Genomic DNA, 138,352 nt, shown 5'->3' with positions numbered 1-138,352 from the left:
TAATCTTCTCGTACGGGCCAAACATTTTCCTCTGATTTAAAACCATGAGCAACTAAGTTCTGACGGCAGCTGCAGAGATGGAAACGTAAACACCATTTCAAGATGAAATTGCTGAATTGATAATTGCAACCATTTCTTTGCTCCGTGTCGGACTAAACTCAAAGATCTCCAGGCATTAATTCAAATCAAGTCATATGAATGGAGTTACACTGTGTGACACCGCCCCCTAGTGGACGTCCTGATCCCTACCAACCAGGCCTACAGACCAAACCGTGCCAGGAATAAGTGATCACAGCCAGGATGAGGAAATTATCATGGTCATGGTTCTCAGTTCTGGTACTCTGGAGACAGACCGGAGGCCTTCTGGCTTGGATTTTTATTTATTTTTTTAATAGTCTAATCAATATGTGAATTTACACCTGATATGCCAAGTAAACCTGTAGCGCCAGAAATACTCTTGGTAGTGCAGACTCTGCATTAGAGCCACTGCTTTAGATGCATAAGCTTTTAAAGATGTCAAGGTTTGTTGGTTTCTAGTGTAAATTAAAGTGTGTGGTCTATACACAAATTGTAACTCGCTCCTTAAATACAATCTTGTAGGCTATAGTTTGATGGATTTGCAGTAAATTGGAGGAAACTTTTTTTTTTTAAAGCATTCCTTTTATCAACATAACGTAATGCAAAGAAAAAATAAAGCAGCTGAACTTAATTCCCCTTCCTTTCTACAGTACTTATGAGATAGTGGCAGGGAGGATTATGTTGAGCCACATCAGCAGCAGTTCTTTATTCCCATGTAACAGCAGAGGGCGTCAGTCTCACATCTAGTGACTGAAACGAAGCAGATTCACACAGTAAAAAAGCATAATTGCTACTGAGCCATTGTTAACTTGTTTGGACTGGTGGCATCTGACTTATTCAGTGGGTGTTTGTCTCTTAAACACATTATTAAGCCTGTGAGCATGACTTTCCACCAGAATTTAAAAGTAACAACTTCATAAAGTCTTAAGTGGAGGCGTGTTAAACTGGCTGCATTTCCACGTTTAGCAGATCCCCTCGCAGATTCAGCCTCGCCGAGGTGGCGAACGGCGTGAGAGATACGGGCATATTGAATCACAGCCATGTGCCTGTTTCAGTCGGTGGGAGAAAGAGAGGACGGAGATAAGTAGGCTGGGAGATAGATGAAAACCAACAGTGACAGTTTCTATCTGTAGCTCAGTCAACTCGCGGATAAGGTTACCATGGCGCCCAGTGGTGGGAAGAATCAGGCTGATGCACTTAGCAACCAGAAAAGGGGAGCGTGCCTGTGGAGGAGCTTCGATCCCTCCTCATCATCGCGTTGCATACAATCCTCGCTATTAATGAGGCCGTGAGCGCAGGATGAACATCTTCAGTGCACCTTCGACAAAAGTGCTTTGAAGTGCGAGATGCTCATCAGCTTTGTTGTTGGGAAACATGTGGAGGGTGATTATCTTCCTTTCCCCGTGAGTTCACAAGGTTTCCTGGGATTTTCTTTAAAGCCACGGATGAAAAACAACACAGAAGGCCTTTATGGATGTATCTCTACTGTAGAAAAAAGCCCACCACCATTAAAAATCAATTCACCACTTGATGGTTTACCTTTAAAATCACAAAAACAAACACAGTGGAGGAGTGGGGGGGGAATGACATGGAAGGGAAATAGAAAATGAAATCCATCTGCAGGAGACGATAATGGTTTTGCGCTCCATGAGTTGAGCCTTTAAAAAACACCAGTTTTAACAGGAAACGGAGTCAAAAAAAAAAAAGGTCAACAACGCTACGCTGAGCGGTGACCCCCCCATCCCAACATCAATACACCAAGCAGGTAGACCGAGCAACGCTTAACAACCATCGCACAAACGAGCCACACTGAACAAATCTGGAGCAGAACACACACACACACACACACACACACAGCGAGCAGCGACACGATGATACGAGTAGCACACAGCAAAGCACACAAAGGAGTGGGAGCAAGCCACAAGACAAAATGAGACAGAGTTAAGGGAGCGCGGGAGGAGGCATGCGGAGGCGGAGAGGTGGTGGAGGAGGGAGGGGGAGAGAGAGAAAACTGAGCTCACAAACGTGTAAAAAGACAGACGAGAGTGATTTCCAATTCTAACATTTATTAGATCTACTCAATCACAGGTACAGAGTTTATTGGCAGTGATTATCTACAACAGGCATCTAGAGAAGGAGTGAATGACCCAGATAGAGAATGACACGCAAATTCAACAATGTCACCAGCGCTGAGGAGCACTTGTCCTCCCATGACTAATTATTTTAGCCATTGCTCAATTTGCTACAGTGGGAGCTGATACCATTCGATGACTCACCGGTTTTAAGGGGGGGAAAACAGAAAAAAAATGCTTTTTTGACATTGTTGAATTGCTCTTAATTTGAGGTGGTGGGATGGAGAGGAACACAGCATTTGTTTTTTTTTAACGACTGTTCGGCATTCGCAGGTCCAGCGCTGTAAAAACAATTTCACGGTTCAGGTTTGCTACGATGTTTTTCTGATTGTACATCATGAACCCACAACGCCGGGAAACACGGCTGCTAATAGCATCACTTTCAATTGGTTCAGCCGCTCTGGAATCCCAGACTACAGTACTGTCAAATATTGATCATTAATCCGTATGCACTATGCATATATTATTAATATTCATAAGCTCTCCACAATCAGTGACATTCTCGTGCACCCCCAAAAAACGACAAAATAAACTAAATATTTAACTGGAATGAACGAATCCCAGTCATGTGGCGAACCCAACAGGGGAAGTGACATCCAAGTAAATGTTACTCACTGAACACAAATATACACATCCCTATTTACAAGATTGGTCCGAGTGTAATTAAGGTCAATCACACATGTGCTCGGCTAAGTTGAATAAAACAAGTCAGTTTAAATGAATGGCAAACTGAGAAAATAAAGTCAGTATCAATTTGTCATTAAAGTGCATCAGAGTCAGTGTAGAAGGAGTTTAATCATGTAGGTGGTCGGGTTAAGACCACCGGGGGCAGCACACACATGCACATACGACACACACGCACACACACACACACACACACACACACACACACACACACACGCAAACACACGCACACACACACACACGGAGCACTGGTTTGTTACACTGCAGAAATACCTGAACTGGACTTTCCCTCTCCGCCCGCGTCTTGAGACTGGGAGCAAGGCGGCGGCGGGGTGAAGTTGGCTGCAGGCAGGCTGCTGTCGAAGGATGGCATGGGGGACGGCGATGAGGGCAGCAGGGTGCTGTTGGGGCTGTTGATGTCGCCCTCCCCCACGAGAGTCAGATCGGTGTTGGCGTCCTCCTCCACGGTGCGGAGGCTTGGCCGGGTGTCCGAGGGCCGGGGGATGGGGGAAAGGTGGGTGCCAAAAGTCGAGTGGCGAGGAGGGGGCATCAGGCACCGCCTGTTCCCGGAGTGTCCATTGGCACTGGAGCTGAGGGAGGAGTCCAGGCTCTCCGAACGAAGGCTGGCAGTGAGGGCCCCCCGAGAGGGGACGCCGTTCTCTCTGCCTTGTTTCAGGGAGTCGGGGGTGGAGCAGGCCAGGCTAGAGGAGATGGAGCAGGAGGAGGCGGGCGGGGTTAGCCGCAGGAAGTCGGGAAGCACCAGGTCTTCTTTGCGCAGGAGTCCGCGCTGGTCGTTGGCTCGGGTGCTCTGTGCCCGGCTCAGCAACTCAAAGAATTCTGCAAAACAGACCAAACAAGTTGCCTTACTTAAACTTTCCAAATAGGTGGGCGCCTGGAAGAAAACCATTAGTGGAGGTTTAACATGCAGCGTAGCAGCCTCACACCTGACGGAGAGAAAAAACAACAACGACCTCCAGAGCTCCCACAGATATTGGTTAGTCCTGAGGCAAAGCAAAGCAAAGCTAAGAAATCCACCAACAAGTGAAAGAGAGAGAGAGAGAGAGAAGGAAGGAAAAGAGCGATTTACCTTCAGCTTCATCTATATTAATCTTTTTCTGTTTTCTCTTTTCCCCTGGGAGTGCTGAGTCTGGTCCACTTGCTCTCACAGAAAAGTCCTTTGGTGTTGACCTCTCATCTCCCTGCAGATGCAACAATAACAATGCACTCTGTTAGGGGATGGGAGGGGACTGGGAGGGGAGGGGAAGGGGGGGGCATAAAGGGGAGGCTAAGCATGAGCTGCCAAGCACCCTACTGAGCAGAGTGTCCGGATTTACTGAGACCCCCATGTAAAGCGCCTCGTCCATCTGTTGGCTCTGTGTCTGTACTGACCTTTACTCGCCTCCAGACCGAGCGCTATCCGCCTACATAAAGTGCAACAACTTGAGCGTGGAAAACGTGAGCAAGTGAGTCAGCCACAGGTAGTGTTAGGGCAGAGGATACACACAAATCAGGAACCCATCCGTTTAAAAGCTCATCGAAGATAGTGAAGGTCAAAGGTTGTCGTGGCCTCTAATGAATGTGACGGAATGTCGCAGAAGCAGTGCAGCAGTAGGAAGGCACGAAAACACCACACCTGGACGTTTTTAGGGCAACACTTATGAGTATAAAGATGGCGGGAGGACTTACCGCAGCAGAAAAACTCCTGGATGGAGGGTGGTTCTTTAGGGAGGAAGACTTGGGTTTGTCTATTCGAATGAGAGGATGGGAAGAGATGCAGAAGAGAGGAAATCATCAATGGATTTGATGGAATATCAGAGGTGGATATGATTCACGATTGGCAGTTACACTTCTCACATCTTACCGTTCCCTGAAGCTGGGTCGACTCGCTCCAAAACGACCCGTAGGCCATCCAAACTGGATATGGGGGCACCCAGGTCCAAAGGCTCAGTTTCTCCGCTCTGAAAAAAAATAGAAGTGATGGTCAACACGTTAGTATCTTCGCTTATTGTGCAGAAATCTACACATGGTCGAATTTCTCACAGTATATTGAGCACATGGCTGATATTTGAGCCTTTCGCTTGATTTATGAACCATTTTTCAGCTCCGGTCATCTGTATAATGCAGTTATAATGCCTGGAAACACACAAGACTAAAATAAATCATGGAGCAGGGGTTTAGGGGAGGACTTGGCATGTTTGAGGGGTGTCGTCATTCTTGATTATAGCCCTGGTGCTCCACGTTCGGAGGCCGGGCTGAGTCAGAGTGCTAACCACCGTGTAGAGATGGAAAAGGATGCGGTCGCTTCCCTCCCCTAACCATGATACTCCACCCTGTGGCACTGTCACACACTGCACAGGCTGCTCCCAGGACACACGTGAGCTTCGGAGAGATTAAAGCACTGTCGCCACAGGGGACTACTCACTATTTTGGCCACAAGATCGCTGAGGTGGAGACCATATTTGGCCACCACGGGACGCAGGACCTCAGTGACTGGTTTGGTAGGTTTGGCTTTAAGACCCACGGAACGGTTAATAGGTACCAGGTCCAATCTGGGATGGAGAAAGAGCAGGAGGAAATGTTGGCAAAGGCATAAAAAAGCATCGATGGAAAATGTGATTTTCAAAAAGGAAATTGACAGATCCAATCAAACTTTTATCGATCATTTATACCTGAACAAGGTGCGCTTCTCCACTCTCAAGTCTCGTGAGCAGAGGGTCATACAGTCTTGGTCCAACACCAAAGGCTATGAGGGCAAAAAATTAAACCACACATTATCAACATATAAATACATAACGTAAACTTTTCATACAAGAACTCAAGACATACTGTCCCATCTTTTAAATGTATCTCACCTTCTCCCCTCCCACTAGGAAGAGGTCGACAGCAGCGATGTTGACACCAATGCTATGACAGAGATCGTGGAGGACTTCCCTGATGGAGGCACCGGGCCGGAGACCGATTGAAGAGCAGGAACCGTCGGGCAGAATCACGCTGCAGTGTTTGGGGGAACGCTCCCACACGGAGTGGCGATTGTCAGACTAAGGATGGAAGATTTTTAAAAAAGGAGTCAAGATCTAGATCACGGCTAAGTGTTAATTTGCATAGATCAGCTGGAATCGTAGCTAGTTTTCTCTGATTGATGTCAACCAGACACGGTGGCTTTGTGTTGGCATGGTGATCTGTCCGGAGGAATCTTACCTCAATCTTGCCAGCAGAGCAGGAAGTGGCCATCTCCAGGCTGGTACCAGACGACAGGGAGCCCTGGGACTCCCTCCGCCCATTACTGCCCCAGTAGTCTGCACAAAAACCACAGAGGCGATGAGGAATTCATGCAGATAAGAGACATTTGCACACCACTTGCATTTAATGACACAACAGCAACACAGTGTCAAGCGGTAGAACGAGTTACAACAAGGTGTTTTGATTTATGATCGCAGCTTGACACCATAAAAATCTTGGCAGACAAAGAAGTGTCATTAAAAGACTTGTGAATCAACAGTAGGTGTTCATCACGCTGAAGCGCAGCTACATTTATGTATGCACCAGTGTGACATAACATTGAATTTAGCAAGAAGCCACATGATTGAAATTGTGATAATTTAATTTGACAGCAAACTATGAACATCTAGAGATCATATCAAGCTCATTTTGGTGGGTAACATTCTCTGCGATGTGTGAAAATGCCAGTGTTGCAACAACGATGTTTTTGCGAGTGTTCCAGTACTGTGTGCTACTTTGAAGACTGTGGACCAGCTGTGTTTCTACATGCCTCCCCCACATATTGCGCATGGCAACCCTGGAGCTGGCGGCGATTTAGTGTCTTGTTCAAGGACGCCAAATCGCTGCCGGCGCTTTGGAAGTTTGTGTGTTGCAAAACCACACAAAAACAAAACTGTGGGGATGTCTCTAACCGACAGCGAAAGGCGCGTCGATCAAATTGTTACCAAGGTTAATGTCTCCTATCTCCTTCTTCTTCGGGCCCTTCCCGAAGCTCCTGTTGCGGGACCACGAGAAGAAGATGCCGCGTTTCTTGTCCGCGCTCTCGTCCCTGCTCTCTTCATTCAGTGACCTCCCTGACCTCTGCTTTCTGGCCTCCTGTGGGTGGGAGAAAAACAACAATGATTCTATCTGGTGAGAAATGTCAACAGTGGTGTGTTACCATGACCAGTTGCTGCGATGCAGTCAGAAAACAATAGTGGCACCTTTTTGGGAGTGGAGAGGGTGGAGCGGTCAGAGCTGGCGCTGTGTTTCGAGGGCGCCGGGCTGCAGGGGATCTGGTAGGGGTCCGGCAGGGACCGGCCGTCCACCTCGGCACGCATGCACTCCTGGTAAAGGGAGGACTTGAGGAATCGCGAGTAACTGTCGAACTTCATCAGGTTGAAGATCTGTAGATGCGACGTAAAGAATGGTGTTGGTGAGTGAATTAAATGAGAAATGAGGAAAAAGAAAAAGAAGAAAACGTAAAGAAGAGACTACTAGTGATAACATATGGTCACAGCTGATGTTATGACAGTGGAAACAGTTAACATTTCATCAAGCTCGTGTGCAGGCTGAAAACATACAGCTCACTGACTGCGCGTCTGTGTGTACAGTACACGCTCCGTTCTCTGTGGGTGTGTGCCAGTTTGTGTTTATCTCTCTGGTGAAGGCTCGGGGCCCCGTCGTAAACAAACCCAGATGGCCACTGAAGAAAACCCCAAATATACTTGTGCAAAGTGACTAAAGGCTAAATGAGAACAAAACGGTCAGGAAGAAAATGTCTTGATCGTCAGTGTTGAAACTCAGCAGTTTAAAAAACTACTCTCCCGTTAGTACCTGTAGCTGCTGCGTCTTGAACATGTCGGGCCGCGGGGAAGTGAGGACGTCATCCGCCAGCTGGGCCTGGCTGTCGATGTTGACCGGCATGGTGGCCTTGCTGGACAGGAAGCTGTTGTAGATCTCGCCGGCTCTCTGGGACAGCTGCAGCACAGGGGTTCAATGGGGTAGAATGTCAAGAAAACATGTCATCCTATCTACTCCGTGAGGATAATTATTATTTTATTATATAAGCAACAAGATTGGCTCTTTGTTAACGGCGGCCATATTTTTTTCCAGCCCCATTTAAAGTTATTCAAATTATAGAATTTGAGAAAAGACGATGTGATATTATTTCATATCAATACATATTTCTTTGACACATAGGTTGGAAACCGTTCCAAACAGTGTATACGTTTGGAACGATGGCTTCCTACTGTGGACTTACCTGTTTTTTATCAGTTGCAGAGACATGACTGAAGTATTCACAGGCCTGCCAGAACAAGATATTCTCCTCACTGAATTCTTTCTTGAGAAATTCCTGCGGAGACACACAGTACCAGAGTTTCTAAATTATCTCAAACCCATTCTTTCTACATCTCCTCGACGCCGTTGTTGCGACGAGGAAAGAAACTCTCGGGGTGTGATGTTGTGAACAAGACTGGTGCAAGTGTAGGCGAGGGGATAGTGTAGGCGCAGAGCTCAAATCGGTGCTGAGGGAAGGTGAGCAGCGAGGGGGTTCTGGGATGCCACAGCTTAACGTGAAGCCTTCTGAAGGTGCTGTGAGCTAAATTCAAAAAGGTACATCTTTTATGTGGGAGGTAATGTAAATTCCTTTTCCAACCTGTTGTATATGAACCTAGGATTTGCTGTGCTTTTCAGTTCTATGAAGTCTCCAATTTGTCTATGTTAGTCAGGACCAACTAAACCGAGACCAAGTCATGACAGGGGTGAGTGTCTGACAAGATAAAGCAGCCGTTTTCTTACCGAGAAGTAGCGAACGCCCACTGGATCCTGGAGGAGGCGTTCGAAGCAGGCGGCCCAGCTCGCCACGCGCTGCTCCGGAACCCCTCGAAGGCTGCCTGCTCCTGGGAGACTGCCATTGCTGTTCAGGCTGCTCTGGCTGCAGCATCCCTGCAGTTGGACTCCACCATAGTCTGCGAGCAGCCGAGAGCAGAATGCAAAGGTTAGAAGGCTCTGATGTGAAAGGGTAATTACAGCCAGAGGAAATGTGAGCCATTCTCCTACGTGCCCTTTCAACCTTCAAAATAGCGGATTTTAGCATTATTTTGTGTGCTTTCCTTTTGAGAAGGAAGACGGACACAATTTCATTTCTTTTATTAAAAAGTTCCCAGAAATCCTCTTCGAAAACAAGAAAAACATCTCGCGTTGGTACACGTCTTCAAAAAACATGCAAAGACATTATTATATGTTTGCAAGAAAGCACAATACATCTGCTGCTAATTATACTAATACAGTTAAAACTCTCACTACACTTTTCAACGCTTTCCTGCAGAGTTCATAATTTGTCAGCAATTTAATAAAGCCGTGATCCCGTTAAGAGTTCAGAGAGGGAACAACTTGCCATAAAATGATCTAGACATAATAGGGTATCAAAAGGTTCCCTCGATCCGCACCAAACATAATTACAAACAGAAAATGTATCGGGCTATAAGGGAAAGGTCAAGGGATTTGAAAGGAACGCTAATGGCTCTTTACTTGCCGATAAATGTTTTACAAGATAATGTGTGTGGAGCGAGTCTGGCAGATCTGAGTGCATCGGAGAAACGGCAGATGTCACTCAAAGAGGAGAGACGAGGGGGCGAGAAGAAAGGGGAGGAGACGTTGATGATTACAGGGACACAAGGAGGGAGAGTGGATGAAGATCGGGGGGGGCTGCTGGTCAACTAGGGGGGGCTTTGGCCCGTGCAGTACCTGCTATCGTGGCAGCAGATGGCCACTTTAGAGCTGAGCAGGCAGGGAACGCACAGTAAAAAAACGAAACAAACAAAAGGGGTCACGGTGAGATTTGTTACAGTTACATTCTGCTGAGAGGCAACCGGTTGGCATGGGCAACCGGTATCAACAGTGCATCTTTGCTGAGAACAGTGTTAGCCGGGTCAAGTTAGGTACAGCGCTGCATATCTTCCCCTTGCCAACGCGCCCGCACGGGAATCAGGGTGGATTTACAAATAGGTGCAGTACAACTGTGGCGAAATAGAAGCACTGCAAATAGTACATGACATCACTTCAGCTTATTACTAAGGCAGCCTCTACATGACCTTTTCACATATACAGTAACCCAGTCTCTTAGCGATTAACCCACACGTTTGAGTGGATGTGTCATTAAAATTGCATAGGCTTCATGTTAAGGATGAGAATCTGAGTTATTGCGATTGTCTTTTTGGACAATAAGGCCAAATGGTCGGTTCATCCCGAGTCCCTGTGTAAAGTTTGCTGACAAGCCATTTGTTTGGACTTGGTTTAATGTATTAGGACTGAGGCTTCGGGAGACGTGTTTACCACATTGTGTGCTGCCCCGTTAATGAGATGGCTTTAGAAAGCAAACAGCCTTTGCACGTCTGATGCGCATCCACGGTGAAAGGAGCGGCGCTCCTCGCCGCAGCCTTGGCCGGCCTGCTAGCAAAGGTTATTAAAAAACTGCTATGAAAGGAAGGACCAGACAGCATGTGAGCTAGTCCCGACTGTAACCCACAACACGCTCAGTAAACACCCTTTGTTAATGAGGCATGCTGCGGCCTACAATGCAAACATCATCCTCAATAAGTCTTTTTTATTAGAGCATGTTATTGAGCGACTAAAGAGTTGTGTATTGAGGGGCAGAGCAGAAAGTAAAAGTGCAAAAAAAAGCGCATCACACACACACATCAAACAGTTCCACTTTAGGAGTAAAACGCTTCATTTAGATGTCTTATTGTCAACACCGCATGATAAAATAATCATGTTTAGACCCCAACAAAATAGTGTTTTAAAAAGAAGTAATAAAGGAATTGCACTCACCGCCATCTGAGGAAGCAGCCGACTGAAAGAGAACAAAGAGAGACATGAGTGAAAGGCTGCCCTCATGACCTCCTGTGCTGAGGCAAGAGACTGGAGGTAGCAGCGCCTCTTCAGGCATCCCACCAGTCGCTCTGAGGTGTGTGTGTGTGTCCTTGTGGTTTTCCAGTGAGAGTGAGTGTGTGTGTGTGTGTGTGTGCTGCTGGGAAAGGGCTGCATTTTGGGTCCTTTACACATGACCATTAATTTGTAAGGGGGTGGACCCCAGTCCTCTACCACGCACAGCTGTTCACACCTCCACCCCAGGACCCACCCTTCATTTTATATTATCCTCCCTCACACACACACACACACACACACACACACACACACACACACACACACACAATGTGTGCATTCCTGCTAAATGCACTCACAAAGATCAGAGCTCATCAAGGCAGAGCTCCTTGAGAGGCCATCACTGGCCATAATGGTCCTCTTTTCACTTGCTAATTCAAGGACTACGGGGGTTTATGCATGTGTAGAGGTCCCTGAATAGGCAAACAGGAGGGACTCCTGTTGGGCACGAAGATGTCACGACTTTCCGTACTTGGGTGTCACTATAGCCAAAGAATAATGCTAAATAAAAACACAGATCTTATGATGGATCAACAAATATTTACTTGGCAAGGTTTCAGTTCGAAATCACTGCCTGAGCATCGGGCTTCTTAAAACCAGTTGGCATCATTTGGGTCAGACTAATAAAGGGAGATTTAAAGACCAAACGGCGCGGCTGCTGTCGCAAATATATTTAATTGCAGGGGAGGATATGAGAGGCGCGTTTTAGGGTTCGGTCCAAGAACACTCGCAATCGGTGCGTTGGAGGATTCATCTGAAAAGGGGAGACTATTTCCAGAAGAGTGTTTCTGTGCTGCCACTTAGACGTGTGAATATCCGAGGCTGATAATACGTCTAAACAAGACTTTTTATTGCCAGGCTGGTTCCTCGGTTCTGGCAGAACATACAGTTTGTACTTTAGCGGAATTACATAATGCTGTGGATGCAGTATTACAGATTGATGGAAATGAAAAAAAGTAGGCGTACTGATGAGACTGTCGGGGGGAATTACTTGTTTTCAGCTTGATCAATCACAAAAAGGACAAGCTCAGACTTGTTGCGGAGCGGCCCGTTCTTTATAGTTCTGGTCGTCTGAAGGCGGGGGATGTAACCGCGGTCATGTGCACTGACGTGACACTGCGTTCCATTTTGGGAGCGACCACATGTGAGCGCTCTATCAGACGCAGACCACCAAGCCACTAATTGTCCGTCACAGCCTCTTTTACAACACTGCTGCTTGCCGGGTCCGACCCGATACAGTCAACACCCAAAGCCACCTAGCATGTGTACAGTAATCATGGGTGGGTAGGAGGAGGACCAACATGAAGCCCAAACAGAGACTGGAGAACACCCACTCCATGTGTCCGTCCCTTTGGGTCTAAATCCGGCCAAACCTCAAGCCTTAAATATATTGAGCGAGTGGTTTCATTTTTAAGAACCAGACAGACGTCACACAACGTGACGTAAACGTTGGTTTGGAACAAACAAAAGGTCTCCGGGCAGAAATCTGGGATTCGGTTTGTTCCCCACAATCTCTGGGAGTCAACGCTGCTTTTCAAAGAGATTGTACGACTCTGGTGACAAATATGATAGATATCCACTTCTTGTCAGCATCCAGACATGTGATATGAGTGGGAGAGATAAATCATAGTGGACACCCTCTTGACATAGTTTATGAACGGTCTCATATTCTAAATCATGTTTCTGTCAGCGGAGAATTATGTTTGATGAGGACTATGTCATACGTTGCGTAAGCACTGTTGCAAAATCCTGAAACGACATATGATTGGGCGATGTGATGTTTATACTGCACGATGGTCGAAACGTGTTTCCACCGAAATAAGGTGGAACTCTGCTTGCATGATTACCAGACATTTGCACATTGTAGTTTATTTTCTGTTTTGTCAGGTTTTTTTTGTAAATAAATAATAAAAAGTACCACACTCTAAAATACAAATTGTTCGATGGATTGGATGGCAGATATAAAGATGGTGGTGTGTTTGTGTGTGTGTGTGTGTGAGGCTGCAGAGGTTAGACCACACACACAAACCACTTGTTATTACTTCCTTGGCCATGACTCCCCTACAATGAGGCACACCATCACCTCTTGTCCACACGCTCCCTTCCTCTGTTGACACCTCTGGTGACGAGCTGGTCCACCACGGGTGGCTCTGTGCTCCTAATGACTCCCTTTGATGCTTTTCACATAAGGCTGAATTGCAAAGATCCTTTCCCCCCAGCTGGAATCCCTCCGAAAAGCTCCAACGTTAGGTTGTTGTCAACCAAGTCGCACACAAATCAAGTCACGGCGAGTACCCTCGGCTGCAAACGGGGCAGGATTTGGCTCTCCGGTTGGAAAACAGCTCCCCCAGCTTCACTGTGGTACAGCCCCCACGTCGTACAGTCTGGCATCCCGAGACACCACATGCTGGAGGAACGTGGATGATCCCACCGAGACCGATTCATGTGGGATCTCTGAAGTGAGCCACCGTGTCAAAAAAACAAACGTTCACCAGCGGTTCGATCGGTTCGAGGATAAGCCACATTTAAATAAATGCTAATGTCACCCATTAACACTTCTTGTAGAGTGTGTTTCTGATCTTTTCAAAAAAGGGGACTTCTTTTATCTTTTGGGCTTGTTTAGGCACGTTCCGTCCCTCAGAAAACTGGGTTAAGATGTACCCCGCTCAAAACACTTCACCACATTCAGATAAATAAGCCTCTCCGAAACTTTTACACAAGTCAAGGCTAATTCTAGCATCCCACAAACAAACAACCGCGAGTCTCCCACCGCTTCAAACAGCTGTTCTGAGTGGGAGAGAGAGAGAGAGACGAGCGACAAAAGAAAGAGATTAATGGGAAAAGCAGCTGACTGAACAAAAGGATTCTCCCCGCTTCACACACACGGGAGGAAGAGGAGGCTCGCTTGGCAAACAGAGCTTTACTTACAGTGTTGAAGTTCCAGGTCCTCTTGAAGGAAAGTCTCTTTTTGAGACTCATTGTTCCCTAGTCTGCTACACGAACAGCGCACAGACAAATTATGTGTGTGTGTGTGTGCGCCAACGCATACCTGAACATTCCCCACCCAAAAAGCCTGCGCACCGTGTCTGTACAAGTCGGCGGGAGGAGAGGGAGGGAGGGCGAGCGAGGCAGAAATTTGACATGGTACCGGACAGAAAAGAGAGCACGGGAGGAGGAGGAGAAGGAGAAGGGGTGAGAAGGAGTAAAGAAAGATTTCCTTACGCCGCAGCTGTTGCCATGGAAACGCAAACCGACAATATATCCAGCTTCTGCCACAGTGGCATGAAGGAATCAGATGAACTAACCCTCCTCCCCCCTTAATTCCCCTCACAGAAACACACACTGGCCATGTCAAAACCACATCGGCCTCCCCCCTCTTTTGTTTCCAGTTGGGGCACTCTCTCTCTCTCTCTCTCTCTCTCTCTCTCTCTCTTTCTCTCTTTCTCTCTTTACTTGAAAGAGAGAAGAAATACCCAGTCAGTTTAAATGGAAACCAGATGAATTTTTTGTTTAATCAAAATAAAAGTTTGGTCAACCACCAGTTGAACTCCAAGCTTCATTACCCGCTCCCCCTCCCCGACGTTAATCATGTCTATTGGTGTTTTCTACCAGCAATTTTCGCTGATGTGCCGGCATGAGAAAATTGTGTGTTTTTTTTTAAAATTCTGGCATCACTCCTCGTCTCCACCGCAGCACTGTGCCTCCACATTTGTGGCAAATCTCTACCATCAGCGTGCAGACTGTTTTTGGACCGACAAATATTCTTAAAGCGCCGTCTCATTCGGAGGTTTTCCCATGGCACACGAGCAGGCATTCTTTCTCCTTAATTTTGCCGTAAATAATGGATGAGACACAGTGTTTATTAACAGAGCGGTTTTCACGGTAGGTTTCTCCTGTTTAATTGGATTTTCACACGGTCTGTCACTCTGGAAATTAGACGTTTGTCACATGTGCACGGTCGTGTTGATGACGCAGAGGGGGGCGATCGCAGATGACATTGTGACCCCCTCGGGAAGAAGAAAAAAGGTGCTCGAAACACACTCGATTGTATAATGTGTCCAATGGCACTGAATTGTTCAAGTGTGGTTTAACAACAATGCACACTTCTGGGCGGCCTCTCTTCATCCTGTTCAATAGATCTTCAATCCTGAATACTTTCCCACCTCCTCTGCACACTTAGTCGACTGCTGTGTGAAATGGGCGTGATTCTTCAATTGTAGATCTTAAAAAGTTTTTAAAAATTGTCTACAGGAGTCAAAAAAAAGTCTACGGGAGCTGATCAAACCAGCAAAACCATTGTTTCCCCAGTTTTTTTTTTGCGTCAGACAACAGACTTTTATCTTATTAGATCTTAGTGCTTCATTAGACACCATTGACATCCTATTACGGAGACTGGAACATTTAATAGGCATTAAGGGAAGCGCATTAAGCTCATTTGAATCCTATTTATCGGATCGATCCCAGTTCCCAGATGATTCCTCCATGCACGCCAAAGTTAAGTGTCCCACAAGGTTCTGTGCTTGGACCACTTCTATTCACCTAATATGTTTTTCATTTAGGAAGTTAGCAAAACTTTAATTTTATGCTGATGATACAAAATTATTTGGGGTGTAGGGTTACACATATTCCTACTGGAAATTTTGGTATGGTAATAGTAATGGTCTAGACTGCCGGGGAACTACATATGACACATTGATCTCTCACTTCCCCTCCTCTCCCTCTACATCTGTATGTATTCATGTCGCATTAATACGAGTGACTAATGTGATTTCTGTTCCTCCTCTATTTTACATACTACTTCAAATTGGATTTTGGAGTACATACTACATAGATACTATACATACAGATATTTTCGATGCTGCTTTTGATGCAAACTCAAGTCCCACAAAGCTAAGCACAGAAGAAAGAACCAATCACAGCTGGAAAAATGAGAACTAATTGCGAGCAGCTTTCGTACAGCTCCAGGAAAATCTCAGAAATATTAAATACAGCATCAAACCTCCGGAGGACCATCTTCTTTTCTCTTTCCAAATTGGAATTGGCGGTGGCTCTAAAAAGCAGTTCATCTGTGCACAAGTTGGATCATTTCCTGCACAAAATGGCACATTCATTTCAAACACAGTACTATTCAGATAATTGCTGAATGTATACACAATGCTCGGGCTGCAACACAGAAAGACAGAATGTGTGCATTCATGTGCAGATAAAATCAGTAACACTGTAATTAGAAATAATTATTGGTGCTAAGCCGAGTCATCCATAACTGCGGTTAAAAAAATCACAGGACACTGAACAGTCTACTTCAGCCTTTCAGGTCTAACTTTTGCCCTTTGAACCACCCTGAGCACTAACTGCAGCCAGGTGAGCACATCTATAAGCACGCAACCAGAGCAGAAGAGTCTGCGGCCACAAAGTAGATAGATTTCTCGTGCGCTTCGAGCCTCCATTTGATTTAATCAATTAGAGAAACATTTCTAGGCGGCCTTTACCGCGACAATGAGCGCTGCTTGTCACAAGACCTAACTAATTGCATGTCAAGTTCTCCGCCAGGCGATCGTTAGCGAAGACGGGAAATAATCTCGGCCTGCTATCTGTGGCAGACAACAAACAAGAACGTTCTGACAAGAACACTAGGAACGGGCCTTGCATGGAGGCAACTGAGGCGACTTCCTTTTGAGGGAAAAAAGGGGGGCGATGGGTGCGGTGGCTGATAAGATGGAAGAGACATTTTTTTCCCAATCGAGCAATGAGTGTGTGTGTGTGTGTGTGTGTGGGAGGAGGGGGGTGGGAGTGTGTGTATGGCGATATCTAAGTGAAAGATAGTGCAGACAGACAACCGGGTGCATTCATTTTAGCGTGTTAAGGAGGATCCAGTGTTTTGACTGTCGGGAAATCTTGTTTGTCGCAACAAATCTGTCAGACGCTCTATCACATTAGCACGGATCCGATGAGGTCAGCGTGCTTATGTGATACTAGTGGAGCAGGAAGTCCCCTTGGATTTCTTATCTGCATTGTCCATAGATCAAAGGATTTAAAAGTCCATGTTGAATCCCTTCAGACAACAACGCATTCTTCAGCATATCTTAATGCGTGTCTTACGGTCATGCTCCGCTGTGAAATCCTACTTTGGTCATGAGAGCCACAGAAATGATGCTGGCGTGCGTAATTCAACTTCACTTAAGTGATGATCTGATTTAGTGTCACATGTTCTTGGAATTAATATGATTTTTATGTTTTACTGACATAGGGGACAGTAAAGGGCATGTGATTTGGGTACATTTTTGGGTTTTCTTCCTCCAATTTTAGCCAAATCGGTGTGTTGTTTAAAATGTTACAAACAAAACTGACATGTTGGAGTTTATTTAAACAGTAATGCAATAAAAAGCAAGGTGGTATTATTTTAACGCATAAACAAAGATATTTAATCAAATGTTACAATGATGCAGGGTGGATACATGTCTGGACCTCGGCCCTGAGCCACAGGGGTCCAGACATGTGCCGAGGCGTCTTTTAAGTGTAATCCCCTCATCTCGCAAATGTTCTCAATGTCTTTAAAGACAGCAGAGATTTGCATGCAAATAGAGGCCATGGCCACAAATCATTTCATCTCTTAATCCCCTTTATCGGCAATAATCTACTTTCTGTTCCCCAACAGCAACCGCTGAGCCACAGCAGATGGGTACGGCTCTGCTCTAGTCTAGATTAATGTGGCATTACTCTGGTTCTGCAGTGCCGCTGGTGTGTGCGTTTGCCACTTGTTGCTGACGGCGAGTAATAGCATTCCTCTGGATGGAGATGTTTACCTTTTTCCCTCTGCTGCCCTACTTCTCGCAGGGTCAGGAACGCGGCGCTTTAACCAATATCAGAGTTTGTCTTTCCCAACTCGCAACGACAATGTGAATTCAGATCTTGATAACTCTGCCTGAACCTGCACAGCTCATTGCACCAGACTCGCTACCTGGGGCTTAACTGTTGAAGTACCAGGAAGGAATTGGTTGGAGGAAATGCTAAACAACTAAAACGCGTCTGATTTACAAAGGCGCAGCTAGACAGAAAATAGAATAACTTCAGAGAGGGGAAACTAGAAAGAGTTACCACGACCCCTCCCATCTCAATGTATTATCACAGAGAAAGGGCTGCGCTCACATAAGCCAGGAGGGCCTGAGGTGGGTAAACCACATGAGATACCACCACACCCTATTACTGCGCTCTTTCTCTTCCATAAAAAACACCAGAAATGGACTTTCCAACCTGAAACCCGACACATGTAATTACCCCTGTGATGTTTTTTACGCCAAAGAAACTTACACGGAAGCTTCGTGCACAGTTTTGTAAAAAAAATGTGCTTACATTTGTTGTGCGATGATACCATGAATAAATATCTGCATAATCTATATAAGTGTACAAGGTGGTTGCCAACGACAAGGAACTGTCATATTTGTTTACTCCCTGCATAAGTCCAACTGAGCTTACACCCCGCTGTTAATCCTTTTGGTCACGCAGGTAACCCGAGCTGGTTGACTGAGACTGGGAAAGAGTTTATCCCTCCAGGCTAAGTGCTAAATTACTGCATTTTGTCTCTATGGGTATTTGGCATGGCGACAAGTTGACCGTAACCCTCACAATGGGTAAAAATGCAGAAATGAGTTGTGATGTGTGACCCTTTCTCTACACACAATGTGTACAGTGTGTGCAACTGTCCTTAAAGATTCCATCATATGTACCAACTATGCTGGTCGGGTTGCTTTACGGGCGCATTTCATATTACCATGCTCATCTAGTGCAGCAGCGTTTACATTTCAAAGCGGTTTAATCTACTGCCTTTAGAAACGCCATGACACGTGGTGGAAGTCAAAACAGGAACTATGCGTGACGGTTTACCCAACCTAAAGCATTGAGGTCATGCAATGACCTAGCTATATGACCACATATATCATATATCTCCACGTTGACCACGGGATGAAGCCATTATAAGAATATTTCACGTGGGAAACGTTTGTGTTTGGACTTCCAAAGCAGAGCACCGAGCCAATCCCTCACAATATCAACTTGGCCACCCCGACAATCCATGTTTATGACCACAAAATGAAGTAGACAAGGCTTTGGCCTGGTCCTGCGGATACCGACCACATTCACTTTTTGAGCCTTCCCTTCAAACGTCTCCATTTCAAACAAGACTCAATTTTCTAAAAGACATGAAGCAGAAGTCTGAGTTACAGGTGCGAGGTAAGGAGTTGAGCACACTGAGCGGCCCACTGTATCCAAGACATGTCTAAACTGTTACTTAGAGAGGTGATACAAGACTTTGGCACTTCTAAAGCCGTTCCTTGTTGAGCAACCTCCACACCCTTGGCAGTCGATTCCCCTTCAGTGAGGCAGAGAGATTTAATAATAGTACGATTGAGAAAGGTAAACAGTGTGTGGGGGAATGAATCACTTCCAGAAGCCGTGCACTCTTTCCTACAGCCAATCAACACGGGATGATGAAAAGCTGTGATGTTAACTTCCATTTTTTTTTTCTAAAAACATCATAATACCGAATGTCGATGGATGATGTCACAGCGTTGGCGTGACACGGCCGAGAGCTGCAGTGCGTCTCCGTCCAGGAGATGGCGAGGCAGCGGGGTATTTTCCGTGGTCACAGTTCGGTTGAACAGCAAACTCAGCAACCGCAGCCACATCTGGTCATCGGGTTATTGGCTGTCGTGTATTCAGTACTCCGAGCAGCTGGACAGTTAAATAACTTCTACTCTAAATTTTGTTGTGTTAATATACTGTTTTTCCAGTCAGTGGGTTTGGAGCAAGGAGCCTGCGGAGCTGCAAAAAAACCACTTGTGGTAGAAGAGAAGGAAGGATAGTGGAGTCATGTAGAAAAAAGGGCTGTTTAGTCTTTGCATCTTATTATACCAGCCTGAGGACATATTTCGTTAGCGCCACTGTCCACCCACACTCCGGAGCCATGTGATGCCAGGCAGATAGAAGTGCGTCGTGTTCTCCTGCCTCTCCGCAGCTAATCCCCCGGGAACGCACTATTCCTGCTCATCTTCTCAAATCAGAACACCCACACCCAAAATAGAGGGAAGAATTCATATCATGTATGGCATCTAATTGAGCAGCTGTCATAATATTAATAATAATCATCATCAACAAATCAATCGACTTTGCTTGGATTAACTGTGTGGCTGCTCTTCTAAAAACGTACCGTATGAGCAACAAAAGATCATGTAGTCGTCAAGCGGCGGCAAAAAAAACAACAACAAAAGACGCCTTTTTTGAGATAAGTGAATATGAGAGCTGGTGAATCAGAGCGAGGACATGCCCGCGCAAAGCCACGGCAGAACCACAGGCAACCGTTTCAAGTTCAAACCAAACAGCGACTATTGCAAGATCACAACACAATGCCAGGAAACGTTCACCGAGAATTCCATTCCGTCTGACAACAACGACCTCTTGATCTCCGCGTCCCTCACACCGAATCCAACTTCTCCCATGATGCCACCATGCGATTGCAAAAATGGGTCACTTCTCCAAAAGGCCCATGAGTGAGCCTTGATGTGCCGTTTCATGATCTTGTGACCCTTTTTCCTATAACGTCTAATTTGAAGCCGGCGTGCATCCTGATATAGATGCTGGACCACATTTTGCTGTATAGAGCAGCGCAATGTGTCATGCGGCGCATGAGAGTTCAGCTGGCACGGGTCAAAACATTCCTCTGACAGACCACACAAGCTAACCACTGTATGCCGCTCAAAGGCTACAACGGGGAGCGACAAAGAGCCCAAAGACGGAGAAGTAACGGCGGCGGGGAAGATGAGGATGGCACCAATCAAACAGAAGAGAAGACAAGATAATCACAGCCTCAGAGATCTCAGTCATGAAATCCTGAGAGTCTGTCAATTTCAGATTTCAACAACAAGACTTACAGAGTTGAGAATCAAAGTTTGCTCCATGTATGGCGCTGTGTGCGTGCGTTTGGCTCGTCCTCAGCGCTGCTCCACACGCCTGCTGTGTGTAAACCAGTCCATCCGCCGGGGCGCCGCGGTGCGTGTGCGAGTCGGTGTTTGCAGCGCAGAGAGAGAGACGGAGCTCAACGGGGGAGGAGAGAGTGTGCAGGAGAGCCGAAAAATCCTGACAGCTACAGGGAGTTCAAAAGCTCCCTCTCTCTTCCTCTGCTGCTGGGTTCTCTCTCTCCCTGCCTCTCTCTCTCTCTCTCTCTCTCTCACACACACTCTCTCTCTCTCTCTCTGCCGTAAATTCCTCCTCTTTCCCTCTCTGCGTCTTCATGCCTTCTCTTGGTCTCTGCTACGCCCACAAGATAGATCTATTACCCACAGGCGTGCAAACAAGAGCTACACCTAAAAGGAGAGGGGGGGGGGGGGGGGAAACTTCACACGGTGGTTCCCCTCCAAATTTTCTCCCAGCAGGCACCAGGAGTGCGCCCGGATTAAAACAACGTGCCTTGACAAACTCACATTAACAGATGTTTTCACACCTCAGGGTCGGCGTGAACTCCGGGCACGGCCAACCCTGCTAATGGTGTCACCTCTGCAAAGTTGAACACACTGTCATCAGCGGTGTGTCGCCCCGGCACAAAACATCTGTTCGGAGCTTAGTGATGAGTAAGAAGTGGGCTCATGGTGTAGGAGTGGCGGCGTTGGGATGTGGGGGCATTCGCGGTACGGCTCTGAAAAGCTCTGCATGGAAATAAGACATGCAGCACATTCTTTGACAAGCCCAAACATAAGGGGATCTGACAACAAAAGCGCGGCGTGCATCAGAACACCCATCATCACAAGACGCAGGGGAAACGAATCAGCGCAAACAGAGAATTATACAGCAGTTCCCCCCCTCAGCTGACTAGTACGACATAAATGAAACACATCAAAAGAAGCACGGGATTACATGTGTGTCGTTTGGACTCGGTGCGTGGGTCGCCGGAGCTATGTGTCTGAGCCTTTGTAATGTGCAGAGAAATAACAAGCGTCGGCTCATTCCTCTGCTCGCCACTGTGACGCACACCGACGACGGCCGTGGAAAAAGCAACAGAGCCACACGCACCCAGATCGGTCCGGGGCTCGGTCCACAACATGCAGCGAGGCCACATGCGTGGGGGTCAGCCGCAGGGGTCTGCTCCGAGCACTGATGGTGAGCTCCGAAATAAGTCTCACGGTGTCCTTGTGAGGCCAGATGCATGCGCTGAGAGCTTATCACGTTTTTTTTTTTGACTAAACTCGCCATGAGAACGGTCCCTCGGGAACATCCTTCACAACACTATATAAGTTAGAGAGAGCAGGAACACTTCAACCACTCGAGCTGCGGCCGCACACTGGAAACGCAGCAGCGAGGACTCGTTTAAGGTCAACGGCTTTGTGCAGTGCATATGCTTGATGTGCATTCACTCCGAAGCAGAGCACAGCCTTCAGGAGAGAAAAGATGTCCTCAGGCCTCGCTTTCTCATCCGTCTCTCCTGTCTGATGCGTAGGCTCCTCATAGAGAAGCTCTGACGCTTCAGTAAAAAAAACGCCAACATTTTGCAGATGTGCAAGAATTTCTCAGGACACACTTGGAAATGCCATTGGATGGGCTGTGGTTTGTGCACCTTTAGATCTCTGATTGTGAACCCGGGGTGAAGCCACGCCCTTGAAACAAGAGTCCAGGGCCAAGTGCTAGGTGAGGATCTAATTGACTTTTGGCGGCCATAAAACATTCCCCGTGGTGTTATTACCTGGAATGAATAGGGATAGCATGGCTTAAAAGCGCTCCGGGTAAAATGACTGCTCTTGATGATTAGATGCAGTCTGAATGAGCTGGATGCACCACGAGAACAGATCATTCTGATTCCGAAATACAGTGATAATATCTCCAGATATGAGCTCAGATATTATCAGTGTGTTTGTCTGCCAACATCCCAGCACAGAAATGCCATATATATATATAGATATATATATATATATAAAATCTATATACATGTCTTCATTATTGTCTTGTTATCCACTTTTCTTAATGGGTAAGACACCAAACCAAACTCAGCTGTAAAGTCAGTCTTTCATCCATTTTCTTTCAACAGTCGACATGTCGGGGCTTGATAATGCCGTTTCACCTGCATGTTCGGGCCGGCGTTTCTGACATTACCGATATGAGAGAAACATATCAGGCCGGTCTGAGCTTGCCCTAGCAGCTCCTGGTGGAGTGTGTGGAGTCCAGTTTTCACGTGTGCACAATATGTAACGAAGCAAACTCAAGGTGTAAGAAAGAGGATCAGCATACAATACTAGAAGTGTGAAAACATCCAGCTCCAGCCAATGTTGTTTGCTTCCTCATAATAAGTGTAAAATAGAAAACCGATTACAACAGCCTGACACTTCTCAGTCCTTTACATGTTCATGTATCATATATAACATATGACACAGCTTGGAAAACAACCACTTTCTGGGGATATTCCTGGACCCAGAAGTAATTATACTGTTGACAGATGCAAGCTAATTTTCCAACTGCTGGGAAGTCCTAACCATAGCAACTAAATATAATGGAACACATCACCAAAACCAACCCAAAAGACACGGTGAGGGGATCTCTGCACATTAGCCGACTTGGAGCACAGAAACGGAAATATGCGATTTGTTTAAAAGTTTATCGCTTCAGAAGACACGCTGCCCCAAATGAGTCAGAACCCAAACCGGTTTCTTGCAATCTGAACACACAGTTAGGATTGAAAGAAGGCATAAAAGTTAGGCTATGCAACTTTTATAGCCGTAATCGTGGGGCTGTACATCTGGGGTAGACCTGTGTGTCGGGACAATCCCTTAAGTGTGTTGGGAGGATCCTGAGATGATCTTCATCGAGTACAACGCGCAGTCTGCGGGTGTGTCCGCATGTGACTGTGACTAACATACACACAAAGCAGTGTGTAGTTTATTTTCGGTCTGGGTTTTGTGTCTGTCCGTGTGCTCTCGGAGCCTTTATGAGTTGTGGGCACGGTCCAGCGTGCATGCGGTTTTTGTGAATATGAATCAGCGTGCATGAGTAATGCATGCATGCCAGAGAGTTCCCCGGCAACAATAATATGAGAAAATGTGAGCACGATATTCAGTGCAGTGCAGCAGTGTTCATTAGCGAGGCCAAACAAACAGGACCGCGCCTCTGGCCCACACAAAGACCACTTTGTGAGCCACCCCGTGCCACAAGTTCAGCAGCAAACGTGGAGTTCAAGGCAACGGAAATGAAAGGTTAGAAAAAAAAAGAGCTGGAAGTGGTGCAGAATGAGAAAGGGGGATGGTTCAACTGAAAGGCCGCATTAATGCAGCAGACCAATGAAAACCACTGATCTATTTTGCAACAACTTTTGTGAAAGCTGAACAATGGCAACATGAATCATATTAGAAGCTTAAAAAAATATCAATGTTCCGATTCAAATCACGCAATAAAAATAACAGAAATTTAAATCAGTGAAAAAGAAACAAACGTGGTGCCTACCTCAAGGTCATCCAGCGATCTGGCCAGGCTGATGCGTTTGGCAGAGTGGCGTTTTGAGGCACGAGCAACACCCAGACCCCAAAACCTGGAGCCCTGTGAGAATAAAGGAGAGACAGATGAGCAAGGACACAGATACCAATATTGTACACAGCATCATCAACACCCTTATCCTTGTATAGTATTTTATTCTGGCTTTAATCTTGCATAACTATGTGAATTAATGGATAGTCAGTCGACAAGGGTCCAAGTTACTTCATTTACATTCAACTCAATTATCATTGTACATAACTCTACTCTATATTTAGCGAATACATCTTAGCAGCTATATTTATGCTCTGAATGTCGTTTATTGCTTATTAAGTCTGAAGTGTAACAGATAATCACCTCTTTTATACATATAATGGGCACACAGTCCTCTCTGACAACATGCAGATTGCTCACAGGTTAACCTGTACTTCTACGATCCTGTTTTCAACAGTACAGAGATGCATGATACTTAGCGCTAATTTCACAGTCTAACTGTCAAAAATTTCCACGAGAGATCAGACAGAACCCCCCCATGGTTTGCCGACTATGATCACTTTAGAAAAGATGAAGCGGTTTCACCAGCCGCCCCCATTCTTATGATTGGAGCGGCTGTGTCTAATGTCTGAACGAGAGTTAAGAATTGCAGATAATTACCTCGGCATGACACGGGGCTCTACCCTGTAATTTGCTTGGCTTCCTGTGCAAGATTGTCTCCTTTCTGATCTAATGCAGGACACAGTCTGCTTCTGATTTATAAACAAAGCAAAATAACTTTGCTTATATAAAAGGTTGAAGCACCGATGAATACTTTAAAAAGAAGTTTATAGAAAAAGATTTTTGCGGTGCAGTAGAAATATGTTTTATCTGGTTCCTGTCCTGTCTTTTGACCACATGTCGGGGGGTCTACATTCCTGGATATTGATTTTTAGAAACCGGCATGTTTTGCATAATTGTCAACTCATTGCTTTCATCCCCGTGGCTGGGAGAAATAAATACATTCAGAGACGCTGCATACACATGGATTTCCTGAGGGACTCTCATTTCCGGGACTTTATGGACATACAGGGCCATCTTGTGGGCAGAGAGGACAGTAGCATATTAAAAATATCAGTTCACTCTCTCTGTGCGTTTATGACAATGACATCATTGACCTAAAACAGGTGCTTTTTGAGTTAAATTCGGCACCAAACGACCATTGAAAAAGTGGTGTTGTGTTTCATTTGAGGTGCCACCAGAAACTAACACCCCCTCAGTGTCTGGAAAGTCAACTCTGTGTGACCATTTAATACTTCCTGTGTCTCTGCGTTAAACACGAATGAAGTGCAGAAACAGATGTCTCAGCAGGACTGCGCTTACAATGGAACTATTTCATGTCACTGTGTCAGGATTTCTCATTAACATGTGGCTTTAAAGGACACAGTTTGAGTAAAAACAAGACTCGGCAGTATCCCAAATCCAATAATAGAAACATACACACAAATCAAGCTTCAAGGTAAATAGCATAGGTATGCAAATGTTTTCACATTCTGGATGATCAAAGCAAGATTGTGATTTATTCATGTATTCAAACTGCAGCACAAATTGCAGAGCAATTTTATTTTTTTAAGCTGGTTCCCCATTTATGTTACCAAGTGAAAATGGCATTGACTAATTGGATAAAACATATTTCTACTGCACCGAATCATGTTTGTCTTGTTAGACTTCTCCAATATTCGCCTTTGTTCTAATGAATTATTGGATATTTTCTACCTCAGGCTTCTAAAAATAAAATAGACTAATAGAATCATTGTTTAGTTCATGCATCCTTTAACTAGGATAATAAGTGAGTCATATTTCATTAGACGGTGGGAGGGAACCACATAATTAAACCACAGGTCACCTGTGTGACAAACCTGGTCGATACTTCATCTACTATGACAAATGTGCAGATTTCAGCTTTAAAATGTAAAAAGAAAGTGTCTTACTAACATTTTTGGTACCACCATCTTTCCGCTGTTTCTCTCTCTGTTCAAGAAACTGTTTGGTCCATTCGTCTCTGGGAGGGAGCATCATGACCTCTGCTGAGCAGTACCTGTCTGAGGGGATCTGGCTCATGGGGGGAGGCAGGTTATTTGCACAGGAGGACATACTGTTGGTCACATGAAGCTCAGGATCGCTGCTTAGGACCTTAGGCCACTTTGGCTTTGAGAACCACCTTTGGCTATTCCTTAGATGGTCTCCAAAGGAGTTTCCTTTTTTCCCAAAAGGCAGAGGAGGTGGTGGGGGCTTAAACTGGAACTCGAGCCTGGGTGGAGGACCTCCATAAAAGCTGTGAAGAGAATCAGGGCCAGGTAGTGACTCTGAAAGGGAATGTGTGCTGGCACTGTTCTCCGGATTCAGTTTTTGGCCATTCTTGGAGAGGTTTATTGGGGTGAGGTCTTCAGTCAGAGGATAATCCCATGGACAGCTGGGGAGGTGGGTCCCAGGGTGGTTTCCGATGGCAGAAGGGAAATCCCTGTCCGCTCTCTCCTCGGGGGGTGATGCATTTCCAATTCCACTGTCCCCATTGCTGCTGGCGCTGCCTTGTTTGCCTGTGCTGCCGATCTCCTTGGCCTGCTGCTGAGCCTCCATGTCCAGTTTGGCTCGAAGCCTCTCCACAGCCTCCCCCAGGTCACTGTACAGGACTGTGACAAAGTGAAGGACATCTGGGGGAGTCTGAGGGAATTCCAGGCACCCCAAGGCATCTGGATCCTGAGTGCAGTCAAAGCCAAAGCGTCCAGCAATACCCATATGGTCCTCATGATTCCCCAGCTCTGGGTCGATGAAGAAAACATGGCAGGAGGCCCGTAGAGGACCATCGTCAGGTATCTGGCCATCGATGATATGTGCTGTGGTGACCAGGCATAAAAAACGTGGATCTTCAGCACACACGGCCCCCAAAACCAGGTTCTCAGCGGGCAAGGCTGCCAACACAGCTCCCGAGTCATCGCAAAGTCGGATGCAGTCAAACATGATCTTCATCATCACCAGAGTATGGGTACTCTGCTCCGTTCCTAACAGTCGTATCCGCTCCCGAATGGCTTGTAAACAGTCCTCCTCTGATTGTGTCGTGTTTAAAATCAGCTCCGTTGAGCTCAGGTAGCCCACCACCAAGGTCATATTTAACATACTCCAGTCTGGATTAGCTTCGTCCGTGTCTGTAAACACAGAGTCCGTGTCCCCCACTCCGGACGAGTCCTCCTTTTGCTTCTCAGCTAAAGAGTTCCACTGCTGCGACCACTGCGACATGTCAGGCTCTGACACGGGCCTCTGTTTGCTGCCGAGTGCACGGCTTGAGGTAAAGGAGGAATTGCTCGTATCGCATGAGATCGTTCGGAGAACACCCGCCTTTTGGAAAATCCCATTTTTCTGGCCGATCCCAAATTTTGCATCATTAAGAATGGGGTTCCCCATGATGCGGCTTGCAGCGTGCACCACCAACTGCAGGGGTCCTCTGCAGCTGCCAATCAACTGCACCACAGTCTCGTGCAAAGCGGTGGACACGTCACTCCCATTGATGGCCATGATGTGGTCGCCCTGTTTGAGCCCCAAAACGTCTGCAGGACTTCCCTCCATGATGCCGCTCAACACACACGGCCTCTGTCCCGAAATTGTAAAGCCATATCCTGCCCGACCACGGACGAGCTCCACACCCCTCAGCTCACCGGCGGCGTTTAAGTCCAGACGCCTCCTCGCGCCCTCAGGCTGCCCCTGGATCCTCATCTTTTGTTGTCGGCTGCTGTGAGATCCAGTGTGTGGGAACTGAAACAGTTGCAGGTTGCCAACACTATTGTGTTGTTGTCATCCTGCAGTCACGCAAAGTGGGCAGAACAGGGAGAAATTAAATTGAAAAGCAGTTACAAAAAACATAAGAATACACAGAATACAGGATGGCACAATAATTCAGCTAAACAGCTTTCAACCGAGACATGGAGACTTATTTTAATTATTGCTTAATCTGACAAATCCCTAGGCAAATAATAAAATTATCTTGTTAAAAAATAGTGGAAAAAATAACATCACAGATTCCCAGTATTATGTCCAAACAACAAAGTATTTAGCTTACAGCCATTTGAGACTAAATATAGCAACAACAAAAAAAAATCACATTTTTTCTTGTAATCAGCAATAAAGGCTTTTGTAATTTAATAAATCATCAAATGTATTTATTATTTTCTGGTAATCAACTAATTATTATAGTATTATAGTTTACTGATATATTATAGTATTATTGTATACTTCTTGTTAACATAATTTGTTACACACACAATTGTGAATACACTTTGCAACAGAAACACTTTAAAGCAAAAAAAAAATAATAATAAAAAAATGAGGCAGGTGTTTCTCCAGCCTTTTTTTTTTTTTTTAACTCGAACTAAAGTAAATTAAAAGCCAAATAAAACACCGATATCAATCTTATTTAAGCAATTACCTGTCAGGGATACGACACAAACAGCCTTTATGCCCCAAACACAGCTTGCAAAGCCCCCACCCCCCAAAAAACAGAGTGCCAGCTGGCTCTCCGCTCACCAGCAACACTTTAATGACAACCAGGCACTCTAGTTTCGGTCAACCACCGTTTCTAAATGTTACAACCACGCGAGTCACACATTTTCTACAGAAACACCTGACGAATTCGTGTGGCGCTCTTTGTTTTGTACCAGTTATAAAAGAAGCATTTAGCTTAAAGCGAAGCTACGCTAAATGCGAAACTATCGCCACAACGAGGCTGTTAAGACTTTTAAAATCACCTTTTACGGGAGAAGAAAGTTCCAGAGACGCTCCCGCGGATTCACGATAACGCTGCCAGAAGTCCAAACGTTTACATTTTTTACATTCCGCGTATATTTTTTCCTTCTTCTTCTTCTTCTTCTTTTTTTTTTTACAACTCAAAAGCAGTATTTCCCGTGATTCAGTTGACCATATGGAACCGCGCGAGGACACCACCCTCCTCCATTCGCCAACGCGGAGACCACAAAAGCGTCTTTGATTGTAACCATGACAGCGTAACGTCTCCGGAACACGTGACCTCCCTTTCAGGCCAATCACCACGCACGTCGCGTTCAATATTCAAACGAGTGGAGTGACGCTATTGGCTGACAGTTGGCAGTCAAGGAAATCGAATTTAAAAGCTTAGCGTTTTAATATGTTCTTTCTTTTTCTAAAAAACGCCCTATAATATGGAAATAGTGCGACTTAAACCACATTTTAATGATCTGTAACCACCGTCGATATGCCTCACACATATTTAATGCTTATAAGTCCTCAATATAATGTAAACAAATACAAGTCTTACCTAAATGATTTTTCTGTTACTGTCTCTCAATCAGGTTGCATGGAGGTCTCCAGCCACCTGCCTGTCTTCCTCACTGGAGCAGCAGCAGCACTCGACTGTGGATTGTCTGTAAACAATAACTCTCTGGTCAAAGGGCTGCAACGGTTGCACACACAGTGACATCATAGCTTTATGACACACGTGCAGCAGCAGCAGCCTACACATAAGCCAAAAAAAGAGGGTTTGAAAAAGGATCTATATAATTACTGATGAATAGCCTCATGCTTTTTTGACATGATGCAATTTGTTGTTGTTTTTTTGTATAGTTTTTGGTAACAAGAAATAATATTTTATTTACATGAGGTGGTGACTTCCACAGAGTCGGTGTAGTGTGCGATGAGGCTAACTTAATCCCCAGTTTTTCCAAATCCTCTTAAAATAAGTTGAAAGGCAAAGACCTTAACATTTTCCTTATATCGTGCCCTACCTTCTGTGTATTTTTGCACGTCAGTGATTACTGTGCAGTCACAATGAGAGACAATAAATGGGTGAGAGTGTGTGTTATTTTATTCAGCAGGAAGGCAAATAAGGACATAACGTCTTTGCATATTAAAGCATTGAAATAAGCATTGAAAATGCTTATTTATTTTTGGGACTTATCTGATTCTAAAAGCATAATGCCATCCACGATTAATCTATTTAAGTGTTTGTTATTTGTCCTCAGTTCAATTAGTGTGCAGGCAGAGAGCTAATTTGTGATGAATTTGCTATGTATGAATAGACGAATGAGTCAGTGGACACAGTATTTATTGGATTTGTGGGGCAGTTGGATTGTGTTGCCATTTGCTGACTTCAAAAACAACTCAAATTCTGGTTCATAATGCTACAAAAAACAAAAAAAAAGTGACGAGATAAGTCTGCTGTTCCCACAGTGATTTTAATATGTACTTGACAAATTATCAAGACAGAAGTTCTGATACAGCTGTTCTACATTGGGGTAGATGCTTAAGTGTCAGCATATGTCATGTTTATTAACGTGGTCCATTCACGATATTCAGGCTGGAAAACCTTCACAAATCAAAACAGCAGTTTTGTACCCGTCTGCAATCATTAGAGCTACACTTTGACATACGCAACACGCTAAACCCTAAAAATCTTCCATATCGAAATGAAATACAAAATAAATATACTTTATTCTTGCTTCAACAAGGCTATAGGTGAGGCAAGACCGTGATCCCTCCCAGACCGCCGTAATCCTCCCACTTCATGGCTTCACTGGATCTTTGGCCCCGCTCTGACCCCACGACCCTGACGCGGCAGAGGGAGGCTGGATCATCTTCTCCAGGAGGTTCATCATGCGCTCCTGCAGCTGCAGACACTGGACCTGCAGGAGGTTCTGTTGGTGCATGGCTCGACGGACCTCCCTGCACGTTTCCTCTATGGCCCGACTCGACCTCTTCTGTTGCTGTAACATGGCCTGCATCACCCGCAGTTTCTTTCTCTTCATGGTCACTTTGTTTGCATGTCTTTTCCTGGCTGAAGTAGGGTGAGAGCTGGGGAACAGAGAATGGACCTTTATGAGAGCACCCTTGTCATAAGAGATCATGCAAGAGGTCAGTGTTAGTCCTTCGATCCAAAACAGTTTTTTGATCAGCAACCCTCACCCAAAGCCGTAAATCCCAGAACTAAAGTATCAACATTATTTTAATATTGAACTAACCCAATAAGCATTGGTGCAAAAGCCAAAATATCACTCAATATATAATATGACTCAAAGTAAATGTTTTACCGTAGCTATGCTAAACACCAAACCAGAGATCCAAAGGTTAAACTAGGTAAAGATAATCAAATATAAGTCAGCCTTGGCTAAGGTCAAATCCTTTCCCCCCTTCCCCCTGTTATGTAATTTACTAAAGCTAAATTTAGTTATTTCCCTCCAGTTGTTTCCTGTAATTGAATTTCAACATCAAAGTGATCTAGTTTATCATCCAAGGCAGCAGCTAAAGATGTAACTTGCCTAGCTTAGCAGAATAGTAGCAACTCTTACCTTTTTACTATTTTTATTTACTACAGTTCAGGGTCATTATCAAGGAAACTAAAGGTTTCTCCCAAAATGTCCTTCTGTTGTAAAATCTAAAACTTTTCTCTAAGGAGACAACTTGAAACCCCTCAACCCTAGTCGTTTCAGCAGTCGTTCACCGCCCTTTGTTGTGCAGATCAAGACGTGAGCAATTAGGCCCCATCAGTCACAAATCCTACTGCTCTCAGTCACAACCTTTGGCCTTCCTCAGCAAACAATTCACCGAGATGGTTTTAACCCATCACAGTCACGTGGTGATAGGTGGCTGTGTGGTGAATCAAATTATTGTCATGTGATCCTATCAATGCATTATATTAAATGAAATTATCCAATATCTTATAATAATGCAATATAAATCTCTCCATCAGCTGAGGAAAACGACCAGCTATGGCTAAAAGCTAACCAAACGTTTTTACCACTTCTTTAAAACACATTGATCAGTAGTTCCTGTTACCTGGAGCCCTGCGTCTCGCTGTCAGAGCTCAAAGAGTCCAGCTCTTGTTTGATCTCCATCTCATCTGAGGAGCCGGTGTACTCTGGCAGGAAGCCTATCGCTCCCTCCTCCGACTGGGGCAGGTCTGTGGACTGGGAGGAAGTGGAGGGAACTGCAGCGGAGGCCTGGAACTCCACAGAGTTCACCCGTCCGTTCTCCAGCGGCTTGGAGAGGATCTTCTCGATGGCCTTGTAGTACGGCCAGTCCGGCGTCTCCCCGCTTTCACCAGCTACGGCTTTCAGTCGCCTGTTAGATAAAAAAAAAAGAGACATTAACAATCATGCAACAGCCGGAGTTTGAAGTCGTACCTCTGATTTGGGCATTCGGTCTACTTGCCTGTACTGAAACGACATGTTGGTGATTTTCATCTTGATCTCCTCTTTGAAACGCTGCTCTCCGGTCAGCTGGAAGAACCTCTGGGACATCTTCTCGTAAACCTTGGCGTTCCTCTTGCTTATTTTCAGTTCATGGTGGTGTTCCTCCCACACGTACAGGAGGGCCTTCATTTCGCCGTCGGTCCAGTTCGGGGCCCGCCTGTGTTTCTCACTGTGACCCGCCATGAGGTAGCTGAAACCGTCCTCCGTTGCCATTTTTTTGTTTCGTTTTTGTTGAAATGGCGTCTCTTGGCCCACGCCGGCTGTGTTTGCAGAAACAGGATCTTTTTGGTGGTGGTTTGAAAGTCTTTTACTGTGCTAGGAGCTGTGTTGAGTCAGCGAGGTAGTGATACATGCGAGCAGGCACAGGCACACACACACACACACACACAGCTTCCTGACTGTGCCCTTCCCCCTAGCCTCGCTGAAAGAGGACTCAAAATGGGGCCTAAGGCGGGAGAGGAATCCGGTTAAAAGCTTTTAGTGGAGCGTGATGTCACTGTGACATCAAGTTGCCCTGGCAACAGCGCAGGGAGGCAGTGCACTTCGTTTTCCCTCCCTCTCCTCTAACCACTCCTCTCCGCTCTCCTTTTCCCCTCCACTTTGCTCCGCTGGCAGCACAAAAAGCTTTTAGCTGAAAGGCGGCAGTGTGAGCGCATGAGATCGCTGACAGTTTTGAAATATGAGCCTCTGGGGACAGAAGGGGGGAAGGGAGGGGGGGTGTTTCCCTGGCAACAAGGCACTGGGTTTGGTCGTCAGCCAACTCGCTGCTCCATTTAAAAGCTTTTAATAATAGACAATGCATTTTTGGGACGGGAGAGGGAGGATTTGTTTTATGTGGTGCGATGTAGACGAGAGGAAAACATTCTCAATCTGCAGTTTAGACCTAAAAGGAAGCAAAAGCCTTTCAGCGAGACACCGTGAAATGCTTTGGGTGGAGGTAACAGACAAAATGGCAACATGTGGTGATCGACCTGCTCCGTAATCTGTAATCAGCTTTCTATTCATGGGTTTGAGAAAGAAAGGAGGGGGTTTCTCTGGCCAATTGGAGACCCCTCCCCCATTCCGATCCCAGCAAGGGGTGGATCTCCGTCTACCCCCACCTCACTCACCCTAATCTGCCATGTTATATGCATTCATGTCCCTTTGTCTCTTGCTTGACTTCTCTCATTCTCCCCCTCTGTTTTCCCATCTTTCTTTCAAAAGGACACACTGTATTTTACACAAATAAACAGACAGGAAAAATACATAAAAAAATCTTCCCCTGAAATATTTTTGCGCAAAAAGAGATATATGGTAGGAAAAAAAGACAACACAGAAATGATGCGCTAACACGAGCCCACCCTCACTTCATCATTATTAGTGCCACTAGTTGCTCTTATTCCGGCTTAACACAGTCCGGGTCTGATTAGACCTGTACCCCATCTGCTCCTCGCTAACCTGACAAGCGACTGGTGCATTTTCATACAAATTGGCATCTGCCACATAAGACAAATATTAAGCTTTGCCATTACAGTAATAGAAGGGCAAATGAAAGTTGTGTGAACGGGTGTGTGTGTGTCTCAAAAGGTGAATGGTCTTTGGGGTATCATGCTCATATGTATTGCTTTTTGACTTCTTTAAAGTAAAATAATATTTGTATAGTGTTGTGATTGCTTTAAATTGCCTTAAATAAGACATAAAGTGAGCCTTACATGCTTATGTTGAGATAAACAGCATACTGCATGTCTATTTCAATATCATGACTAAATCCTATTACCGGGGTCCATTATAATTGTGTTTAATTATCTCATCATTTTTGTCTTTCATTAAAGTGGAAGTAATCCAGGCTCCTAAACCAGGAGCCAGACTAATCTACAGATAAACTGGTCATGTAACGCTCATGTCTTGAAAGTCTGTCATGTACCCACGTCTATAAAATCCCACCACATTGTGAAAATCTAACTATATGACGGGCTAAACAGGATCTTTTTTCCATGAGCATTTTATAGATTTCTAATTTCATCTCTCATAATGAAAGAAAATGTAATTTAAAGTTTGCAATGCGACCACTGAACAGTTTTACAACTGTAAAAGAAGTAGTTTTAATCAGTGCAAATAGATTATGTCAGTGTGGTACAGCAGGATATCAAGGCTAAATAAATGTAGTGTAACAAACATACACAAGCACACACAGCACTTGACCAGAAGTGCTATGGGGGCCAATGTTAGCTGATGTTAGCAAACAGATTCCTCTCTAGTTACACCATGTTTTAGTAGTTTAGTGTTGTCTATCTGGACTCAGTCTGCTGTTTATCAAAAGTCACATAATCTTATTTTAAAGGTTCGAAATTCAGAGCATACTGAGCCTGCAGCTAGCAGCTAACAGTGCTAACAGAGACAACGATGTTTACCTGAAGGGGAACCAGAGGTTGAGCTGTCCTGCGCTGCCTCTGTCCAGCAGGGGGAGCTTAGCATGAAAGCACGAAGGAATTAGGTAGCTAGCTAACAAGCGAGCTGCTAAATGAGTAAAATTAGTAAAAACACTTCTCCGTTCAGCCTTCTGTGCAAACAGTGGGCTCAGCAGTGATGATAAAGGATGTTAGCTGGAGGCTAAGCTGAATTATCAACCTTTTTTCTCCATCTCAGCCCCAACAACATTTCCGATGTGCAAGTTGAGCCCACTGCTCTGGAGGTGATTTGTGTTTCCTTGTTTATCCTCCAGCTAAAGCCGCAACTTAAACTTAAACAAACATTACATTAATAAACCTTACATAATTTAAAGGAGTAAAGTTCTGACCTCTCTTTCAACCTTAGAAAAACGTTTAATGCAAATTTTGTGCACATAAAACACATACATACAGTACAGTGCATACGTAAAGTATCATAAAGTATAAATGCTTTTAATGTTGGCCTACATTAGTATGTCAACACATACTTTTGTACATCTCGTCTATCGTACCTCATAATAAACCGGTTCAAACTGACTGGACAACTTTGGCCAAAGCTGGATCCGCAACAAGAGTCTTCTGCACCTGCTCCTGGCAAAAACTACGTATGACGAAAAAAACAACAGATGAGCACATTTTTGTAGTGTGATTAGAGCATTTGAGGCTGGTGTGTGTGTGTGTCCTACACAATAATACAGTAGATACAAGCTGTCCAGTTCATTTTGATACTAAGTAGAGAGCTCTGTGCAAGTCTGAGCTCAGGCAGGAGGAGGTCTAATCCTAGCTTTTTGGGTATTTACTCCTCCTGAAGGGGGGGGGGGGGGGGGTAATCCATGGTAGCTTTTCCTCTATCAGTCCGTAACATTAATGCAGATACAAGAAGACATAGAAAGCTATTTAATGCACCCATGCTCTGAGGGCAGAACAATTAAGGAATGTCAGCTTGTGAACCTATCAAATACAAAATACTGAAAATATTTTTTTTTAAAGAACTGGGGGCTGGTATATGGCATATAAAGTGTCAGGCAAACTCTGGTACACCAGCAGCTTATCTTAACTTCCCCCACACCCCAAAAACAATGCAAAGAAACACACCATATAAAACGAAATGCCTAATTAAAATATAAAAAACATGATTGAATGGAAACAATATTATATATCAAGTATCCGTAATGTACAATAATACAGTAGAATAAAAACCAAACCTAAAAAGGAATGTCGTTCTGGAAAAGTACCACTAGAGGTCAGCAAATATTCATGCTCAGATATCCAGTTATACGGTTGAAATGTTTATCTGCAATGACGAGTCTCTTCCGCTTGTGGACTAACACGTGAAAACGACTTGCAAACCTCCACTTCTCTGTTTAACCTCCTTTCTGTTCCACATAGCAGCAGCGGCAGCGGTGGCAAAAAACGCTTCATCGATTCAGCAAAATTCACCATAGTTACATTCTTGAAATTAAGTCTCACAGTATAAATGACGTGTTTTTTTTTTGTTGTCGTTTTCTTTTTTTATCTAACACTGACTTGTATGTGCACAGTGGTCTCAAATGTCTCACTGAATAACATCTGACACTGTTACTGCATCGAGAGAGAGAAACAAAAAAAAATGATTTCCCATGTATCGAAACTGACTCATGCAGTCATAAGAGAAATTTTATATTTTCAGCTAATTCTGCTGAAAACAATTTCTGTCACGTTCCTGTAACGAGTTCTGCTTTTTTTCATTGTTTTCCAACCGTGTCCGGTGGTGAAAAGTTCTCTCTGCTCATTTTGTTTTTTTTTTAAATCAGTCTGTCCAGCTGTGGATCCCTTTCCCGGGGATCTTGTGTTGTAAATCCCGTGTCTTCAGTGTTTTTTGAATGTTCAGTCTCTGGGCAGGCACTCTTCTTCGGTGATGCCCTGAGCCTTGAGCTCCTCCAGAACGTTGTCCAGGTGACCCGGGTCGGGGTAGCCGTGGCCCGTCAGGTTGGAGCCGAACTCCGTCTTGTGGTGCACCTCGTTCCAGATGACTGTGTCCGACTCGCCGGTGGTGCTGGATGTGCCCACGGAGAAAATGAGCCGGCGGTCCCACGCTACCAGCAGAAGCCTCAGAACCTGGAATGAAAGAAACGATGATCATCACAGAATTCAGTCAAATTCGCAAACCATACAGGAAGACTGTAGAGAGCAGTTCACATTTACCTTGCGCCCCTTCTCACTGTCAGGGAGGTAGCAGTGTCTGGGGAACCCGCGGGCAGTGAAGGGTTTGCCTGGATTTGGGTGCTCTGGGCCCTAAACCGCGAAAAGGTCATCACATCAGCTAATGCAACAAAAAAAAACAACAACACTTCCTGCATCATTTAGACGTCGGTGTCATGCAAGCATGGGTGAGAATCTACCTGGATACCAGGAGGGATGTTATAAATGATCCGGATGGTTTTGCAGTCCGGGTGGCCGGGTAGCGAGTGGGGGATGACGTGGTACTCCATCTTGCCCGGGGGCTGGTTGCCCGTCTTGACCCCGTAAATGGTCTTGCAGGTGGGACACTGCAGGCTGCCGTCTTTGTTGCCGTTGTTGTACATGGCGACCAGGCACTGGAGGTGGTACTGGTGACCACACTGTGCCAGGCGGCCGACCGACTCGGCCCTGGAGATGCCGCCCACGCCGGGGCCCTTGTAGCCGGACGGTCCGGCCAAGGCCTCCATGCAGATGGTGCAGTCCTGAGATGGGAAGACAAGTGCGATTTTTAGATTTTTGTTATAGACGTGCGCTTTGCTTATGTTGACTTTTTAACACAGGTATTTTCAAATGAATTAAATACAAATAATCAAGAAGGAGAGCCCACCTCCTCTGGAGGATTGCGGACCTTCTGAAGGTACCTCTTCACCACCTCCTCAGGGGTCTTTCCTGCGAGACGGGAACATAAAGTATGATCTGTTTACATACAAAAATGCACATGATAGGTAACAAGAGCACAAGACTTATTCATCAAACCCACCTTTACGAGCCTGCTTCTTGGTGGTCTTGCGACAGCAGTGGCCCAGACCGGGGACCGGTTTGATGTCACTCTTGCTGACAGGCGGAGGATGAAGCACCAGCTTGGGAGGGCGGGTCAGGCAGACAGGAAGTCCTGCTGCACTCATGAGGATGCCTGTAATGCCTTGAAGCGGCCAGCAGAGGGGGAATGTTAGACATTGTATCTGGGGTTTACTTTATCCAGGGAATTATCTATGAACCATACAGGTTATATATATATATGATATATATGGGGCTGAATGTCATTAATTGTGGTGTCTACAGGGCAGTAACTCAGTGCAGAGTGAAACTTTATTTAAAGAGCAAAGATCAAAGTCTTAAAAGCAGATTTATTTTGAAGAATGTCAATCAAATATGAGGGGGAAAAAGGGGTTGAAGCAGCATATTTACCCGCCAGTGCAGGGTGTACAGGGCTCGATCCATTCAGGTTCTTCACTGGAACAGTTGGCACTCTGCAACACAAGAAAACATTATTAACCTACAGACTGCTGACACACTAAAAGCAGACTGGCCCCGGTCACCTCAACCTAGATTCATGGCGTCAGATGAGTCACATGTGAACAGTTGGGATGACACGCGGCGTACGTGAGCTTCGAGCTCAACCCATGTCAGCGGGCTAAGGAGCTTTCGCCGAGTCATGCCGAGGAAACAAAAACAGATGCAGGTAGGACTTCCTGCTGCGTGGGGGCTTAAGATTAGGATGCACATGGCAGTATTATCCCCACCTGGCACACAAGTTATTTTGCCATTTGCTGTGTGGGTACAGCTAATACAACACTTATCAAGAACCCAGGAGGAACAATATTTGATGAACTCGAAAATGAAGGCCTTTCCACTTAAAACGAGGTCACATAAACCAAGGAAGCTTTGATTTTATACAGAAATTAGGCATCACCATCCATTTTTAATTTTCAAACCAACACAAGGACGAACTACAGCTTTAATCAGCTGAACAAAAATATATCTTTGTAATAGTAAAGATGCCCTACCAAGGAATCTCTGCCGCCTGTGTGTTATCCGGTGTAGTTCACACTTGCTTTTTCAAACTTTCCATTTGGACACGCAACACATTCAATATGAATAACCTTGGAATCAACCAGCAGACTGCTCACACATGGGTTCAACATGTACCCCGTCGCTGCTCTCACATCCCCAAAAACCATCGCTGAAAGTCTCCAAATGGCCGTTATTTGGATAAACTGACCACACGCTGCAAATCTAAAGTTACTATTATTACTAAATAAAGTGACACATCAACTGTACCTCTGCTCATTAACAGGCAAAACACATGATAATCACTCTTACTATCCAGAGGTGCGTACTTACGGTCTGCCAATTCTGATAATAGTCATTTTTCCTGCTTGAAAGCGTCCAAAGACCGACTCAAGATGTCCCAGCAATAACACGCGTGTGTCCCTGTCTCTCTCCTCCTCTTGTATGCTGGTGTCAGGTCCTCCGTCCTCCTTTTATAGGGCTAATCCACCTTGTTTCCATCTGTTGACTAAACTCTTGGCCGGAGATTCGTCACAGCGGGGATTACCTGTCCGTGACCATGTCACACGGTCAGGTTGCCGTAGCGCTGACTGGTTGATGTTCGACATCCCAGCTGCCATCCCAACCTCCGATGTGCCGTTCACAGTTACGTCAATCAAAGCAACCCGTTAATGTTGTCCCATGACTGTAAGTGCAATGTTAACAACAAACAAGGCCCTTCATATGGAACAGCTACACTCTGACTACCTTGTGGAGGTATTTGCATGAATCTATTTGTCTTTTATGTATTTCATGAACTCAGCCCACCCTATACCCTTTATGTATTTATGCAGTTCCATCTTACTGACACAGTATTGTTGCCATTAAAGTTATGGTTCGGAGTGAAATGCACCCTAGGTAATTTCCACCATGACGTGCAACCAAACACCCCTTCGGAAGCATTTTTAGCGATGGTCAACATTAGTCAAGATAGCCGCTATCAGCCGAATGGCTTAGTACTAGCGCTATGGTACAGAGGGTATATCTCGTAAATTACCCCACTAATAATGCATGGAATGTTACCAAACTTCTGCAGTAGTACACATAGGGTCTGTACTCACAAAACGAGGCATTTGAAAGTTTGTAAGTACACCAGGAGTTTATTTAAATGAACACTTGCCTGATAGCTTCTATCCTCGGCTACTAACGCTAACTAACGCTACCGCAGCGTAGACGCTACTTCTAAATGTTTATAAATGCTTGTATTATCAGGTCAACACTTGTCAACACTTGTTAACCTGATAATACAAGCATTTATAAAAACTCAGCGAAACGTTTTCATACTCTCGCGTGAAACTCGCGTCACGGCATCGGCTGGGTAAACACGGAAGTGGCGTCTACGCTGCGGTAGCGTTAGCGGCCGAGGATAGAAGCTATCAGGCAAGTGTTCTTTTAAATAAACTCCTGGTATACTTACAAACTTTCAAATGCCTCGTTTTGTGAGTACAGACACTATGTGTACTACTGCAGAAGTTTGGTAACATTCCATGCATTATTAGTGGGGTAATTTACGAGATATACAAAATGTACTATAGCGCTAGTACTAAGCCATTCAGCTGATAGCGGCTATCTTGACCAATGCTGACCATCGCTAAAAATGCTTCCGAGGGGGTGTTTGGCTGGATGTCATGGTGGAAATTACCTAGGGTGCATTTTACTCCGAACCATCACTTTAAGCCTCTCCTCTTGGTTTGTGAGATGGGAATTAAAAGAACCTGCACACGTCATTATTTTTTAACAAATAAGGCTTTCCCTTGGAATAATTGTCTCTCTCCACCTACATTATTTATTGTTATTTAATTTCAGTTCATTTCGTTATGCATTTTTCTTTTTAACCTTCATATGATTTGTTTTTATATTTGCTCTACTTGCATCTGTCTTGTTGTGAGTATATTTCATGTTTTATAAAGCACACGGTACTGCTTTACCATAGATTATGTCTCAGACTAAAACTTTAAATTGGTATCATGACTGCGGTGCTCCTTTTTGACTTGTAATAGTTTAGAAGAAATGGCTGTATACCAGTTAATGGTTAATCAATTGACTGACAGTAATGGTGAAAAACAAAGCCTCTTTTTTGGGCAACATATTTAAAACTTACTGTAACGACTGAATAAAATGCTATCTGATCCCTGTTTATATAAAAGGGAAGAAATAAGGTAATATAGGCTTGTGTTCTGGTATAAACAGTGACAGCGACAATAGATTTCTGCTTGGTGTTTTCCTTCACTTGAAGATCCCCTGCATCCTTACAAATTCCGTGACAACACAGAAACACGCACACTAAAGTGTTGCTAAACTGTGCGCTCCCTGGACCCGACAATCTGCTTACTCTGCATTCTGTTACTATTGGTCTGTTTGCCAGCGAGGCCGAGCGTCACAGCCGTAGTATCGGCTCCCTGCGTGCCATACGTGATTCACAAAGTCACAAAAAAAACAAAAACAGTGCTGGCCGACTGGGTCAAACCTGAGCATGAATCAAATTGACATCTTGGTGCCATGTGATCGTACGGGATTAAAGGAAGGTGAGGGGGGAAAAGCAGAGAAAGGACGGGGGAAACAAGAGGAGTGTCAATTGGTCACGTTTCTTTAATCCCCGGCTAATCTAGCGGCATTAGAGTCGTCTCCATCTGGACCGCTGGACGATGGAAACCCACAAGCTGCAGCATATGGCGACACACACATTTACGTGGACTTCGAAATCAAACCCGGAGCAGTGAGAGCAGAAAAACGTCACAACAGGTGTGTGTGGACTTTCGTCACTGTGATAATCTGTGACGCCTTGCAACCCCTTTAACGCGTTTACGTGGAAACCATCTGCTCCGTTTCACTGCAGGCTCACAACATAACAATAACACATTATTCCATCTACTCCACGTAGAATCATAATATAGTACAAGCTATTAATATCGCTGTCAGTATCTAGTCATCTCTTCCTCATTTTGATCTGTGTGGTTGTAGTTAGTTTGACGCTCATTATATGAAGTATTCGATCTTTTAAAGGTTACATATCTGCACGATGCATCTTTTACTTCCTTGTGCTGGTTTGAAACTTCGCTTTACAGGATCAATAATGTTAATCTGACCTTATCTTGACTCATAAATTATTGAATTTTAGAAACCCTGGTACAGGTTCTGTTCAAACTGCGAAAAAGCATTACAATTAGCTGGACAATGGCAGACAGGTACAGTTAGCAACCAGCTGGTGAACAAAGTATAATAATATTTGATCATGGATCACAATTTAAAAAAAACACTCACAATGGAATTTCTATTGTTGGGATAATCTTAAAAATATCTTCACCAGTGACATGACAGAGCTAGTTCGCTATCATGGTAGAAAAGGGAAAAAATAGAGCCTGATTTAAAGAAATACAGGCTAAATAAACCCACGTTATTTAAAAATGTATGCAGGGACACCTTATGATATATGATTATCTGATTTGAGATTATTTTATGGTGAAAAAGTGTGTTTTTTTTAACAAAATGTAAAGTGATTCCAGTATGTTTTAGTGCCATTTTAAGAGTTTAAAGCGTATTCTGCCTGCTGCTCCAGTACCCGTGTGGTCCCGTTATTAATTTAGGGATGAGGCAAAAAGAGGATGACAGCAGCAGCGCTTAGGGATGCTGGGAGGAAATAGGAGGAGGGAGGAGCAGCAGAGGGCTGAGCAGAGAATCCCAGGCTGATGGGATCAGAGAGACTCCTGATCTGTGACGTCGGCCGTTGTACCGTCAGCAGCAGCTGAAAGAATGGGTCGGTCGCACAGATCACCTGACACAAAACACACAGATTACTGAGGCGAGAATATTAAACCTGTGGTGTTGTGTCCGCTATTAATCTGAGGTTTAGCCGGATTGCTTCGGGAAATTGTGGTCGTCTCTCTGGAGCAATGTCGGCTTTGCTCGCATGAAATTCTCTCCAGCATGGGGGTCATTTTTTTCAATGTTTAATCACAGGACAAGCTGCTCTGTGCGGATCTGCCAAAGTGACTGCATGTGTTTGATTCATGTGGGAAGTTATACTTGAGGCAAACGCATAACCAGCAGAATCCAGATCACTCACAGTGAGACAGAACAGTTGTGAGGGAAATGTTCAAAAACAGAAAGGCTATAATTGGAATCGGATGTAACAACGTGAAGCGTGCTCACAACGAGGAGCCAAAAGAGAACCAGCTGCAAAAAGAGCAAGGAATCCTAAAATAAGTAAGGAACAGCAGTGCAACTTGGTCCAAATTTCATCTGGGGAACCACTCTACAACACTGACCACAGATATCTTGCTAACCAGCGCCCTCTGCCTGTGACACCTGCATACTTCGGTCATTAACACTGATGATAACAACTGTTTAAGGATGTAAAAAGCTGCTTTGTATGAAGATGTCTAATAACTAGTAAACAATATTGCACCTACTCCTCCCTCATTAATAAAGGCGGGGGTGCTACTTTTGTGTTGATGACAGGCTTTAAAGCAAATGTTACATAGTGGCCAAACGGTGGAATTACAACTTACCAGGCTGTCATGTGACGTCATTGGGCCCTTAAAAGACCTTTTCTCATAAACAGACAGTGGAATAGAGATGTTTTTTTATGTTTTTAAGGTAAATCAACTTCCCACTACGAACACTTCCATTGCATGATTTAAACTTCAATGGTTGAAATATTTTATAGGAAGAAAAGATGATTGGATTCTGGTGTACAAATATGAAGAAATTGTTATTTTTGTTGCATATATTGTTAAATAGGTGCGTAATATGACCAGGGGTTTGATCTTAAATGGTTAAAAATACTTTTTTTTTTTTTAATTTCTCCACTTTCAGGAACACGAAACACCCCGGCAATATGTTGCTTCTGTCACCAAACGTTCAACCTTATTCCCAGTGGATAACATCTGCTAGTTTAACCAGTGACACGACTGGAAGCACTTCTATTAAAAAGGTAGTGTAGCACCTGAGGGAGGAGATTTTATGTGGAGATTGTGCTCAGAATGAAGACGAACTGGTGGAAATATCAAGCATTCCATATCGATGGGGAAATCCCAGATGTTACAGACCAATTCCAGATGTGGTTTGTTAAGTAAAACCTGTGGCGTGTCTTTTTTTTTTTACAATCAGCCCATGTTTTAAATGTGAGGTTTTGACCCCCCAAAAAGTTATCCAGATAACTCAAGCTCCCTACATATTCATAACCACAAATGCATCTCCAGGTTTATCTGATTTCTCCCCAAGAGACTAATTAATTACATGAAAACCATATACAAACTATGTACTGTATCTACGTGTGTGTAACTGTGTCTGTTAAACCATCATTAAGCGGTCGCATGACGAATGTCTGGAATGTGAAACACCCGTGAGACCTTGTTCAGTGTGAATGCTCGTCATTGTTTGCTCCGTTGACATGAACGAGCCCGAATCCTGACGGACTTTGTCGCAAAGATTAAAAGCTGATGAACGCTAATGAGCGCTGGTGTCAGACAACGTCTAATGAGGGCCTCAAACAAATTGGAAAGTCCTCTCTAAATTGATTGTCTTGCATTTCTTGTTTAGTTGCAGTAGTTTCATATGCAGCAGATGGATAGGGGGTGTAGTCACATCAAAGAACTACAACTACTAGTACTACTATTCCTGAGGTTTCCTTACCTTTTCTTGGAGCATAGAACATTTCTATTTGGACTATGCTGATATGGTGTACTCACCCAGAGGCAATAAGGGCGCGTGACTGAGCCATGGCGATGCGCTGCAGTGCGGGTCGGCTCAGCCCTGCCAGGCTGGACCGGGGCGGCAGAGGGGCGGCGCAGGCGGCGGCGCCGGACGAAGACACCGGACCCAGGACGCGGGCGGAAGGCGAGGGCGTGCAGGTGGAGGCGGCCGTGGAGATGAGTGGCAGGCCCGGAGCAGGCGCGGCGGGGGCGGGGCAGGGAGCGGAGAGCGAGGACGAGGTGGAGGGGTGAGGCGGGGAGGTGGCGGCAGATGAGAGTGTGGAAGGTGGAGCGGGGGGCGGTGGGGGAGGGGGGAGCGGTGGAGGAGGGGGACGGGTGGAGGAGATGGAGAGGGCGCCAGTGGCTGAGCCGAGGAGGGAGAGGGAGTGGGCGAAGCCTCCTCCGTAAGCCAGGCCGGCACTGCCAATGCCGCTGCCACCGACGACACCTAGACCTCCTGGACCACCCATCCCACCCACGCTGAAGCCACCTGTCGCCCCCACTATGGATGTCCTGTGGGGGGAGAATGACCGTGACAGGGTGGGCGGTCGAGGGAGGGTGAGTGAGTAGGACCCTCCTGGGACGGGGTAACTGCTGATTTTGGGACTAGGTGGCTTGGTCTGTGGTGGTCTCCGACCCAGAGTGTGGGCCGACATGGCGCCGGCCTTAACGCTCAGCACCAACATGCACTGCTGACAAGCGCACGGCTGTCCCAAGGACGTGATGGCGGAGGCGGGGAGCGCCCCACTGGGGTAAGCGCTCCCGTTGCCAGTCCCACTGCTGCTCATCCTGATCCCCATGCCCACGCCGGACACGTCCACGCCGAGCAGCCCGCCGTGGCTCGGCATGGACATGGGCCCCCAGGCGTGGTGGGATTTGGGCAGGGGCCCGGAGACCAGCGGGTAGGCCAGGTCGGAGCGGCGCTGGATGCGTCGGCAGCGCTGCGTCTGCCCGTTGATCTGGGTCATGCTCTCGAAGTCAATGAGGTAGCAGAAGCCCAGTGGCGCCAGGTCCAGCCACGGCTGCTGGCGGTCACGCGCTGCCTGGATGGCGATGCCCACCTCCGTGTCGTACGCCGTCCAACTGCCGGCGTCGTTCTCCCACTCCCACAACCAGCCTTGGCCCGGCGCCGAGGTGGGGTCGTAGAAGCTACGTCGTACCGGTCGAAGGGTACCTGGGGCAGGGGTTAGGAGGTCAGGAGGAGACAAGAGAGGCGTGCATGATTAAGATTTTGACACAGTGCAACACCTGTTGTGTCATAATGTGATTCAGTCATATTGTATTTGGACCACTTTGGAGAGATTTACTGGTTTTGATTTTACTCCAACTGTAAAGTTTGGTCATCTCTCCACCTCTGAACCACCGCCACGACGCTCGCTGGTGAGGCAAGTGGCCGACTGCGGCGCTTGTTGACTGAACAAGTGGATCGCAAACCCTAACAAATTCAACATGTCTGTGTTTGCTTGCTAAGAATTTGGGCTAGCAGGTTGCCCCTGGTAACAGCACACGGCGCTCTGAATTCCGATTGGCTGGCAGCCTTGATCCGACCCAAAGCTGGCTGTGTTTGCTTTCCCAGGGTGTCCAGAGAAACTCCACAGCCTTCGTAGCTGTGAGAGCCTTTTTTTCGCATATCAACTCCCGCGTCTGAGAGCCAAAAAAATAGGGCGCAAGCGTTTCTGAGGAGAAGATGATTAAGGATTTTAAGATGATGTAAATTCGACTGTCTATTTGTAATACATATAGCAAGACATCTCTGAAGCCCTCTCAAAAAAACAACAACCGAGATAATCTCATATATGACACAGCTCGCATAGCAACGATTACATATAAAGCTTTTGTACCATGTGTGGCACGGTATGCTTAGACACTTAACAAGACAACAAGGGGTTTCATTCATGAGATGCTGCTCCCATCGACCCCATTTTATCAATGACCTCAGACTCCTGAAATTCTTCTCCCCCTTCTCCTCCTCACCCTGTCTCCCATTTAGACTGGGGCACCCTGCCTACCTCCCAGGCCGGCTTCTGCTGGGTTTGGAAAACAAACTTCACAAAGGCTTTTGTCAGCCAGTGTGAGAGAGAGAGAGAGAGAGAGAGAGAGAGAGAGAGAGAGAGAGAGAGAGAGAGAGAGAGGGGAAATGTTGGGTTCTCTGCCAAAGTTAGACATCTGACAACTGACAATTCCTTGCTTTGTCTAGCCGCTCTGCTTGCCTCCCTTTTGTGAAGCTTTGACTTGTGAAAGATGATTTTTTAAGCTCATATTCTGCTGTAAAAGAGAGAGAGAGAGAGAGAGAGACAGAGAGAGAGAGAGAGAGAGAGAGTCGGTGTGCTGATGACAGTGTTTGCAGCAAAAACAAAAAATGTGTCTGTGCCTATGACTTGACACTTCAGCTGCTACTGTGGCCCTGTGTGCCACTTGCAAACACACACACACACACACACACACACACACACACACACACACACACACACACACACACACACACACACACACACACACACACACACACATGCCCGACCAGAATGACTCACTTCATAGCTGACACCTTTCAGTAGCACATCTTCCCTGTTCTGTCAATGAAATGTAACATAATACAGCAAAAACACACACACACACAAAATGCAACCTAGGGAGACAATATTGGGGAATTAGAATAATAGAATAAAAATATTGGCATCAATGTCACTGCTGCAGAAATAAGAAGCCACTTTGCAGCAAAACACTCCCACCAGGGCATCAAGCCTCTGGAGCAGAATCCACATTAAGGCAAAGCTAAAGTAGACACACAATAAAGAAATAGGCCTCCACCTTAGGCCCGGTTATACACCGTTAACAGTACACCCTCCGCCCCTGTGTGTGTGTGTGTGTGTGTGTGTGTGTGTGTGCGCGCGCGTCTCTCCGCTTCTCACCTGTGTCTTGTCGGAACTGGTGCATGGAATGCAAATCGATGATGTAGGGCGAGAGGCGAGAGTCCACCTGGCCGAGGACGACGCTACCACAGCGCGGGTCGCTCCGGATGACTGCCTCGATGTGATGACAGACAGCCGGGCTGTAGGGCCGCCAGCGTCCGTGCTCGTTCAGCCATTCCCATACCACCACGGCGGATGCTAGTAACATCCTACTCCTGCAGAAGGTGGAGGAGAAAAATGTAAAAAAAATAAATAAAAATAAAACAAACAACCTGCGGGGATGGTGGGCATTTAAAGACGCCCCGCTGCCGCTCCGCCGCGCATCCCTGCGCACAGCGGCGCTGCATCCATCTTGGACAGTTTGCAACCCAGATGTGTTTCCTATCTGTGGATATAAATATATATATATATATTTTTTTGTCATGACACTACATGCAAACTGTACCTTCCATGTTTGTAGTTTCGGTTACGCAGCAATTAGCAGGTCCCTTATTAATCACGCGGCGAGGACACAGAGAGTTTCAGGGCGCTTAAAAAAAAGCCTTGCAGTACGGTTGCATTTTACTCCCTATGCAGATGAGTGACGTCTACTGAAATCATTTCTCCGGCACACAATCAAGTTAGGGTGAGAGGAGGAAAATCCAACTTGGATGCTCACGGTGGTGCGGCACTCCTGAAGTAGGTTATTGTGACAGACCTGGCTCTGATCTTGCAGTGCAAGGTTGCAAAACAAAACAAAAAAAAAGCAATATCTGTGCTGTCTGGAAGAGAGGATGGTGTTCCCAAAAGAAAAATATCTGACATATTTACCGGTTTAAATCGGCTCCAGTGTCTCCAGTCAAATCACAGAAGAGTTTTTTTGTGCTTTAATGGCTTAATGATCCATCTGTCACTGCGGAAACGTCTTCGGTCTTGAGGTAAAAATCCCGGGTTACATAATTACTCTGATTATGTGTCACTGCGAAGTCATGTTTACTTTCACCCGAGCTTTACTCATTGGCTCATCCACAACGTCTCGGTGGAGAGTTTTTCCTCTCACCCACCGCTCGAGATCATTCGTGCCGGCGAAAAATAAATGTTTGACATTCGCGTGCGTGAACACTCCCACACTCACTCTCCTGGAGGATCCTCCGACGTCCAATCCGATTTGAGCAAAGCGCCCCGTCGGACCAATGGCGAACGTGTCTCACCTCACACGCTCTTTAGTCCACTAGTAACGCCGTTTGTTACGACTATTTGTCGAAATGTTTTCGATTTGTTACTTTTAATACAATAACTTTACACACATTATACTAATTCTTCTTCTGTTGTGTTTTATCATATATATTCAGACGGGAGACAAAAAAAAAAACAATCCTGGAGATGCCGGGGATTGAACCCGGGACCTCATACATGCGAAGCATGCGCTCTACCACTGAGCTACATCCCCATTGGTTAAACACATGTGCAGCAAGTCTATATATCTAAGTATGGTGACGAACTACTGTGGATGGGGTTTTTCTTAATTATTTTAGTGTAAAGCGTCTAAAAATTCAAAGTTTAACATTTTGTCAACAAAACTGATCTTGAACGGCCTCTTAATACATTCATTAAACAGGGAAGTAAATTAAATATTTACATGTATGTCATCTTTGGGTTGTTGCATGATGCATGTCATGGTATCATCATTATATCCTTCAACAGCAAAATAATAATGTTTTAATTTGGCAGTGCATTCAACATAATGTTTACTAATGGTTTACATTTACTAGACTATTAGGCCACAATGTTACTGACATGCATGTTTTTTCGCCATTGATATTTTACCTCTTCAGTTCATCATTCAAAACAGTCTTAGGCTACAACTACCCAAACATTCAGTTTGTCACTATCACGTCAGTTCACATTGGAGTCAAATTAGGTCTTTTTTGTTGTTGCTTAAACTTAACTTAAATCGTCTGTGAATTACTCAATCAATTAATTAACTGACTAATGTGTCATCTTTACACATGATATCAAGAACAATACGAACACAGTCAAATGGATTTTTGTATTTCTGTTTTAATGTAAATTAGAAAAAAAAACATTTGAAGCAATAAAAAAAAAAACACAATCCAAAATACACAGCGTATAGGTTGACACAATAATGAAAAGTTTGATTTTATAAAAGGTAAACACTTTCATAAACATTGAAAATATCCAATCCAGTGTACTCATTGCATATTTATAACAGCTTCATTCATTAAGCATGGCAGTTAGATCTTCATGTTAGGAAATACATATACAGAAAATATCTTTTTATATATGTTGGCTAATTATGAGACTTGGATTAAGACTCATGATTAAGACTATATCCAAAGCCTCTCTTTTATTTCATGTTTGTTTGTTTTTTTAATTCTGTTCTCACAGTGCAGTGATATCACTTTCCTTGCCCTCGCCTCTCTCTTCCTCAGACCAGATGGCACTTCCAGACAACTGCTTCAAATCTATCAACAATCCAGTCCCTCCACTGGCTTCCCCTTTACCCTCCCCATCTCCCACTCTCTCCCCTGTCTCTCCCTTCGCCTCTGCCTGATCCATTAGCTTGGCTTGCTCCACCAACTCCCAACTCTGCAAACTTGAGTTAGGAGTATCATATCCACCTCCTTTTCCATCCACATCCTCCTCCTCCTCCTCCTGGTCGTCTCCCTCTGTGTCACTCCCCTGGCTATCACCCTCCTCCACCTGTCCCTCCTCATCTTGGACGTCCTGCATCTCCTCTCCATCCTCGTCGGTGTCACTTTGAGGCCACAGTTGGACCCCCAGACAAGTCCCCAGAGCTAACGCTGCTCCTCTCACCCGGTCCCTGACACCTCCTTCCTTATACACTATGCGCCGCACGGTGTATTCTCCATTGGCCTCCCTGTTCAACTTCTTGTAAAAGATGAACAGTAATACAATTAAGCCTATTAGGCAGAAAAAAAGGATCAGCACAGTCGTAGTGGATGATTCATATGTGACGGTGACGTTATCAGAGTCAGCCATGCCTGAGGTGAAGAGAGACAACAAGTTGTTAACATGGTCACGCATTGGGATTGGGACATTCTTTGAAAGTTGTTGGTGTTCTGTGACATTATCTGTCGAAGAAATAAAACATTAGGATATGCGCCTATTTCTTTTCTGCTGCTCATGCCACTATGGGACAATTATCCTGGCCATTCATAATGTTATTCTCATAATCATCATATTTCATAACTCCTAGAATGGCACTAAAACATACTGGAATCACTTTCTGTTTTGTTAAGAAACTAATATTTTTATTGCGTTACAAGAAGAGACATATTTTTTTGTGAAAAACAACATCATATTAAATAAAAATGATCGTAAATCATAAATTCTCCCTCCAAAAAAGAGCATCAATACATTTAAAAAATATATTTATATTCTTTAAATGATTTTCTATAAAATCAGGTCCTATTTTTCACTTTTCTACCATGATAGTAAACTCGACAGCTTACTCAAAGTCACCTTATAGATAATATTTACTTGGGTGACACATGGACGTGGTTTGTCATATAAAACAATACCATGCCCTATACAACAATATTATATGATGGCAAATTTCACATTTTCAATAGAACCATCAAAAAAGGTCTACAAGGAGCAGCATAAAACTGGTTGACACAGATGCTGAATGTTTGAATCCGGTCTCAATCAACTGCTATTCCTTCCCGAGAGAACAAATTCCTCTAATTCAAGCCGAAAATCCCACAAAACTGAGACAGATTAGATTTAGAAACGTACTTTACCTCCTTAGAGTAGAGTAGAAAAATCTCACTGGCTTGGTGTCACAGTTTCAGAAAGAATTTCGGGGTCAAACTCTTTGTACTTTAAAGCAGTTGTGAAGTTTTCATCAGAAGGATATCCATCAGTTCATTTATATTCAGGATCTATAGAAAAGTGAGAATTTGAGAACAAAATAACTTTAGTCAAACTTTGACTCAATCAAAAGAATGCAGATTACCAACTAATGCAGTTAATTCTGCTTTAAAAATCCACTCCTATTATATTTCAGAAGCTGCTAAATTCTTACCAAAACATTAGACAGTTACCATCTGTGCTGGCTGGAATGTAATTGCAATATACAAACGTACACTGAAGTCAAGAAGTCTGTGAGGTGTTTATCTAATTTGACTGTAAACTTGTCAGGGGCGACAGGAAGCTAGCAGACCGCTCGCAGCGTTGCTGGTTTCCTGTCAAAATGATAATTGAACAGCATCAGTCAGCATGGGAGGAAACTTCTGCAGACATGGTTAATCAGACTCAGAGCGATCAGACATAAAGGACTGCAACATATATCATATAAAGTAAAGATACATAAGCACTTAACTGCCCTAGGTGGTACATTAATCCTAGAAATACTGTAATTACACAATTCAAAACTTAAAGTCCATTAAGTAAACTATTCAAACATCTAAACAGACATATCTGTATATAAAGCTATTATTACGTCAAATTAAGAATATATCAAACTGTGGGCGGCAAAAATGAGTTAAGTTTAAGTTTTTAAAATTTAAAAAAAAAGGAAGGAAATACATTTTAAAACACTTACCCAAGTTGTGAGCAGAAGATAAAAGTTTGTGGTGCCAGAACACGAACACTCGTCAGAGACTGACTTTAGGGTACTTTTGAACTGTGTGACTGTGTGTGTGTGTGTGTGTGTGTGTGTGTGTAGGAGATGGTGAGAAAGCGAGAGAGGGGCTGATGCATGAAATGTGGTGAGAAAAAAAACGTGCTGCAGCCCTATGAGGGAGGCGGAGGCTGAGAGCACAGATTAAAAGACAGAATCAAGGGTGTGCACAGATAATTTATGTAAAAAGAGAACAACATATACATTTGCATTTTTCTTGCAAAGTTGACTTGTGTAAAAGAAAAGGTGTATTTTAAGAGTGTTGTGCTCTTTATTCACCTACAGGAAATGTAGCACACGATACACTATTTATTTCCCGTGATGCATCTCAACCTTGTACGAGCATCGACTCATCTCCTCAAAGGGCATCTGAGGTGAACACGACGCCGTGGTTTGAGCCCGAGACGAACCAATAACTAAATCATGATCCAGATACTTCTTATATTTATGCAAACATATTATTATATTCTTATTTTATTTTTAATTAAGGTGTTTATACAGAGAACATGTTAAGTTCAAAGGTTTCTGAAAGTGAAACAAGGCGGCCACATCCTGTTTCCGTGCCATTGGCCAGGCAGCCCCAGCCCGCCTACACCCAGCAAAGACAGTCATACCAAATCTGTACAGTCCATAGGCATATCTAGCACGTTTTAGGAGTGCCTAAATTGAGTCCCAGCACCCCTAAAAAATATTGCAAGGATAAATGCAATATAAAAAATAACAGTAATTTAGTTTTTAAATGTTTGACAAGCTTAAACATGGTCAAAAAAACCACAGACAGTTCTTACGGTTTACTTTAAAATTAATATATTAACAACTAAAATACAACCCCACATTATCTTTTAATTCTAATACAATTTCATTTTTAGTACTACTAGTAAAACCAAGTGCTGGCTTTTTTGGCTCAGCATTAAAGTAAGATTTCCCCTACCCCCAAAAGTCTGATGTTCTTCATTCACAAATGTGGGAACGATAGTCCAAAAATAACGTTAAATGTACATTTTTTGTTTGTTAAAGTGCTCAGCACCCCTAAAGCTCTGTTCCTAGAATCGCCCTGGTACGGTCCATTTACAACCATGAGAACATTTACATTTACAGATGAAGATTGTCAAATATTTTGCAATGTAAATGTCAATTAAGATGCCAGGAATCATCTTTATTTTGTTTTGAGTTATAATCATAAGAAAATGTAATCTCATTCTAATTCATAGGTTAACAAAAATGTTTATTGGACTTTATACCGTTAGTTACGTACGAAAACAATTGTACGTGCATATGTATTAAATTGGAGTAGGCAGCAGTTGCACACAGTCAACACACTCGATATGTAGCCTGTCCAAAGATTAGTATGCGATCATGATTACAACATTTCTGAGTAGAAATAAAAAGCCATTCCCTGAATACAAAGGAGGAATGAATTTTTATTGAATTTTCACAATGTAGTCTCATTTGACCTGCTGTTACAGTTAGTGTTAAAGAGGTCAGTGCATAAAGGAATATAAATCACTTAAGTAATAAAGGAATAAGCTTGGAATGTACCATTGTTACACGGTCATCGACTGATGGGAGAGGTAACTGGAAAATGCCTTGAAATGTAAATCCAAAAAAAACAAACACAAAAGAATCCATAAAAAAAAATAATAAAAAAAAATCCAAAAGATCTTTCCATCTTTTAACATCAGTAAGAGTGCTATTGCAAACAGTGGAAAATGTTTCCCATTTCCCCGTTTACGTCCTCTTTCTCCTGACTGCATAAATGAATCTAGTGTTTTAGTGAGACTGCACTGTAGTAGTGTAATGTTAGATTTGTATGTACTGTATACAGCACACTTTGGGCCCGTGTCCACTAATTGAGTCTCAGTAAACATGAGATCCTGGTTCTTTAGGGGGCACAAGATACTGCAGATACTTCACGCGTGTCAAAAGAAGCAAAGTATTTCTGCATTTTTCTACCTTACAGATAATCTCGCCTCGCGATACTTCCGAAAAAACGTCACAAAGCCGCAGCTCTCTCCTGATAACACGGAGGTACAAAATCACAAGTGCTACCTTTTCATTAACCGCAAAGACGACACAGAGTTACGAAAAACACATAAATATTCAACTACACTCTCATCATCTATCAGTCACATAATTCTCACTGTCAAGGTCATGATTTGTGTACCACAAGATTCTTCCTACCGTTAACCTTACACATCCTATAACGAAGCAGTAAAACGAAGCACAAGTCACACAATGATTAACAATTGGGGGTCTATATGACATCACAGTTTAGCAGCTTTAACTACCTGATTAATAGCCCTAATGGTTACATCTGTGAGTACGTTAGAGAAAGAAACTCATATTCGCTTCGCTTTAATATGTCACCTTCATTACCTTTAATATAACACTTTTTAATCACTAATTTGTTGAGGCAATAGTACCATTGTAACGCCTTGAAAGCCCTTCAAATTTAGTGTGGTAGATTTTGCAAAGCTCAAAGCTGCACTATATGCACCACCAAAAAGCTGCTACGGTACTCCTTCATATGTAAAACAAAAATGGTATCTCGCTGTCAGAAATGACTCTATGCAGATGACCCCCCCGTTCTCAACCAGTCTGGCAACCAATCACACAAACAACTTGTTTTTCATCCCAATAGTCGACCTGGTTGTGAGCCACTGTGATTCACAGTTAGTCACTAAACTACACTACATTCCTCCACTCACACAGCTTAAGGTACTGTTGATTCTAGTAAGGCTACGGTCTGTGGATTAAGTAAGAATGCCCTCTGAATGTAGTGGTTTCTCCGCCCTGCTCATACATCCCCATCCTCAATACGAGCCAGCTGCCTCTCCAGCAGCTCAATCCTCTGGCTCTGAGCGAGGACGACGGCGCGCAGGGCCTTCATTTCCGCCAGCAACTCGTTTAGCAAATCGTCCTGAAAGAAGGAGAAACGCGTCAGAAAACGATAAGAGCACCACAAATGTTTCTAAGGTCAATACGTCTTGGTCGGCCAACTCACCTCTCTCTTTGGCCTGTCGGTATTACCGTCCGTCTCCCTTGCGGCTACTCGTGGCTGTGGCACCTCTTCGTCCGCCTCCTTGGAGCAAGATGTAGATGTGGGAGCTGCTGCATTCTGCGAGGCCCCGGCCCCAGAGTCCTGCGAGACGAGCTTCGGCTTGTTTCTGAGGGTGTCCCTGTGCTTGGATGGAGGAGCCGAGTACCCGCCGCTCAGAGAGACCAACAGAGGCTGTGCATCCTGCCCAGCGATCCATTCGTCAGCCAGGAGAGCCGGCTCTAAGCCAGCCGTGTCCGGGTAAAGGTCCCCTTGAAACAGATCTGACTGGGGTGGCAGGATGGAGGCAGAAACGTGGTTCAATTAGAGCGTTACGGATACGCTTCCTCAGCATGCAGAAGCTTTCAGTTCCTCTTTAAAATGAGGAATATATAGATTGGTTATTTATTGGTTTGTGCATGGCTTACCTTTCGTGGTACAGTCATAGAAATTGGTTCCACTTTTCTTTCATGCAGTTTGTAGAACCTACAGAAGACCATGGGAATTAGTAATCCTATTAAAAGGACCGACACCAAAAACATGTATCTAAATGCTTCATGACATATCAAAGCTAACTGTAGCATTAAGCCTCAACCCCAATCTACAAAAAGCACATTAAGACCCAGTGACGTCCTATAAAAGATGGGTACTGCATGAAAAGGACATCAAGAAAAAAAAAAAAAGTACCTGGCAATTTCACACTTGTTGACATCGACACCTCTTTTACTCTGAAATCCTGCACCTCTCTGGGGCTCCTTGCTGCTGTATAAGCTGAGGAAGTGGACATATGGGGATTCGTCTGTCACTTCAAAATAGCGGATGGTGCAGTCCCCCTGAAAGCCAGGAGACAAGCCGGTTAGGAAAAGTGAGTCGAACATGAATTGGAAGTGATAATAATTTCATTGTGTGAGTAAATCTGTACCTTTCCACACAGGTAGACCATGTTTGTGTCAGGGTCATAGAAGGGTAAAAGAACCCCATTGCTTGTGTCCATCTCCTGTAGTGCCATTGGCTCAGAGAGATCCTTCTGTGAAAGTAAAAGAAAAGAAAAGCAAGTAACATTTATTTCATTATAATACAACATTCCACTCACCACACAAAACACTGATGCTGGATAATCCTGCAAAACCCGATTACGTTCAGTGACATTGTTCAACATTTGGAAGTTCAACGTTTGCATTTTCACGCTGAAGGAAATATGTTATTTAGTTGCTCGACGGAACATTCTCGTGAAAGCGATATCTCAGGAACGCCTTGAAAGATTTTTTTCAAATTTGGCACAAACATCCACCTGGACTCAAGGAGGAACTGATTAGATTTGGGAGGTTATAGGTCAAGATCACATGATATCTCAGGAACGCAAATCACGTTTTTGGCAATTTTATGACAATTTTATGACAATTCACACAAATGTCTAATAGGATAAAATGATTGAAGTGACATTTTGGACCAATGTAAACTGCTACTTGACTGGCTGGAAGAGGCATAAAGGCAGTAATTATAGTTTAATCCATTTTATTTTTTACAGGAAAGCTGTCCAGGGCAACACAAATTTTGTTAAATAAATTGTACCCTACTTCCTACATTGACACTGATTGTGGCCTCGACCAATTGTGCCATGCAAAAATCATTCAATATGAACGTGATTCGTAGGACTTACCGGGTCCCACAATGCCATCTGTCTCTCACTCATACGGCTAAAGCCTGTGGTCAGGATCTTCCCATCTGAGAGGAACACGGCTCTCATTGGCCTAGTACCATCGTGGACCTTCTCTTTCACCTAGGAGGACAATAACAGACTGATAAAGGACTCATGTGGAAGCAACATAACATGGCAACCCAGCGTCTACATGCATGATGCAGTCCAGTATAACTCATTCTGTATGCATATGCACGCATGTAAAAAAAGCGGTGAAATAACCTTGAGTACGGTTCCTCGGCGCGGGTCGATGACGCGCAGAGCCTTGTCCTTGCAGACAGTACAGATAGCACTACCGTCCTTGTTCCAGCAGACGCTGTAAATCATGTCTGGGTGGGCATCACCCAGCTGGTACACCAGCTCCCCCGTGCCCACGTTCCACACACAGATCACGTTGTCGCAGCCTGGAGAACAGGGAAATACATCGAAAGGATATCAGTGCATTGTGATCAGAGCCATACTTTGAGTTTGTAAACTAAGGTCTGATATCTGTGGAGCAACGCCACGAAGAAGTTCGTACGCCAAGAGGATGTGAAACTCATCCAATCGATGCTTTAAGTTAGTGGAGTTCTGAAAACAACAGGAAGCCAATGTCGGTTTGTGCGGATGGCAGTAATGGGGTCTGATTGATTTAAGAGGTAGCAGGCATAATGGTAAACCTTTTAGATGGAGAGTTGGAAACATTTGAAGTGAGTTATCTTAAAAAGGCCCTGATGTATGATGACGACGCCCCTGTGCTCTGGACCATTCACCGACCAAATTGTTCCAGGGATGATCAGCGGTGTGCATAATGTGAATTCCTGGATGTTAAAAGCACATCTGCAATTTCCAAGCGTTCCCAGTGCGCAGGCAGCAGTTAGCAGCTAACCTACAGCAGCCGATGATGGCAGCAGGTTTATGACATTCTCCTTGAAACTTGCCTTGCGAGGTATGAATTGCTGAGAGGTGGGTGGGGGAGGAATCCAATAGCTTGCTTGTATAATGCAGTAGTATTTGAACTGTCTGTCACTGAACACCAACACAGTAAGAGAAGAACGGTTCTTTAACTCTCACCATTTACAAACGGATGGATCGCTTTTCTCTGGATCATGCGTGTATGCGTTCAGCACCTGGATAACCTAATTAACGTTGGTCTATTCAAGTCATTTTTCAGCAGTCGCGGACAATCCGAGTAGCGTCTGCCACCAACTATGGGGGCTTCCGAATGTGATAAATGCCGTTACCTGCAGTCAAGAGGATGTTGAAGGCAGTTGGGTGCCAAGCCAGGATCCCCACTCGTTTGCTGTGTCCCTCAAGGGTCACAATGGCCTCAGTCATCGGGCTCGTCAGGCCCCCGTCTGGGATCTGCCACACCTTCGAAACCGCCAGGCAAAGCAGACGTGTATTTATGAATGCAATCCTTTCAGGTGCGTGACAGCTATTAATGATTTATGGGCTGCGTGATGTATAATGAGGAAACTCTCTTCAGACAGAGCAAGTAGAAAAGTTCTGGATTCCCCTCTCATGAAACTACAGTCGGCATTTTAAATCATTACATTATACTAATTGAAGGCTTTTAACAGGAGTTTTCCCTTGCATGCAATAGTTCAACATTTTGACATTTACTCTTTATTTCTTTCTTCTCTGTCTGAGAAGCAGAGCAGAAAGAATGATAGCAGAGGGTAACAGCTAGCCGGATTGGTCCAGCAAACAACCCCTCGTAAAACCGCACATTATTATTTTTACACAGTTTTTTGCACATTCCTTTGAGGTTCCCTGGACTGAGCCTCTGCAGTATTTTCAGAATCACAAATTGTCAGAATGAAAAATGGCTTTGAAGCAGTGTTTACATCACTGGAAGCGACCACAGGTTACTTCTACAACTGAAGAAGAATTTTTAAATCCCCTGCATGTGTCAGAGAGCTAGTTTACACGACTGTGGACTGTGACCTGTTTTCATACCTGACAGCGAGTGACACCAATAACTGATTACAAGGCCACAAAACCACCAGGACATAAGCTTGACAAGCCTTGAGAATGTACCTTTACTGTGCAATCCTCTGAAGCACTTGCAATGATGTTGTCGTCGTGGGGAGACCACTGGATGTCCAACACCGGCGCTGCATGGCCGCACACTGTGGGACAGGCCTGATCGATTCTGCCGCTCTGTGGGAGAAAACAAAAAGTTAAGATCATGACTAGGGAAACAAGTGCTGTATATGCATTAGTCAGAAAGGAAGATTTAAACAATATTGATCCACTGCTTATTTAATGGCGAATGGAATTCCAGAGTGGGGTTGAACCTTGCTGATAGGAACAACGAGGAAGGTCCCTCCTCCGCCGGCCTCGATGATAACGGCGATGAATTTGGGGTTGACGGCACAGAGGGAGGTGTCCCACGTCACGCGGGAAACTCGGACGTCGTCGATGCAGTGCTCGGCCTTCCACGCCTGGGCGAAGACGTGGCGGAACTTGCTCTGCCTGACCACACCTCGTCGGAAAGACATGACTGTGGAGAAGAAAAAAAACCCAACATGAGTGAATTATGTGCACGTAAATCAAGATGGGACTTTAGAGTATAATATTCAACAAAACCATTTGCATTCCCAGGTCAAACACCGCCGCTTTGTCGCGTGCCGAGGTTCACAGACCTCACAGGCATAGAGAGAGCAGGCAGGCCACGGCAGGATGAGAAGATGTGGAAAGTGTTTATTTGCAATCGTGAAACACAAAATAATGTTTTATTCTTCCGGCTCACATCGTTGTCCTCTCCAACGCCAGTCCCTCTCAGTCACTCCTTAGCTTGCTTGCCCACACTGAACTCTCCCTACTGTCTATCATAACAACTTCTAAATAATCTCCAACCATGTTGATATGCAATTAAGTGTTTTATCAATTATCAATTAAAAATGCTTGAAGGATACTCTGATTCCAAACATTTTTTTCTTTGTTTAACATTATTGTTACTTAAGGATTTTAAACCTCATCTGACTTCATGGACTGTAGCTTCTTGAAGTAAACAAGCAACTGTATGACGTCTAGGAAATGAACTACCTGTGCCAAAGTAAACCACATGAGCAGCAAATGACTTTGTAATATCTTGTTTAAGGTCGTATAGATAAATGTTGCACCGATAACCACAACAAACCGTTTTAAAAATAGAACATGGATGATGCACAAAGACTGAGTGGACTATGTTACAGCTTACTCGGCGAATCCACAGCATCTTTAAGTTGTCAGAGAGAGAGAGAAGGGGAACGTGAAAACAGCATGCAAATTCTTTCATACTGGGAGTCTGTCCTGAAAAGTACAGTCAGGCTTCAGTGGACAAAAGGGCATGATCCGCCTGAAACCAAAACACGCTTTGGCCGTGAAGGGAAGGGGGTTGGGCAGCCAGAGCTGCTGAGGCAGGGGAAGCCAGTAACTCTATATGCCATCCACCTATTCGCAGTTGTCAAAGCAAATTGTATTTTCGCAAGTATGCGGGGCTGTCGTCTCCATTTTCCCCAATAGCTTGCGAGGGTAAACCTGCCTCCACATCCATGCAGCTTTGCATAGCAGAGCCTGTAGCCCTTCCATCGGTATGAGATCCGCGTCCGGCTACTCAATAGCGCTCTGCTAACGCACAACAGTGGGTTTTAATACATTGCTATTATTGCCATCCGCACAATATCTTTACACCATTTATGTTGGGGTTTCTATTGTTGTCTGCAACCACAATATACGAGAAAGCGTGGCTTTTTGCAAAGAGTAAGTACAGCCACGAGCGACAAAGGACGTGCAGCAATAAATAGTTAATGCCAGAATGAGACGTCTCAAGGATACGAAAAAGGTTATTTCCGAGAACAATAGCATACCTGGTTTTACGACCTCTCCTAAAAAAAAAAAAAAAAAAGGTTCACCAAAGACTCGGGCGTGACAGGAGGAGGCCAATAAAATAATCCGCCGCCAGCAACAGCAACTTAATCCTCTCCTGTCTTCAGGCAGGCGTTGACGTTGATTGCGCAGTCCTATAACAAAAAAAAAACGTCTATTAAACACAAACACTTGTTCGTATTATTCATTCAAACCGTGTGATAATGTTCCGCTTTTCTCGTGCTGGCTTGTCAGTAATTACGCATGTCTGGTGTAGTACAAGCCTGACCTGATAGCGCATGTCCCGTGCTGATAAATAGCTAAATCAAACGGTGCACGGCGACGTTGAATAGATCCTAGCGGATGTTGGGAAGAAATAATTGCAGACGGCGTTGGGTGCTCGTCGCGTCTCCCTTTACAAACGTCTGATTTGAAGAGAAGAGCAGAATCCCAGACACTTCCGCTCATGGCAGGATATATCAAAGACACGCAGGAGTCGAGATGGGGATCAGACGTCTACATCCAGATTGCCGGACTTGCAAGCAAAATGCAAAAAAAACTTAAAGGAGCAGTCATAAATAATAAAAGCGTCCGGTTTCACGAAACGAACTTGTATTATTATACCGCCCAGGCAAGGTGATACCTGCTCATCGGGGTGTTGAGGTACACTATCTTGCCCAAGGACACTTCGACATGCGGATTGGAAGAGCCGGGGATCGAACCTGCAATCTTCGGCGCGCTTTACCCATTGCTGTATGAACGTAAATGAGCCACGACTGCCCCATACCGCGCATGCGTGAAACTAATGCATCAGTTTACAATTTGCATGCCACTTTTTGAGGTCGTGTCGACTTTTGTAAAAGTTTAACAGTTTACAAAGAGACTGGGGCAGAAAAGACAAATCAGATTCAAGCAACAGCTTACCGTCAACGATAAAGGACAGTTTAAGATAACGAAGTAACATTGTATTACAGATTATTTGCCATACTGCACTAGGCAAGCTTGTTTCATGCCATCGTGTATCGGGGGCGTTTTAGTGTTTCTAATATATTTGAAAATTTACTCTGAAAAATGAATTGATGAAAAAGATGAGAAAACAACTGTAAACATTGGACTCAGAACCATGAACTGTGATCACAGCACGTGTTTAAGGACGTATACTTTTATGAAATACATTTTCATCTGTCTTATTTAGCTACCTAGTGTCGGGTAAATTGAATTGTTCCAGCATTTTGCGGTAACGTCAGACCTCTACACTGCTGAATGTGCTGAACATGTTGTGCACTATGGTTGTGCATGGCCCTTCAGTGCCACCCAGCGTTTAACATGCCACAAGGCAGGTTCATTATTTTTCCCCAAATGAAGTAGTATTGTGAAGTTGGTGAAACGAATTGCGGTGTTTGTAGGAGCTAACACAAAAACAACGGACACGTACAAAAATAATTATCATATCGAATGGCCGTCGTTCATTGAAGTATGAATACAGTGATCGTACTCCAGTGCAACAGGTGGCTCCGTGGCGCAATGGATAGCGCATTGGACTTCTAGGTCAGTAGGCGAAGGGATTCAAAGGTTGTGGGTTCGAGTCCCACCGGAGTCGCATTTTTGTTCCTACATACATTATTGTGTTTGGTTGAAATTTAGATGTTCAGTCTCTGTAAAATTATATGTATGTATTTGTTTTCATCGTTAAGTAACAAACTAGCCTGAAACAAACGTCACCAAACCTAATAACGTTGCGACCGTAAGTATTGCCGTATGTTTGTAGTAAATGCGCTTTCAACATCGTGCTATAGTTTAAAATGTTATTTTATGTCGATCTATTCTAACAGTATGAACCTTAAATTTACGTTAGCTACCTAAACGAGTTAGTAGAAAAAAGAATGACTGAATACGTAAAGTTAGCAAGATACAGTCGATTTGATCCTTCAAAATAAAACACATCCTCAGGCTGAAAATAATAGCAGTACAAAAACATTTGTCGGTTATTTAGTGAACATTTACTATTAACAAACAACGTAATGCATTCATGGATATATAACTATATTAGATGTTTATATTCCGATGGTCTTTTACGAACAATATGAATTATCGTCTATGGCTAATAATACCATAATGTACTATTATTTTGAAGGCATAACGCCGGTTTCATCCGGCCAAGCATCGAAATTGCAGCCAATCGGGAAAACATTGTAGCCTAGCTGTCTGTTTCCAGACGAGACCAAATTATGTTGCACCGGGTGTAACCAAAGAGCTAACGTTAGGCTAGTTAGATGTAGCTAGCTAGCTTTAGATTCTTGTCGGCGTACGCAGCTCTAGAATGAACCCAATACACACGAGTATTGCTTGATGCGTAAGAAAGTCGCCGATTTCACTTTATTGTACAACCACACTGCCGTTGTCGACGACGTCTTCGATTTAGTCGTTTTTCTTCATTAGCTGGCCCGTCTCGGTCAGTTCGCTAGTTAGCCTCCTCAGCTAGCTAGGTACAGTAGCGTATGGGTGTCAAAGTTAGCCGTGACTTCACCGGGTGTCTGGTTGCCTGATCTCACATTTCGGACACGTCAAGGTAAACATTTAGCCGTCGGCGAGTTTGAAAGCTAGCTAGCGAGTTAACAGTCGTTTAACGACGTATCTTGCTTGTATCCTATTATAAATAATCACGTCAACTGGTAAACTTAGAACAAACATACCACATTGGTGTTTTTTTTTTTTTTACACTATGAATTGTTATTACCGTGACTCCCACTAGCCTGACCGGAGCTAACGTCGGTTAGCTTCTGCTGTCAAGCTCATCCCTATGTTAAAGGAGTTTTATCAATTGTATGTTATTATCATCTGGGTTTATTTGTTGTTGCACAACTGTCAAATTTCACTGAAAAGATCATTATTTTCATTTTTTTTTTAATTAACATATGTGTCTATTGATCATATTTGACTAGTTTATATGCAATTAAGAGGATAGAATCAGACTAAACTGTATTAATCCCAAATAAGTCCCTAATTTTTGTCATCTAATTCTGTTTTACACAGTAGTTTTGCATTTAAATTCCATGGTTACTCTTTGACCTGTCACACCACCCTGAAAGATCAATATCAGCCAACAGTGTTTGAGTCATATTAGTGTGTAATAAAATGCTGAGATGGTTTGGTCATATGTCTTGCCTTGTCTAAAGGTCCGAAATTCAAATTAATTTGGTTTAATATCACCAAGAAAACCAGCTAATATGCTCGTTTGAGAAGGTTGGAGCAGTGAATTTGTGGCAGTTTTCCCTTAAAAATTGGATAAGCAATGAACAAAATAGTTGCATATGCGTTTTATTGCAATCACAAGCACAAACATTGTCATGTAAATTCTAAGTTTGAAACTATTTTCCCTTTAAGGTTCCTCAAATCTGTGTCTTGATTTTGGGGGGTGTGATGTCTGAGCCCAAGACCCCCACTCCCGTTCCTGCTGGCGACACATACAAAGGATGGGTGTTCAAGTGGACAAATTACATCAAGGGATATCAGCGGAGGTGGTTTGTCCTGAGCAATGGGCTGTTGTCGTACTACAGGTATGCTTTCCTGTAAAACAGATCAATCAAAGGGAGGATAGTCATGATAATGTCCCCAGATAAATCGCTCAGCTTTGATCTTCTGTCACAACTGATAAATTACACATTCAACAGGGGACCTCAACCTCACTGCATCAATATTCCTAACCTATTTTCATGTAATTTTCTTGTCAGATTCAAGCCTGGTTTTAGTATTGTGACAACTAGTGACAACCTTTTAACAAGTTATCAAACATATTTTCCCCAAAATGACAATTCAAACACCTCTGATTGTTAGGACCCAGGCAGAGATGGGCCACACGTGTCGAGGCACAATCAACTTGGCCACAGCAACTATCACTGTGGATGACGCCTGCAACTTTGTCATCTCTAATGGTGGCGCACAGACGTATCACCTGAAGGCCAGCTGTGAAGTGGAACGTCAGCGCTGGATCACTGCCCTGGAACTGGCCAAAGCCAAGGCAGCACGCATGCAGGCTGAGTCAGGTAAAACATGTAAACACACAGGCTGGGGGGAGAAAAAAAAGGAATTGAACAGAAGTTATGGTTCTGTGAAAGCCTTTTCTTAGCTGATGTTTGTTGCTTTTATTATTAACAGATGACTCGGGGGACGACTTTCCCCCATCTTCCCCGCCAAGTGCGCCCGGACAAGGTGGCGGGTCACAGAATTCAGAAGTGCAGTCTGCTCTGAGAACACTAGGCAGCAAGGTGGAAGATCTCAGCACATGCAACGACCTAATTTCAAAGCATGGCTCTGCCCTCCAGAGGTCAGGCTTTAACAATCTGTTGCTCACTCTTTGCTTCACTTTTCTTTTTTTTTTTTTCTTTGTCTTCTTTGTTAACTTAGAAATAAGGAATCCAAAAAAAACACATCACTAAAACACGCACATACTAATGTTTGACGTACTCACTTTCAAAACGTTCTCTGAAGTAACGTGCCCATGTCCAGAGTTTCATAACACTGTCGCATGATACTGTTGCTTTGACATTTACATGCTTAGTTAAGGTGTGTTGCACTGTTGACAAAAGAGCAGGTAGATAAAGAATACTGCAGTTGACAGACAAAACAAGCTTGAGTTATAAAAATAAACTCACTGTCTTTTTTAAACTGTGATGTGATGATATAATCTCCCGACTGTTTACTCATATTCTACGTCTTGATATTTGTTTCAGATCTTTATCAGAACTGGACAGTTTGCGTCTGACTGGAGAGGCTGGGGATAAGATTCGTCAGGTGACAGAGAGGGCTACACTGTTCCGCATCACCTCTAATGCCATGATTAATGTAAGTGTAGCCTATTCTTTAACTGTCTATTTCTGATTTCTGCCTTGTTTTTTCATGTATAATGTGTCAATGAGACCCTGATGTTTTGCCCCTCAGGCGTGCCGAGACTTCCTTGCGCTGGCTCAGGCTCACAGCAAGCGATGGCAGAAGGCCCTTCAAGCAGAACGAGACCAGCGGGTCAGGCTGGAGGAGACTTTAGAACAACTAGCCAAGCAGCACAACCACCTGGAACGAGCATTCAGAGGGGCTTCACAGGCTAACGCTACTGCTGACAATAAAGGTAGGACGCGACTCTGACGATAACCTTTCCCCAAGTTACACTAAGGATATGGTCAGTTCTTTCCCAACTCGTCCTTCCTTCCACTTCCCCCTAATCTCCTAATCTTCATTTTACTGATTTTTATTTATTATTACTCAAATAAACATTGTTTGTACATTGAAATTACAAACTATCTGTGCTTTCGTAGTAGTTTGCTTGACATTTATTGCCAGCCACAAAAAGGTTAAACGTTTAATGAACTGTAATTTTTAAGTGCACAGTGGTTTTCAGTCTCTATATTAGAAAGACTGACTTCACTGTTTTTTTTATTAAGGTGCCGCTGGGCCGGGAAAAAGTGAGGCCAGCGACGAGGATGACGACAATGAGTTCTTTGATGCCATGGAAGAAGCTCCCGAGTTTATCACTGTGCCTGCAGACCCCCAGTTCCACAAGTCAGTGCACACTCATTCATCACACATACACGATTACAACACATGACGTCATAAAAGGAAATAAGGAAATACATTATAAAGCCTTTCACTTTGGAAGTGTCTTTATTCAACCACTTCCTTGTATGATATTTAATTGAGTTGTACTGGTTTATATCCTGATACTTCCCTTAATTGTGAAATTGCTGATTGACTCAGTTCAACAATTTTCTGTTCCATTTCCTTGTATGTGTGTGTTCATTGTTATAATCTCTTTACAGACGGTCAAGTAGTAATATCAGCGGCTTCACCAGTGAAATGTGTCCTGATGATCAATCGGTAGGTTTCATTCTGGCCTCTGTTATGACTGTAAAACAGAAAGATTCACTGTCTTTCAGCTAACGCCTCGTTAAAATTATGTTAACCCTCATTTACTAATATGATATTTATTTATGAATGAAAAGTTTAATGGCAAAGCAGCAAGAGGGTGGTGCATTTCTTAATAAATCAAATCAAAAATATGTTTAAAACATCTGTTTTTTAAAATTATTTCCAAATGCCTTCATGCTCTTTATTGACAGAATGTTCTGCCTTTTTAGCTAAACGAGGAGCCTCTAGCAATGAGCCAGGAATCACCCTCACAGGAGTTGGTACCCCTGAAGAAGAGGCGGACACGCATTGGGGACAAACCCAACTACTCTCTCAACCTGTGGAGTATCATGAAGAACTGTATTGGCAAAGAGCTGTCCAAGATCCCAATGCCTGTGAGTGTTTTTGAAGAGTTTTGTCCACATCAAATGTACCTTACAGGAAGTTAGGAGTAGTAGTTTCACCTCCTTTTCTGTAACCCCATTGGCTGCTCTTCCGTGTCTTTGTATGGTTACGAGGAAATGAATTCACTCTTAACAACCTAGCAACAGTGTGTTCCTTCAGTCACATCAACACATCATAGATTTCTGGCACCAGCACTCATCCCCTGAACCCTCTCAAAGGGCCATCTGTTATTAAAATAGCTCTATTGACAGGTAGAGGGACCAGTTGCAAACAAGTTTTCTTTGTTTCCTCAGTGGCACACAGGACATTTGCGCTTATTGTTAAGATTTGTTTTGTTTGCCTGTAGCCTGGAGATCTCTATATCTGTCTGCATCCATCAGCACATTTTCAGTGAGCCAAGACAAATAAGATAATTGATACTTGATAGATAATTGTTGGTTTGTGATTGGTATGGCAGGGCTATGGTAGGGTTATTAAACCGCTTCTGAACTGAACTGAACTGGAACAAAATGCACGGATTCAATTCACTGTTGAATCACTTGATACTATTTTTAATTCACATGCTTTTTCACCACCTCTATTTTTATAAATAAATCATTTGTTACTTTTGCCCCTCATAAAACTCAACCTCCTGGTCCTGGTCCTGGTCCTGGTCCTGGTCCTGCCCCAAATAATGATCAAAACGTCTACTTACATCTACATACCACAACAGAAGAACATTGATTTAATTATTGTCCATTAATCAATCAATCATGTGTAACCACTGATCCTGTTAAGGGTCCCGGGGAAGGCAGGGGTTGATCCCAGCTGACACTGGGACAATAACAGAATACTCACTAGTACAGTATACTGTTATACAAACAGTACTCTTACTCATATATTAAGGCAGATTTATCAGCTGCTCTGTATGTGTTTTGGCCACAAAAAAAAGGATCTTTACCAAGAAACTTTGTTTATTTGTTAATGTTGATGTACATTTTGTGATATATTGTAATGTGATGTTGCTTAGAAAGACCATGATAGTACGAACTTACATTCAAACTAAATGTTATAGACACTGAACGATGAGGAATACAACCATCAATTCGCATCTGAATCATTCTGCTCTCTAGGTAAACTTCAACGAGCCCATTTCCATGCTGCAGCGGTTATCGGAGGACCTCGAGTACCACGAGCTGCTGGATAAGGCCTCCAAGTGCCAGAGTTCGCTGGAGCAAATGTGCTACGTGGCCGCCTTCTCCATATCCTCCTACTCGACCACCGTCTACCGCACAGGCAAGCCTTTCAACCCTCTGCTGGGAGAGACGTACGAGCTGGACCGCCGGAGAGAGAGCGGCTACCGGTCCCTCTGCGAGCAGGTGAGAGACAAAGAAATACAGGAAGGAAGTGAGTGTTTAGTAAACTACTCGCATAAGAATGAAAAGGCGGGTTGGTCACAATTGAGGGCCAGAGGATAAGTGGTGGTTAAACATGTATGATTCATTAATTGATTCAATATTATGTAATTGTGACCTAAAATACAATTGGTACATCTTCGGCTTGGAAGATGGAAAAAGCAACTTAATATTTTAATCTTCATTTTCCAAAACGCCTGCTTAATTGCCTGCATTTTTTTTTTAGGTTAGTCATCACCCGCCTGCTGCAGCGCATCATGTGATCTCTGATCGTGGCTGGACTCTGAGACAAGAAATCACTGTTGCCAGCAAGTTCAGGGGAAAATATCTCTCCATTATGCCTCTAGGTAAGAGATGATCTGGCCTGGAACATAGTCGGCATGCCTTGCGGTCTGTTGATGACGTTGGTTGAGGGTGTGATTTCCTGGATGCAAATGGAATGCAAACAAACCAGTGATTAGTGAACTTGTGACAGTTCATTTCATTCTTGAGCAGCTTGCGCCTTTTTTAAAGGTTATTTTATTTCCGTCTGTCTGCGTTTCTTTCCTCGCAGGCACAATTCACGCAATCTTCGAAAAGAGCAACAATCACTACACGTGGAAGAAAGTTACCACCACAGTGCACAATATCATTGTCGGGAAACTGTGGATCGATCAGGTGAGACGGGTTAAAAGTAGGATGACATATTTACACATACGGTTGTGACATATGACAGCAGACTAGTCTGGGCGGCCTTAAGCTTTTAATGAAGTGTCCTGACTTAAATGAGCTCACACTATATTTATTTTATTCGTTTGAAAATGAAAAAGTCTCCACAATTTTTAAAACGTGTCTGTTTCTCTGCCAGTCGGGAGAAATTGATGTGGTGAACCACACCACCGGAGATCGCTGCCACTTGAAGTTCGCTCCATACAGCTACTTTTCAAGAGATGTTGCCAGGAAGGTGAGTATATGGAAAATTAATATCCGCTTAATTTTGATTGTCACACCTGTGTGTGTGTGAGTGAGTCATCGTATCAAATTCTAGCCCTGGATACACCTGCCGTAGCTACCGCAGATGGCCTCTAATTCAATTCTACTGTTTCCGCTTATTGTAATTATTTTTTCACGTTCTCTGCAAAAAGAAAACGGGACAATCTTGCGATAGGACCACACCAGCTGCAACACCAAATCAAGCCAGGGGTGTAAATCGCGGGGCCAAATGGCCCCTTCCCCGCCTCCTACTTCCGGCGCCTTTTGTTCGGACCGCACCCTCCTTCAAACTTGGCCTTCATTTTGATCTCAACACCCCACCTGGAAATTGTCGTGACAATGTTCTTTTCACAGACAAACTTAAAACCACTGCACTGCTAGTTTTTTAGTTCTAACTTTACTGCTCGCTTCACACTCGCATGCCCCCTTGCTCCCTCCCTCTTGACTGCAACGTACGCCATGCACCTTTTCCACCCTGCCACCTTAAAAAAAACATTTGATCTCCTTCTGTTTCCAGTCTCGGCTCGCATGTATGTTGCTTCACTCAGACACTCCCTTAGTCTATTTATAACTGAAACAATTATAAGTTAGTCACGCTGCTGATTTTGGCTCCTTAATTAATATTGTCATATTGACCGATCACCGATGCTGGTTCAGCTAGTTTGCATAAAGTCAATCCGGTAGGTTCGTACAGCCTGAAAAACCCCCAGAAATATACCCAACTGTAGTGTAAGGTGTAGCCGAACTACAGTTACCGTCACGGCCCTCCACTCTGCGACCAGTCTCTCAAACTAATTTGATCCCTGATGCATCCCTCTTCTATAAACCCTCTCTTTCTCCACTTCTTCAGGTGACAGGTGTGGTGATGGACAAGGACGGCAAGGCCCACTACGTGCTGTCGGGCACGTGGGATGAGAAGATGGAGTTTTCCCGGGTAATGCAGAGCAGCAGAGGAGGAGAGAACGGCACTGAGGGCAAACAGAAGACCGTCTATCAAACCCTCAAAGCCAGAGAGGTTTGGAGAAGGAACCCTCTACCGTAAGTACCATCAGCTCATTCGGACCACGACAATAAAGCACTCAAAATACAGCAGTTATCGAACAAATTCTAATCATTTACTGTACCAAATATTTTTCTTTATTTTTAACCAAATTAATCACAACATTCCTGAATTTTGTTTAGTCCTCTTTCCAATTTTGTCGGTAGACGATGACCGAGTCACACTCATTAAATATATAGCACACCAGCTTCTATCCATCATCTTTATAATTTTATTGGATGTGACCTTTATTTCCGAGTGACTCAGCACCACAATAATACCTGTGGGGGAAAACCCTGCATTCATACCTGACAAAAGCTGAACCGTTTTCATTAACTCTACCGCAGGTGCAGCACATACCTCTGTGTTTACTTCAGTAGTAACTGAGGTTTAGTGTTTCCCACAGTGGTATTGATTCTCCTTGTTTTGAGATGTTTAATAATTTTGTGTTCCGCGTAAGAAAAAAAAAAAACATTACTAAAATAATATTACCAATAAACCCCCTCTTTCAAACACAACATTTAGCTTTACGTACAATTACAACATTTGAACGTGTGAGATCTGGCCAGAATTCAAGATTAAAGCATTCAAAAATGTATCAACAGAAGAAGTAACATTTTTGACATCAAGCCAAATGTATTGTGCTGCAATGTCAACCAGCAATGTCTGGTCTGTACTTTCTTGTACTACTACTTGTACCTCGAGAGGTAAGTTAAGTTCTAGGTCTGCCCTTCAGTCCAGAGGACAAAGTAGAGCTCCCTCCAGACTTTGAACTACAAATAAACTACAAGTAAACAATGACCTACACGTGAAGACAGTGTTAGTTTGACTGCTAAGTTTTAGCAATTTGCTTTAATTTGCTTATTCTTGCCCTGCTGTTCTTCATCTTCACCACAGTGAGGGAGCAGAGACCATGTACTACTTCACTGCCTTAGCGCTGACCCTAAACGAGTCTGAGGAGGGTGTGGCGCCCACCGACAGTCGGCGCCGGCCTGACCAGCGCCTGATGGAGGACGGCCGCTGGGATGAGGCCAACTCCGAGAAGCAGCGGCTGGAGGAGAAGCAGCGCAGTGTCCGGCGGGAGAGAGAAAGGGAAGCTGCCAGCCAACGCACCTCCAGCCAATCAGAAGAAGGTGAGTGTCTAGTGTGTGTTCACTGTATCTGTGTTCCTCTCTGCCATGCATGGGGGAAAATCTTGGAATAAAGGGGTAAAAAAATCTCTGTGATCCCCCTTTTCTCTTCCAAAAGCTGTCGATGAGGACGCTCTTACTGATCCGTCCTTAAAAAGCAAGTACTAATTTCCTGCCACCTCCTCATGCTTTCATTTTTGTTCGAATCTTCCATCGCGGTTGTCTTCGTTTTCGTCCTTTATGGTAACGCGACTTTTCTGTCTTTCAGGCGCACCTCACGACAGCCACCTGGCACTTTGGTTCGAGCGCTGTGAGGACCAGATCACAGGTGAGCAAATCCATATCTATAAGGGAGGCTACTGGGAAGCTAAGGACCACGGCAGCTGGGAGGGCTGTCCGGACATATATTGACCTCAGCATCAACTGCAAAGTGCCCTGAAGAGACTGATCCATACAAGCCCCCTCGTGGACAGCGACCGCAAAGGCCGACTTGTCCCCCCCTACCCCCCACTTAGACATTGCCCTCCAGTGGCTCTCTGTTCTAAGAGTTCTCCAGGACGGTCACTGCCGTCTGATGCAGAGGGGGAGCCGGGTTTTTCCTCCAGCCTCCCTCATCCCGTTATGGTTCCTGTCTCCGAGACTCCTAACACCTAACCCCCCTAGTTGCCGTCACACCTCTGAGAGGACTGAAAGGAAATGTATCTGTGCTGCTTTGCCTCTGGTCAGGCTGAGCATATGAGGAGGAAATGAAATGCGCAGTGCTTCCAAATCGTTCTTTTAGTGTCTCTGCTCGAGTCTGTGCAGTCTCTCAGACCAGGAACAGAAGAGGTTTTGTGCTGATAACACCCCGTGAGATAGTTTAGTGTTTCTATTGTCATCCACAGCATTGTGTGCTTTGGTAATAACAAAATAAAAAGGGGGGGGTAAGACATGGTTAATATATACATTTATGTATAAAAATTATTCAAATAATTTCATTAAAGTCGACTGGTGGCCTTCAAGATGTTAGCGATTTCTTGTATCTCTCTGATTTAGTGTCTTAATGTAACAAAGTGAAGGTTCTAGTGTGCTTGTGTGTATGACTGCATATCTGCTCTTCCATCACTTTACCACGCTGCCACCGTGCAGCGTACTGTGTTTAAAAAAAAAAAGAAATGATTGTCCAAAATACCTCCACACTCAGTTTAATAGGTAGAGATTTTTCTTTTTTCTTCACAAAAGCCTGAAAATTATGATGTGGAAATTTTTTTTTCTCTTCGCCTTAGAAAAGAGCAACCTGCTCTCATTTGTATTTCCATCACACCTGAGCGGATATGACGATGACATTCGTAGCTGGTTTCTTTCAAACTTCGAAGACGTAGTCAGGGGAGAAAAACTACAGAGCTGCAAAATGGCAAAAAAGCTTGTTCCAGTGCTGAGAAAATCTCACATTAAACCAGTTTTATTCAATAACGATGAATTAAAATGAGCTTTTTTATAAATGTTGGAATAAAGTTTTGGCCATATTGCAGATAAAGTAAATAGTAACTACGTTACATGACAGTATAAATGGTTACGTGCTGTGATTTTTGTGTTTGAGAGGAACACAGACAAACAAGCGACAGAAACAATTAAAGTAAATGCAGTGCTGAAGAGTTCATATAATATGCAAGTACATTTTGACACCAAAAACATGGAATATAATGTGTGTGTGCGTGCGTGTGTGTGTGTGCGTGTTTGTGTGAATTTCATAATTTTGTTTGTAAGTGTACTTAAAAATGAAGAATAAAGAAACAAAGAATTTAAAAGCATTGCAAATAACTATGATTTTATAAATGTATAGAAGAAATTCATATAGTATTGACAACTGTAAGGTAGTTTTTTTTTTTTTTCTTGTATTTTTGGTTCCACATATTGGAAAAGGACCGTCTTCATTTTCAGAAAAAAGGGAGTTTCCCTACCTAACTGAGAGGGGAAATATGACATTGTTCGGTATTTTGTATTAACAAAGAAAACTATTGTGTAATAAACAAATGCTGTGATGTCAAACAGATAGCTTTTCATACCATTCTTTAATTTCACGTTTCCACTACTTATTAATTAGGTAACACAATTTAAGACTTGCCAAATAAGTTCTTTGGGAATTTCTGTCCTCATGTTCAGTAGGAGCTTCTGATGGGATGACATATGTTGTCAATAAAACAATAAAACCCAATGAAAGCAGGTTCATGTTGCAGTTGATTTTGTTGTTGTTTTTTGTTCCATATACAGTAGTTAATATTAACTCGTTATATACAACCTTTTCATATTTCACAGACTAAACATGCTATTTAAAAAAAAACATTTGATTTATGCCAGACCATAAATAATTAATAAATAATATTAGAGATTAGTTTATTATTAACAGCAGTAGCTTCATGGCTCTGTTGACGGCAACATCTCTCCAACTGGTCCAAATATTTCAACAAATCTGAAATTTGATGCAAACATTTGAAAACATTGGAGATTCTCTGACTTTTCATGAAGCTTCACTATTAGACCAAATGTGTCCAATACTTTGCTTTATGACCAGTCCTACTTTATGTTTAGCGTTGATTAGCAGATGCTAGCAGGCTAACATACCAGCCCATGAACGTCAACATGTCGTATTAGCATTTAGCACAAAGTGTGTACGAACAACCTCACCCCTTAATCATTCATTATCAAAAATGTTTGAATATAAGTAAAGAGAAAAATCCCGGCTGATGTACATGTATCCATAATGGTATTGGACTTTCATAGTCCAGGATTGGTCAAGCTTTGATTTAAAAGGCCACAAACATGCATTTCCATTCTTCTTTAGCGTCCAAACTCCCTCTATTACAGATGAAATCTGTGTTCTCTTTAAATCACCAGCTGGTTCTCTATTTATTTTCCCTGCGAGAGGAGCTGTTTCTTTCCCTATACGCGCCACAGGTGCCTCTCCTGCTGTGTCATGCCAGCAGATTTATTTTTAGCCAATTTTTCTGAAAGGCAGACTGGAACCTACCATCCTATACATGGGGAGAAATGGGGAGTCGGGGAGGGGCCTCCGATTCGGCGGACCTCGCAGCTATTGGGACCAAAGGAAGCGACTGATGCGCCACATCAGACTCAGGACACACCCTGCCTACGATACAGTGTAGTACAGTGCAGTGCAGTGCAGTGCAGTGGACAAGAGGTGGTGGGGAGACGAGAGGCGAGAGTTTGCATAACAGGCAGCCACAGTCTGTACAGAGGGAGGGATGGGAATGCTGAATCAGTGAAACCGCATGAAAGCCTGGGAGAGGGTGGGAGAGGGTAAAACGGCAGGGAGAGAGGGAAGAGAAAGGGTAGGGAGAGGGGTAGATTGGGTAAGATGTACAGTACGATGCCTCGTCATTCATTTCCTCTCTTATTTGTGAATGTGGAGCTGACAGTTCGCCCTGCTCTACCTTGAGTTGGGAGACTTTAAAACGAGACTTTTCAATCTCGGCGCCGCTTTAGAAACACAGTACATTTCTAGAGGGTTTTAAAAGCCGGAACTGCCACTTTACAGTTTCCAGCAGGCCAGAACAGCGAGGTAAGGTTTCACAAATCAATATCTCCGCTTTGTGTTGCAGTTGTTTGTCTACAATGTGCCCAGTGACATCAACGCTGGAGTAACTGATACATCCCTACTGAGTGAGGGGAAATGAAAATACATGTGTAATTCAATATGGTTTGACATTGATGCATGCAGAATGAAATGATGCAAGTAGTGTGCACACAGAGAAGACCTACCCCTGCCTGCCCTCACTCAGATGGAGATAGACAAGGTGGTGTGTTTGCCACGGTTGCCCCGGGTCGCTGTGTGTGGTGGTACCCATGGCAACGAGCTGACTGGGGTGTACCTGGTGAGAGAAATGCTGAAGGCGCAGAAGAAAGTGACGGAGAAGGAGGAGGAGGAAGAGCCCCTGTCGGTGCTGATGGTGCTGTCCAACCCACGGGCCACGCAGCAGTGCCGCCGATACGTCGACACCGACCTCAACCGCTGCTTCACCCACGCCACCCTCAAGTAAGCAAGGTGAGGTGATGATGCTGGCGTTAACAGATGATGGGGTTTGCGATCAGATTGTTCCCCTCTGTCTCCCAGCGGTCCCATGTCAGACGCCGCCCCCTACGAGATGATCCGATCCCGAGAACTGAACAACACGCTGGGGCCCAAGGGAAGTCCGGAGGCGGTGGATCTGGTCTGTGACCTCCACAACACCACGGCCAACATGGGCCTGTGCCTCATCACTTACTCTGACAGAGATTGGATCTGCCTGCACATATTCAGATACCTGCAGGCAAGCACATACCGTTCTACACATTCCAGTATCACCACTCGGGGGCATTTAAGTGAAGGACTGAGATGCCAGACATTTAAGTTACGGGTCATGTGTTTTTCAGAGGAAGATGCCGGATATACCGATGAGGTATATTCATTTTGATGTCTCCAATAAAGAATCGTATTCCCTTGATTCAGTAGGAAAACACGGCTTTGGTAAGTTTGTCATTTTGACTATAACAAGGGTTTATCAAACGCATTTGAATGCTGGATAATCATCTAAAAATCCATTTCTTGCAGCCATGGAGATCGGCCCGCAGCCCCACGGTGTGGTGAGGTCAAACATATACACTGCCATGAAAGTTGGCGTACAGCACGTGCTCGACTGGGTCCGTTTATTCAACTCAGGTACAATTTAGTATTTTCTTACACAACTCTAAAATGTCCCATGTCACACAACTTGGTTCATCTTTTTGTTTTTGGGGGTCCATCTTTTACGTCCAGGTACTATTTTTGAAGGAGGAGCTGTGGACGTGTTCACCACGATTAAACACATCGACTACCCAAGAGACAGCGAGACGCGTAACATCACGGCAGCCATTCATCCTCAGCTCCAGGTACAGTCTGAGACGGGTTTGTTTCTCCAAGCTTTAAAGAACGATGTGGCCCTTTGTCAGAGTGAAATGCTACCGAGCGTGATTATTTAAGTTTGAATAAACCAGGGAGTGGATAGAATAACAAGCGCAACGATATATAAATAAATGAACAAACACTATGAGTATAGCATAGGTAAATAAATGAATTAAAATAATCAACTGTGTGTGCATTTACATTGTAGAATACGGAACCACAAACAGGATCAGTGTTACCAGAGGGTGGGGTCTGGTTGTGTGCAATAACTTCATACCAAAGAGCAAGCGTGAAACCACATGACGACCACATTGTTTTCATACCAGTGCACACAGACGGTAATTAACAGTGGTCTGTCTACATTGTGAGTTGAAGGAGCCCAGCATATCTTTTTTTCAAAGCAGAAACTCAATCTGGCTTTGGGGAAGTAGTTGTCTAACAGATGACTCAGCAAATATTTTAATTTTTTCCAGAAACACTTTAAATAATTTGATTGTTTGAATCATTGAAGAGTTGCAGAAGTAATTATGTAATTTGGAATCCATTGTTCAATTGCTACACTTTCAATTAATGAATTCAGTCTTTTAGTCCACTGATTCCCAGCCTGAGGTCGTCAGGTTGTAGGATAACCTATTTCTTTTCTTCTTATGTTTTTTTAAACACGCAGTTTCAAATCATTTCTGTGAAAACAACAAAATGAATGAGTGTGGAGTATTATTTAAGATAAAACCTTGTCCTGAATTAGAAAAGCACACAGTTTAAACAACCAATGAGCTAATAGAACGTACCTAAGCAGAGATGGTTTGTCAAAAACAAACAGCCTGTTAAGAATGGATGAATTAAAAAGATAAATATACACGACACACAGTACCGTTTAAAAGGTTCCTTAAAATAACCTGAGAACTCCTCTCTGATGCAATATTCACAGGAAAGAATCTGTTGTGCAGTAGTTGCCACATACTGTTATTACGGTGTAATTAATATAATTAAAACATCCATAAAATATGCCACTTAGAGGTGGACAGTTTAGTCTGTCGATCACTGTTAAAGTCGTCAAACCACAGATCTGCCGACTTTTGCAATATATCTACATCTCTAATATTTGGTTGAATTTGAGCTTTTTTTCATTGAAGAAAATGTTCCCTATCTATATACGTTTAAAAAAATCACCCCAGAAGTGTCATTTTGTTAACAGTATGAAAGGATTTAGAAGAATGTAAGAACTGAAGTGTTGCTCACACTGCAGCTGGTGCTGCAAGTAGAAAACAGGAACAGGTGGGTTCAGTTTAAAGCATACTAGTGCCCGGTGATAATCCTGTGATTGTCTGGGACTCGCACGAATAGCAGCCTTCCCGTGAATAACCAGCATTGTGAATTGACAATGTTGTTTCTTTTTAAAACGGTCAAACGAGGACTGATTCGGCAGATCTGCCGTGTTTAGGGCTGCTCAGTGGGTACGCGGTGTTTGTCTGTGGGCCGGCGAGGTTCGAGGGGGCGGGGGGGGGGGGTCACTGCAGGTTAATGATTTTGAATCGGGACTCACAGTCGTGAAAGAACCTTCAGGCCGTTAGGAACTAGCTATGGATTTAAAATGGCTGGTTACAGGGACATCGAGCAGAAACCCTGGTTGTGTTTTCAACACTGAATCGATTGATTTGGAGTTTCTATGCTCAGCTTATCAAACTGCTTCATATTAAGCATATGCTTTACCATATTTAGCTGACATCTCGTCCAACTCTTGCAACTTTCCTAAAACAGCTCCGACCACCACATTAAACGGCTCGTTAGGACCTATTGTTTGCTTTCAAACAGGTGGAGATATGTTTGAATCTCACACACGCTGTGCTTCCCCACAGGACCGTGATTTCTGCCTGCTCCACCCCGAAGACCCGCTGTTCCAGACGTTCTCAGGTGAAACTCTGAGGTATAAAGGCAGCGGGCCCATTTACCCTTTCTTCATCAACGAGTGTGCTTATTACGAAAAGGGCATCGCTCTCTTCCTGGCGCGAAAAAGGCCCGCGTTGCTTCCCGCCATCCGGGTGCAGACGGAGCAGGAGCAACAGGCCGAAGTGCACGAATTTGAATCGGAGGAGGAAGAAGAAGAAGAGTGAGGACAGACTTTAAAACGCCCCCCCCCCCCGACATGATGAGACTGATGTGACTATGAAATAAAATGTTTCCTTTTTTAAAAAGCTTTTATTGAAACAACAACAGTTGCTTGGAACACGCACGCTTACACTCACACATGATATTTAAGTGTATTGTCATTAACCGTTTTCACTGTGGATTCACAAAAAGCATAGTCATACATGGACACTCGGTGTTATATGTTCAAGCTGGATTCAGGGATGGATCCATTACTAGAATTTAAAAGGCTCAATATACAATCTGATTCACCACAAGACCCATCAGAGCACACATTTCATCGAGCACACATTCTTTAGATTGTGTTTTTTTGAATTATATAACTTTTTTTAAATGTATATATTTCTGCAAACATATTTTTTTTATTTAGGGACAATTGCATCTTCTGAAAATAGAAACTCCCTACCACTACAGCAAACGCTCAGGATATGTTCAAAAATAATTTAAGTGCAAAAGGAACACAGTTGCTTATCACAATATGGCCTTTAAATTACATTCAGAATGCTTAACAGGGAAACACTGTTTCTCTAAGATCCTGCTCGATTGAAATGGCGATAACGAATGAATAAAAAAATAATGAGGAACAAATATAAATCAAATAGATAATAAACAACTGAATTCACAAGAGGAAACCAATTAATATGGGCAACAAAACAAAACACGGAATGACGAAAAAACACTAAAGATGTTGATCTTTTCTGAAAAAGTCTACAAAATCAGTCAAAATGTTTTTAAAAAATGCTTAAAAATAGCAAAGAAAACAATTCACTGGGTGAACAAATTCTAAACATAAACACCTGAATAATAAATAAATAAATGCCACTTAAAGGGATGTCAATCTTTTTGTAATAAGAAACATATTAGTGATTGTCTCTCATTGCACACAACAGCTAATGGATGGTTCCAATGTTTTGTCTTGCTGCGTTGAACAACAGAAACATACTCAGGGTGTGTCCAGCAAACCTGCACCGTCGGGTGTTTTTATAAGTGCAACAAAAGAGAAATGTCACCACACCCAGCTGCGATTCTGGGTGTGATCCCGAGGTGAAAAAAAATAGGTCTTACTTTCATTAATTATTGAATTAGCCTTAATTGGCTCTATCAAACAAATGAGGCAAAACTTGGCTGCCTGTTAACGCGAAGTTGCTGCATTGCTAAATGTCAGCAATTAATTTCCACGAGTACTGCAATTATCCTTTCATTTTGTTTTCCACTTACCCAACGCGAACGCACGACACGTTCAGAACGACGTAATATGAAAGTGCAGCTGACGCATTCCATACGTTGAGTGTCTCCGAAGCCGGAGGACATATGTCGTACGGCACGCAATTTCTCTGGTTGACCTTTTTCAAAGCAATTCTTTAACCCGTAGAGAGATCAGAATCAAATCTTTTAATGCAGCAGATAGGGTCAGTACTGCAGCGTACGTGCACTTTAATCCGTCAGAGGGCAAAAAACGCACAGATTAACCCACATCCCACTCCTCCGAGATCATCAGAAAATGCATCTTGGTGACAGAGACAGGGGTTCAAATTTAAACGGGGGGCCAGATGATGCAGAGCTGAGTCTGGGTCTATGCCACCCGGTAGGCGGTCATGCGGTAGTAGTTCTGACTGTGGCTGCGAGCCGCCCACACCAGCAGCGCAGCGGCCATCATGTGGAGTGGCGAGGAAATGAGGGCCAGGTAGAGGGACCAGCCGAGAGAGCCATCCACCTTGTCGGGCAGCATCGACACCCTGTGGAGCAGGTCCATCCCCGCCAGGTAGCAGCACACTGTGGCTAAGGTGCAGAGGCCTGCAGGGCACAAAATGAGGGGCTGTTTGGCTTGTTTTTTTTGCAGTAAAATCAAAACAGTGGCAATGTCAGGCTTTTGGTCCACCACTACCAGACTGAAAATATCTCAACAAATACAAATTCCAGTTGCAATGGAAGTTCATACAGTTTGTTGATGCTAAATTGCTCACTTTAGCATCAGGTCAAATTTGTCTCATGTTTTGATTTATGACAATCCCGACAAAACTACTGACATTCCAATTAGCCTCTGTTGCTTACTGCTAATAAATAAATGTTAGTCACATAATGTTGATACACCGGCATGTTAGCTTGCTAATTCAAAGCAAGCTAACTTTTCTTGCTCTTTTTAATGGATTTGGGGGAAATGACCATCTTCCTCCAGTTTTGATTTTCTGTATGTTAACGCCTGCATGGATTATTTAGAGTAAAACTCGATTGTGTTTTGGACTTGTGTTCCATTTGGAATATGCTTTCTCTCTCTGTAGCCAATATTAGTTTTGGAACTGACACAGACTTAAAACAGCAACACTTTGTACATCGGTTCAAGCTCACATGACGTTAACAGCTCTCAGTTTACAGAAGAGCCTCAGCTCATCCAACCAGTTGGGTGTCTCACACAGTAAAACCTGCCTGTCTAGTATGTGGTTATATGCATCGGAACAGGTCTTACCAGCCAGCAGGTGAAGTACTCCTATCCCAAGGGTGGGGGTGAGGCTTCGGCAGAGGCATGCGCAGAACCCCGTCAGGCCCGCCAACACCACCAGACCCAAGGACACCAGAGGCAGCAGAAACTGGCACCTCCACAAATCTATACACGGACACAGAAAGGCATGAGTCCACGGCTGCCACGGTATTCATTCACTCATCCTCGGACAATGTATTATTCAACATCACATTTGTCATAATTAATGCACTATACAGAGAATTGAGTTTTATAACATTTAGATAACCCCAAGTTGCTCCCCTCTGCTCCTAAATACTTATAAGGGGCACTTTTCCTGTATTTTCCTGCATATACATGACGATTGTAATAAAATTAATAAGGATAAACGTGTGTGTGTGTGTGTGTGACTGAACTTACAGGTGCGCAGCATGTCCTCTCCACTGTTGTGGTTGCCTGGTTCTTTATACTTGGGAGTTAACTGCTGAGGAAGAGTGAAGCTTCGGCACTCCAGCATCATCTTGGCATCTGAAAGAGGTTATAGCACACAAAGAGCCAGCGTCAGAGCATGTATTGGCCAATTTACTACAAGTCACACACATTAATACACTTTTTTAGATAAAGCCAAATGACAGAGGCCCATGGAGAGACACGACCAATTAATATATCAATAGTGATTTTTGTTTTTTTACCAGTACCCGATAACAGCAGATCATGTGCATCCTTTTTTATACCTCCCTTTGGCTGATATCAATATTTTGATTTTGATTCAGCGAATTACTGGCAGCAGCATTACATGACTCGTACTGTTGAATAATATTTCCCAAGGTGATTTGGAAACTTTTTTTTTTTTTTGAAATTTGATAAAAACACGGCACAATGAGCAGAACATGAACTAATACAATTTAGAAGCAGGGTCCACAAGACAGAGGACCCTTCATATTTGATATTGTACTTGAGTTTGATTTAATTTCCTTTGGAGAACCCTCTTTAAATGTATTTATTTCTCATAGAAGCAGCTTAGCAGCCTGAGTGTGGCGACCATAGAGGCGCAAAGTGATGCTAAAGCCACACAAGGGAACGCGTCTCTACCTGAAACAAGGCGGGGCTCTTAATAACAGAGCGGCTCCACGGGGAACTTCTGAGACGTTGCCCAACACCTATCTGGGTCACGTCGGTCAACATACCTGGCTCCTTGTGCCAGTGCGCGTCGGCGGGCACGAGCACACACCGCCACCAGAGGCCCACGGTGCCGTTGAGGCGGAACAGCGTGTCGCTGTAGGTCTTCTCGTCGAACTCGCCGTCCATGAACTCCTCGTACAGGGAGCGCAGCTCGGACACGTTGGCCTCGCCGCGCACGCCGGGGCTGCTGTACTGGTACCAGTGCTGCGTCCCGATGGCCACCGACACGTACACGGTGGCCAGCACGCTCAGCACGCCGGCGATGACCAGGGCCGTGGCGTAGCGGTTGTCAACCATTGTTCGCGGAGCCGAAGTCACGTCAAACGGGAGGAGGGGGGGGGGGGGGGGGGGATTAAGTTGATCTCATCAATCCGGTGCGACGCGACACACGTAACGCTTACCCGTCCAAACCCAGTGTCCGCGTCACTGTGGCGTCAAACACACACGGAGCGGCAGCGAACACAACGACCGTGGTTTTGTTGTTGTTGTTTTTATTGACCGGTGCTCATCCCTGGCGCTGCCCTAACCGTCAGCAGCCCCGCAGGCCGGCTCGGATGCGCCATCTGTCTCCCCCACCAGTGTCCCACTTCCACAGATGGTACCCAGCTAACGGTAGTCCGCAATAACAACGCGCCGGTCCGCCTCGCCACGAGAACTCCTGTGTTGTGAGACACGCAATGCTATAAAATGAATGCTAATTTGCACGGGTCGATTTTGGACGGCGGGTGCTCCCAGGATACGATACGAGTTATAAATAGGCTAATCCATGCGTTTTCCTCTTCCGGTTCCCCTGACTGACAAAACAAACCCTCAGTTGATGGTCAGGACGCGTGTGTCTAATCCAGCAACGTCACTGAGAGAGGAAACAGTCATTCCGTGATGATCATAGGGCTGCATCTAGGTCTAACGATTATTTCGGTCGATTCATCGTTTGATCCATAAAATGCAAAAAACAAACAAACAAACAAACAAAAAACACCATCACTGAAGCTCCTAGAGTGAAAAATGACTTAAAATATCAAAATCGATCAACTAATCAATTAATTGATTTATAAATCCCTTGGTCCCTTGTTGTTGTTTGTTGTCAGGTGCTTTAAAAAAAAACGTTTTGAGGTATGCATAGCAATTGAAGGCATTTGAATGTGATAATAATAATGTAATAATAACAACAATATAATTTTATATCTTTTGTGTTGTTGCCCTAAATCAAATAAAAATATATGGTCTAAAAAAATACTGGGACGAGTGCTACTGCTATATTATGCACACAAATCTTTATCATCGGTGTATCAAATCATTTGGTTCCCTTTTTTTTTTTTTTTTTTGGCTTTTTATTTATTTATTTTTTATTTATTAAGAACAGGCTCAGTAGCTTTAGGTTGCTGTTTCTTGGGCAGGTATAGTCCCTGTTTAAAATTAACTGTCAATATTGTAAGGACTTGTATTTGTCTAAGTATTTGTGTTATTAATACTGTTTGATTATTTTGGTCATTTTGTGAATGTCATCTGCACCTTTATTTCTTCTATTGACCACTGCAACATTATTTGCTCCTATAAAGTTTGTTTATGCTTAGCTCTAAGACAACAGAGGCGGCTTCTTTGTCAACTTTAAAAGGAGCATTTTTGCAAATGATGACAAAAAGGCCACGTTTATGAAATGTATTTGATTGTACAGCACTTTGGTCAACTGAAGTAGCTTTTAAGTGTGCTGTGTAAATACATTTGATTTGATTTGCTGGTATTTGATGCTGGTGGTTCATTTGAGTTTGAGGTGATTTAAGAACAGTGTATCTCTCAGGCTGTCAGGCAGTGTTTGAAGAGATAGAAGAATCTCATCGGCAAAGTAAACTATGCACCACTCCCAGTTCTCTCAGTCTCTGAACAAACCTGCTTTAAAACAAAGGCGGAGAACCGCTTATTATAAGACGCTATTGTGAAATGTAATTATAGGAAATCACACGGCAGGTATTGATCGTCTGTAAACATTACTGGGGCTTTAATGAAAGCTCCTGGCATTAAACATGACCTGATACACTTTCTCTTTACCCACAAAAATGGCAAAACATCACACAACATACACTTTCAATTACTCCAAGATTTTGTATTCCGATCATTGTAAAGTTACTGACAAGAAATTGTACAAGAAATCTCACAGAATACATGCAGGAGTAAATATAGATACACATAAAACTTTGTAAAAATAAGAAAACTGATGCTACTTTTTTTTGACATACATACCATGTATATCATGATGATAAAAATCGTAGTCTTTTGATTCACGGTTGCCCCCGGCGTTCCCCTTACGATATGCTCTCTGATATGGCTGTGCCATATCACTGGAGTCGTCTTAGAGACTACAAAAGTAATACAATAATATTAAAACAACACCATTAAAAAAAATCCCTTCCTTGTACAAATGACAAAGATCTATCTTTATTTTGAAGACTAACTTCACAAAAAGTCCAGCGTGAAATCGAGAGCCACAACTTCATTCAGACAATGGTGAGACTGATTTGACGTTTTTCCTGTTTTGCTTCATTGCTTGGATTTGCTGGGTGTAACGAAACAAGAAAGCAACTGTCACTAGTAAAAGGTTTCAAGGGCACATTCTCTTCTGACATCCCAGGGTTAGTGTCATATGATGATTGAATGGACCACTTGGATGTGTCACTCTGTCTGGCCAAGGATCCTGGACATTCCCAAAAGGAAACGTGTTCAGTTCGTCAGACGTAGACCTAATCCACTGTCATTTGGTCAATGCAAATTTCAATGTGATACGAAATTCATCCAATGTTCTGAAATTCTTTTGCTACAAGAATGTTTTATCATAAACAGATTCATTTTTCATATCAGCGATGGCAGTCATGTAATAATGGCAGTCCAAGTGGTCATCAGCGCTAATCCTATTGCTGGCTTGACAGTAGCCCTGACAACAGCACAAGGAAGGATGCAGTGATGAGACTGATCTTGTGGCTTACTCCACTTGAAACTTCTGTAGATGTTGAGAAAAGAAAAAAAGTTATTGCTTTAACAAATTAAAAAAAACCAAACCTAATCTGTAATATTTAAAATTGTTGTAGAGGTAGCATTTCATATCACTTACGTGTGCCATCCACAGTAATGGAGGTGGTGTCAATGTTGAAGGCTGTGATGTTTGCAGCTGCTCCGACCAACACATCTCCAATCTGAGTGCCATTAGGAACAGATGTTGATGCAAACCGAACAGTCGAGGTGCTGATGATTGATCCATTCCTGCAAAACAAATTAAAACAATTATTTGTATGAATGTATGACCAATACATTGATGATTCTATCATCATGACACACTGTTGCTCTTAAGGTACTACTTTACTCAGATGAGGACCTAACACTTTTAGCTCTTACTTTATCGGCAATGATACGTTGTGGTTTCTTTGTTTCCTTCTTTTGACTTATTGTAAGTCGCTTTGGACAAAAGCGTCTGCTAAATGACCTAAATGTAAATGTAAATGTAATGACATTAACAGAATACCTGAATGAAGTCACTGTCAAGCTGCGGAATGAAGGAAATGCTTCTTGGTAGAAAGGTGTAAGCTGCAAAAGTACAAGCAAATCTTTTGTAAGTACAGTGAAAAAGTGAAAAACACTTACTTGTTTTTCTTCACTTTCTTTACTCTTTCATCAAGTAAAACCTTTCCAACTAATTGAAGATGCACATATTTTTCTAGTCACTGAATTACTTACTGTTGTCTCTATTTGTGAAGCTTGACTCATAAACGCCGCAGATGATGAATTCAGCAAGTCATTTGTAAATGTAACTCCAGTAGATCTGAAAATCAGTTCCCTTGTTGTGACTGCCTCAGCCGTTGTAGTAGTTGTAGTTGCAGCACTTGTAGCTGTAGTCGCAGCACTTGTAGCTGTAGTCGCTGTAGTCACAGCACTTGTAGCTGTAGTCGCAGCACTTGTACCTGTAGTCGCAGCACTTGTAGCTGTAGTCGCAGCACTTGTAGCTGTAGTTGCAGTACTTGTACCTGTAGTTGCAGCACTTGTACCTGTAGTCGCAGCACTTGTAGCTGTAGTCATTGCACTGGTAACTGTAGTCACAGCACTTGTAGCTGTAGTCATTGCACTTGAAACTGTAGTCCCTGGACTTGTAATTGTAGTTGGAGCAGTTGTGGTTGCTGTAGTATAAATATGGGGAAAAGTATAAATAATGGCAGCAAGAGTACCTTCTTTCCAACTAACATGAAACATTTCAAACTTCATTTTATTGATGGTACATTCACACATTTAAGGATGACTTCATGGTAATTATGATTGTGTATGCACATCGACAACCAACAATCTGTCAACAATTGGAACAGAACACGGAAGTAGGATGGTTATTTTCAGATGAATGCCCATCAGAAATCATCCTTAGACAATTCATAGTAAATAGTTTACCATGGTTTTACAAAAAAATCACAAATAACACTGGGTAAATTTAATTGCTCGAACAACCACTTGAGTAAAATCCAGGGCTAGTGTTTACTTACGTGTTACTATGATGGAGCTGGCTTCAATGGTGAGGTTGGAGGTAATGTTGGGGTTAGACACGGCGGCTTGTAAGGTTTGTGCAACAGCACCAGCCTCTGGGACTGGTGCAGCAGTGGTATTGAACACAATCCCAATCTCTGCCACAGTATTACTCATTCGTGTAGTGGTCTGAGCTGGACTGCATCATAAAAGGACATATATCAATATTGATAATTTACGTGCATGTGTAATATTTAATTATCTTGTCATTATTTAATTTAAAATTCTAACATTGAACACAACTCACAAAGTAAAACTAAATGAGTTGTAGTCTCGAAATAGAAAATGTTACCTGAACGACAAGACATCAGTGCGGAGGTAAGCATCCCCAAATGTAGACCCATAGGTGGCATCAGACTGTAGGAATGAAGCAAATAAGAAATAAAACAGTAAAAAAGACTGTTTTATCCTGTAAAATCTGCAAATGCAAAACACAGAAAAATAATGAGAGAGTACTTACAAATGCTATAACTTTTGACTCAAGATTACGAAATTCAGGGCTGTTTCGATTGTTGAGTTCTTCCACAAATGGTTCTGCCAAGGTTGCTGTGAGGGCCACTGTTGTTGAACTTCCAGTGGTGGTTGCAGTTGTTGTAGGTGTTGCAGATGTAGTTGCAGCTGTTGTAGTTGCAGTTGTTGTAGGTGTTGCAGCTGTAGTTGCAGCTGTTGTAGTTGCAATTGTTGTAGGTGTTGCAGATGTAGTTGCAGCTGTTGTAGTTGCAGCTGTTGTAGTTGGAATTGTTGTAGGTGTGGCAGATGTAGTTGCAGCTGTTGTAGTTGCAGCTGTCGTAGGTCCAGCTGTCGTAGGTCCAGCTGTCGTAGGTGCTGCTGTTGTAGGTGCGGCTGTTGTAGGTGCTGCAGTGGTAGGTGTGGCTGTTGTAGGTGCTGCAGTGGTAGGTGCAGCTGTGGTGGGTGCAGCTGTTGTAGGTGCTGCAGTGGTAGGTGCAGCTGTGGTGGGTGCAGCTGTCGTAGGTGCTACAGTGGTAGGTGCTGCTGTGGTGGGTGCAGCTGTCGTAGATTCTAGAGTGATAGGTGCAGCAGTTGTAGGTGCGGCGGTTGTTGGTGCGGCTGTTGTAGGTGCTGCAGTGGTAGGTGCTGCTGTTGTGGGTGGAGCTGTCGTAGGTGCGGCTGTTGTAGGTGCTGCTGTGGTAGGTGCGGCTGTTGTAGGTGCTGCTGTGGTAGGTGCTGCTGTGGTAGGTGCAGCTGTGGTAGGTGCAGCTGTTGTAGGTGCTGCAGTGGTAGGTGCAGCTGTTGTAGGTGCGGCAGTTGTTGGTGCGGCTGATGTAGGTGCTGCAGTGGTAGGTGCTGCTGTTGTGGGTGCAGCAGTTGTAGGTGCTGCAGTCGTGGGTGCTACTGTGGTAGGTGCAACTGTTGTAGGTGCTGCAGTAGTAGGTGCAGCTGTTGTAGGTGCTGCAGTGGTAGGTGCAGCTGTTGTAGGTGCTGCAGTGGTAGGTGCTGCTGTTGTGGGTGCTGCTGTCGTAGGTGCTGCAGTGGTAGGTGCAGCTGTTGTAGGTGCAGCTGTTGTTGGTGCGGCTGTTGTAGGTGCAGCTGTTGTTGGTGCTGCAGTGGTAGGTGCTGCTGTTGTGGGTGCAGCTGTCGTAGGTGCTGCAGTGGTAGGTGCAGCTGTTGTAGGTGCTGCTGTCGTGGGTGCAGCTGTCGTAGGTGCTGCAGTGGTAGGTGCTGCTGTTGTGGGTGCTGCTGTCGTAGGTGCTGCAGTGGTAGGTGCAGCTGTTGTAGGTGCAGCTGTTGTTGGTGCGGCTGTTGTAGGTGCAGCTGTTGTAGGTGCGGCTGTTGTTGGTGCGGCTGTTGTAGGTGCGGCTGTTGTAGTTGCTGCAGTGGTAGGTGCGGCTGTTGTAGGTGCAGCTGTCGTAGGTGCTGCAGTGGTAGGTGCAGCTGTTGTTGGTGCGGCTGTTGTAGGTGCTGCAGTGGTAGGTGCTGCAGTGGTAGGTGCAGCTGTTGTAGGTGCGGCTGTTGTAGGTGCGGCAGTTGTAGGTGCTGCAGTGGTAGGTGCTGCTGTTGTGGGTGCAGCTGTTGTAGGTGCTGCTGTTGTGGGTGCAGCTGTCGTAGGTGCTGCAGTGGTAGGTGCAGCTGTTGTAGGTGCGGCTGTTGTTGGTGGGGCTGTTGTAGGTGCTGCAGTGGTAGGTGCTGCAGTGGTCGGTGCAGCTGTTGTAGGTGCGGCTGTTGTTGGTGCGGCTGTTGTAGGTGCGGCAGTTGTAGGTGCTGCAGTGGTAGGTGCTGCTGTTGTGGGTGCAGCTGTCGTAGGTGCTGCTGTTGTGGGTGCTGCTGTGGTAGGTGCGGCAGTTGTAGGTGCTGCAGTTGTAGGTGCTGCTGTGGTGGGTGCAGCTGTCGTAGGTGCTGCAGTGGTAGGTGCGGCTGTTGTGGGTGCAGCTGTCGTAGGTGCTGCTGTTGTGGGTGCTGCTGTGGTAGGTGCAGCTGTCGTAGGTGCTGCAGTGGTAGGTGCGGCTGTTGTAGGTGCTGCTGTTGTGGGTGCTGCTGTGGTAGGTGCTGCTGTTGTGGGTGCAGCTGTCGTAGGTGCTGCAGTGGTAGGTGCGGCTGTTGTAGGTGCGGCTGTTGTAGGTGCTGCCGTCGTGGGTGCTGCTGTCGTAGGTGCGGCTGTTGTAGGTGCTGCAGTGGTAGGTGCAGCTGTTGTTGGTGCGGCTGTTGTAGGTGCTGCAGTCGTGGGTGCAGCTGTCGTAGGTGCGGCCGTTGTCGGTGCTGCAGTGGTAGGTGCTGCTGTTGTGGGTGCAGCTGTCGTAGGTGCAGCTGTTGTTGGTGCTGCTGTGGTAGGTGCAGCTGTCGTAGGTGCTGCAGTGGTAGGTGCGGCTGTTGTAGGTGCTGCTGTTGTGGGTGCTGCTGTGGTAGGTGCTGCTGTTGTGGGTGCAGCTGTCGTAGGTGCTGCAGTGGTAGGTGCGGCTGTTGTAGGTGCGGCTGTTGTAGGTGCTGCCGTCGTGGGTGCTGCTGTCGTAGGTGCGGCTGTTGTAGGTGCTGCAGTGGTAGGTGCAGCTGTTGTTGGTGCGGCTGTTGTAGGTGCTGCAGTCGTGGGTGCAGCTGTCGTAGGTGCGGCCGTTGTCGGTGCTGCAGTGGTAGGTGCTGCTGTTGTGGGTGCAGCTGTCGTAGGTGCAGCTGTTGTTGGTGCGGCTGTTGTAGGTGCGGCTGTTGTAGGTGCAGCTGTTGTAGGTGCCGCAGTGGTAGGTGCTGCAGTCGTGGGTGCTGCTGTGGTAGGTGCGGCAGTTGTAGGTGCTGCAGTGGTAGGTGCAGCTGTTGTTGGTGCGGCTGTTGTAGGTGCTGCTGTGGTAGGTGCGGCAGTTGTAGGTGCTGCAGTGGTGGGTGCAGCTGTTGTAGGTGCGGCTGTTGTCGGTGCAGCTGTTGTAGGTGCTGCAGTGGTGGGTGCAGCTGTTGTAGGTGCGGCTGTTGTCGGTGCAGCTGTTGTTGGTGCTGCTGTTGTAGGTGCTGCTGTTGTTGGTGCTGCTGTGGTGGGTGCAGCTGTTGTAGGTGCTGCAGTCGTGGGTGCTGCTGTGGTAGGTGCGGCAGTTGTAGGTGCTGCTGTGGTGGGTGCAGCTGTCGTAGGTGCTGCAGTGGTCGGTGCAGCTGTTGTTGGTGCGGCTGTTGTAGGTGCAGCTGTTGTTGGTGCGGCTGTTGTAGGTGCTGCAGTGGTCGGTGCAGCTGTTGTTGGTGCTGCAGTGGTCGGTCCCGCTGTTGTAGGTGCTGCAGTGGTCGGTGCAGCTGTCGTAGGTGCTGCAGTCGTGGGTGCTGCAGTGGTAGGTGCAGCTGTGGTAGGTGCTGCAGTGGTCGGTGCAGCTGTCGTAGGTGCTGCAGTGGTCGTTGCTTGAGTATGTGCAGCAGGTATTGTTGTAGCTAATTAGTACCAAAAAATGAAAAAGGATCAATAAAAAAAGTTTAGCTTCATTAATGAATCGTTATCTAAAATTCACACTTGACTCGATCTGTGTGGTGTGGAAGAAATATTGGGTCTCTCAGCTTACCTAGTACAATCACGAAAATTGTCATGATCCGTCTGACACCCATCCTGTTTTCCTTCGAATCTATACAATTAAACAATACAGAGACTTACTCATAGATTAGATAGACTATAATACTATTCACTACAAATATTACTTTACACGTAGTATGCAACAACAACAATACTTTCAGCTGTTTTAACTCGGTAATGTACAGAAAACAACCAAAGGGAAATGGCTATATGCAAAGGATACTGAATTCCCCCCTCACAATAACGTATATCCTGAATCATAGTAGTGTAGTATAATTATACTTTGAAACATCTGTGATAAAATTAAACTTTCACTGCTGTTAAACTAATCTATATTTCAGTATGTGTACTACATTTTCATTAATGTGGCGTTTTGACAAAATACACAAACTGTTTACAACCATCAACCACGTGTATCAGATAAAATATATTTTATACACCTATTAAAATTTGCCCAACACATATTCTTAAAATCTGAATTCAATGAAAGGATGCTAGTGTGTTTGCATCTAAAAAAAAATCCTAAAAGAAGAACAGAGTTTTTAAAAGAATAAATTGGCCCCATTATTAAATGAACAAACAAATATTTAACATACACATAATATCTGTATCACTCTATCTTCATCACATACGCAGAGTGTATAAATGTACAGAATTAAAAATGTACTTACCCAAAATGAAAAGAATCAAGATGAAAAGTTGTAAATTTCCCCTTTCTATCTGCTTTCTATGTTTTAAACTAGTGCACTTCACATCTGTGACATTGCAAACCTTTCATCTGATGTGACTGCCCACATCTAGGGCTTTTATATTGAAATGGAATGAAGGGTTATGATGTCACTCACAGCTGATACATTTTTCAAATATGTTGTTACACCTTAACAATGAACAAACCCAAAGCATCCAGGCGGTATCTGTTAGTTTGTCAGTTCCTTAACTCAGTATTATGGCACACCCTTTTGTCTCGTGAAACAGGTTGGTGGTGCATTCCACCTGTGTGAATGTTGAAGGAATTTCCATTAGTGTTACAGGAAGTCGAGGCAAACAAATACATTTAGATTTCTGGTGACATGTTCATGGAGTGGGAAGAAATGCAAAAAAGAAGAAAAAAGCATTCATTCGAATAAGTGCTTTTGGAATTATCGGGGGAAATGTGTCATTTGACGATACAATAAAATTAAAGTCTAAAACAAGCACATTATTTGGGCATATCAAAGGAAAACATTTTTTTTCAAATATTATTCTTAGCAACTGTCAGTTAATTACATTGATATGCTAATATATTCTAGTATGGAATCATTATAGTTAATAAGTGGTGAATATCAAGAGGTTTTTTTGTTACAACCTCAAAGTCAACAGAAAATAAAAAAAAAATTATGTCAACAATTGCAGCTTATTGTTGCAATAAAGACACTTTCGCCTTATACGGAGTTTCTGCAAGTCCACCATGTTAAAAGTAAGATTTTTGTAATACTGCACAATGGATTTTAATACCATTTTCATGATTATACTGGCCAATATGACAGTTGAATGGAAACCAGTAAAGAGGATACCGCTTTGACTTATTTACTATTATATCAAACATTTTATGATGGATGAATCAACCAAATTGAAATGATGAATTCTTTTTTATTTTTAATATTTCAGTGTTTGCTCCAGGGTTGATAGTGCTGACTGAAACTTGAGAAAAAAACTGAAAGTGTGTGACATTTTTTTTCTTCCAGCAGTCCAGCAGCATAATTAATCTTTTCTTAGTATATTCTGTTATTGTTATCTGTTCTAGAGTTTAAATCTTATTATCAGGATACTTGTATTTTCAGTGACATCTTTGGCTTCATAGTCATCAGTGTACAGATCACCAGTGTGGATGATCCTGTGATCCTTGATATTTATCCTTGATATGATCCTTGCATATTTATTCATGGCAGATAATTTTTGTCTCATACCTACAAAATGGAAAAACGAACTTCAAACTAAAGAGAAATGGTACAGGCTGAAACTTTTATATCATGTATATAATTTATTTTCCTCCAGCGTGCAAAAGTCACTATGAGTCAAGGAGAGGTATTGCGGACATTCAGACGGAAGCCAATAATTATATGACGCATAGGCCTAAATATAACAGTGGCAATGATTATCGGAGATGAACTTACAGTACAGGCTACTTATCAAAATAACATACACTGTACTCGAAACAATATATACCTAATGTTTGGAGTACCATCTGATAATTAGAAAAAGTCTGCAACCATTTACCTGCTCTGTTAAAAGGGGTTGGGGACTTTTTGCATAATGCTCTGGTTTTCCTGTAAGAGGTTAACATAACATGTTTTGCAAGTTTCTTCATGAAGAGATTCCCCAAAATGTCTACCCCCATATGCTGATATATTTATTTGTGAACTTTTCGCTAACATTCTTTTATTTCTCCTTAGAATGTTTTATTCTGAAAAACAATTAGGCTACCTTTAAAAAGCAACTCAGGATAAATTATTAAATGACCAAGTGGTTCAAACTATAATATAATTGTCAAATTATTTCTCATCGTCAGTGAAATATTAAATATTCCTGTATTACAAATGTAGCCTATTTATTTGAAGAATATTGTGTTTCTAAACCCATTTCCTGGCAACATGTTTTTTTTACCCCCGCAACTTCATTAGATTTAACAATCAAAACAGGTCTTCCAACAGTTGCGCTGCCCCGCCCCCACACACACACACACACACGCACACGCACACACACACACACACACACACGCACACACACACGCACACACACATGCCAGACACAAGTGTTTGGGGTTATCGGGAATTTATTTACATTTTATGATGATTGTGTGATCATGTGTCCGAAAGATTCGGTACCGTCATTCGGAGCTAAAAAAACAAACAAAAACAAAACAAAAACAAACAAAAAAACAAACAAACAAACGGAAGTCAGTTGTGACGACACTGCCTTCAGGTTGTGGCTAGTGGATGAAACATTTTTGATTAGCCGAAAAGGTTATGTTAGCGTCTGTCAGGTGACGGTGGTAAAAATAATGATGAGAGGCGGTTGGTATTTCAATTTGAAATTGATCAATAACTGAATAAGCCTACGGTAATATATTTGCTGGGTATAACTAACATCGCTAATTCGATTTTTATATTTCGATTCCAGCTGTAATGTTTGGTTAATGTGCTGGCTAATCTGTGTTTAAACGGCAAAGGACGTTTTTGAGATTGTATAAGAGACTGACTATTTTTTGTTATTTATACTGTGTTTTAAATAGTAAAAGTAAGTGGCAACTGGGAGGGTAAATGTGTCCCCATCATACACCAATTTATCGTAACTGCAGGAAACATCGTCATATTCAGGACAGCAGACTGGAGGAAAAGTAGTTGGAGCCAATAATCCCAAGGTAAGATCTCATTGATCAGATTGTTACTTCTTCTTGAGGTTAATAGAGGTGGTAATGCTATTATATCAGAATTCTGTTTAATAAGGCCTCATCTACCAATTATTCTTAATGATTAATATTTACTTTAATATATTGATTAAAAGATACTTTAATAAATGTCCATCACAATTTAGGTCCCGCCTCTGAAAACCATCTGCACCTTCATTTCTGCTTTGTTGACCACTGAAGAATTCTCTGCTCCTTTAACATCTGTTTAGGGTTGCCTCTAAAATGACTTAAAGATTAACTTAAAAAAAAATAGAGTGTTGTAAATAATAAGTAAACTGTTTCTAATGAGATTCATATTAAATATTCGTACTTTTGCAACATAAATCTTTTTAAGCGTTTCAGCAACTATGGTCACTTTTGACTCTCACAATTGAAAAAAATAAGTCATCCTCAATGTATTTTACTTTTTATTAGTCAATATAGGCAGTATAGTCAATACGATTTTAAATTACAAAATGTTCTTTTTTGTAAAGGTTTTCTTCACTTGTTCTTATTAAATGTCCTTCCCACAGCATTAAAATAAGTCATTTTATTCTATTTTCTTTTTCCATTTGTATAATTTTGAAGACATTCAAATAAATATTCACTAAGCTATGTGCGACACTGTGAATATTGATATAGATAATTATGATATAGGGGATTTCATGGATTTCTCTAATAAGCTTAGATATTGGTGTTCCTACACAAAATATAAAATATGCTTCTTTTATGTCGCAATTCTATAGTTGCTGCAATAAAGATATATTGCAGGAAAAACATTTGCAACAGCCGCATTACAGAAAATTGATTCTTGTTGACGCTGGAGTTGATGCTGGTGGTTACTTTTAGTTTGAGGTGTTTTAAGAACACTGTTCTGGCGATGAATAGATCTCACATGCAATGAGACTATGCATCATGCCCAGTTCTCTTCTTCTGTACAAACTTGATTAACTGACAACAAAGCTATCATCCATGTTGTTGTTGATGACTGATCCATTACTGCTGAAGGAGAAACGAAAATATGGTTTGAAACAGAGAGAGGGATGGAGAGTGAAAGGGAGGGAGGGAGACGCAGGCCGCAAACAGCTGTTTCTATGTGTCTCCCCCAGATAATTTTAGTGAATCGTTCATAAATTCAAAATAATATTTAGTGCTCTGATAGTGCTAAGTTCTCATGTGAGTGCTCAAATTAAGACATGTGATTTTGAAACAATAGTCTAATGTTATTGTTATTTAGCCATTGAGGATATCGTCAAGATTGGCAACTCGAATGGGCAAATTTGGATAGTGCAACTTAGCCAGCATGGTGATTTAATGCCAAATCAGGTTTTTTTTGTTTGTTGGCAAATCCAGATTGATTTTTAGTAAATCTGGACAGCAAAAAAACATTTTCACTAACATCCTCTAGAATGAATTCTAGTTATGGCCTTATTTAAAAGGCTAAAATGGCCTATTATAACGAGTGGTCTATTTCACAGTATGTCACAACTTTGTGGAGCAGATGGTATACTTGATGTCATCAGTTTATGAGTGATTTGGTGTGATGGCTCCCCCTGTTGATGAATATGGGTATTATTGAGAACACATTTCTTTCCTTTTTTAACAGAACAATGCCAGCTAGTTTGTGGTTGTTGCCCAAACTTGACATTTTACCATCAACCGTCTTTAGTAACTATGATAGGCAAAGTTACAAAGAATAGACAAAATATGGAGATGGTTTTTTAAGACGAACCAGAGTGTAACAAAAAAATGATTGTCCTGTTAGCACCAGCTATTGGTGGCAACACAGGCGGGTGGCGCTGTAGTATATTAGGGAAGCATTCATTTGATGTGAAACAACTAGCTTAAACTTCACAAGATGTTCGAGGAATAAATAAATAGAAGTTTTAGAAATGTTTAATGTTAGTTCATGTTGCTGATCATTGTGGTGGTTAAATGACTGCAATTGTTTTAGTAATAGCTGCAGTGATTTATATATATATATATAAATAATCTAAAACTATATATATATATATATATATATATATATATATATATATATATATATATATATATATATATATATATAGCAGTTGGAGCCCAAGAGTCTCAGGTGTGGTCCAACAGTGGCTCATCAATAAGATGTTTACTTTTGTTTGAGGTTCATAATCAAATTTCACATCTCCGAATTCTTTTTTAGTTATTACTGATGACTCTGACTTTTCTTGATTAATGCATTCTTTTTCACAGTTTTCAACATGCAGTTATTCTAACAGTGGAGTAATAATTATCATAACCTATACGAAAATCTGAAGCCGTTAGTGTTGGAGCAAAGAGCAACTGTTGCATGTTTTGCTTCAGTGAAGTTGAGATGTTTTTTCAAGGTCAATTTTACTAACTGAGAAGCTCATAAAGATGTTGCGTTGTGTGTACTTCTAGATTATTATTCATCATTGACCACTGCAACATCCATTGGTCATATAAAGACTGTTTTTGGCTTCTTGGCTTCTTTCGATGTCAATTTTAAAAAAGGAGAACATTGCATTTAATCAGTAAAGGGCCAGTTTCTAGAAAGATTTATAGATTATTTTTCCAACATAACTGTCTATTAAAATGTTTTTCTAGTTTTTTTTTTTTTTTAAGAGCCATTCCTGAAAATCTGACAATAGTTAATGCTGGTTTTGATGATGCTGGTTATTTTTTAGCTTCAGGTGATTAAAGAATACTGTATGTCTTATGCTGTCTGACAGTGATAGAATCTCAAAGGCAATATAGTTTGCAACACTCCCAGTTCTCACTTACTGAACAGACCCGATGTACTTACAAAACAAAAAGCTGATTGGGAAATTTAATTGCAGGAAATCGCAGAGCATGGTTTAATTGTCTTTAATTAAAGCTGTTGACATTAAACATGCCCCATTACACTTTACATTTACCCAACAAAATGGCAAGAAATCACATGAGAGACAATTTACATGCTTTATGGATGTTGTACTATGATTTTTGTAAATTATTTGACTGAAATTGCACAAATAAACCTCACAGAACATCATGTATGCATGATTACAAACAAAATAACACACTTTTTAAAAATAAGAAAATTGACATTATTGCATTATTTTGAAATATATATTTCATTTATAACTTAACCTTTTGATCAAAATTAATTCAGATGATGGTGAGAATGATTATATGGTTTTGATTTTCAGTCCTAGTTTTACTTAGTTTAGTGAAACAGAATAAACAAGACAGCATTAGTTACTGTCACTAAGTTTAATAGTACCAAGGCATAGTGCTCAGTGAAGCAAAATACATTTTTATATTAATAGTGCAATTATTTTCCGAGGTCCCAGAGTTTAAGGTAATAATGTGTGGCTTACTATTCCAGTAATGATTCAGATGGACTCGTTCAAGTTGGCTAAGTAATTTTGTCCGGTCAACGATCTGGGCCATTCCCACACAGAAACATGTTTAGTTCGACAGAGATAGACTAACCTAATTTAAGGTGTCTGGTCAGTGCAAAGTTACATTTGCTAATAAATCTTGATACCAGTGATGGCGGTCATGTAAATATGAAAATCCACACTGTTGCTATTGCTGAGTTGACAGTAGCCATGACAACAGTACCAGGAAGGATGCGGTGATGAGACTCATCTTCTGACTAATTCCACTTGAAGCTGTAAATGAAGAGAAACAAAACATTAGTTAAACAAACTGTTGCACAACTTTTGAAATATTTGATCAAGTAGCACTGAGGATTACTTACATATGCCATCCACGATAATGGAATTGGTTTCAATGTCGAAGCCAATGACGTTTGAAGCTGCATCGATCAAAACACTCGCAATCTGGGTGTTATTAGGAACAGATGTGCTTACAAAGCTTGCATTCAAGTTGTTGATGATCGATCCATTACTGCGGAAAGAGAATAAAAAAATTCAACTACCACTGTTCTAAAGTCATAGGCGAAAACTATGAAATAAACAAACAAAGCAAACAAATTACCTGAATGACACAACTATCAAGAAGTTGAAGGAAGAAAATCTCCTTTGGAAAACAGGTGTAAGCTACAGAGACAGAAAAGAAGTGGAGAGGACAATTTCAAGGGCCAACGTATAGGATTTAGAATATCTATTAACAAAAATGTAAAACAATATTCCTAATATAGCATGTATAATAACTTGAAGCTAAGTATCCTTCATCCAAGAGCTAAGAGTTACACATTCACATATACATAGCAAGCCTACTTCCCAGAGGCCACTGTGTTGTACCACCATGTTTCTACAGTCGCCAAGAGACAGATTAAATACTGGCTCTAGAGCCTTTTGTGTTTTTACGTACTTAGGTCCCGCTGACCTGCCGCTGACTTCTATTGCTGCTAACGTAATGTTTTTACTTTAAAGATGTGTTAGCAGAGTTTTGCCATCAGCCAATCATGTCATGCAGGATTGGAAAGGGTGGAGTGAGCAGACGGGCATTCAGTTGGTTGCAATCTGCAACCGCTAGATGCCACCAAATCCTATCACAACACTTTTTACTTGATCTTGGACACTGAAGTGTCTGTATGAGATGAGTAATGAGATCGAAGTGTGAGTTTTTGCCTTAATATATTCCACTTGATGTCTCTGTCATGAATTCCTTCTTGACCTTCCATTCCTAAGTTACCTTTTATATGGAGTATGTAGGCTGTGGTAAGTGTTCAATTCTTTAAGTGGGTGCTACTTGTGAGGTGTACCAAAACACTTACCTGGTCCAGTATCATTGCAGCTCTTGTTATAAAAGCATTTGATGAAGGATCAAGCAGGTCACTTGTAAATGTGCTTTGAAGAGACCTGAATGTCACCCTCGTTGATGTGAGCGCTACAGTAGGCACAGTTGTTGTAGGTGCTGCTGTCGTGGGTGCTAATGTGGTAGGTGCTGCTGTTGTAGGTGTGGCTGATGTAGGTGCTGCTGTTGTAGGTGCAGCTGTTGTAGGTGCGGCTGTTGTTGGTGCGGCTGTTGTTGGTGCGGCTGTTGTAGGTGCTACAGTCGTTGGTGCTGCTGTGGTAGGTGCAGCAGTTGTAGGAGCAGCTGTTGTCGGTGCAACTGTTGTTGGTGCGGCTGTTGTAGGTGCGGCTGTTGTTGGTGCTGCTGTGGTGGGTGCTGCTGTTGGAGGTACTGCAGTGGTAGGTGCTGCTGTCGTAGGTGCTGCTGTGGTGGGTGCAGCTGTTGTTGGTGCGGCTGTGGTGGGTGCAGCTGTTGTTGGTGCTGCAGTGGTAGGTGCTGCTGTTGTGGGTGCAGCCGTCGTAGGTGCTGCAGTGGTAGGTGCTGCTGTGGTGGGTGCAGCTGTTGTTGGTGCGGCTGTGGTGGGTGCAGCTGTTGTAGGTGCTGCTGTCGTAGGTGCTGCTGTGCTGGGTGCAGCTGTTGTTGGTGCGGCTGTGGTGGGTGCAGCTGTTGTAGGTGCTGCAGTGGTAGGTGCGGCTGTTGTAGGAGCAGCTGTCGTAGGTGCAGCTGTTGTAGGTGCTGCAGTGGTAGGTGCTGCTGTGGTGGGTGCAGCTGTTGTGGTTGCAGCTGTCGTAGGTGCAACTGTCGTTGGTGCGGCTGTTGTAGGTGCTGCTGTTGTAGGAGCAGATGTTGTGGGTGCAGATGTCACAGGTGCTGCTGTTGTGGGCGCAGCCGTTGTAGGTGCTGCAGTGGTAGTTGCTGCTGTGGTGGGTGCAGCCGTCGTAGGTGCTGCAGTGGGAGGTGCTGCTGTTGTAGGTGCGGCTGTTGTAGGTGCTGCTGTTGTAGGAGCAGCTGTTGTTGGTGCAGCTGTCGTAGGTGCTGCTGTGGTGGGTGCAGCTGTTGTTGGTGCGGCTGTGGTGGGTGCAGCTGTTGTTGGTACGGCGGTTGTAGGTGCTGCAGTGGTGAGTGCAGCTGTGGTGGGTGCAGCCGTGGTAGGTGCTACAGTGGTAGGTGCTGCTGTGGTGGGTGCAGCTGTTGTAGGTGCTGCAGTGGTAGGTGCTGCTGTGGTGGGTGCAGCTGTTGTGGTTGCAGCTGTCGTAGGTGCAGCTGTCGTTGGTGCGGCTGTTGTAAGAGCAGCTGTTGTAGGTGCTGCAGTGGTAGGTGCTGCTGTGGTGGGTGCAGCTGTTGTTGCTGCAGCTGTCGTAGGTGCTGCTGTGGTGGGTGCAGCTGTTGTTGGTACGGCGGTTGTAGGTGCTGCTGTGGTGGGTGCAGCTGTTGTAGGTGCTGCAGTGGTAGGTGCTGCTGTGGTGGGTGCAGCTGTTGTAGGTGCTGCAGTGGTAGGTGCTGCAGTGGTGGGTGCAGCTGTTGTAGGTGCTGCAGTGGTGGGTGCAGCTGTTGTTGGTACTGCTGTGGTGGGTGCAGCTGTTGTTGGTGCGGCTGTCGTAGGTGCAGCTGTTGTAGGTGTGGCTGTTGTAGGTGCTGCTGTTGTAGGAGCAGCTGTTGTAGGTGCTGCAGTGGTAGGTGCTGCTGTGGTGGGTGCAGCTGTTGTTGCTGCAGCTGTCGTAGGTGCTGCTGTGGTGGGTGCAGCTGTTGTTGGTACGGCGGTTGTAGGTGCTGCTGTGGTGGGTGCAGCTGTTGTAGGTGCTGCAGTGGTAGGTGCTGCTGTGGTGGGTGCAGCTGTTGTAGGTGCTGCAGTGGTAGGTGCTGCAGTGGTGGGTGCAGCTGTTGTAGGTGCTGCAGTGGTGGGTGCAGCTGTTGTTGGTGCTGCTGTGGTGGGTGCAGCTGTTGTTGGTGCGGCTGTCGTAGGTGCAGCTGTTGTAGGTGTGGCTGTTGTAGGTGCTGCTGTTGTAGGAGCAGCTGTTGTAGGTGCTGCAGTGGTAGGTGCTGCTGTGGTGAGTGCAGCTGTTGTGGGTGCAGCTGTCGTAGGTGCAGCTGTCGTTGCTGCGGCTGTGGTAGGTGCGGCTGTTGTAGGAGCAGCTGTTGTAGGTGCTGCAGTGGTGGCTGCAGCTGTTGTAGGTGCTGCAGTGGTAGGTGCTGCTGTGGTGGGTGCAGCCGTCGTAGGTGCTGCAGTGGTAGGTGCTGCTGTGGTGGGTGCAGGTGTTGTAGGTGCTGCAGTGGTAGGTGCGGCTGTTGTAGGAGCAGCTGTTGTAGGTGCTGCAGTGGTAGGTCCTGCAGTGGTGGGTGCAGCTGTTGTAGGAGCAGTCGTCGTAGGTGCTGCAGTGGTAGGTCCTGCAGTGGTGGGTGCAGCTGTTGTAGGAGCAGTCGTCGTAGGTGCAGCTGTTGTAGGTGCTGCAGTGGTAGGTGCTGCTGTGGTAGGTGCTGCTGTGGTGGGTGCAGCTGTTGTGGGTGCAGCTGTCGTAGGTGCAGCTGTCGTTGGTGCGGCTGTGGTGGGTGCAGCTGTTGTGGGTGCAGCTGTCGTTGGTGCTGCTGTGGTGGGTGCAGCTGTTGTGGGTGCAGCTGTCGTAGGTGCAGCTGTCGTTGGTGCGGCTGTGGTGGGTGCAGCTGTTGTAGGTGCTGCAGTGGTAGGTGCGGCTGTTGTAGGGGCGGCTGTTGTTGGTGCAGCTGTCGTAGGTGCAGCTGTTGTAGGTGCTGCAGTGGTAGGTGCTGCTGTGGTAGGTGCTGCTGTTGTAGGAGCAGATGTTGTGGGTGCAGATGTTGTAGTTGCGGCTGTTGTGGGCGCAGCCGTTGTAGGTGCTGCAGTGGTAGGTGCGGCTGTTGTAGGAGCAGCTGTTGTAGGTGCTGCAGTGGTAGGTGCTGCTGTGGTGGGTGCAGCCGTCGTAGGTGCTGCAGTGGTAGGTGCTGCTGTGGTGGGTGCAGCCGTCGTAGGTGCTGCAGTGGTAGGTGCTGCTGTGGTCGGTGCAGCTGTTGTGGTTGCAGCTGTCGTAGGTGCAGCTGTCGTTGGTGCGGCTGTTGTAGGAGCAGCTGTTGTAGGTGCTGCAGTGGTTGGTGCTGCTGTGGTGGGTGCAGCTGTTGTAGGAGCAGTCGTCGTAGGTGCTGCAGTGGTAGGTCCTGCAGTGGTGGGTGCAGCTGTTGTAGGAGCAGTCGTCGTAGGTGCTGCAGTGGTAGGTGCGGCTGTTGTAGGAGCAGCTGTTGTAGGTGCTGCAGTGGTAGGTGCGGCTGTGGTGGGTGCAGCAGTCGTAGGTGCTGCAGTGGTAGGTGCTGCTGTGGTGGGTGCAGCTGTTGTAGGTGCTGCAGTGGTAGGTGCGGCTGTTGTAGGAGCAGCTGTTGTAGGTGCTGCAGTGGTAGGAACAGGTGTTGTAGGTGCTGCAGTGGTAGGTGCTGCTGTGGTGGGTGCAGCCGTCGTAGGTGCTGCAGTGGTAGGTGCTGCTGTGGTGGGTGCAGCTGTTGTAGGTGCTGCAGTGGTAGGTGCGGCTGTTGTAGGGGCGGCTGTTGTTGGTGCAGCTGTCGTAGGTGCAGCTGTTGTAGGTGCTGCAGTGGTAGGTGCTGCTGTGGTAGGTGCTGCTGTGGTGGGTGCAGCTGTTGTGGGTGCAGCTGTCGTAGGTGCAGCTGTCGTTGGTGCGGCTGTGGTGGGTGCAGCTGTTGTGGGTGCAGCTGTCGTTGGTGCTGCTGTGGTGGGTGCAGCTGTTGTGGGTGCAGCTGTCGTAGGTGCAGCTGTCGTTGGTGCGGCTGTGGTGGGTGCAGCTGTTGTAGGTGCTGCAGTGGTAGGTGCGGCTGTTGTAGGGGCGGGTGTTGTTGGTGCAGCTGTCGTAGGTGCAGCTGTTGTAGGTGCTGCAGTGGTAGGTGCTGCTGTGGTAGGTGCTGCTGTTGTAGGAGCAGATGTTGTGGGTGCGGATGTCGTAGTTGCGGCTGTTGTGGGCACAGCCGTTGTAGGTGCTGCAGTGGTAGTTGCTGCTGTGGTGGGTGCAGCCGTCGTAGGTGCTGCAGTGGTGGGTGCAGCTGTTGTTGGTACTGCTGTGGTGGGTGCAGCTGTTGTTGGTGCGGCTGTCGTAGGTGCAGCTGTTGTAGGTGTGGCTGTTGTAGGTGCTGCTGTTGTAGGAGCAGCTGTTGTAGGTGCTGCAGTGGTAGGTGCTGCTGTGGTGGGTGCAGCTGTTGTTGCTGCAGCTGTCGTAGGTGCTGCTGTGGTGGGTGCAGCTATTGTTGGTACGGCGGTTGTAGGTGCTGCTGTGGTGGGTGCAGCTGTTGTAGGTGCTGCAGTGGTAGGTGCTGCTGTGGTGGGTGCAGCTGTTGTAGGTGCTGCAGTGGTAGGTGCTGCAGTGGTGGGTGCAGCTGTTGTAGGTGCTGCAGTGGTGGGTGCAGCTGTTGTTGGTGCTGCTGTGGTGGGTGCAGCTGTTGTTGGTGCGGCTGTCGTAGGTGCAGCTGTTGTAGGTGTGGCTGTTGTAGGTGCTGCTGTTGTAGGAGCAGCTGTTGTAGGTGCTGCAGTGGTAGGTGCTGCTGTGGTGAGTGCAGCTGTTGTGGGTGCAGCTGTCGTAGGTGCAGCTGTCGTTGCTGCGGCTGTGGTAGGTGCGGCTGTTGTAGGAGCAGCTGTTGTAGGTGCTGCAGTGGTGGCTGCAGCTGTTGTAGGTGCTGCAGTGGTAGGTGCTGCTGTGGTGGGTGCAGCCGTCGTAGGTGCTGCAGTGGTAGGTGCTGCTGTGGTGGGTGCAGGTGTTGTAGGTGCTGCAGTGGTAGGTGCGGCTGTTGTAGGAGCAGCTGTTGTAGGTGCTGCAGTGGTAGGTCCTGCAGTGGTGGGTGCAGCTGTTGTAGGAGCAGTCGTCGTAGGTGCTGCAGTGGTAGGTCCTGCAGTGGTGGGTGCAGCTGTTGTAGGAGCAGTCGTCGTAGGTGCAGCTGTTGTAGGTGCTGCAGTGGTAGGTGCTGCTGTGGTAGGTGCTGCTGTGGTGGGTGCAGCTGTTGTGGGTGCAGCTGTCGTAGGTGCAGCTGTCGTTGGTGCGGCTGTGGTGGGTGCAGCTGTTGTGGGTGCAGCTGTCGTTGGTGCTGCTGTGGTGGGTGCAGCTGTTGTGGGTGCAGCTGTCGTAGGTGCAGCTGTCGTTGGTGCGGCTGTGGTGGGTGCAGCTGTTGTAGGTGCTGCAGTGGTAGGTGCGGCTGTTGTAGGGGCGGCTGTTGTTGGTGCAGCTGTCGTAGGTGCAGCTGTTGTAGGTGCTGCAGTGGTAGGTGCTGCTGTGGTAGGTGCTGCTGTTGTAGGAGCAGATGTTGTGGGTGCAGATGTTGTAGTTGCGGCTGTTGTGGGCGCAGCCGTTGTAGGTGCTGCAGTGGTAGGTGCGGCTGTTGTAGGAGCAGCTGTTGTAGGTGCTGCAGTGGTAGGTGCTGCTGTGGTGGGTGCAGCCGTCGTAGGTGCTGCAGTGGTAGGTGCTGCTGTGGTGGGTGCAGCCGTCGTAGGTGCTGCAGTGGTAGGTGCTGCTGTGGTCGGTGCAGCTGTTGTGGTTGCAGCTGTCGTAGGTGCAGCTGTCGTTGGTGCGGCTGTTGTAGGAGCAGCTGTTGTAGGTGCTGCAGTGGTTGGTGCTGCTGTGGTGGGTGCAGCTGTTGTAGGAGCAGTCGTCGTAGGTGCTGCAGTGGTAGGTCCTGCAGTGGTGGGTGCAGCTGTTGTAGGAGCAGTCGTCGTAGGTGCTGCAGTGGTAGGTGCGGCTGTTGTAGGAGCAGCTGTTGTAGGTGCTGCAGTGGTAGGTGCGGCTGTGGTGGGTGCAGCAGTCGTAGGTGCTGCAGTGGTAGGTGCTGCTGTGGTGGGTGCAGCTGTTGTAGGTGCTGCAGTGGTAGGTGCGGCTGTTGTAGGAGCAGCTGTTGTAGGTGCTGCAGTGGTAGGAACAGGTGTTGTAGGTGCTGCAGTGGTAGGTGCTGCTGTGGTGGGTGCAGCCGTCGTAGGTGCTGCAGTGGTAGGTGCTGCTGTGGTGGGTGCAGCTGTTGTAGGTGCTGCAGTGGTAGGTGCGGCTGTTGTAGGGGCGGCTGTTGTTGGTGCAGCTGTCGTAGGTGCAGCTGTTGTAGGTGCTGCAGTGGTAGGTGCTGCTGTGGTAGGTGCTGCTGTGGTGGGTGCAGCTGTTGTGGGTGCAGCTGTCGTAGGTGCAGCTGTCGTTGGTGCGGCTGTGGTGGGTGCAGCTGTTGTGGGTGCAGCTGTCGTTGGTGCTGCTGTGGTGGGTGCAGCTGTTGTGGGTGCAGCTGTCGTAGGTGCAGCTGTCGTTGGTGCGGCTGTGGTGGGTGCAGCTGTTGTAGGTGCTGCAGTGGTAGGTGCGTCTGTTGTAGGGGCGGGTGTTGTTGGTGCAGCTGTCGTAGGTGCAGCTGTTGTAGGTGCTGCAGTGGTAGGTGCTGCTGTGGTAGGTGCTGCTGTTGTAGGAGCAGATGTTGTGGGTGCAGATGTCGTAGTTGCGGCTGTTGTGGGCACAGCCGTTGTAGGTGCTGCAGTGGTAGTTGCTGCTGTGGTGGGTGCAGCCGTCGTAGGTGCTGCAGTGGGAGGTGCTGCTGTTGTAGGTGCGGCTGTTGTAGGTGCTGCTGTTGTAGGAGCAGCTGTTGTTGGTGCAGCTGTCGTAGGTGCTGCTGTGGTGGGTGCAGCTGTTGTTGGTGCGGCTGTGGTGGGTGCAGCTGTTGTTGGTACGGCGGTTGTAGGTGCTGCAGTGGTGAGTGCAGCTGTTGTTGGTGCGGCTGTGGTGGGTGCAGCTGTTGTAGGTGCTGCAGTGGTAGGTGCGGCTGTTGTAGGAGCAGCTGTCGTAGGTGCAGCTGTTGTAGGTGCTGCAGTGGTAGGTGCTGCTGTGGTGGGTGCAGCTGTTGTGGTTGCAGCTGTCGTAGGTGCAACTGTCGTTGGTGCGGCTGTTGTAGGTGCTGCTGTTGTAGGAGCAGATGTTGTGGGTGCAGATGTCACAGGTGCTGCTGTTGTGGGCGCAGCCGTTGTAGGTGCTGCAGTGGTAGTTGCTGCTGTGGTGGGTGCAACCGTCGTAGGTGCTGCAGTGGGAGGTGCTGCTGTTGTAGGTGCGGCTGTTGTAGGTGCTGCTGTTGTAGGAGCAGCTGTTGTTGGTGCAGCTGTCGTAGGTGCTGCTGTGGTGGGTGCAGCTGTTGTTGGTGCGGCTGTGGTGGGTGCAGCTGTTGTTGGTACGGCGGTTGTAGGTGCTGCAGTGGTGAGTGCAGCTGTGGTGGGTGCAGCCGTGGTAGGTGCTACAGTGGTAGGTGCTGCTGTGGTGGGTGCAGCTGTTGTAGGTGCTGCAGTGGTAGGTGCTGCTGTGGTGGGTGCAGCTGTTGTGGTTGCAGCTGTCGTAGGTGCAACTGTCGTTGGTGCGGCTGTTGTAAGAGCAGCTGTTGTAGGTGCTGCAGTGGTAGGTGCTGCTGTGGTGGGTGCAGCTGTTGTTGCTGCAGCTGTCGTAGGTGCTGCTGTGGTGGGTGCAGCTGTTGTTGGTACGGCGGTTGTAGGTGCTGCTGTGGTGGGTGCAGCTGTTGTAGGTGCTGCAGTGGTAGGTGCTGCTGTGGTGGGTGCAGCTGTTGTAGGTGCTGCAGTGGTAGGTGCTGCAGTGGTGGGTGCAGCTGTTGTAGGTGCTGCAGTGGTGGGTGCAGCTGTTGTTGGTGCTGCTGTGGTGGGTGCAGCTGTTGTTGGTGCGGCTGTCGTAGGTGCAGCTGTTGTAGGTGCGGCTGTTGTAGGTGCTGCTGTTGTAGGAGCAGCTGTTGTTGGTGCAGCTGTCGTAGGTGCTGCTGTGGTGGGTGCAGCTGTTGTTGGTGCGGCTGTGGTGGGTGCAGCTGTTGTTGGTACGGCGGTTGTAGGTGCTGCAGTGGTGAGTGCAGCTGTGGTGGGTGCAGCCGTGGTAGGTGCTACAGTGGTAGGTGCTGCTGTGGTGGGTGCAGCTGTTGTAGGTGCTGCAGTGGTAGGTGCTGCTGTGGTGGGTGCAGCTGTTGTGGTTGCAGCTGTCGTAGGTGCAGCTGTCGTTGGTGCGGCTGTTGTAAGAGCAGCTGTTGTAGGTGCTGCAGTGGTAGGTGCTGCTGTGGTGGGTGCAGCTGTTGTTGCTGCAGCTGTCGTAGGTGCTGCTGTGGTGGGTGCAGCGGTTGTTGGTACGGCGGTTGTAGGTGCTGCTGTGGTGGGTGCAGCTGTTGTAGGTGCTGCAGTGGTAGGTGCTGCTGTGGTGGGTGCAGCTGTTGTAGGTGCTGCAGTGGTAGGTGCTGCAGTGGTGGGTGCAGCTGTTGTAGGTGCTGCAGTGGTGGGTGCAGCTGTTGTTGGTGCTGCTGTGGTGGGTGCAGCTGTTGTTGGTGCGGCTGTCGTAGGTGCAGCTGTTGTAGGTGTGGCTGTTGTAGGTGCTGCTGTTGTAGGAGCAGCTGTTGTAGGTGCTGCAGTGGTAGGTGCTGCTGTGGTGGGTGCAGCTGTTGTTGCTGCAGCTGTCGTAGGTGCTGCTGTGGTGGGTGCAGCTGTTGTTGGTACGGCGGTTGTAGGTGCTGCTGTGGTGGGTGCAGCTGTTGTAGGTGCTGCAGTGGTAGGTGCTGCTGTGGTGGGTGCAGCTGTTGTAGGTGCTGCAGTGGTAGGTGCTGCAGTGGTGGGTGCAGCTGTTGTAGGTGCTGCAGTGGTGGGTGCAGCTGTTGTTGGTGCGGCTGTCGTAGGTGCAGCTGTTGTAGGTGCGGCTGTTGTAGGTGCTGCTGTTGTAGGAGCAGCTGTTGTTGGTGCAGCTGTCGTAGGTGCTGCTGTGGTGGGTGCAGCTGTTGTTGGTGCGGCTGTGGTGGGTGCAGCTGTTGTTGGTACGGCGGTTGTAGGTGCTGCAGTGGTGAGTGCAGCTGTGGTGGGTGCAGCCGTGGTAGGTGCTACAGTGGTAGGTGCTGCTGTGGTGGGTGCAGCTGTTGTAGGTGCTGCAGTGGTAGGTGCTGCTGTGGTGGGTGCAGCTGTTGTGGTTGCAGCTGTCGTAGGTGCAGCTGTCGTTGGTGCGGCTGTTGTAAGAGCAGCTGTTGTAGGTGCTGCAGTGGTAGGTGCTGCTGTGGTGGGTGCAGCTGTTGTTGGTGCAGCTGTCGTAGGTGCTGCTGTGGTGGGTGCAGCTGTTGTTGGTGCGGCTGTGGTGGGTGCAGCTGTTGTTGGTACGGCGGTTGTAGGTGCTGCAGTGGTGAGTGCAGCTGTTGTTGGTGCGGCTGTGGTGGGTGCAGCTGTTGTAGGTGCTGCAGTGGTAGGTGCGGCTGTTGTAGGAGCAGCTGTCGTAGGTGTAGCTGTTGTAGGTGCTGCAGTGGTAGGTGCTGCTGTGGTGGGTGCAGCTGTTGTGGTTGCAGCTGTCGTAGGTGCAACTGTCGTTGGTGCGGCTGTTGTAGGTGCTGCTGTTGTAGGAGCAGATGTTGTGGGTGCAGATGTCACAGGTGCTGCTGTTGTGGGCGCAGCCGTTGTAGGTGCTGCAGTGGTAGTTGCTGCTGTGGTGGGTGCAACCGTCGTAGGTGCTGCAGTGGGAGGTGCTGCTGTTGTAGGTGCGGCTGTTGTAGGTGCTGCTGTTGTAGGAGCAGCTGTTGTTGGTGCAGCTGTCGTAGGTGCTGCTGTGGTGGGTGCAGCTGTTGTTGGTGCGGCTGTGGTGGGTGCAGCTGTTGTTGGTACGGCGGTTGTAGGTGCTGCAGTGGTGAGTGCAGCTGTGGTGGGTGCAGCCGTGGTAGGTGCTACAGTGGTAGGTGCTGCTGTGGTGGGTGCAGCTGTTGTAGGTGCTGCAGTGGTAGGTGCTGCTGTGGTGGGTGCAGCTGTTGTGGTTGCAGCTGTCGTAGGTGCAACTGTCGTTGGTGCGGCTGTTGTAAGAGCAGCTGTTGTAGGTGCTGCAGTGGTAGGTGCTGCTGTGGTGGGTGCAGCTGTTGTTGCTGCAGCTGTCGTAGGTGCTGCTGTGGTGGGTGCAGCTGTTGTTGGTACGGCGGTTGTAGGTGCTGCTGTGGTGGGTGCAGCTGTTGTAGGTGCTGCAGTGGTAGGTGCTGCTGTGGTGGGTGCAGCTGTTGTAGGTGCTGCAGTGGTAGGTGCTGCAGTGGTGGGTGCAGCTGTTGTAGGTGCTGCAGTGGTGGGTGCAGCTGTTGTTGGTGCTGCTGTGGTGGGTGCAGCTGTTGTTGGTGCGGCTGTCGTAGGTGCAGCTGTTGTAGGTGCGGCTGTTGTAGGTGCTGCTGTTGTAGGAGCAGCTGTTGTTGGTGCAGCTGTCGTAGGTGCTGCTGTGGTGGGTGCAGCTGTTGTTGGTGCGGCTGTGGTGGGTGCAGCTGTTGTTGGTACGGCGGTTGTAGGTGCTGCAGTGGTGAGTGCAGCTGTGGTGGGTGCAGCCGTGGTAGGTGCTACAGTGGTAGGTGCTGCTGTGGTGGGTGCAGCTGTTGTAGGTGCTGCAGTGGTAGGTGCTGCTGTGGTGGGTGCAGCTGTTGTGGTTGCAGCTGTCGTAGGTGCAGCTGTCGTTGGTGCGGCTGTTGTAAGAGCAGCTGTTGTAGGTGCTGCAGTGGTAGGTGCTGCTGTGGTGGGTGCAGCTGTTGTTGCTGCAGCTGTCGTAGGTGCTGCTGTGGTGGGTGCAGCTGTTGTTGGTACGGCGGTTGTAGGTGCTGCTGTGGTGGGTGCAGCTGTTGTAGGTGCTGCAGTGGTAGGTGCTGCTGTGGTGGGTGCAGCTGTTGTAGGTGCTGCAGTGGTAGGTGCTGCAGTGGTGGGTGCAGCTGTTGTAGGTGCTGCAGTGGTGGGTGCAGCTGTTGTTGGTGCTGCTGTGGTGGGTGCAGCTGTTGTTGGTGCGGCTGTCGTAGGTGCAGCTGTTGTAGGTGTGGCTGTTGTAGGTGCTGCTGTTGTAGGAGCAGCTGTTGTAGGTGCTGCAGTGGTAGGTGCTGCTGTGGTGGGTGCAGCTGTTGTTGCTGCAGCTGTCGTAGGTGCTGCTGTGGTGGGTGCAGCTGTTGTTGGTACGGCGGTTGTAGGTGCTGCTGTGGTGGGTGCAGCTGTTGTAGGTGCTGCAGTGGTAGGTGCTGCTGTGGTGGGTGCAGCTGTTGTAGGTGCTGCAGTGGTAGGTGCTGCAGTGGTGGGTGCAGCTGTTGTAGGTGCTGCAGTGGTGGGTGCAGCTGTTGTTGGTGCGGCTGTCGTAGGTGCAGCTGTTGTAGGTGCGGCTGTTGTAGGTGCTGCTGTTGTAGGAGCAGCTGTTGTTGGTGCAGCTGTCGTAGGTGCTGCTGTGGTGGGTGCAGCTGTTGTTGGTGCGGCTGTGGTGGGTGCAGCTGTTGTTGGTACGGCGGTTGTAGGTGCTGCAGTGGTGAGTGCAGCTGTGGTGGGTGCAGCCGTGGTAGGTGCTACAGTGGTAGGTGCTGCTGTGGTGGGTGCAGCTGTTGTAGGTGCTGCAGTGGTAGGTGCTGCTGTGGTGGGTGCAGCTGTTGTGGTTGCAGCTGTCGTAGGTGCAGCTGTCGTTGGTGCGGCTGTTGTAAGAGCAGCTGTTGTAGGTGCTGCAGTGGTAGGTGCTGCTGTGGTGGGTGCAGCTGTTGTTGCTGCAGCTGTCGTAGGTGCTGCTGTGGTGGGTGCAGCTGTTGTTGGTACGGCGGTTGTAGGTGCTGCTGTGGTGGGTGCAGCTGTTGTAGGTGCTGCAGTGGTAGGTGCTGCTGTGGTGGGTGCAGCTGTTGTAGGTGCTGCAGTGGTAGGTGCTGCAGTGGTGGGTGCAGCTGTTGTAGGTGCTGCAGTGGTGGGTGCAGCTGTTGTTGGTGCTGCTGTGGTGGGTGCAGCTGTTGTTGGTGCGGCTGTCGTAGGTGCAGCTGTTGTAGGTGTGGCTGTTGTAGGTGCTGCTGTTGTAGGAGCAGCTGTTGTAGGTGCTGCAGTGGTAGGTGCTGCTGTGGTGGGTGCAGCTGTTGTTGCTGCAGCTGTCGTAGGTGCTGCTGTGGTGGGTGCAGCTGTTGTTGGTACGGCGGTTGTAGGTGCTGCTGTGGTGGGTGCAGCTGTTGTAGGTGCTGCAGTGGTAGGTGCTGCTGTGGTGGGTGCAGCTGTTGTAGGTGCTGCAGTGGTAGGTGCTGCAGTGGTGGGTGCAGCTGTTGTAGGTGCTGCAGTGGTGGGTGCAGCTGTTGTTGGTGCTACTGTGGTGGGTGCAGCTGTTGTTGGTGCGGCTGTCGTAGGTGCAGCTGTTGTAGGTGTGGCTGTTGTAGGTGCTGCTGTTGTAGGAGCAGCTGTTGTAGGTGCTGCAGTGGTAGGTGCTGCTGTGGTGAGTGCAGCTGTTGTGGGTGCAGCTGTCGTAGGTGCAGCTGTCGTTGCTGCGGCTGTGGTGGGTGCAGCTGTTGTTGGTGCGGCGGTTGTAGGTGCTGCAGTGGTGGGTGCAGCTGTTGTGGGTGTAGCTGTTGTAGGTGCTGCAGTGGTAGGTGCGGCTGTTGTAGGAGCAGCTGTTGTAGGTGCTGCAGTGGTGGGTGCAGCTGTTGTAGGTGCTGCAGTGGTAGGTGCTGCTGTGGTGGGTGCAGCCGTCGTAGGTGCTGCAGTGGTAGGTGCTGCTGTGGTGGGTGCAGGTGTTGTAGGTGCTGCAGTGGTAGGTGCGGCTGTTGTAGGAGCAGCTGTTGTAGGTGCTGCAGTGGTAGGTCCTGCAGTGGTGGGTGCAGCTGTTGTAGGAGCAGTCGTCGTAGGTGCTGCAGTGGTAGGTCCTGCAGTGGTGGGTGCAGCTGTTGTAGGAGCAGTCGTCGTAGGTGCAGCTGTTGTAGGTGCTGCAGTGGTAGGTGCTGCTGTGGTAGGTGCTGCTGTGGTGGGTGCAGCTGTTGTGGGTGCTGCAGTGGTAGGTGCGGCTGTTGTAGGGGCGGCTGTTGTTGGTGCAGCTGTCGTAGGTGCAGCTGTTGTAGGTGCTGCAGTGGTAGGTGCTGCTGTGGTAGGAGCAGATGTTGTGGGTGCAGATGTCGTAGTTGCGGCTGTTGTGGGCGCAGCCGTTGTAGGTGCTGCAGTGGTAGGTGCGGCTGTTGTAGGAGCAGCTGTTGTAGGTGCTGCAGTGGTAGGTGCTGCTGTTGTTGGTGCTGCTGTGGTGGGTGCACCTGTTGTTGGTGCGGCTGTCGTAGGTGCAGCTGTTGTAGGTGTGGCTGTTGTAGGTGCTGCTGTTGTAGGAGCAGCTGTTGTAGGTGCTGCAGTGGTAGGTGCTGCTGTGGTGAGTGCAGCTGTTGTGGGTGCAGCTGTCGTAGGTGCAGCTGTCGTTGCTGCGGCTGTGGTGGGTGCAGCTGTTGTTGGTGCAGCGGTTGTAGGTGCTGCAGTGGTGGGTGCAGCTGTTGTGGGTGCAGCTGTTGTAGGTGCTGCAGTGGTAGGTGCGGCTGTTGTAGGAGCAGCTGTTGTAGGTGCTGCAGTGGTGGGTGCAGCTGTTGTAGGTGCTGCAGTGGTAGGTGCTGCTGTGGTGGGTGCAGCCGTCGTAGGTGCTGCAGTGGTAGGTGCTGCTGTGGTGGGTGCAGGTGTTGTAGGTGCTGCAGTGGTAGGTGCGGCTGTTGTAGGAGCAGCTGTTGTAGGTGCTGCAGTGGTAGGTCCTGCAGTGGTGGGTGCAGCTGTTGTAGGAGCAGTCGTCGTAGGTGCTGCAGTGGTAGGTCCTGCAGTGGTGGGTGCAGCTGTTGTAGGAGCAGTCGTCGTAGGTGCAGCTGTTGTAGGTGCTGCAGTGGTAGGTGCTGCTGTGGTAGGTGCTGCTGTGGTGGGTGCAGCTGTTGTTGGTGCGGCTGTCGTAGGTGCAGCTGTTGTAGGTGCGGCTGTTGTAGGTGCTGCTGTTGTAGGAGCAGCTGTTGTTGGTGCAGCTGTCGTAGGTGCTGCTGTGGTGGGTGCAGCTGTTGTTGGTGCGGCTGTGGTGGGTGCAGCTGTTGTTGGTACGGCGGTTGTAGGTGCTGCAGTGGTGAGTGCAGCTGTGGTGGGTGCAGCCGTGGTAGGTGCTGCTGTGGTGGGTGCAGCTGTTGTGGTTGCAGCTGTCGTAGGTGCAGCTGTCGTTGGTGCGGCTGTTGTAAGAGCAGCTGTTGTAGGTGCTGCAGTGGTAGGTGCTGCTGTGGTGGGTGCAGCTGTTGTTGCTGCAGCTGTCGTAGGTGCTGCTGTGGTGGGTGCAGCTGTTGTTGGTACGGCGGTTGTAGGTGCTGCTGTGGTGGGTGCAGCTGTTGTAGGTGCTGCAGTGGTAGGTGCTGCTGTGGTGGGTGCAGCTGTTGTAGGTGCTGCAGTGGTAGGTGCTGCAGTGGTGGGTGCAGCTGTTGTAGGTGCTGCAGTGGTGGGTGCAGCTGTTGTTGGTGCTGCTGTGGTGGGTGCAGCTGTTGTTGGTGCGGCTGTCGTAGGTGCAGCTGTTGTAGGTGTGGCTGTTGTAGGTGCTGCTGTTGTAGGAGCAGCTGTTGTAGGTGCTGCAGTGGTAGGTGCTGCTGTGGTGGGTGCAGCTGTTGTTGCTGCAGCTGTCGTAGGTGCTGCTGTGGTGGGTGCAGCTGTTGTTGGTACGGCGGTTGTAGGTGCTGCTGTGGTGGGTGCAGCTGTTGTAGGTGCTGCAGTGGTAGGTGCTGCTGTGGTGGGTGCAGCTGTTGTAGGTGCTGCAGTGGTAGGTGCTGCAGTGGTGGGTGCAGCTGTTGTAGGTGCTGCAGTGGTGGGTGCAGCTGTTGTTGGTGCTGCTGTGGTGGGTGCAGCTGTTGTTGGTGCGGCTGTCGTAGGTGCAGCTGTTGTAGGTGTGGCTGTTGTAGGTGCTGCTGTTGTAGGAGCAGCTGTTGTAGGTGCTGCAGTGGTAGGTGCTGCTGTGGTGAGTGCAGCTGTTGTGGGTGCAGCTGTCGTAGGTGCAGCTGTCGTTGCTGCGGCTGTGGTGGGTGCAGCTGTTGTTGGTGCGGCGGTTGTAGGTGCTGCAGTGGTGGGTGCAGCTGTTGTGGGTGCAGCTGTTGTAGGTGCTGCAGTGGTAGGTGCGGCTGTTGTAGGAGCAGCTGTTGTAGGTGCTGCAGTGGTGGGTGCAGCTGTTGTAGGTGCTGCAGTGGTAGGTGCTGCTGTGGTGGGTGCAGCCGTCGTAGGTGCTGCAGTGGTAGGTGCTGCTGTGGTGGGTGCAGGTGTTGTAGGTGCTGCAGTGGTAGGTGCGGCTGTTGTAGGAGCAGCTGTTGTAGGTGCTGCAGTGGTAGGTCCTGCAGTGGTGGGTGCAGCTGTTGTAGGAGCAGTCGTCGTAGGTGCTGCAGTGGTAGGTCCTGCAGTGGTGGGTGCAGCTGTTGTAGGAGCAGTCGTCGTAGGTGCAGCTGTTGTAGGTGCTGCAGTGGTAGGTGCTGCTGTGGTAGGTGCTGCTGTGGTGGGTGCAGCTGTTGTGGGTGCTGCAGTGGTAGGTGCGGCTGTTGTAGGGGCGGCTGTTGTTGGTGCAGCTGTCGTAGGTGCAGCTGTTGTAGGTGCTGCAGTGGTAGGTGCTGCTGTGGTAGGAGCAGATGTTGTGGGTGCAGATGTCGTAGTTGCGGCTGTTGTGGGCGCAGCCGTTGTAGGTGCTGCAGTGGTAGGTGCGGCTGTTGTAGGAGCAGCTGTTGTAGGTGCTGCAGTGGTAGGTGCTGCTGTTGTTGGTGCTGCTGTGGTGGGTGCAGCTGTTGTTGGTGCGGCTGTCGTAGGTGCAGCTGTTGTAGGTGTGGCTGTTGTAGGTGCTGCTGTTGTAGGAGCAGCTGTTGTAGGTGCTGCAGTGGTAGGTGCTGCTGTGGTGAGTGCAGCTGTTGTGGGTGCAGCTGTCGTAGGTGCAGCTGTCGTTGCTGCGGCTGTGGTGGGTGCAGCTGTTGTTGGTGCGGCGGTTGTAGGTGCTGCAGTGGTGGGTGCAGCTGTTGTGGGTGCAGCTGTTGTAGGTGCTGCAGTGGTAGGTGCGGCTGTTGTAGGAGCAGCTGTTGTAGGTGCTGCAGTGGTGGGTGCAGCTGTTGTAGGTGCTGCAGTGGTAGGTGCTGCTGTGGTGGGTGCAGCCGTCGTAGGTGCTGCAGTGGTAGGTGCTGCTGTGGTGGGTGCAGGTGTTGTAGGTGCTGCAGTGGTAGGTGCGGCTGTTGTAGGAGCAGCTGTTGTAGGTGCTGCAGTGGTAGGTCCTGCAGTGGTGGGTGCAGCTGTTGTAGGAGCAGTCGTCGTAGGTGCTGCAGTGGTAGGTCCTGCAGTGGTGGGTGCAGCTGTTGTAGGAGCAGTCGTCGTAGGTGCAGCTGTTGTAGGTGCTGCAGTGGTAGGTGCTGCTGTGGTAGGTGCTGCTGTGGTGGGTGCAGCTGTTGTGGGTGCTGCAGTGGTAGGTGCGGCTGTTGTAGGGGCGGCTGTTGTTGGTGCAGCTGTCGTAGGTGCAGCTGTTGTAGGTGCTGCAGTGGTAGGTGCTGCTGTGGTAGGAGCAGATGTTGTGGGTGCAGATGTCGTAGTTGCGGCTGTTGTGGGCGCAGCCGTTGTAGGTGCTGCAGTGGTAGGTGCGGCTGTTGTAGGAGCAGCTGTTGTAGGTGCTGCAGTGGTAGGTGCTGCTGTGGTGGGTGCAGCCGTCGTAGGTGCTGCAGTGGTAGGTGCTGCTGTGGTGGGTGCAGCCGTCGTAGGTGCTGCAGTGGTAGGTGCTGCTGTGGTCGGTGCAGCTGTTGTGGTTGCAGCTGTCGTAGGTGCAGCTGTCGTTGGTGCGGCTGTTGTAGGAGCAGCTGTTGTAGGTGCTGCAGTGGTAGGAACAGGTGTTGTAGGTGCTGCAGTGGTAGGTGCTGCTGTGGTGGGTGCAGCCGTCGTAGGTGCTGCAGTGGTAGGTGCTGCTGTGGTGGGTGCAGCTGTTGTAGGTGCTGCAGTGGTAGGTGCGGCTGTTGTAGGGGCGGCTGTTGTTGGTGCAGCTGTCGTAGGTGCAGATGTTGTAGGTGCTGCAGTGGTAGGTGCTGCTGTGGTAGGTGCTGCTGTGGTGGGTGCAGCTGTTGTGGGTGCAGCTGTCATAGGTGCAGCTGTCGTTGGTGCGGCTGTGGTGGGTGCAGCTGTTGTGGGTGCAGCTGTCGTTGGTGCTGCTGTGGTGGGTGCAGCTGTTGTGGGTGCAGCTGTCGTAGGTGCAGCTGTTGTAGGTGCTGCAGTGGTAGGTGCTGCTGTGGTAGGTGCTGCTGTTGTAGGAGCAGATGTTGTGGGTGCAGATGTCGTAGTTGCGGCTGTTGTGGGCGCAGCCGTTGTAGGTGCTGCAGTGGTAGTTGCTGCTGTGGTGGGTGCAGCCGTCGTAGGTGCTGCAGTGGGAGGTGCTGCTGTTGTAGGTGCGGCTGTTGTAGGTGCTGCTGTGGTGGGTGCAGCTGTTGTTGGTACGGCGGTTGTAGGTGCTGCAGTGGTGAGTGCAGCTGTGGTGGGTGCAGCCGTGGTAGGTGCTACAGTGGTAGGTGCTGCTGTGGTGGGTGCAGCTGTTGTAGGTGCTGCAGTGGTAGGTGCTGCTGTGGTGGGTGCAGCTGTTGTGGTTGCAGCTGTCGTAGGTGCAGCTGTCGTTGGTGCGGCTGTTGTAAGAGCAGCTGTTGTAGGTGCTGCAGTGGTAGGTGCTGCTGTGGTGGGTGCAGCTGTTGTTGCTGCAGCTGTCGTAGGTGCTGCTGTGGTGGGTGCAGCTGTTGTTGGTACGGCGGTTGTAGGTGCTGCTGTGGTGGGTGCAGCTGTTGTAGGTGCTGCAGTGGTAGGTGCTGCTGTGGTGGGTGCAGCTGTTGTGGTTGCAGCTGTCGTAGGTGCAGCTGTCGTTGGTGCGGCTGTTGTAAGAGCAGCTGTTGTAGGTGCTGCAGTGGTAGGTGCTGCTGTGGTGGGTGCAGCTGTTGTTGCTGCAGCTGTCGTAGGTGCTGCTGTGGTGGGTGCAGCTGTTGTTGGTACGGCGGTTGTAGGTGCTGCTGTGGTGGGTGCAGCTGTTGTAGGTGCTGCAGTGGTAGGTGCTGCTGTGGTGGGTGCAGCTGTTGTAGGTGCTGCAGTGGTAGGTGCTGCAGTGGTGGGTGCAGCTGTTGTTGGTGCTGCTGTGGTGGGTGCAGCTGTTGTTGGTGCGGCTGTCGTAGGTGCAGCTGTTGTAGGTGTGGCTGTTGTAGGTGCTGCTGTTGTAGGAGCAGCTGTTGTAGGTGCTGCAGTGGTAGGTGCTGCTGTGGTGGGTGCAGCTGTTGTTGCTGCAGCTGTCGTAGGTGCTGCTGTGGTGGGTGCAGCTGTTGTTGGTACGGCGGTATTAGGTGCTGCTGTGGTGGGTGCAGCTGTTGTAGGTGCTGCAGTGGTAGGTGCTGCTGTGGTGGGTGCAGCTGTTGTAGGTGCTGCAGTGGTAGGTGCTGCAGTGGTGGGTGCAGCTGTTGTAGGTGCTGCAGTGGTGGGTGCAGCTGTTGTTGGTGCTGCTGTGGTGGGTGCAGCTGTTGTTGGTGCGGCTGTCGTAGGTGCAGCTGTTGTAGGTGTGGCTGTTGTAGGTGCTGCTGTTGTTGGTGCGGCGGTTGTAGGTGCTGCAGTGGTGGGTGCAGCTGTTGTGGGTGCAGCTGTTGTAGGTGCTGCAGTGGTAGGTGCGGCTGTTGTAGGAGCAGCTGTTGTAGGTGCTGCAGTGGTAGGTGCTGCAGTGGTGGGTGCAGCTGTTGTAGGTGCTGCAGTGGTAGGTGCTGCTGTGGTGGGTGCAGCCGTCGTAGGTGCTGCAGTGGTAGGTGCTGCTGTGGTGGGTGCAGGTGTTGTAGGTGCTGCAGTGGTAGGTGCGGCTGTTGTAGGAGCAGCTGTTGTAGGTGCTGCAGTGGTAGGTCCTGCAGTGGTGGGTGCAGCTGTTGTAGGAGCAGTCGTCGTAGGTGCTGCAGTGGTAGGTCCTGCAGTGGTGGGTGCAGCTGTTGTAGGAGCAGTCGTCGTAGGTGCAGCTGTTGTAGGTGCTGCAGTGGTAGGTGCTGCTGTGGTAGGTGCTGCTGTGGTGGGTGCAGTTGTTGTGGGTGCAGCTGTCGTAGGTGCAGCTGTCGTTGGTGCGGCTGTGGTGGGTGCAGCTGTTGTGGGTGCAGCTGTCGTTGGTGCGGCTGTGGTGGGTGCAGCTGTTGTAGGTGCTGCAGTGGTAGGTGCGGCTGTTGTAGGGGCGGCTGTTGTTGGTGCAGCTGTCGTAGGTGCAGCTGTTGTAGGTGCTGCAGTGGTAGGTGCTGCTGTGGTAGGTGCTGCTGTTGTAGGAGCAGATGTTGTGGGTGCAGATGTCGTAGTTGCGGCTGTTGTGGGCGCAGCCGTTGTAGGTGCTGCAGTGGTAGGTGCGGCTGTTGTAGGAGCAGCTGTTGTAGGTGCTGCAGTGGTAGGTGCTGCTGTGGTGGGTGCAGCCGTCGTAGGTGCTGCAGTGGTAGGTGCTGCTGTGGTGGGTGCAGCCGTCGTAGGTGCTGCAGTGGTAGGTGCTGCTGTGGTCGGTGCAGCTGTTGTGGTTGCAGCTGTCGTAGGTGCAGCTGTCGTTGGTGCGGCTGTTGTAGGAGCAGCTGTTGTAGGTGCTGCAGTGGTTGGTGCTGCTGTGGTTGGTGCAGCTGTTGTAGGAGCAGTCGTCGTAGGTGCTGCAGTGGTAGGTGCGGCTGTGGTGGGTGCAGCAGTCGTAGGTGCTGCAGTGGTAGGTGCTGCTGTGGTGGGTGCAGCTGTTGTAGGTGCTGCAGTGGTAGGTGCGGCTGTTGTAGGAGCAGCTGTTGTAGGTGCTGCAGTGGTAGGAACAGGTGTTGTAGGTGCTGCAGTGGTAGGTGCTGCTGTGGTGGGTGCAGCCGTCGTAGGTGCTGCAGTGGTAGGTGCTGCTGTGGTGGGTGCAGCTGTTGTAGGTGCTGCAGTGGTAGGTGCGGCTGTTGTAGGGGCGGCTGTTGTTGGTGCAGCTGTCGTAGGTGCAGCTGTTGTAGGTGCTGCAGTGGTAGGTGCTGCTGTGGTAGGTGCTGCTGTGGTGGGTGCAGCTGTTGTGGGTGCAGCTGTCGTTGGTGCGGCTGTGGTGGGTGCAGCTGTTGTGGGTGCAGCTGTCGTTGGTGCTGCTGTGGTGGGTGCAGCTGTTGTAGGTGCTGCAGTGGTAGGTGCGGCTGTTGTAGGAGCGGTTGTTGTTGGTGCAGCTGTCGTAGGTGCAGCTGTTGTAGGTGCTGCAGTGGTAGGTGCGGCTGTTGTAGGAGCGGTTGTTGTTGGTGCAGCTGTCGTAGGTGCAGCTGTTATAGGTGCTGCAGTGGTAGGTGCTGCTGTGGTGGGTGCAGCTGTTGTGGTTGCAGCTGTCGTAGGTGCAGCTGTCGTTGGTGCGGCTGTTGTAGGTGCTGCTGTTGTGGGTGCAGATGTTGTAGGTGCGGCTGTCGTTGGTGCGGCTGTTGTAGGTGCTGCTGTGGTGGGTGCAGCCGTCGTAGGTGCTGCAGTGGTAGGTGCTGCTGTGGTGGGTGCAGCCGTTGTAGGTGCTGCAGTGGTGGGTGCAGCTGTTGTTGGTGCTGCTGTGGTGGGTGCAGCCGTCGTAGTTGCTGCAGTGGTGGGTGCAGCTGTTGTTGGTGCTGCTGTGGTGGGTGCAGCTGTTGTTGGTGCGGCTGTCGTAGGTGCAGCTGTTGTAGGTATGGCTGTTGTTGGTGCTGCAGTGGTAGGTGCTGCAGTGGTGGGTGCAGCTGTTGTAGGAGCAGCTGTTGTAGGTGCTGCAGTGGTAGGTGCTGCAGTGGTAGGTGCGGCTGTTGTAGGAGCGGCTGTTGGTGCAGCTGTCGTAGGTGCAGCTGTTGTAGGTGCTGCAGTGGTAGGTGCTGCTGTGGTGGGTGCAGCTGTTGTGGTTGCAGCTGTCGTAGGTGCAGCTGTTGTGGGCGCAGCCGTTGTAGGTGCTGCAGTGGTGGGTGCGGCTGTTGTAGGGGCAGCTGTTGTAGGTGCTGCAGTGGTAGGTGCGGCTGTTGTAGGAGCAGCTGTTGTAGGTGCTGCAGTGGTGGGTGCAGCTGTTGTAGGTGCTGCAGTGGTGGGTGCAGCTGTTGTTGGTGCTGCTGTGGTGGGTGCAGCTGTTGTTGGTGCGGCTGTCGTAGGTGCAGCTGTTGTAGGTGCAGCAGTGGTAGGTGCTGCTGTGGTGGTTGCAGCTGTTGGTGCAGCTGTCGTAGGTGCAGCTGTCGTTGCTGCGGCTGTTGTGGGTGCAGCTGTTGTGGGTGCAGCTGTTGTAGGAGCAGTCGTCGTAGGTGCTGCAGTGGTGGGTGCTGCTGTGCTGGGTGCAGCCGTCGTAGGTGCTGCAGTGGTGGGTGCAGCTGTTGTTGGTGCTGCTGTGGTGGGTGCAGCTGTTGTTGGTGCGGCTGTCGTAGGTGCAGCTGTTGTAGGTGCGGCTGTTGTTGGTGCTGCTGTTGTAGGAGCAGTAGTCGTAGGTGCTGCAGTGGTAGGTGCGGCTGTTGTAGGAGCAGCTGTTGTAGGTGCTGCTGTGGTGGGTGCAGCTGTTGTAGGTGCTGCAGTGGTAGGTGCTGCAGCGGTGGGTGCAGCTGTTGTAGGTGCGGCTGTTGTAGGTGCTGCTGTTGTAGGAACAGCTGTCGTTGGTGCAGCTGTGGTGGGTGCAGCCGTTGTAGGTGCTGCAGTGGTAGGTGCGGCTGTTGTAGGAGCGGCTGTTGTTGGTGCTGCTGTTGTAGGAGCAGCTGTTGTGGGTACAGATGTCGTAGTTGCGGCTGTTGTGGGCGCAGCCGTTGTAGGTGCTGCAGTGGTAGGTGCGGCTGTTGTAGGAGCAGCTGTTGTAGGTGCTGCAGTGGTAGGTGCTGCTGTGGTGGGTGCAGCCGCCGTAGGTGCTGCAGTGGTAGGTGCTGCTGTGGTGGGTGCAGCTGTTGTAGGTGCTGCATTGGTAGGTGCGGCTGTTGTAGGAGCAGCTGTTGTAGGTGCTGCTGTGGTGGGTGCAGCTGTTGTAGGTGCTGCAGTGGTAGGTGCTGCTGTGGTGGGTGCAGCTGTTGTGGTTGCAGCTGTCGTAGGTACAGCTGTCGTTGGTGCGGCTGTGGTAGGTGCTGCAGTGGTGGGTGCAGCTGTTGTAGGAGCAGCTGTTGTAGGTGCTGCAGTGGTAGGTGCTGCAGTGGTAGGTGCGGCTGTTGTAGGAGCAGCTGTTGTAGGTGCTGCAGTGGTAGGTGCTGCAGTGGTGGGTGCAGCTGTTGTAGGAGCGGCTGTTGGTGCAGCTGTCGTAGGTGCAGCTGTTGTAGGTGCTGCAGTGGTAGGTGCTGCTGTGGTGGGTGCAGCTGTTGTGGTTGCAGCTGTCGTAGGTGCAGCTGTTGTTGGTGCGGCTGTTGTAGGTGCTGCGGTTGTGGGTGCAGATGTCGTAGGTGCGGCTGTTGTGGGTGCAGCCGTCGTAGGTGCTGCAGTGGTAGGTGCTGCTGTGGTGGGTGCAGCTGTTGTAGGTGCTGCAGTGGTAGGTGCGGCTGTTGTAGGAGCAGCTGTTGTAGGTGCTGCAGTGGTAGGTGCTGCAGTGGTGGGTGCAGCTGTTGTAGGAACCGGTGTTGTAGGTGCTGCAGTGGTAGGTGCTGCTGTGGTGGGTGCAGCCGTCGTAGGTGCTGCAGTGGTAGGTGCTGCTGTGGTGGGTGCAGCTGTTGTAGGTGCTGCAGTGGTAGGTGCGGCTGTTGTAGGAGCGGTTGTTGTTGGTGCAGCTGTCGTAGGTGCAGCTGTTGTAGGTGCTGCAGTGGTAGGTGCTGCTGTGGTGGGTGCAGCTGTTGTGGTTGCAGCTGTCGTAGGTGCAGCTGTCGTTGGTGCTGCTGTTGTGGGTGCAGATGTTGTAGGTGCGGCTGTCGTTGGTGCGGCTGTTGTAGGTGCTGCTGTGGTGGGTGCAGCCATCGTAGGTGCTGCAGTGGTAGGTGCTGCTGTGGTGGGCGCAGCCGTTGTAGGTGCTGCAGTGGTGGGTGCAGCTGTTGTTGGTGCTGCTGTGGTGGGTGCAGCCGTCGTAGTTGCTGCAGTGGTGGGTGCAGCTGTTGTTGGTGCTGCTGTGGTGGGTGCAGCTGTTGTTGGTGCGGCTGTCGTAGGTGCAGCTGTTGTAGGTACGGCTGTTGTTGGTGCTGCAGTGGTAGGTGCTGCAGTGGTGGGTGCAGCTGTTGTAGGAGCAGCTGTTGTAGGTGCTGCAGTGGTAGGTGCTGCAGTGGTAGGTGCGGCTGTTGTAGGAGCAGCTGTTGTAGGTGCTGCAGTCGTAGGTGCTGCAGTGGTGGGTGCAGCTGTTGTAGGAGCGGCTGTTGGTGCAGCTGTCGTAGGTGCAGCTGTTGTAGGTGCTGCAGTGGTAGGTGCTGCTGTGGTGGGTGCAGCTGTTGTGGTTGCAGCTGTCGTAGGTGCAGCTGTTGTGGGCGCAGCCGTTGTAGGTGCTGCAGTGGTGGGTGCGGCTGTTGTAGGGGCAGCTGTTGTAGGTGCTGCAGTGGTAGGTGCGGCTGTTGTAGGAGCAGCTGTTGTAGGTGCTGCAGTGGTGGGTGCAGCTGTTGTAGGTGCTGCAGTGGTGGGTGCAGCTGTTGTTGGTGCTGCTGTGGTGGGTGCAGCTGTTGTTGGTGCGGCTGTCGTAGGTGCAGCTGTTGTAGGTGCAGCAGTGGTAGGTGCTGCTGTGGTGGTCGCAGCTGTTGGTGCAGCTGTCGTAGGTGCAGCTGTCGTTGCTGCGGCTGTTGTGGGTGCAGCTGTTGTGGGTGCAGCTGTTGTAGGAGCAGTCGTCGTAGGTGCTGCAGTGGTGGGTGCTGCTGTGCTTGGTGCAGCCGTCGTAGGTGCTGCAGTGGTGGGTGCAGCTGTTGTTGGTGCTGCTGTGGTGGGTGCAGCTGTTGTTGGTGCGGCTGTCGTAGGTGCAGCTGTTGTAGGTGCGGCTGTTGTTGGTGCTGCTGTTGTAGGAGCAGTAGTCGTAGGTGCTGCAGTGGTAGGTGCGGCTGTTGTAGGAGCAGCTGTTGTAGGTGCTGCTGTGGTGGGTGCAGCTGTTGTAGGTGCTGCAGTGGTAGGTGCTGCAGCGGTGGGTGCAGCTGTTGTAGGTGCTGCAGTGGTAGGTGCTGCTGTGGTGGGTGCGGCTGTTGTAGGTGCTGCTGTTGTGGGTGTAGATGTCGTAGGTGCGGCTGTTGTGGGTGCAGCCGTTGTAGGTGCTGCAGTGGTAGGTGTGGCTGTTGTAGGTGCTGCAGTGGTAGGTGCTGCTGTGGTGGGTGCAGCCGTCATAGGTGCTGCAGTGGTGGGTGCAGCTGTTGTTGGTGCTGCCGTGGTGGGTGCAGCTGTTGTAGGTGCGGCTGTTGTAGGTGCTGCTGTTGTAGGAGCAGCTGTCGTTGGTGCAGCTGTGGTGGGTGCAGCCGTTGTAGCTGCTGCAGTGGTAGGTGCGGCTGTTGTAGGAGCGGCTGTTGTTGGTGCTGCTGTTGTAGGAGCAGCTGTTGTCGGTACAGATGTCGTAGTTGCGGCTGTTGTGGGCGCAGCCGTTGTAGGTGCTGCAGTGGTAGGTGCGGCTGTTGTAGGAGCAGCTGTTGTAGGTGCTGCAGTGGTAGGTGCTGCTGTGGTGGGTGCAGCCGCCGTAGGTGCTGCAGTGGTAGGTGCTGCTGTGGTGGGTGCAGCTGTTGTAGGTGCTGCATTGGTAGGTGCGGCTGTTGTAGGAGCAGCTGTTGTAGGTGCTGCTGTGGTGGGTGCAGCTGTTGTAGGTGCTGCAGTGGTAGGTGCGGCTGTTGTAGGAGCGGCTGTTGTTGGTGCAGCTGTCGTAGGTGCAGCTGTTGTAGGTGCTGCAGTGGTAGGTGCTGCTGTGGTGGGTGCAGCTGTTGTGGTTGCAGCTGTCGTAGGTACAGCTGTCGTTGGTGCGGCTGTGATAGGTGCTGTTGTTGTAGGAGCAGCTGTTGTGGGTGCAGATGTCGTAGGTACAGCTGTCGTTGGTGCGGCTGTGATAGGTGCTGTTGTTGTAGGAGCAGCTGTTGTGGGTGCAGATGTCGTAGTTGCGGCTGTTGTAGGAGCAGCTGTTGTAGGTGCTGCAGTGGTAGGTGCTGCTGTTGTAGGAGCAGCTGTCGTTGGTGCAGCTGTGGTGGGTGCAGCCGTTGTAGGTGCTGCAGTGGTAGGTGCGGCTGTTGTAGGAGCGGCTGTTGTTGGTGCTGCTGTTGTAGGAGCAGCTGTTGTAGGTGCTGCAGTGGTAGGTGCTGCTGTGATGGGTGCAGCTGTTGTGGTTGCAGCTGTCGTAGGTGCAGCTGTCGTTGGTGCGGCTGTTGTAGGTGCTGCTGTTGTGGGTGCAGATGTCGTAGGTGCAGCTGTCGTTGGTGCGGCTGTTGTTGGTGCTGCTGTTGTAGGAGCAGCTGTTGTAGGTGCAGCAGTGGTAGGTGCGGCTGTTGTAGGAGCAGCTGTTGTAGGTGCTGCAGTGGTAGGTGCTGCAGTGGTGGGTGCAGCTGTTGTAGGAACAGGTGTTGTAGGTGCTGCAGTGGTAGGTGCTGCTGTGGTGGGTGCAGCCGTCGTAGGTGCTGCAGTGGTAGGTGCTGCTGTGGTGGGTGCAGCTGTTGTAGGTGCTGCAGTGGTAGGTGCGGCTGTTGTAGGAGCGGCTGTTGTTGGTGCAGCTGTCGTAGGTGCAGCTGTTGTAGGTGCTGCAGTGGTAGGTGCTGCTGTGGTGGGTGCAGCTGTTGTGGTTGCAGCTGTCGTAGGTGCAGCTGTCGTTGGTGCGGCTGTTGTAGGTGCTGCTGTTGTGGGTGCAGATGTCGTAGGTGCGGCTGTTGTGGGTGCAGCCGTTGTAGGTGCTGCAGTGGTAGGTGTGGCTGTTGTAGGAGCAACTGTTGTAGGAGCAGCTGTTGTGGGTGCAGATGTCGTAGTTGCGGCTGTTGTGGGCGCAGCCGTTGTAGGTGCTGCAGTGGTAGGTGCGGCTGATGTAGGAGCAGCTGTTGTTGGTGCGGCTGTTGAAGGTGCAGCTGTTGTTGGTGCGGCTGTTGTAGTTGCGGCTGTTGGTGGTGCAGCTGAAAATGTAACCAAAAAATGTACAATTACCCTTTTCTTTCATTTTAATGGTGTTATAAAGGTAATAACAAAGTTAGGAACATTTGTTATGTATATTTAAGCCTTCCGACTTGTTGTGCAGCTTTGTCCCTCCACCGTTTCCTTTACATTCTTTAAAGAACTTTCACAATCAGTCCTTACATCATCACTCAACTTACCTATAAGTATCATAGAAAGTGATATGATCCATCCGACATCCATCTTGCTAATCTTTGAATCTGTAAAATCAAAGAATCCAGGGACATACTCATATACACAGCATTTCCAACGCTTTTGTGCTACACAAACTTCATACCATAATTGTTACTTTTTAAATAGTTAAAACAATACCTACAACAAATTAGACATGTTTTCTTTGTCCGTCCCAATTTTTTCTGATATTAAATTAATGATGATATGAAATTGAATTAAGCTATCTTTGCACATAATATTCAATTCTGACAATATGCAACATTCCTTTCCGTGAAACTCATTTTACTGGCCAATGTTTTCAATATATATATATATTTAGAAGATACAGCAAGCATAATAATTACATTGAAATTGACTACAATTGAGAAACTGTGTCCTGTCCTATGGCCTGACACCATGTAACAATTTTCAGTAGACTACCTACAATTTTACAAATCCAAAACCTTAGGAACAGTGTCTCAAGTTTATTTTGTGGAAAAGACATGAACCATGTTAGGTTTTTTATAGAATGTTGTGCTAAAATCAAATTCCTGCCTCACAAATCCCACCTGTTATTATTAGAATTGATTGATATATCGCAAACCCTTTCTTGTTGCTATGACAGTATCTATTAAGGCCTTTATATTTGAACAAAATAATGGCTAATGGTCTGAGTCATAGGTGATACATCTTTCAAAACTGTTGTAACACCTTAGAGAGGAACACATCTCAGGAAAAGGAATTTAAGCTGCCAGTTTCAGAAAAATGGCATCCTCCCTTCTTTTGTCCTGATGCGTTCCGCCTTAATGCTGAAAGAAGTTCAACTGGTCTGACAGTAACTTAGGCCATACAAATATATTAATACAGTAGATTACTCATAACGTGGGAATGGAGCAGGAAGAGATGCAAGAAGAAAAGAAAGACATTCAAACATATTGAACGAATAATGTATGAAAATATTTCAAGTTATCAGAGTAAATACAAAATATAAATATAGTACCATTCAAGTAAAATGCAATAATATTCCTCTAGCAATATCAGAAGAGCGTCTAACAGCAGAGCATCTCAGCTTCATTTCAGAATATTTCCTAAAAACGTATCTATTAAGTTTGTTCCAAAAGGAAATGTATTGTATTTTTCCTCCATTCCCAATGGAAATTAACTCGTTTTTTGAGGATGATTATTTATTAATATAACATGTTTCCAGTACTTTTGAGCACAATACAAGAATAATTCTTAAAGATATAATAAATAAAATAAGACGCTTTTAAAATGTCAATCAACTAATCTTAACATCCAGGGTTGGAAGAAGTACTCAGATATTCAGGAAAAGTAGTAATACTACAGTACTCTTTAACAAGTAAAAGTCCATCGAAGATATTATTTAAAAAAAGTTAATACGTGACACAATGTCACTGTTGGTCTGAAAGGACTCTAGCGATTTGATGATATTATCACTTTTTCCTAACTGCAGTAATCTCTTTGTCATAATATGGGGTCTAAAAGTATAAAAAAAAAAACACCCAAATTGAACAACAATTCATGTTAAAGTAAATGGTCAAATAATTAAAAATGGACCTTCATAGCATTTTTGTACCCACACTATGAATTAAGTTTTCCATGCCCTGGGAAAAGACTGTGCTTCAAGTTACATTTGAAAAAGCTGTCTAAACACCTTGCTATAAGTACTTGCTGTTCTAGCATTTTTTGCTCCAGGTCTGATAGTGCTGACTGAAAATCCACAAAAAAGTTTGCCATCTGAATGCTCGAGCCACTATTACAACAGTCCTACTTTTAATTATATGTGTGCGAGATCTCCTGACAGTATGATATGTACTAAAACATTTACTCACCCAAAATGGAAAGATTAAAGATGAAAAGTTATTAATTCCCTGTTTCTATCCGTTTCCGATGTGTTAAACTATCTCAGTGTCAAAACCTCTTCCCTTCTGTGACTGTCCACATCTATTAGGGCGTTTATATTGAAATGTACTAAAGGCTAACAAAGTGACTCATGGGTAATATACTACTATCTCAGAAATGTCCGACCTTTTCTTAAGAACACAATCAAACACAGGATGGAGCATTTCTGACAGTTTCTTGGCAAAGTATATGACATACTCGTTTGTCGAACATTCCACCTACGTGAATGTTGAAAGAAATTCCTCCGGTGTCACAATAAGTTGTGACAACCAAATAAATATAGATTTCTTGTGACATAAATGAAAAGAATAATTGCAAATTGAAATTACCGGTATGCAATTATCAGAGTAAATATACAAAAAGTATACAAATAAAGTGTCAGTTTGTGATATTTTCCAGTATGAAATTTGTATTTTCAAATCTTAAAATAGTTGATAATATAAAAAGTATACAATAAATGAATAATCCTTATTGATTTCATTAATTAAATCACCATCCTCTGTACCCAAATAATTGACGTATTGTTGGACTAACCAATGTAAAATTATTCATGTAAGTCAATGTGCTACTTTGCTACTGAAGTTAGCAGTAGCAGCAGTGTTTGCTCCAGGTGTGATAGTGCTGACCGAAACAAAAGAAAAGAAAAGGATTAAACTGCCTCCTGACTATCCACTTTTGCAACAAAGGTAACAACTCTTTGTTTATAAGTGGCTCCTGACACCATTATATATAGACTCTTATTTGTCTTTCAATGACGTGACTCATAGATATGCTTTTCAGACAGACAGACTTTGTTATGACAGCAATGAACAAATGTGCTGGTGTATTCCACCTACGTGAAGTTCCACCAGTGTGACGACAAGTTATGACGAACAAACATTAATAGAATTCTATTGACTCGATAAAAAAAAACAATACACACGTAATAAATACTGTCTCTTTAAAGTTATCGAGTAATTATGTAAATAGATTATACAATACAGGTACAAAACAGTATTTGTATGGGCATATCAGATGGAAAGCGTCTCAATATTATTTGTTATAGTTTGCGGACGTTTCAATTTGTGACATCAATTTGAACCAGTATGAAATTGTGTGTATTAACCAATAAAAAATGAATTCATTAAGCTTAAGTTTATTGAAGCATTTGCTTAAATTGACACTTGCCCATCACGAGTCATCCAGCTACTAATGAAATAAATTATGTCCTGCTATTTGCTTTCGTGTTCCTCCCCCATCACCTTCTCTCAAATCAAATCCTCACGCCATTTTCTGACCTGCTCTTGTCACTCTGAAATACGGCTCCAAAGTAAATCACAGATGATGAATTATGTTCTGTATAGTGATGAAAGGCCTTTCAGAGGAGACAACAACTTTCATATGCCCTCTGCTGACTGACTCTATAAAGTGTATCTTGTCAACGATGAATTTTTCTTGAGGGGCATCATGGAATGATTATTGCTCATTCTTCTTCCAAAAATAGAAAATGTATTGGTTAGTGCACTGGTTCTCAAACCGCGGTACTTGTATCACTGGTGGTACATGGCCACCCTCTAGTATTTAAATTCATTTAAATTATTTAGGCCTAATACTATACAAAATAGTATTGAATGAAAATACTTAATAAATTAAGTCAGTATAATGTAATTAAAAAATCGCTGTTCTTTGAGAAGAATTATGAAGGAAGTTTGAACCGAGCACAATTGCTAGTGGTAGCGCATGGGAAGTCTCCACGGCACACGCTAGCAGCAAACCAGCAAGGAGATATCATTATCATCATATCTCAGATTTGTTTTGGCTAGAGTGGATTAGTGGACTTCACATTGTTGACTTGGATACATGTCACTAATCCTGAAAGGATACAAATGTAGTGTTATGTCATTTTGTTTAACTGATCACTCCATCTTTTCCAAAATTCACAACATTTTATCCAAAGTGAGCTTCCATTATCCAGCTGTTCTAGAGTTTAAAGCAGAGGTCTTCAATGTTTTTCAGGCCGAGGACCCCCTGCTGATAGTGACACAGTGAAGGGACCCCCTAGTACATATCATATAACATTGTGTTACTTGTTAAACTCGGCCAATAATAATGTTTAGTGCAGCCTATTGTGCCATGTATAGCAATACTTAAAGTAAAATGTATGTATTTGATTTATTCATTTATTTATTTCGGGCATGTCAGTTAAGTCATCATCATCACACATCTTTGTTCAAATAATACAATACACATGGCCGAAAGGGAAAGTGGGAGAAGTCAAGGCTTATCTCGTCCCGCCCCCATTACCCCCAGGATAAAATCTTCATCATAATATTTTCTTATCTTTTGCATTTTTCATTTGACATAACATTTTCTTTTACTTGTGACATTTGACATAACATGTTACAGCAGTAGGTGGTATAGAGAGCTGAAGTCCAGTGCATACAGATTACGTGTGTGTCTGCACACGTGTCCATATTTGTTCATTTGTTATGCTCCCATCCCGTCACAACACTGTGTCTGCTGATTCGTGCCTCAGACCTTTATCAACTCTCAAGCAATAATCTGTACCAGTCAACGGTTGAATTTACATACTTTTTCTTAAAGCCACTCAGTGTTGCTGATTTTTTGACTTCTTCTTCTAACACATTCTATTGTCTAACACCTGTGACCGATAAGGAAAAGGATTTTAACGTAGTTCGTACCTTCCTTTGCCTGAAAATCATGTCCCCTCTACGATTGTGTCTCTCTCTGTCTAGGAACAGTATTTGCAGGTTCTGGGGGAGAGTTCTGTTAGACGCTTGGTACATCATTTGTACTGTGCGATAGTTTATTAAGTCATATAGTTTGAGTATTCTTGAGTCGATAAATAAGTGATTTGTGTGTGCCCTGTAGTTGGCATAGTGTAAGATTCTCAAGGCTCTTTTTTGGAGAATTAACAAGGGCTGTGTGGAGCCTTTATATGTGTGTCCCCACACCTCTCACAGTATTGCAGGTGCGGAGAGACTAGTGCGCAGTATAACAGAAGAAGTGCTTTTTGATTTAGTATTTGTTGTACTTTCCAAAGTATGGACACACTCCTGGCCAACTTCCTTTTTAATTGTCTTATGTGTGGCTTCCAACTTAACATGTCATCGATAATCACTCCCAGTACTTTATTCTCACGGACCCTCTCAATATTAACTCTGTTTACTTGAATGTTAGGACTGTTGTTGCAGCCTCTTTTCCCATATAGCATGTATTTAGTTTTTCCAAGATTTAGTGATAATTTATTTATGTTAAACCACACTTGAAGTTTGGCCATTTCCTGATTTACTGTTTCCACAAGTTGGTTCAAGTCACTCCCCGAACAGAAAATATTTGTATCATCCACGAATAATATTAATTTCAGAGTATTTGACACTTTGCGTATATCATTTATGTATAGTATAAACAGCTTTGCACCCAGAACTGACCCCTGTGGGACCCCACAGACTATGTCCAAGCTAGTCGATGTGTTATCACCTATTTTGACATATTGGGATCTCTTGTGTAGATAGCTCTTGACCCACTGCAGTGCTACACCTCTAAGGCCATATCTCTCCAGTTTAGCTATTAAAATATCATGGTTAACTGTGTCAAATGCTTTTTTCAGGTCTATGAAAATTCCTATGGAATATTGTTTTTGGTCAATAGCGTCGGTAATGATTTCCACAGACTCAGTTAAAGCTAGGGCAGTCGAATGGTTCCTTCTGAAGCCATACTGGCTGTCATATAACAATTTGTGTTTGTTGATGAAGTTGTCTAGCCTATCGTTAAATAGCTTCTCTAGGATTTTTGACAGTTGTGGCAGTATTGAGATTGGTCTGTAATTGGTAAACTCGTGTGTGTCACCATTCTTAAACAGTGGCACAACCTTGGCAACTTTAATTTTGGTGGGAAATGTCCCGGTTTGAAATGACAGATTGAAAATGTAGGTCAGGGGTGAAATGATTCTGATCTTAATTAGCCTCATGTCCAGGTCGTCAACATCAGTAGAAGTTTTGGCTACGCATTTGTTGACCAGGTGTCTAATCTCTGTCTCCTTCACTGGTGTGAGAAACATTGAGCTGGGATTTCTGTCTCCATCCTTATCAAAGTGGTCCCAGTGTAGTGGGAGTGAGTCAGAAATGTCCTTGGCTAGCTCTGGCACGATGTTTACAAAAAATGTATTGAATCTATTTGTTATGACCTCCGGGTTATCCTCCTGCATGTTGTTATACTTGAAGTAGGGAGGGTAGTTTGTTTTTTTACTTTTATTATTAGTCACGTTGTTTAGAATATCCCATAATTTTTTAGTATACTTCATGTTTTCTGCTAGTAAATTGCTGTAATATTCTTTCTTGCGTTCATTTAGGATGCTGTTTAACTTTGTTTGTTTGTTTGTTTGTTTATTTCAAGGGAAAAAAGGAATAACATTCACAGTCAATTACAATCATGTCACTTGAAAGGGAGATGGAAGAAGCTTGCGCTTATTCGATTCCAAACCCCCACTCACACCACACTATACAAAACATACAATAAACAGAAACACAAGACAAAGACAGGCCCCAAACACTCTGACCATACACCCCTCTGCCCCATGAAAATACATGATAAACACTAAACAGAACTCAAGTGTGTAGCTCCACTGGCTCACTGTTCTATACCGTTTGTATCTCACTTCTGACTGGGCCGTCCTTGATTTTATGAACTGTTTGTACAGAGTATTTTTTTTTTCTGCAGGCGTTTATCAATGTTTTTGTGAGCCATGGTTTCTGCTCCTTATTCCGATTTGGGTGTCTTTTTTTCACAGGACAGTGTCATACAGTCATACAGTGTCATACAGTGTCTGTCATACAGTGTATACAATGATAATCCATTACAATAATAATTGGTGACAGATTTACATATTCATAGAACATATTCTAAATTGGCATTCCTACATCACAAATTCACAACCTAATATTTAACAAATATTTATTATATATTATTATTATATTTATTATTATTTATAATAATAATAAAAGTAATAATAATAATAATAATGCATTTCATTTGTTGGTGCCTTTCAAAACATAAATAGAAGCAATATATTTTCTTATTATAATAATGTAAATGTGTAATTTTTTTTTTTTTTTCATATTTACATTTTTTAAAGAAAAAAAGTTTAATTTCGGGCACCCCCTGCAGTAACTCTACGGACCCCCTAGGCAGCGCGCAGATTGTTGCTGTTGAAGATATCTGTTTGAAAGAATGCATAGCTTTTATTTTCAGTGACGTCTCATGCTATGTAGCGATTAGTGCAGAGATCACCTGTCAATGAAATTGTGTTGATGATCCCATGACTTGCACAATCATTTTTGGGCAGATTTGTTGTGTCATGTTCAAAACAGAAAAATAACCAAAACTCAATAACCAATGATGCACGACAAAACATTTATAGGTTTTCTCCTCCACCACAAAAAGGTCACTAAGTGTAGCTACCGCCGAAATACGGCAATGTGTTATCGTGGCAATACCGGAAGTTAGAGTGAAGATATCATATTTGATTTCTAATTATTATTTTATTATGGTTACATAAATTTATGATGAAACGTAAATGCAGTTTAATTCATAGTTCTGCTGTCAAAATTAATTGAAATGTTTAAATCAAAATTGTTTGAGACGTCACTTCCTGTCCAAGTAATGTGAGACGAGAGCGTGAGTCGTCAGTAAGGAAAAGAGAGACGAGAGAGGTCTGTCTACTACTGGCTAAGCAGGCGTACACGGTAATTATTCTGATTATCGAAACTTGTGTACCCATGTGTAAGAAACTAAGCTGTGAAAATAATGTATGTAAAATGTGTTTTATTTGTTACAGTTTTCACGGTGTTCCGTAACTTTGTGGTGATAATAAAGTAGTTGTGGACATCAGTAAGAAGAGTGGATCATTTAACCCAGGGTAGATACACTAAGGGTCAAGGTATTGTATGTTTTCATAGTTCAGATGGAAGGCAATAATCATATGACTCATAGGCCTAATTATAAACGTGGCAATGATAACATGAATTTGGAACATGACTTTAGGGGAGGCTACTTATTAAATGCACATACAATTTACTCAAGGCAATATAAACCTGATGCATTAGTTTAGGGAGTACAATCTTATAGGAAGATGTAGCCCTTACCCAAAATATGAAGTAGCCAAAGACCTCCAAGGAGGCATCCTCTCAGTCAGGAGGACAGGGGGCCAGGGACGGAGATTTCCTCCAGTCCGTGGCTTCGGAGCTCATTGCCAGAATGAGCCTGACTCCAGTGCCAAGTGTCTCCACGAGGGTCCACTTCCTGTATAATTCCTGCTCTGCAGCTGTCTTTCGTTGCTTCGCTGCTGCTGTCTCCAATTCTTGCGTCCTCCTGAGGCCTCCTGAGTGGCCTCCCCTGCTTGGTCACCCTCCACTCACCTCGCCGCTTTCCTGATTTCGTAAACCAACGTTAAACAGTATCTCGTACAAGCTCAGCATGCGCTGAAATTAGACTCCTTTGAACCTGATAGGCTAGCTCCAGGCAAATTGCGTAAACTGGAACTTTGATATCAATGCGCACATTTTAATGGTTTTTTTTCAATTAATAGAGTAATTTTAGATAAATACAATGCAATGATTGAACAGATTCTACAGCACAGAAACCTGAAGAACAATTCAACATAGAGGATGCAGTGTTGCATTGTATGTGAGGGTAAATGGTGTTAGTTTTGAACTGATTTGATTAAATTAATTTGATTTATTTTTAACCTTACATTTTTCTGTTGAAAGTTTTGGATCATGTGGAAATGTGGTTTGGTTATTTAAATAATTTGATGAAATATGTTGTTGAGAATAGAAAGTACGATGACATTTTTCTTAACGAAAAGATAAGAGTGTCAGAATTAGATTTGTATTAATCAACCTGACGACCCTCCCTCATCAGCCAACTGCTTGCTGATTGGCCAGGACAGTCTCCCTGTCATGACTGTGGGTTTTGTTGTTTTGGTTTCTGAGGTTATTTTGTAGGCTTTCCTCTCTTGTGTTAAGTGTTTTTCTTGTCTTGTCGATGTCATGACTGTGAGCATTTTTTGCTCCAGGTCTGATACTGCTGACTGAAAATCCACAAAAAAGGTTGCCATCTGAATGCTCGAGCCACTATTACAACAGTCCTAATTTTAATTCATATGTGTGCGAGATCTCCCGACAGTATGATATGTACTAAAACATTTACTCAACCAAAATGGAAGGATTAAAGATGAAAAGTTATTAATTCCCTGTTTCTATCCGTTTCCGATGTGTTAAACTATCTCAGTGTCAAAACCTCTTCCCTTGTGTGACGGTCCACATCTATTCGGGCGTTAATATTGAAATGTAGTCAAGGCTAACGAAGTGACTCATGGGAAATATACTACTATCTCAGAAATGTTCGACCTTTTGTAAAGAACACAACCAAACACAGGATGGAGCATTGCTGACAGTTTCTTGGCAAAGTATATGACATACTCGTTCGTCAAGTGAAACAGGTTACTGGAACATTCCACCTACGTGAATGTTGAAAAAAATTCCTCCGGTGTCACAATAAGTTGTGACAACCAAATAAACATAGATTTCTTGTGACATAAATGAAAAGAATAATTGCAAATTGAAATATACTGAGTGAATATTGTATGACATTTGCAATTATCAGAGTAAATATACAAAAAGTATACAAATAAAGTGTCAGTTTGTGATATTTTCCAGTATGAAATTTGTATTTTCAAATCCTAAAATAGTTAATATAAAAAGTATACAATAAATGAATAATCTGTATTGATTTCATTACGTTACGTTTAGGGACAGATCATTTGTGTTGATGACGTCGCATATGGTGGGAGAGCAATGGTGGGAGAGCAATGGTGTACCCTTTTGATTATTGTTTAAGCACAAAGATAATGATTATATTCTATTACTCTAAAACGACATGCATGCTATGGATATATGATGCTTGTCCGCAGGCTGGCATGGCTACCACTGCTCCTACATAGTTGTGCAGAGGAAACATTTTCCCACAGGGTGCAAGTGCAACTTCATACTCATGATACTTAAAAATCTATTGGGAATACATCTATTACATGTTAAAACAAAACCTCACAAAACATTGTAAATGAACATGAATGCTCTCAAGTGTAGTTCATTGTAATTCAAGTACAAGAACAAATGGATAAAACAAATGTACCATTTACAAAATCTGAAAGTAGCCAAACAAAAGACAAAAAAGGGGAAACAAAATGTATAACTGACCAGTTAGGGTTACATTTCTCCCTCTTCAAAAAAGAAAAGTGTCTATTCAGAATGATCAAACCTATTCCTCCTCCAGCTCTATGCTCCTCTTCTCTCCATCCTGCTTTCTCGCCATGGTTATCCTCTATATGAAGAAAACAATGACATTATGATTTTGTTAGAATGAGCAGACAATCAAGTGCTGTCAAGTTATGTTTTTTTGTTAAAATAAGAGGGCTGTCCCCAAGCCCCATATTCAATGAGAACAATCCTTACTATTCCAGTAAGATATTCCAGGTGAAACCTTGTAACTTTTCTCTTTCTATTTTGTGGCTATGTATGTGAGTTTATTTCACCAAAATGTTGTAATGTTCAGCCATTTCATGGTAAGTGCGCCCTCTATTGGATAGTGGTGGCTATAGGCTGCATTTTTGCGTTCCTAGCTTTCTGCATTCTACCTGACTGAGCGAGACTGCTTCTGAATGAAGACAGAATCCTGAACTTTTGCTCTCATTGAATTTGTACAGAATAAAGTGCCTACGTGCTAAAGAACGTCAGCGTCCTGTCTTCAGTGCACCGCAACACAACGCAGTAATCAGCGAAGTGCAGACCGGCTACATAAAGTCAAACCTGACGTTAGCTAGCTAGAGGCCTGTAACGTACATCGTTAACTGTGTTGTCATCATCTCTGTCCAGAGAGTCCACCTTTAGTGACATATCAAAAGTATAACTGACTCCTGACTTACCTTCAGTGCTACTTATTGGCCTCTTAAATCTGAAGTCCTGTAGATCAAGCTGTCCTTGTCGCATGGCTATGATGCTGAAATCATCACCAGCACCGGCGCTGCTATGTCGCTGACTGACGTAACAGCAATAAAATAAAAAAAACTCGTCCACGGTATTTTTAGCATACTCAATACGCGCAAAAAGTAAATATTGTAATAGTGGTAATATTTCCACATTCATTGATAAAATTATGCAGGGGATGGGAAGGGGGGATGGCCGTTTCAGAAGGCGGATGATTTTGACCATCTTTATTCCAAGGGGGATGCCATCCCCCCGCATCCCCCCTCAACTCGAGTACTGGCTAGAGTGGATTAGTGGACTTCACATTGTTGACTTGGATACATGTCACCAGGGGCGCCGAAAAGGGGGGGTAAAGGAGACGGATTCTAGGGGCCCATGATTGAGGGGGGCCCAGAGAGGCCCCTAATGATGATGAAATTATAATACAGAAAAAATAATGACACTAAGTAATTAACTAACATATAATCACAAATGTTTTATTTTCCATGTCCTGGTAACAATAACTTTATTTGTTTTGGAAACATCAACGCCTGCAGGCCCCCCCCCTCCCCTCTATTTACGTAAAATGGTTCAGTCCATTGGATCAGCTGCAGGTAGCACACCGGCAGTGCCACACAGGCCACAGATTGTATGTAAAATAGCATCAAATTTCGCTGCTGTGTTGGGGGGCCCTGTAAAGATTCTTTTCATGGGGCCCAAAATCCCTAGCGGCGCCCCTGCATGTCACTAATCCTGAAAGTATACAAATTTAGTGTTGTGTCATTTTGTTTAACTGATCACTCCATCTTTTCCAAAATTCAGAACATTTTATCCAAAGTGAGCTGCCATTATCCAGCTCTTCTAGGCAAGGCAAGACAATAAAGCAACTTTATTTGTATAGCACATTTCATACACAAGCCAGACTCAAAGTGCTTCACATCATACAACAAAGTGAAATTTTTTTTAGAAGAATTAAAAGAAAATAAAGGCAAAATTAAAAATGCATTACAGAAAGAAAAGGAGAATAAAAACATATTTGCAATAATTAAAAACAGTTCAGACATTAAAAGATTTAGCAGAAAGCTATGGTGTTTTCAGTCTAGTTTTAAAAGTGGTCAGAGTTGGGGCAAGTCTTACATCTTCAGGAAGTTTATTCCAGCTATTTGTTGCATAGTGACTAAATGATGCTCCCCCGTGATTGTTGTTTACTCTGGGAATCACTAACATATTGGTCTGAGAAGATCTTAGTGGTCTAGAAGGCTTATGTAGTGGGAGCATATCAGTGATATACTTCGGTCCTAGACCATGTAGTGATTTATATGTGAGCAGGAGGATTTTGAAATCAATCCTCTGACATACAGGGAGCCAATGTAAGGATTTAAGAATTGATGTAATGTGCTCACATTTTTTGGTCTTTGTAAGAACTCTAGCAGCAGCGTTCTGAACAAGCTGTAGACTGTTTTTTTCATAAGACCTGCAAGGAGACCATTACAGTAGTCTAGCCTACTAGTAATAAAAGGCATGTACAAGTTTTTCTAAGTCTTGAGCTGACATGAGCCCTCTAAGTCTTGCTACATTTTTGAGGTGATAGTAGGCTGATTTTATTACTGATTTCTAGAGTTTAAAGCAGAGTTTAAAGCAGTGTCAGAACTGGCTCAGATCTCTGACAAAACAGCACAAGAGGGAAGTTGCTGGCAATTATATTTATTGACAAACCGGCCCCCCATACCAATACCAAAAACAACGTCAGGCTATTCTATATCTGTGATAAGCGGAAGATCAGCAGTGTGTGCAGGTGCTTGGCTGCATAAGTGAATGTTGGTTGCGCATTAAAAACCAATAAGCAGAACAGCAGGTGAACGGCCGGACGCCAGGCCGGGAATGGGCCGAGAGAGCGAGCTGGCGTTCTCCACGTGGTGTTTAACGGCGTGGCCCCGCCTCCTCTGAAACACACACCGGAGACTCATCAAGCCTGTGGAAAGAGATTGGAGACAGCGAGAGAAACACCACATGCAACAAACAACCACACCCACTGGGGTCGTCACACATTGTGTTACTTGTTAAACTCGGCCAATAATAATGTTTAGTGCAGCCTATTGTGCCATGTATAGCAATACTTAAAGTAAAGTGTATGTATACAATGATAATCCATTACAATAATAATTGGTGACAGATTTACATATTCATAGAACATATTCTAAATTGGCATTCCTACATCACAATTTCACAACCTAATATTTAACAAATATTTATTATATATTATTATTATATTTATTATTATTTATAATAATAAAAGTAAGATTGTTGCTGTTTAAGATTTCTGTTTGAAAGGATGCATAGCTTTTATTTTCAGTGACGTCTCTGGCTATGTAGCGATTAGTGCAGAGATCACCTGTCAATGAAATTGTG

General features: G+C 45.8%; 10 protein-coding genes and 1 long non-coding RNA gene across 13 annotated transcripts in view; 2 read left to right on the top strand and 9 right to left on the bottom strand.

Annotated features, from left to right (window-relative positions):
• Window positions 1–45,852, bottom strand: part of LOC311009470 (regulator of G-protein signaling 12-like) — a 48,753-nt gene extending 2,901 nt beyond the window's left edge. The window contains exons 1-16 of one of the 2 annotated variants that reach the window (XM_084003661.1): window positions 45,843–45,852; window positions 13,752–13,817; window positions 10,710–10,731; window positions 8,676–8,845; window positions 8,137–8,229; window positions 7,710–7,853; window positions 7,097–7,279; window positions 6,839–6,989; window positions 6,093–6,190; window positions 5,747–5,932; window positions 5,564–5,637; window positions 5,317–5,443; window positions 4,756–4,852; window positions 4,581–4,639; window positions 3,982–4,093; window positions 3,168–3,731 (exon numbers count right to left, since the gene is read on the bottom strand). In XM_084003661.1, coding sequence (XP_083859787.1) covers window positions 3,168–3,731; window positions 3,982–4,093; window positions 4,581–4,639; window positions 4,756–4,852; window positions 5,317–5,443; window positions 5,564–5,637; window positions 5,747–5,932; window positions 6,093–6,190; window positions 6,839–6,989; window positions 7,097–7,279; window positions 7,710–7,853; window positions 8,137–8,229; window positions 8,676–8,845; window positions 10,710–10,731; window positions 13,752–13,802 — 2,131 coding nt within the window. In that variant the 5' untranslated portion in view covers window positions 13,803–13,817; window positions 45,843–45,852. Of the gene's footprint in view, window positions 1–3,167; window positions 3,732–3,981; window positions 4,094–4,580; window positions 4,640–4,755; window positions 4,853–5,316; window positions 5,444–5,563; window positions 5,638–5,746; window positions 5,933–6,092; window positions 6,191–6,838; window positions 6,990–7,096; window positions 7,280–7,709; window positions 7,854–8,136; window positions 8,230–8,675; window positions 8,846–10,709; window positions 10,732–13,751; window positions 13,818–20,746; window positions 21,045–45,842 lie in introns of those variants that run through there. The other variant, XM_084003662.1, reaches the window with a different exon arrangement.
• Window positions 21,310–29,304, bottom strand: LOC311009121 (regulator of G-protein signaling 12-like; the record flags this gene model as incomplete). The annotated part of the gene is made up of 5 exons (XM_084003094.1): window positions 29,093–29,304; window positions 26,292–28,147; window positions 24,297–24,389; window positions 21,882–21,997; window positions 21,310–21,421 (listed from the first exon to the last, which is right to left on the bottom strand). The coding sequence occupies exons 2-5, from the start codon at window positions 28,062–28,064 to the stop codon at window positions 21,310–21,312; spliced, it is 2,094 nt and encodes a 697-aa protein (XP_083859220.1). The 5' UTR covers window positions 28,065–28,147; window positions 29,093–29,304.
• Window positions 30,542–33,169, bottom strand: msantd1 (Myb/SANT-like DNA-binding domain containing 1). The gene is made up of 3 exons (XM_084003241.1): window positions 32,526–33,169; window positions 32,151–32,435; window positions 30,542–31,169 (listed from the first exon to the last, which is right to left on the bottom strand). The coding sequence occupies exons 1-3, from the start codon at window positions 32,777–32,779 to the stop codon at window positions 30,881–30,883; spliced, it is 828 nt and encodes a 275-aa protein (XP_083859367.1). The 5' UTR covers window positions 32,780–33,169; the 3' UTR covers window positions 30,542–30,880.
• On the bottom strand, window positions 35,354–48,218 carry dtx4a (deltex 4, E3 ubiquitin ligase a). Its single transcript, XM_084003670.1, has 9 exons — window positions 48,090–48,218; window positions 47,645–47,859; window positions 44,733–45,909; window positions 38,401–38,462; window positions 37,973–38,134; window positions 37,820–37,881; window positions 37,374–37,694; window positions 37,177–37,266; window positions 35,354–37,089 (listed from the first exon to the last, which is right to left on the bottom strand). The coding sequence occupies exons 2-9, from the start codon at window positions 47,850–47,852 to the stop codon at window positions 36,859–36,861; spliced, it is 2,313 nt and encodes a 770-aa protein (XP_083859796.1). The 5' UTR covers window positions 47,853–47,859; window positions 48,090–48,218; the 3' UTR covers window positions 35,354–36,858.
• Window positions 48,219–49,664: 1,446 nt separating this feature from the next.
• On the bottom strand, window positions 49,665–52,408 carry LOC311009184. 2 transcript variants are annotated; one of them, XR_014596609.1, is made up of 4 exons: window positions 52,215–52,408; window positions 51,696–51,855; window positions 51,412–51,552; window positions 49,665–50,649 (listed from the first exon to the last, which is right to left on the bottom strand). It is a non-coding gene; the product is annotated as an uncharacterized lncRNA (long non-coding RNA). The 2 variants fall into 2 exon arrangements; XR_014596610.1 differs by having other exon boundaries at window positions 51,757–51,855; window positions 52,215–52,391.
• Window positions 52,409–53,697: 1,289 nt separating this feature from the next.
• On the bottom strand, window positions 53,698–61,312 carry coro1b (coronin, actin binding protein, 1B). Its single transcript, XM_084003788.1, has 12 exons — window positions 61,152–61,312; window positions 60,865–61,017; window positions 59,311–59,516; window positions 59,051–59,173; window positions 58,252–58,381; window positions 57,251–57,432; window positions 56,990–57,109; window positions 56,252–56,356; window positions 56,017–56,162; window positions 55,758–55,815; window positions 55,297–55,617; window positions 53,698–55,212 (listed from the first exon to the last, which is right to left on the bottom strand). The coding sequence occupies exons 3-12, from the start codon at window positions 59,512–59,514 to the stop codon at window positions 55,090–55,092; spliced, it is 1,512 nt and encodes a 503-aa protein (XP_083859914.1). The 5' UTR covers window positions 59,515–59,516; window positions 60,865–61,017; window positions 61,152–61,312; the 3' UTR covers window positions 53,698–55,089.
• Window positions 61,313–63,083: 1,771 nt separating this feature from the next.
• On the top strand, window positions 63,084–73,732 carry LOC311009451 (oxysterol-binding protein 1-like). Its single transcript, XM_084003631.1, has 17 exons — window positions 63,084–63,431; window positions 64,247–64,419; window positions 64,697–64,905; window positions 65,018–65,186; window positions 65,593–65,704; window positions 65,801–65,984; window positions 66,298–66,415; window positions 66,673–66,730; window positions 66,991–67,155; window positions 68,278–68,523; window positions 68,786–68,906; window positions 69,113–69,216; window positions 69,407–69,502; window positions 70,382–70,569; window positions 71,468–71,703; window positions 71,819–71,857; window positions 71,969–73,732. The coding sequence occupies exons 2-17, from the start codon at window positions 64,283–64,285 to the stop codon at window positions 72,109–72,111; spliced, it is 2,325 nt and encodes a 774-aa protein (XP_083859757.1). The 5' UTR covers window positions 63,084–63,431; window positions 64,247–64,282; the 3' UTR covers window positions 72,112–73,732.
• Window positions 73,733–74,868: 1,136 nt separating this feature from the next.
• LOC311009385 (N-acyl-aromatic-L-amino acid amidohydrolase (carboxylate-forming) B-like) lies at window positions 74,869–80,026 on the top strand. Its single transcript, XM_084003521.1, has 7 exons — window positions 74,869–75,259; window positions 75,480–75,733; window positions 75,812–76,007; window positions 76,111–76,204; window positions 76,289–76,396; window positions 76,493–76,605; window positions 78,475–80,026. The coding sequence occupies exons 2-7, from the start codon at window positions 75,480–75,482 to the stop codon at window positions 78,727–78,729; spliced, it is 1,020 nt and encodes a 339-aa protein (XP_083859647.1). The 5' UTR covers window positions 74,869–75,259; the 3' UTR covers window positions 78,730–80,026.
• A 49-nt stretch (window positions 80,027–80,075) lies between these two features.
• LOC311009384 (claudin domain-containing protein 1-like) lies at window positions 80,076–83,184 on the bottom strand. Its single transcript, XM_084003520.1, has 4 exons — window positions 82,406–83,184; window positions 81,639–81,746; window positions 81,228–81,365; window positions 80,076–80,557 (listed from the first exon to the last, which is right to left on the bottom strand). Exons 1-4 carry the CDS (start codon window positions 82,695–82,697, stop codon window positions 80,337–80,339), a joined length of 759 nt encoding a protein of 252 aa, XP_083859646.1. The 5' UTR covers window positions 82,698–83,184; the 3' UTR covers window positions 80,076–80,336.
• Window positions 83,185–84,368: 1,184 nt separating this feature from the next.
• Window positions 84,369–91,742, bottom strand: LOC311009120 (uncharacterized protein; the record flags this gene model as incomplete). The annotated part of the gene is made up of 9 exons (XM_084003093.1): window positions 84,369–85,392; window positions 85,504–85,652; window positions 85,912–85,973; window positions 86,124–86,560; window positions 86,915–87,093; window positions 87,247–87,311; window positions 87,415–90,809; window positions 90,938–90,997; window positions 91,717–91,742. 3 exons carry the CDS (start codon window positions 91,740–91,742, stop codon window positions 87,449–87,451), a joined length of 3,447 nt encoding a protein of 1,148 aa, XP_083859219.1. The 3' UTR covers window positions 84,369–85,392; window positions 85,504–85,652; window positions 85,912–85,973; window positions 86,124–86,560; window positions 86,915–87,093; window positions 87,247–87,311; window positions 87,415–87,448.
• Window positions 91,743–97,221: 5,479 nt separating this feature from the next.
• LOC311009119 (uncharacterized protein) lies at window positions 97,222–137,992 on the bottom strand (the record flags this gene model as incomplete). The annotated part of the gene is made up of 5 exons (XM_084003092.1): window positions 97,222–98,028; window positions 98,118–98,266; window positions 98,357–98,418; window positions 99,099–100,618; window positions 137,973–137,992. 2 exons carry the CDS (start codon window positions 137,990–137,992, stop codon window positions 99,157–99,159), a joined length of 1,482 nt encoding a protein of 493 aa, XP_083859218.1. The 3' UTR covers window positions 97,222–98,028; window positions 98,118–98,266; window positions 98,357–98,418; window positions 99,099–99,156.
• Between the last annotated feature and the right edge of the window lie 360 nt (window positions 137,993–138,352).

Source organism: Eutrigla gurnardus (assembly GCF_963514095.1).
Source record: "Eutrigla gurnardus genome assembly, chromosome: 23".
Lineage (NCBI taxonomy): Eukaryota > Metazoa > Chordata > Actinopteri > Perciformes > Triglidae > Eutrigla > Eutrigla gurnardus.
Note: the sequence above shows the minus strand (reverse complement) of the source record. Positions and strands in the feature narration are given on the sequence as shown.

Excerpts from the sequence above, each read along its gene's own strand:
- msantd1 (XM_084003241.1), bottom strand. The coding sequence starts at position 32,779 with ATGGCAACGGAGGACGGTTTCAGCTACCTCATGGCGGGTCACAGTGAG. Across the intron at positions 32,436-32,525 it reads AACATGTCGTTTCAGTACAG|GCGACTGAAAGCCGTAGCTG; the intron begins GCAAGTAGACCG and ends TTTATCTAACAG. Across the intron at positions 31,170-32,150 it reads AGCGAGACGCAGGGCTCCAG|CTCTCACCCTACTTCAGCCA; the intron begins GTAACAGGAACT and ends TCTGTTCCCCAG.
- dtx4a (XM_084003670.1), bottom strand. The coding sequence starts at position 47,852 with ATGTTACTAGCATCCGCCGTGGTGGTATGGGAATGGCTGAACGAGCAC. Across the intron at positions 45,910-47,644 it reads CCAGTTCCGACAAGACACAG|GTACCCTTCGACCGGTACGA; the intron begins GTGAGAAGCGGA and ends CCCCTGCCCCAG. Across the intron at positions 37,090-37,176 it reads ACAGTGAGAAGGGGCGCAAG|GTTCTGAGGCTTCTGCTGGT; the intron begins GTAAATGTGAAC and ends CTTTCATTCCAG.
- coro1b (XM_084003788.1), bottom strand. The coding sequence starts at position 59,514 with ATGTCTTTCCGACGAGGTGTGGTCAGGCAGAGCAAGTTCCGCCACGTC. Across the intron at positions 57,433-58,251 it reads CAACATCCTCTTGACTGCAG|GCTGCGACAACGTGATCTGT; the intron begins GTAACGGCATTT and ends CCTGTTCTCCAG. Across the intron at positions 55,618-55,757 it reads CTATGACTGTACCACGAAAG|TCAGATCTGTTTCAAGGGGA; the intron begins GTAAGCCATGCA and ends CTGCCACCCCAG.
- LOC311009451 (XM_084003631.1), top strand. The coding sequence starts at position 64,283 with ATGTCTGAGCCCAAGACCCCCACTCCCGTTCCTGCTGGCGACACATAC. Across the intron at positions 67,156-68,277 it reads TGTCCAAGATCCCAATGCCT|GTAAACTTCAACGAGCCCAT; the intron begins GTGAGTGTTTTT and ends TCTGCTCTCTAG. Across the intron at positions 68,907-69,112 it reads TCTCTCCATTATGCCTCTAG|GCACAATTCACGCAATCTTC; the intron begins GTAAGAGATGAT and ends CTTTCCTCGCAG.
- LOC311009385 (XM_084003521.1), top strand. The coding sequence starts at position 75,480 with ATGGAGATAGACAAGGTGGTGTGTTTGCCACGGTTGCCCCGGGTCGCT. Across the intron at positions 76,008-76,110 it reads ACATATTCAGATACCTGCAG|AGGAAGATGCCGGATATACC; the intron begins GCAAGCACATAC and ends TGTGTTTTTCAG. Across the intron at positions 76,606-78,474 it reads CCATTCATCCTCAGCTCCAG|GACCGTGATTTCTGCCTGCT; the intron begins GTACAGTCTGAG and ends GCTTCCCCACAG.
- LOC311009384 (XM_084003520.1), bottom strand. The coding sequence starts at position 82,697 with ATGGTTGACAACCGCTACGCCACGGCCCTGGTCATCGCCGGCGTGCTG. Across the intron at positions 81,366-81,638 it reads AGAGGACATGCTGCGCACCT|ATTTGTGGAGGTGCCAGTTT; the intron begins GTAAGTTCAGTC and ends GTCCGTGTATAG. Across the intron at positions 80,558-81,227 it reads AGTACTTCACCTGCTGGCTG|GCCTCTGCACCTTAGCCACA; the intron begins GTAAGACCTGTT and ends TGTGCCCTGCAG.